This window comes from Glycine max, chromosome 19, assembly GCF_000004515.6.
Source record: "Glycine max cultivar Williams 82 chromosome 19, Glycine_max_v4.0, whole genome shotgun sequence".
NCBI classification, from domain to species: domain Eukaryota; kingdom Viridiplantae; phylum Streptophyta; class Magnoliopsida; order Fabales; family Fabaceae; genus Glycine; species Glycine max.
The window spans coordinates 42948387-43074004 of NC_038255.2; the positions used below are offsets into that span (position 1 = coordinate 42948387).

At 31.5% G+C, this 125618-nt stretch overlaps 10 protein-coding genes and 1 pseudogene across 17 annotated transcripts; 6 read left to right on the forward strand and 5 right to left on the reverse strand.

Moving 5' to 3' along the window:
- The first annotated feature begins 16120 nt into the window (after positions 1-16120).
- On the forward strand, positions 16121-19110 carry PHT1-7 (inorganic phosphate transporter 1-7). The gene is made up of 2 exons (NM_001267873.2): positions 16121-16227; positions 17183-19110. The coding sequence occupies exon 2, from the start codon at positions 17247-17249 to the stop codon at positions 18864-18866; it is 1620 nt and encodes a 539-aa protein (NP_001254802.1). The 5' UTR covers positions 16121-16227; positions 17183-17246; the 3' UTR covers positions 18867-19110.
- Positions 19111-21864: 2754 nt separating this feature from the next.
- Positions 21865-24088, reverse strand: LOC100527688 (uncharacterized). The gene is made up of 3 exons (NM_001249074.2): positions 24005-24088; positions 23569-23834; positions 21865-22283 (listed from the first exon to the last, which is right to left on the reverse strand). Exons 1-3 carry the CDS (start codon positions 24026-24028, stop codon positions 22133-22135), a joined length of 441 nt encoding a protein of 146 aa, NP_001236003.1. The 5' UTR covers positions 24029-24088; the 3' UTR covers positions 21865-22132.
- Positions 24089-26644: 2556 nt separating this feature from the next.
- Positions 26645-30526, forward strand: LOC100804154 (protein root UVB sensitive 2, chloroplastic). Of its 3 annotated transcripts, none has more exons than XM_014772172.3 (10): positions 26645-26775; positions 26864-26956; positions 27322-27410; positions 27514-27598; positions 27813-27872; positions 27965-28067; positions 28164-28261; positions 28470-28649; positions 29737-29859; positions 29934-30526. In XM_014772172.3, exons 1-10 carry the CDS (start codon positions 26767-26769, stop codon positions 30360-30362), a joined length of 1269 nt encoding a protein of 422 aa, XP_014627658.1. In that variant the 5' UTR covers positions 26645-26766; the 3' UTR covers positions 30363-30526. The 3 variants fall into 3 exon arrangements, with proteins under 3 accessions (XP_014627658.1, XP_003554286.1, XP_014627659.1); XM_003554238.5 differs by having other exon boundaries at positions 27965-28058; XM_014772173.3 differs by having other exon boundaries at positions 26727-26775; positions 27326-27410.
- An 8614-nt stretch (positions 30527-39140) lies between these two features.
- On the forward strand, positions 39141-41262 carry LOC100802214 (myb-related protein Myb4-like). Its single transcript, NM_001317603.1, has 3 exons — positions 39141-39273; positions 39429-39558; positions 40423-41262. Exons 1-3 carry the CDS (start codon positions 39141-39143, stop codon positions 41033-41035), a joined length of 876 nt encoding a protein of 291 aa, NP_001304532.1. The 3' UTR covers positions 41036-41262.
- Positions 41263-47870: 6608 nt separating this feature from the next.
- Positions 47871-48700, reverse strand: LOC100500419 (uncharacterized). Its single transcript, NM_001250842.2, has one exon. It carries the CDS (start codon positions 48629-48631, stop codon positions 48098-48100), a length of 534 nt encoding a protein of 177 aa, NP_001237771.2. The 5' UTR covers positions 48632-48700; the 3' UTR covers positions 47871-48097.
- A 4458-nt stretch (positions 48701-53158) lies between these two features.
- Positions 53159-55397, reverse strand: GY7 (glycinin subunit G7). The gene is made up of 4 exons (NM_001248425.1): positions 55084-55397; positions 54666-54898; positions 53837-54526; positions 53159-53595 (listed from the first exon to the last, which is right to left on the reverse strand). Exons 1-4 carry the CDS (start codon positions 55367-55369, stop codon positions 53194-53196), a joined length of 1611 nt encoding a protein of 536 aa, NP_001235354.1. The 5' UTR covers positions 55370-55397; the 3' UTR covers positions 53159-53193.
- Positions 55398-61192: 5795 nt separating this feature from the next.
- On the reverse strand, positions 61193-67482 carry GY3 (glycinin G3). 2 transcript variants are annotated; one of them, XM_041012427.1, is made up of 6 exons: positions 67291-67482; positions 66340-66580; positions 64000-64628; positions 63076-63320; positions 62239-62763; positions 61193-61801 (listed from the first exon to the last, which is right to left on the reverse strand). In XM_041012427.1, exons 3-6 carry the CDS (start codon positions 64283-64285, stop codon positions 61412-61414), a joined length of 1446 nt encoding a protein of 481 aa, XP_040868361.1. In that variant the 5' UTR covers positions 64286-64628; positions 66340-66580; positions 67291-67482; the 3' UTR covers positions 61193-61411. The 2 variants fall into 2 exon arrangements, with proteins under 2 accessions (XP_040868361.1, NP_001236840.2); NM_001249911.2 differs by lacking the exons at positions 66340-66580; positions 67291-67482 and having other exon boundaries at positions 61196-61801; positions 64000-64330.
- An 871-nt stretch (positions 67483-68353) lies between these two features.
- LOC100803803 (TOM1-like protein 2) lies at positions 68354-71533 on the reverse strand. The gene is made up of 3 exons (XM_014772162.3): positions 70441-71533; positions 69417-69698; positions 68354-68969 (listed from the first exon to the last, which is right to left on the reverse strand). Exons 1-3 carry the CDS (start codon positions 70924-70926, stop codon positions 68544-68546), a joined length of 1194 nt encoding a protein of 397 aa, XP_014627648.1. The 5' UTR covers positions 70927-71533; the 3' UTR covers positions 68354-68543.
- A 2629-nt stretch (positions 71534-74162) lies between these two features.
- LOC100804334 (rho-N domain-containing protein 1, chloroplastic-like) lies at positions 74163-77118 on the forward strand (annotated as a pseudogene).
- A 6754-nt stretch (positions 77119-83872) lies between these two features.
- LOC100804684 (U-box domain-containing protein 3) lies at positions 83873-88832 on the forward strand. Of its 4 annotated transcripts, none has more exons than XM_006604427.4 (5): positions 83873-84075; positions 85164-85447; positions 85664-85780; positions 85964-87877; positions 88343-88832. In XM_006604427.4, exons 1-5 carry the CDS (start codon positions 84066-84068, stop codon positions 88412-88414), a joined length of 2397 nt encoding a protein of 798 aa, XP_006604490.1. In that variant the 5' UTR covers positions 83873-84065; the 3' UTR covers positions 88415-88832. The 4 variants fall into 4 exon arrangements, with proteins under 4 accessions (XP_006604490.1, XP_006604492.1, XP_006604491.1 ...); XM_006604429.4 differs by having other exon boundaries at positions 88349-88832; XM_006604428.3 differs by having other exon boundaries at positions 85167-85447.
- Positions 88833-103838: 15006 nt separating this feature from the next.
- LOC100527164 (uncharacterized) lies at positions 103839-106005 on the forward strand. Of its 2 annotated transcripts, XM_006603619.4 has the most exons (3): positions 103839-104174; positions 104481-104850; positions 105131-106005. In XM_006603619.4, exons 2-3 carry the CDS (start codon positions 104591-104593, stop codon positions 105480-105482), a joined length of 612 nt encoding a protein of 203 aa, XP_006603682.1. In that variant the 5' UTR covers positions 103839-104174; positions 104481-104590; the 3' UTR covers positions 105483-106005.
- The last annotated feature ends 19613 nt before the right edge of the window (positions 106006-125618 follow it).

Sequence of the window (125618 nt, forward strand, 5' to 3'; positions counted from 1 at the left end):
ATTTAATTTTGTAAAATTATTATTATTTTTTAATTATTTACTAATTTTTCTTGATATTTGTAAAACAACACCCAAGATAACTCTTATTTTAGAATAGAAGAAATAATCACTTAGTTATGAGTAAAAATTAAAGTCGTATTTAAGTCTTACTGGTGGATTTGGTTTTCTCCAAACAAATTTACCTAATCACACGATTCAAAGTAGAATAGAAACCTAGGTTTGGAAATGCAAACAGTCATTTGGGCCATAAACGAACAGGGAACAACTTGGCACTTGAAGAATATGTAAAAGAAAGAAGCGTTAACCAGCCATTCATCTTCTTTACTTTTCTCTTTTGCCTTTGAATAAATTCTGTCAGGGAGGCCTGTGGCTGTCCTTGATGTCCAATTCCACTATTTTAAGTGTCTTCTCAATATTTATTTTATATATATGTTTTTATTTTTTATTTGCTGGGCTGAAATTATCATAACCGCATAACTGTATTGTGTAAGGATACAAAAGCAAGTCTTCACTCTATATTCTATACAATATAAAACGGATCGAATCTGTCATATGATGTGAGCTAATTTGACAGCTTCTAACAAACATGTTTCCGAAAAAGTGGTTCCAAAGTACAAACAAAATTTTATTAAATGTTAAACTGATCTTCAAAATTATTTCAGCATCAATTAATTATTAATTGTTTCTCTAAACAGAAGTACAGCAATGAAGCCTATTTTTTGGTTAGTGGCTGGGGATCTTTAGCTTTTGGAGTGTGAACCTAGTTGGAATTGAAAGTTCTAGGGTGAAATTAGCTAACCTTGATTTATTACCTTGGAGAATTCCCTTTGTGGACAAACCTTACACGCATAGGTGAAGATCATTAGACACTTTTTCAGTCCATGGGTTTTCAATGCAAATAGGATTGAATGAGACATTGGCACACGTTCGAAAATGATTGGATCAAGCATTGCCATGATAGTTATTTTCTACCACACACACACGTGCCCACAATTCCACTCCGAAGTGCAAACAAACTTACAAACGCGACCGTTGAAATTGCTGTTGTTTCCGGCGAAAAGATTTCAGAACCACTGGCAAGATACCGATGGTTGCATTCTAATATCCACATGCGCACTAAAGTCATATAAAATTGTCATGGAATGCTAACGTATTTAAAAGTTTGAGTTGAGTTGAAAATTGGACTATTGGATACAATAGCAAAACCTTATCCCATTATATATACATAAAGTTGCATGTTTCAGTACATGAATTGGAAAGAAAAGATTTATTATTTTTGAAGTAAAAATAAGAGTTTATCTAACTTTAATTCAAACATGATTGGACACTACTTGATTTTAAAAATCAAGGCTTCATATATAACATGTCAAAATAATAGAAATTTCATTGTTAATTGGCATTTTTTTTTAAGATAAAATTCTCTCTCTTAATAGTTAACACGGTATCCATAATTTGAACTTAAGATTACTCATTAAGTTATAACAACTTGTGTCAATTGAAGCTAATCCTCATGTGCTCACTAGTGATTATTTGTGGTTTTGACATGCTTGAGAATCATCCTTTTTATTATACGTAAATAAAAAAACATATTATCGCCCCAAATTGAAGCTATTTTTATACACCTTCTGCGTAACGTTCGTATTAGTTTTTAAACGTAATGTATTTCTCTTTTAAAAAAAGTTCAAATTTTAGGAAGAAGATTTGAAGGAATTTCATCGATGAAGAGGCAGAACCTCCTTGGGACTCCAGGAGTTGAAATCAGAATAAGTTTGATATAATTCAGAATTTATATACTAGCATGATACTCTCACTCTCTCTTTTCATGTTTATTTATCCATTCACTATTGCATTAATCTTTCGAAATCCTTTTGGACAGAGCATTGCCATTGCTGTTGGTTTGGCCTTAGCAAAGAAGCATTAATTGGCTGCAAGATTTAGCAAGCTTGACAATGAGATTGTTCATCATTGCATGTAAACTAAATCTTATGTGAACCCCCGCCTCTAAATTATGATCATAGAGTTGCGAGAGGCTTTAGTTCTGTGATGTTTAATTTGCTAATGGCGTTTTTTTTCCCTCATCTGCAAGTATGTTATACCGGATGATGGTTGTCAAATGGAGGGAATTAAATATGAAGCACACTCACTTTCTGATCACTTTGCTCCAATTGATACTTAAGTTTAGTCCATTATTTTTCACTTTTATTTTGTAATTTTTAAAAAAATTTGCTTCAATTTATGGGCACAATTTGTTCATGTTACTCTTAATTCTTTCTGATGACATAATTTGCTGTTGTACAATGAACTTAGGTTCTTCCCATTTTGAGACTGATGATGTTGAAGCTTTTATCTACCTCCAAATAATCATGGACTAAGAGTGTATTGGAGATTCTTGAGGGTTTTTATTTTTTTTAAAATTTTTTTTGTTAGTCTACCATTGTTTATCTCTTCTCTTGGTAGATTTTTTTTTCCCAATTCTGATATAGATCTTCATATAATGATTATATTGTTAGAGACAGTTTCTAAAATATTCTATTTATTTGATATTTACATTCTGACAAAGCAGTGCCGACCGCTTGAATCAATTGCTATTGTTTTCATTTTTGTTACGTATTTGATTTTGAGTTTTCGAATTCACAAGTGCATGCCCTTATCACTGCTTGTGTATTCGTGTTTATCTGACCTTGTGCATTGTTCTTATCAATTCGTTTGGTCAGAAAACATTACTTGGTGTTATCTTAGGGGATCGCGCGTGCATTACAAGATCAATTTCTGTTAGTAACACAATAGGTATTGATGATTGAAGAGAATTAATGAGATTCAATTTGTATGTCTAAGAGTTGACTTATGATTTGCTCCATAGACTCTTGATTTATAGTTATGCACTAATGACACATTACTTAGTGGACTGTGGTAATACGGCCGGATTACCCTCAACTGCGATGGAATCTTATGTGGTTAGGTTTTTCTGTCAAGTGTTTTAGAGCTTTTTCTTGTTGGAAACAAATTTATCAGATGTAACACCATACTTTTTAACACTTCAACTGAAATTTTATTTGTATTTTGGTGGCTCATTAGCAAGGTGTGGGTGGAACTTAGTAGGGGTGTGCAAAAAAAAAAAAACCAAACAGATTCAAAATTGAATCTAACTATTTTTATAAAAATGGTTTGATTAACCAAATTATTTTTAAGAAGAGGTTTGATTGGATAGAAAAATAGATACATATATAAGTAAAAAATGGATAATTAAATTGAATTGAACTAGATCGAACTGTTTAAAAAATCCAAACCAATTTTCATAAAAGTAATTTGGTTAATCAAATTGATTTTATAAAGTGGATCGAAAATAAATTGGGTTGGATTTTAAAAAAAATCCAATTTTTGCGTCTTAGATCTTGCCATAGGGGTGTTTGGAGGCCATGATAGATTATATTAACAGCTAATTTGCCCAAACCAGATACCTTACACAATATATGTTTAACTTTGATTGATGATTGCCCTCCTCAATAAGAGTTTATTTATCTTTTGAATTTATAATTGAGTGATTAATCTCTCAATAAAAGGGCATAAGCTGGTTAATTTATAATGTAGTCAACCTGTAAATTTTTTTTTGCCTTATTGGACTATGATTATATTCGGTCTTTATTTGTATATGGTCCAGATATACCTGAGACTACATTATAAAAAATAAAAAATAAAAAGATTTACCTGATACTATATATCTTGGGGTGGAATTTTATCTCAAAAAAAAAATCTTGGGTGGAATGAGTCATTTTCACAGCACTAGACCGCGAAATGGTTGTGCATTTCTGATTTGGAGTAGAGCCACGATGGGATGGCTCTGATTAGTGATGAAACCAGTTCTGAATTAATCATTGTGCGTAGTCTAAAATTTTTTCACTGTACAGCTTGTGTGCTGAAGGAAATTTTCAAGGAGTGACAAGAAAAAAAAAACATCTTCAACTATACAAACAAATAGATGAGAGCGACCATTGGCGATTGGTCCTTCATGTATACTTTTTTTTAAGAAACTGGCGCGTCGGGTATCAAAAAGACTTGAAGCATCCGAACTATATTGGCATCCTTCAACCCAAAGATCCTCTACCAAAGCCTAACCCAAATTTATGTATAAAAGAGCAAGAACACTAACAAAACATGGGGGGGATTAGGCCAAAAAATCCATGGAAAGTCAGCAAAATCTGTACTTAGATCAAGAAGTTCATTAAAATTGCGTGCATAGTAATGAGAGCGAAAAGAAATAAAATCCCACCAAAATGAGTTACCGCAAAGTTAGCTAATTAACCTATCCTTCATGTATAATCACATTCAAATATAACTTGACACTTTCTAAACAATAAGAGTTTACTCAATGGTACAAGATTAATATTTTTTTCTTGGTATAATTTTTAATCTAAAATATATATTATGAATCTACATTAACAATATGGTGTGCTATAAAGCTCGATGCATACCTTATTTATTAAAATCAAGCATATTTTTCCTTATATATAGGATTTTGATTTTTTGTTGTGTGGTTTTTCAATATATTTTTACTTTAGATTATGGCAAAAAGTCAATCCTATAATTTTAGTTGTAAAATGCTAGGGGCTTCATATGTTATACTTTTCAATCGCCGAAAGAAAGATACGAGGAAGTGTGGATCACAGAATGAGGCCAATTCGTTTTGATTTTTGTAGTTTAATTGGCATCACCCATAATGGAAACGTTAATCATTCCTTTCCTACAATTCGAAAGGTTCATTTCAATCTCTCCGATAAAAATATAGTATTTCATTTTCAGTTAAGTTTGTACCTGTCATAATCGATTCACGAAATTTGTTGTGATAAAATATATCTCATGAGTGGAGACATAGAGAGTGGGGATATAGCTAGCGCGGCTGACCTAGTAAAAGAATAATGAATTAGTTAAACTAATTAAGTTGGAAGATTAATCTATTCATAGTTTAAACTAGGTAAATGATAATTAGTGTTTTTAAAATATTAGTTAAGAAACTAAAAAAAATGAAATATTTTGATTGAAATACGTAAAATTATATTATACGGATTTTTTTTATGTTGTCTTATGATTTTATAATAAGTATTTTTTTAATTTCTCAACCAAATTCTTAAGACAGCACCTTTAAACTATTTCATGTTTCCCTTACAAATTAATCACCAAGTTTTAATTTGTCAAACAATTTGTATTTTCACGAGCATGAATGTAAATGGCATATCCTGGCCATTAATCATCCTCACAAAGTACTCTTATGCCGCCACGTGCCCCAACATTCTTAAAATTATAGGTTGAAGTTCATAATAAAAGAAATAAAAATAATTTTATTACTTGGCTGAAGGCATGCTTATGAGATATACTAAGCGAAAATGTTCAATTAAATACTAAAAGGATCCAATTAAATAATGTTTAAAAGGATCCAATTAAATAATGTTCAATTAAATAATGTACTTCTCTTGAAATAAAGGATCCATGAAAATGATGAAATAAAAAAGAATGACACAAGCGTACACGTCATTACACACATATTCAAACTGTTGCTCCAAATTGCTCATTTGCTCTCCTAGGGGCAACTAAAAGGCATGCTCTAGATATTATGAAAATGCCCAGTTGTACTAATTATTAATTATTAATTCTCTATATCAAAAAGAAAAAATTAATTCTCGTGTAATAAATGAATGATACACGAAATGAAAATGGAATGATACACGTAATATTACTTCACATTATTTTTATATAACTTGTCAAACAAAATAAATTTTTTTATATAACGTGGCAGGGTCGAGGGTAGGTTTACGGTATCGTAGATTTATTTGTGAACATCTTGTCGTGCATGGTGCATCATACATCAAGCAGTGACACATATGATTATTAGAGGGTCCATATAGCTGAATAGGTCGTTGCAGAAGCTAATAAGAGGGTTAGGATCATTGAGAAGAGGATTGCTATTTGCAACCTAAGTGCAGGAAAAGTTATAGTTTCTTGTAATTACATAGATGACGGTAATTGTATTTGATTAATATTTTTAGATTTAATTATTCATTTAATTTCTATAATTTTTTAATTTATTTTTTTAATTCCTTTAGTTAATAAATAAATTTTTTAATTCAGTAATTTTTTTAATCTTAAAATTTATATTTTAATTTTCAAAAGATTATTGTCGTTAAATTTTTTTAACTCCATTAGTTAAAAAATTTGAATGACAATGACCTTTTCAGAATTAAAATGTAAATTTTAAGACTAATAAATTCACTTATTAATGATAAGAACTAAAAGAAATAAATTTAAAAATTATAAGGATTAAATAGATACTTAAACCTTATTTTTATTTATTTCTATATTGTTATTCATATTATACCTTTGTTATGCTTTCATGATTTTTTTATAATATATCAAATTTTTGTAATATATCATGAATAATTAAATTAATTAATTTAAAAAAAAATATAGATAGTGTCAGCCTTTTAATTAATTTAGGATCAACTTACTTAACACAAATGTCAATGTGACCTTTTTTGTATTTATCTCAACTTTTACTTATAGTGTCGTAAGTCACTAAAAAGTCAACACTTAATATTAGTTTTACAAAATTAATTTTAGCCAACAACTTTGGCACAAAATCAGCACTAAATTAATATTTAGTCTCGATTTTTGTTGATTAACGTTGGCTTTTGGCCAACATGCACTATTGATGGATTAATGACTTTTAATAAATAAAATAATTTTATACACTTTTGGCAGATAAAAAATAAATTAGTAATTTATTTTTTAAACTATTTACTATAATTCAATACAAAATTTACGTGTTCTATTTATTTGACACCCGTGATTCAAACATAGTTTCTCGATTACAATAACCTTGTCCTTTGTTTGAACGCGTTATAATCTTCACACTACAATTTTTTATCCACGAAATTGAGGTCGACAGAACACGTTACATACTAGGTTTTCAAAGTGTGTATAATTAATGATTAACAAGACAACTTAGTTAGACATGAAAATTGTATTTTGGTTGACCACGGTACGTGAGATGGGATCATCCGAGTATCTCAACGTCCTGAATTCTCATGTTATACTAAGTATTAACAACTTGAATTGGCATTATTTGATTAGTGTGAGGTGTAGACAACTCCTTAACGTGATAATCATCAGTTTTAATATGTTTTTTTTTTATATGTAAAAAAAGAATCATAAACCTGTCAAATAAATTGTTATATTTTATTTGGATCAGAAGATGAAGTGTCTTTTACAGGATAACACTCTATTTTTTTCGGATGAAATTAGTCATTTTTCATCGTCAAGTTAGCCCTAATAATAAGATACTAGTATTTTTAAGTAAATTCATATTTTGGTTACAAATAAAGTTAACCTATATAAAATTTAATTTGTCAATAAGTCACACCTTGTTAATTAGATTAAAATATTGGCTTGCGTTTATGTACTATTTTACACATCATGTATAAGCTACTACTGAATAGTAGTATATATAATTTTTGTTTGAATAATTCAAATTGTACAGATTTTGGGGGCATAAAAAGTAATTTTTGTTTCTAGCAAAAATCTATATATGTAATGTGTATGATAAAAATAGTATTGAATTGGATGGGTGTCTTGTCTCAAACCCGGGACGCAATAATGGCATTCAAACAATAAACCATTAAAGCAGGCTAGACAATATATTTAATTAAATGATTAAAATATTAAACCAGGAGTAGTATTTAATATAGTAATTTACGTATTTTGTTTGCTACGGCTTGAAACTGAAAAGAGACACGTCCATAGAGTCAATGACAAGTGTTGCCAGAAATTCAAGGGATCAGACAACCTAACCTAGAAATGTGAACTAAGGAGTAAGGATGCCATGATCTGCCGAAAAAGGAAACAACATTTATGTGCATTGGATTTTGTAAACTATTAATGCTATCAGCCTATCACCTATGCTATGTAAGGATATTGTTTTAAAATTTTGGATTAAATACTTAAATATACATTCTCTATTCCATTTTATACACCGTTTAGATTTTAAAACAGGTACATTTAAAATATAATTAATATTTTAAATTTTGAAAAAATATTATATATTTTTAAATGATGATACTTTTATGAAACATTCCTCCTTTGAAGTCATAGTTAATCTAGTTTAATCTTCATAAACACATATAAAATAAATATTTTTCTTCTAACATACTATCTTCAATTTTATGTATAAAAAATATTTACCTAATTTATCAAAATAAAAAAAATAATTATATTGATTAATTTATCATAAATTTTAATTTTATTTTAAGATTATCCATTACATTAATAATTAAAGAGAAAATTATTTTTTAAAATATAATTTTTCAATCAAAGAACAACTTAATAAATATGCCTAACTTTTATGAAAAAATAAATATGATCATTAATAGGTCTTACAATAAATTAGAGATAAAAAATTTAGCAATAAAATATTTTTATATTTCTTATAATTAAGACGAAAAAGAAAATTTTATTTTTTTATAAACATATGTCTTTTTTAGCACAAAAGATCAAATTCATTAAAAAGAAAAAAAGGAAACAAAGGCAATGGGGAGCAAAACCAAACCCAAACAAGAAAAACTAAAACATAACCTAAACCTGATAAAGTATAGCTAGACTATACACAATTTTAATAACCTAAAGATAAGTAAAGTAAAGATGAAAGGATTAGGCAAATTGACTCATTTGGGTTCCTTTTACAAACTTATTTTCAGTATGGATCTCTTTTCAAAGTAATTCTCGGGGGGGGGGGGGGGGGGTGTTTGGTTTTGGACGTAGGACTAAAAGGACATGGCATGAGTGTAGCTATTACCACTGGCAAAATAGCCAGTGGTTTCGCCACCACTGTTGGCGACACAGCCATGCATGGTTCAGACGTGCCAGGCTAGGGCAGGGTGTAGGGCACAGTTAGGCACAGTGGCTCTCGCCACTTTCACTGGTGGGACAGCATGTTGGTCACGCAGTTGGGATTGACGAGTTTGATCTTGAAAAATTCCTTTAAATGACACCCTGCTGCCATACTTTAGTCTGCCTTTCAAAAATTTTGAAGCTTAGAAATTTTCTCTCCCTTCAACTTTGAACTTCGAATTTTTTCTCAGCTCTGTCAGCCTTCAAATTTCAAATTTTTCACCCTTTAACTCTGAAATTTCTCACCCTTCAACTTTCAAATTTTTCAACCTTCAACTTTTAAATTTGTGAGCTTTCAACTTTTAAATTATTTGAAGTAATTATTTAGAGTGCTGAATAAAGTTTGAATATGAGAATGTTGTAATATTTGTTGTTTTAAATTAGTTTGGTGTTGATCATTTCTTTTAGTGGCTTTAAAATTTCCGAGCTTTAATAACTTAATTAATGTACCTTATAAAATTAATAACTTAATTAACTTACCATATAAAACTAAGACTTAAAACTAACGTACCTTACCAAACTAATAACTTAATTAACTTTCCATATAAAACTAAGACTTAAAACTAACAGCATTCAAAAGTAATAACTAAAACTAATAACTTAATATTATTTATTATTTCATTACATATAAACTTTATAATATCTAAAGTAATTAACTTAATTATTAAAATAGAAACAATTAAATAAATAAAATGCAACAAATATTAACTAACTTACCAACTTTCAAAGAACTAAAGAAAAGATAAAGAATACAAGAAGAAAGCTTGCAAGCACCAGCGTAAAAGGCACACACACGAGGAAGATGAATGCGTGCTTTCTCTCCTTAACACAACCTTTTTATTCACCAAGCTGATCTCGCCAGGGGTAATAGTGATACTAAGCTAATCCCATATCTCGCCAATACTGTTGGCGATACCAAACTAACCTGTGCCTGCGCCCTAGTCTCTGGTCCTCTGCACCCTAGCCTGAACTGCAGCAGTTTGATTTTGCCATTGTCACTGATGAGACCTGCCATGCCAGCCTTAAATCGCTGGTTTGATTGGCGATTTCCTCATGCATGTATCTCGTCAAAACTATTGACGATTTCCTCCCTCCACATGTCGCTGTATGGTCAAATCGCCAATAATGCTGACGGTTTCTTTATAAGTTACATGTACCCTACATAGAAAACAGACCAATGTCAGAAATTATTTAAAAAGAGCCTCATTTGGAAAATTATTTTGTAAAAGGAGTCCCTTGGGGGCAATTTGCCGAAAGGATTAACAAAAGCACAAAAAAATAATGCTGAAGGACCAACCTAGTGTGAAGGTTTTTTCTTCCCAACCGGAGAATAATTTTCTAGCAATCTTGTTGCAGGATGAAGCTTTTTTATTAACATTCATATTTTTCTTGTTTCCCTTGGAAATGACAGTGGAGAACTCCTCTTCCTTAGGCTCCTTCCTTGTCTTCATCCACATTATCAGCCCAAAAGTTAGAGAGCAACTTGAAATGTTGCTGAACTTGAACAAGCCAAAGATTTAATTCTTCTATAGCTGTTTCTAGGATAGGAGCAGTTTGCGAGCACTCCTGAACTTGGACAACCTGAGAATCAACAACAAGACTCGGAGTTACAGGACTATCAGAGTCACTGTTGACATCTTCTAAGGCAATTTTGAAAAAGCCTTTCCCAATAAGAGTGAGCTTCCACTTACCCAAAGGCTTCCAAAGCTTTTCAAAAGCTTGGTGAATAGATCCGCGCTTCGCAGGGGAGAGGCTCCCTGCCATGGGGGTTTCGGGGCTGGGTCGAAAAATTGTTAATTAATTGAAGGTAATTAAGGGGAAAATAATTAATGCAATAGACAATTAGAAAAATGATTAATTTAAGTATTAATATTAAATTTGTCTTTAATTGAAATATTTTTTCAAATTTATGCTTGACAGAAGTCTATTCATTTAAACAGATATTCTCTAATTCATTATTATTTATTAAAAACTTAAAAAATCAAAATAGAATCATGTGAGATTTACTAAATTTTATTATTCTCAATAAATTTTTACAAAAAGAAAATATATCTAAAAATATGTTAAAAAATATATTACTACTATTTGTCGAAAGGCAATTCAAAGTATCATTCAATTATGGATCAAATAGATAAAAGAATTTTAGTTAAAAAATAATTAATATACAAAATAATTAAAATCAAATCTTATAAAAAAAGATAAAAAAATTTCAAACCATGTTGATAGGAACGGAGAAAATATAATGATAAAGATCATGGTGTAAAATTATTTTGTACGGCTGGTACATATTTTTTAATCAAAATAAATATAAAATATTTTTATTAGTCTCTATTTTTAATCAAAATAAATATAAAAGCATAACGCACATTTCAAAACTACCAAATAGGCAAATACGTCATATTCATTGGCCTTCCTTTTTTCTAAAAAAAAAGTTACGTCACATTCATTCAAATCTTCAATATACCAAAGGTTCACCATGACCCAAACAGTGGTGGGGAACTTTATGATCATCTCAAATTTTCTATCTCTTTTCTCTGTGCAAGTGTATGTGAATATGTGTAAACACACTGCAGGTCACCCATTTTGACGAATTTCGTGTTACACTAACTTTATTTTCTCTCCTACGAAAAAAATTAAAATTAAAGTTAAAATTATAAAAGATTATGTAGATTTACGTAATTTCAAATGAATTTCCATGAAAGATTAGTATATAATGAACTAATATAACAAATCTTAATTTTAATATTTCTACCGTTAATATTCTCCTCCAATCAATATCAACATTATGTTAATTATTACACTCTTTCTTATGATTTTTAATAAAATATTTAACCTTTATTTATTAAAAAAAAAAATCATCAACATGTGTATCAACCGACACTAAATTATTTTAGGTTAACCAGTAATATTTCGTCTGTGGTTTATTTATTGATAAAACTTCTACAAAGTCATCAAATTTTATTTCTATAGTCATTAAAATAATATTATAAAATCATTTGTATTATATCATTTCATTTAATAGAAATATTTATAAATAATGATAAAGCTATAAAAACTTAGGAAGAAAAATAATTTGGAATAATTTAGATATAAAATTTTATAATTATTTGAAAATATATAGTTATCAAAATTCAAGTTCTGATCAAATAATTTATTAGATTATATTATTATTCTTTTCATTTATATTCATCAAAATATATAGTTGCTTTGGGCAATTATTTGATCCACACTTCGATTATTCTTTCCACATTACATTTCCTATCCATGTGATTGTGCAAATTTTCGCAGAAGTCTATGATTTAAATGTGTTTGGATTAATTTATTTAAAAAATTGTCAAATCATTTGTTTTTGTAGAAGAAAACAAGAAATTACTTATTTGTATGAAAAACTTTAAACGAAAATCGACAAAAAAATCACTTGAGACTTGTTTGAAATAATTTGAATGGATAGAAATAATTTTTTATTTTTTAAATTGATAATTACAAGTAATATTTTTTAAAAATAAATTAATTAAATGTACATATAACTTGATTTCTACCTAATATATCTTTTTATTTAATCATTTATTCACTACAAAGTGGCCGGGATGATTTGTCAACCATTTCTACTGGAAAAAAAAAAGTATTTTTAAGAATTTAACTAAAATATACCAATAGTATAAAGGTTTACACTATCATTTAAAAATAAATGTTAATATATATGGTAAGTGTGTTAATTTTTATAATTTTCTCTTAAAAATAATTTATGATTTATTAATAATGTAAAAAATATATATATGGTGATAATATATGATAATTAAACTCATTTTTTCAACTTTTGAAAATGAAGAAAAAAGAAGATTTGTCCTGTGAATATGTTTTACACTATAAATCCAATCACAAATTGTTTTGTATGAATGAATATGTTATTGATGTGAGTAAAATTGGACTCATCTCTTAATCAAGAACTTTGTTCAAGTCTTATTGACAAGATAGACGTGGTTGGAAAAAAATATTTCACTAAAAATAATTAATAAGGTTTTTTTATGAAGATTAATGATGGTTAAGATTGATAAATATTTCACACCAATATTATAATAATTCCAAATATAAAATTATAATATCTGATAAATATGTTGATTTTGATAATAATCACTCCAAAAGTCATACTAAAGTTTTTTTTAGGTAGCGGACACTAATCATATGTATCCACTGAACTCTTTGGGAATATAATTAAATTTAATACTATATTTGTTCCTAAACATAAGATTTTTTTTCTAGATTTGTTTGTTCTTAAAGAATTTTTTTTTTTAAATTATATTGTATTAATTATTTTTTTACCAAAACATCCTTACTATTACTCTACAATAAGATATGAATTAAAAACATAAATGGATTTTTTTTAAACAAAGATAAATGCATTATCTCTCTTATAAGGATTCAAGAAAATAAAACTAAGAGGAGTGTATTTTATTAAGATTTTAAAAGACTATTTTAACATAAAAAATCCAATAGATCTTAAAAGACTTTGTAGGAATAATGACCTTTAAGATTTTTTTAAAAGGCTTTTATGATTAGAATTTTATAGCATAAATTTTAATCAATTTATAACATGAATTCATAGGATTGGAAAAACTTTATGAATTTACAAAATTTTAAAGAATTACATAAAATAAAAATATAATAAATAAATGATAAGATTTTGATGAACAAAAGTAAAACATCCAAATGAAAATAAAGATTTGCCTATTGATTCAAATTAGGGGTGTTAAAAAAATCTACTCATAAAACTAATCCATAATCGACCATATCTAAATCACTTTCAGATTTATATCCAAATCAAGTTTTTAAACAAAAATATAAGATACGAAATTGTTATTTAAAAAAAATCCTTAATAGTAATTTAAAAAAAAGATTTTGTTCATATATTATTTCTGAGATATAGTATATAATTGAATTGAAAATAACTTTTATTTTATATATAATCTAAAGGATAATTACCTTTTACATAATCTTATAATCACTTGAAAAAATAATAAACAAACAGATCCTTTTTATGAGCATAGATATCAGCGGAACTTTTTGTTTTTCTTTGAAACGGTTTCTACTTTCTAAATACAGAACAGGTTAGATCTTGATGTGAAACTCATCTATCTCCTCCCTTTGGTTTAGTTTTTGTATGTAATCGCAACACTGATTTTCATAATGTTTAATTAAATTACAAGAATAATTAAATTTAATTTAAGTGTTAGTAATTAATTGATCATAAGCTGATGGCTTGTGGTGTTTATATATATATGTTCATATTTATGTTTATGTTTAATCCATGTTGTATGTGTGATTAGTTAGTTTTTAAAGTATTTGAACCCAAGTGAGTGAGTCTTGAGTGATGGAAATGGGGTGAGTAAGTTTAATGAGTTGAGGGATGCAAATAAAAGAAATGAGAAGAGTCATAAATCTTTCTAAAACTCTTGCATAATCTGAACTAACCTCATAAACACACCTAGTTGCTTCTTTCTTCTTTTCAAGATGACTCTCTCTTTGAAATCTTAGATCCTTAATTTATCTTGTTCAAGATAGGACATTTTTTACTCCTTTTGTTGTTTGAGGCTGTGTAAAGTGTAAAAATCATCCTCCCTTTTTGTCCTTAATTTACTTTGTTCAAGATAGTATGGTTTATTGCTTTAAGGAAATTTGAATTATTATGTTTTATATATATATATATATATATCATATCATGTGATGTTTTATTTTTGGAGACGTGCATTTTAGTCTTTGACCTTTAAAGTGAAAAAAGTTTACTAGTATTTTCATAAATAAATTAATTAAAAAATTTAAATGAATTGAAATAAAATATTTCACTTAAGTTTATTCCTAATTTCATGTACCGGCGTCAAATAGTTACTGTATGTATATGTTAATGTGACTACTTTGTAATTGTATTTCATTACCCTAATAATACGTATCGAGGATTATAACATTATAGAAAGATGAATCCCATTGAAGAATAATTATAATTTAAGTAGGAACCATAAATCGATGGGTATATAATACAAACATGCATAGAGCACTTATCAATTAATTAATGATCATTATTAAACGTCAACTCAGAAAAAAATGGTCAATTAATAAAAATGTTGTTGAAATTTAAAAATCACCACTAATTGATCATCAATCGACCTATATAATGGAGTGGCATGAATTTGACTAGTTGAGTTCAAACAAAGGGGAGTCCAATATTTGGTGGTCCCATACCACAGCCAATGAGTTGAACAACAATTTCAACGCACTTATTCTGGAGATGATGAAATTCATAATAAGAAAAATAAAACACGAAAAAACTTCATCAATTGTGTGTGAACGAAATTTCAATTTTTTATAGCTAAAATGAATTAGATTTTAATTTTAAAGCATGCAATACTCTTTTATCAATAAGAATTTATTTTATTATCCCTCCATTCTTATTAATAGGATTTAAATTAAAAGTAGTGTACTGATAAAAAAATTAGAAGTAGTATTTGTTTTTTTCTAAAAGACTCAGCTTATATATAATGTGTCTTTCATTAATTATTTATAACACTCAATTCATATTCTATAATGTCTCTTACATTAATTTTTTTTAGATCAAAATATTCTTAATTAATTATACTAATAAATATTCTAGGATAATTTATTATATATATATAAGATAAATTTATTATTATTAACTACTGGTAAACATTAAAATGGAATTACTTTTAATCTTATGAATTAAGCAACTGAGTTTTATCAATAAAAAATGAAGATAATATATGATTTATAATTAATTATTAATATAAAAAGTCAAAGATTATCATGTACGATAATCTATAATTAGATAAAAAAAACCTTATAACAATTTTAATACTAACCAGTTATGGATTGATTAAGAAACTAAAAAAATAATATTTTTTAATTAAGATGCACAAAATTATATTTTGATGATTTTTTATACTCTATAAGAAGATGAGTGAAGGAGACCCTTGTAATTAGATTCAATGGATTAACATATGGAATGATGTCATGCATGGGTGGGCAGCAGCTGCAGCACTTAGTGAGGGGAAGGAACGGCGTCGTAAAAGGCAGAAGACGGGGGAGTTGACTGGACAAAAGAGGGGTATATGCGACTGGAATATTTGGTTTCGAAACTCTATTATGTTTCACTTATGCGCTGTTCTTTTTTTCTTTCTGTTCCGCTTCCTATAAATCCGTGCCACACCCTTCACTTATTTTCCGCACATCACATATTTTTCTCTTTCTCTACGTTTCTACAACCTTCTTGCCCTCTCTCATCAGGTCCTTCTAATTAATCTTCTCCCTATCTCAATATTATATTATTTTTCTCTTTGGCATCATGTGTCACCTCCATGCACATGCATCACGCCACTATCGCTCTATCGATCGCACCGAGTCCTCCTCAACAATTTGTTTTTTCATAAAGAAAATTTGAGAGTGTTATTATATATCATCCGAGTTTACATTTGTTTAAATATATGTTTTCCCTGAATAATCGTGTGCATGCATGTTGGTGGTTACTGATTTGATCTTAATTCGTACTACTTGTTTGAGTTATTCGTTAGTTCCAATATTGAGGGCACTGGAGTCAGGCACCTTATGCATGTGTAGGGGTAGATGGCTTGATTCAGCATCAAAATTTCTCAACTGAGATTCAACTATTTGCATGGCTTAATGGCTTTAAAGTTTAAACCGTATACAATTATTGGTTCTTAAATTGCTCCTATCTACGAATCTAATGATTGTCTGTTATGATAATTTAAATTAACCAATTTTTTTTCCAGTCCTTTCGTGAACATGGCTGCCAGATGTTTGCGTATATTTTGTTTTGTTTTTCTATTTCCTAGAATTTTTCTTTGTAGAAATACCTTGGCAATGTTTGTTTACGGTTTTTAAAATTTGTATGTTGGACACATTTGAAAGTTTGTCTTCCGAGCACTTAAGAGTACTTGAATGAAACAAAAGAAGGATTCTTTTTCTTTTGTTTTTAAAACATTTGTTTTGAAATTTTTTTCAAAACACAATAAATTTTAAATGAGAAATTGATTGCAAATTAGTATATAATTATTTTAGAAAACAGTTTTAGTGGAAGGGAATCAAACCTGCCGGGACTGAGTTTAGATATTATGATTTCTTATGAGTTTTCTAAACTTTTCCATAGTTGAATTCTTAGTTCTTCAATTTAATCAAAGATCACACAATTGGTCAATTCTGACTCTTGTTTCTACTTCTGCAGAGAAGGAAAGCTTTTGATAAAGAAAAGAAACAGAAAGAACCTTGTAATTTTGGCTTGAAAAGCCATGGCCAGGGAGCAAATTCAGGTGCTGAACGCGCTTGATGTGGCGAAAACACAATGGTACCATTTCACTGCAATCATCATTGCTGGAATGGGCTTCTTCACCGATGCATATGATCTATTCTGCATATCCCTTGTTACGAAGTTGCTTGGCCGAATATACTACCACGTTGATGGCGCAGCAAAGCCAGGAACATTGCCTCCCAATGTTTCAGCTGCTGTAAATGGTGTGGCTTTCTGTGGAACACTTTCAGGCCAGCTTTTCTTTGGTTGGCTTGGTGATAAGATGGGAAGGAAAAAAGTCTATGGCATGACTCTGATGCTGATGGTAATATGCTCCATCGGTTCCGGCCTTTCATTCGGACATAGCGCAAAATCCGTGATAGCAACTCTCTGCTTCTTCCGGTTCTGGCTTGGATTTGGTATTGGTGGAGACTATCCACTTTCTGCTACCATAATGTCTGAGTATTCTAACAAGAAGACTCGCGGTGCATTCATTGCGGCGGTGTTTGCCATGCAGGGTTTTGGAATTTTGGCTGGTGGTATCTTTGCAATTATAATTTCAGTTGCATTCAAGGAAAGGTTTGATGCTCCACCATATGAGCTTGATCCAGCTGGCTCAACTGTTCCACAAGCAGACTACATTTGGAGGATAATTGTGATGGTTGGAGCACTCCCAGCTGCATTGACTTACTACTGGAGGATGAAGATGCCCGAAACTGCTCGTTATACCGCTCTAGTCGCCAAGAACACGAAGCAGGCAGCAGCAGACATGTCTAAGGTTCTGCAGGTTGAGATTCAAGCTGAACCACAGAAAGAGGAGCAGAAGGCTAACTCATATGGCTTGTTTTCCAAGGACTTCCTCAGTCGCCATGGACTGCATCTACTCGGTACAGCAAGCACATGGTTCTTGCTTGATATTGCATTCTATAGCCAAAATCTTTTCCAGAAGGATATCTTCAGTGCAATTGGTTGGATACCTCCTGCAAAAACCATGAATGCCATTGAGGAAGTTTACAGAATTGCAAGGGCTCAAACACTTATTGCTCTATGCAGTACAGTTCCTGGCTACTGGTTCACAGTGGCTCTCATTGACAAGATAGGAAGATTTGCTATCCAATTGATGGGATTCTTCTTTATGACTGTCTTCATGTTTGCTCTTGCCATTCCTTATGATCACTGGACTCATAAGGATAACCGGATAGGATTCGTGGTGATTTATTCATTGACCTTCTTCTTTGCAAATTTCGGGCCTAACGCCACCACGTTTGTCGTGCCCGCAGAGATTTTCCCAGCTAGGTTCCGATCTACTTGCCACGGAATCTCATCAGCATCCGGGAAGCTCGGGGCTATAGTTGGTGCATTTGGGTTCTTGTACTTGGCACAAAACAAGGACAAGAGCAAAGCAGATGCAGGGTACCCTGCAGGTATTGGTGTGAAGAATGCCCTTATTGTCTTGGGTGTGGTTAATATTTTAGGCTTCTTCTTTACATTCTTGGTGCCTGAGGCAAACGGAAAATCATTGGAGGAGATGTCAGGTGAGAATGATGAGGATGTTGGAACCCAGGAAGAGTCAGAGCAATCACATTCTCAAAACAACAATAGAACAGTTCCATATGTTTAGGATATGTTTATCTGTAATGTTGTTATATTAAAGTAGTAGCTTCAAATATTAGGCTTGGAAAGCACAAAAGCTTTCCCTGCCCCTCCAATATTTCTGTTAAATTTTGCCCGAACAACATGTAACAGGAACTAAGAGATATTTGTTCTACGAATATTGGCAAATTTGAGTTACGATTGATGTGTAGCCATTATTGGAGTGTATAGTATTTTCAATAACCAGTTTCACAAACCGATTGTGTTCTGCATGTTATCTTTATTTCTTTTCCTTTTTGACTTGCTTGTTTCAATGTTTCTTTCCCTCAAGTCTAAGGAAAACGATGGTATTACACGAGGCATGTGTATAATTGAAATGTTTTAAGAAAAGACTACAATAAGTGTTCATGATGGAACTATATGAATATAAAAAGAATCTTATCGTCTGAAATATGAACTGTGTCCGTATTCCTAGGTGCTTATGTCAATACAGATGACAATTGGTTATTTCAATGTTGAGTAGACGAAAAATATGACCCTGAGGCTACTAGTTGCGGTTCCAGTCTGTTCACGGCACATTTTTGACTTGTGCACTTCAATTGAAACTTGAAAGCAAAAGATCCCAGTGGGGAGTTGGATTGGCGTTTTCAATCTCTCAATATTTTCTTTTTAGACTTGTTCACCTCCTAAATCACTTTATGGTCCACACAGATCAATTAATCTTTGATGGAAACTGTTTTCAACCATTCTTTAAATGATCAACAGACTTTTTTTTTTTGTACAAGAGTTACAGCTAAACTTTTATATGCTTCATTTTACTAGTTTATATTTTCTTTACAACATTAGATATATTTATATTATATTCTCTGTTGAAAACTGCAAGCCAGTACACCGACTTCATTGTGTGGGTAAAACCTTGTCTTTCATAACTTATTTGGGGTTAATCTATTTTTTTTTTCGTTCTATTTTTCCTAGTCAACCTTGCTCCTACCCTTATTGCATTGATGGTTATCATATTCATCCGAGAGACTTTTGGCTCGACCACACGTATCAATAGTCAATTGGCAAACTACATTTACTAACCCTTAATCATTAGAGTAACCATCGCCTATATCTTGATCCCCTTTCTCCCTTAAATCTAGCTCAATAAATGATAATATCAAATAAGACTTCAGATAATTGGAAAAAACATGACACTATATGGACTAGTCCAACCAAATAGGCAATTTTAACAAATCACATTTATTCATCTATCAAGGTAGGCATAGAGGAGGACTTTTTAGTCTGTTTGTCCTCTTTATCTTTTAGACTCAAGCAAGGAAGTTGTGAGTCTTCCAGGATTTTTGGGCTGACTTCAAGTTCAACATAAGCTGAATAGGCAATTAACAAATCACATTTATTAACCCCTAATCCTTGAAGTAACCATCGCTAATGTCTTGACCTTTTTTCTAACTAAATCTAGCTCGATGAATAACAACCTTCCTACAAGAAGACATCATATAAACTACAAAAGGTATAACTCTATTTGAAACAACCAACACCGAGCTCTAGACCAATCTCCTTAAGTTTAGCTTTGGCCGAAACACCTCTCAGTCTCATATATAAGACAACCTTAATCATCTTTTGATGTTTCACGAGTTATAGTACAGATCCCCGGAGATAAAAAAAAATGGAAGCAAAACAATGTAATGGGGCTGAAATATAATCTAAAAATATGTGAATTCTCTGCGTTTCTGTAGGCACCGGTCTCTGAGTGACAGGAAGGAAGCAATTAAGATTGAAGAGAGAAAAATTAAGAATTCAATCGGAGCATGGCTAACATACAAATTAGAAAATTTATGTAAGGCATCATTGCATCTGATTCTTTCTTTTGTTTTTTTTTTCCCCAAAGATTACTCATTCAAAATACCCAACGACACTTATAAAAGCATAAGATACTAATGAGATGATTACAACAGTGCACACAAAAAAAAAACAACAATCGGACGTGCATGCTCAAATAAACCACAACAGTTAATTAGCATCTAATTGTTTCAAGACCTTATAGGAGCCTTTGGCAGCGGAATATTTGCAATATATCAGTGGGCTGATGCCTATTTCAAGTCCCCACGTTATGGAGTTTGTCCACAAATGGTTCAATGATCCATGTAGCCCATTATGCTGATGTTTTAGGCCCATTGGCCCAACCTACTGGTTCAATGATCCTATCACCACTGATATTGATTTTAAAAACTACTATTTTTTTTTCCAGAAAATACTTTCAATGCAATTGCAAAAACTGTCAGCACAACTTGTGTCCTTAACTAAGTGGTCCTGGTTCAAATCCCAGCCTTGAGTATGAAATAAATTATATTGAAAGAAAAATACTCACCTAAATGGAAAGATTTTCCATTCAGCATCCAAGTTTATTAATGGTCCATTAGCCTTTCTATATCCCTTATGAACTCAGAATATACACCACTTGTTTTGGATTTTTTGTGCTATACTGACCAACTTCAATTTTGGACGCAAAACCAATACATTTTCTTTGCAAGATTCCTTGTAAATATGTAGTTTGTCTAGCACTATGGAATCTTGGAGCTAGGTGGGTGCGTTTTGGCTCTTGTACCTAGCATGGAACCAAGATCATGCCGAAACAGGCGCACGTGTTTATCATAGAACCTGTAGTATTGGCGTTTAGAATTCACTCAATTGTACTTGTACATGGTGTTATAACTTACAAAGTAGTGAGATTTCACCATCAAATGGATAGTACCCGAACAGAAAGGAAAGAATCAAGATTCTACAGCATGGTTTTTTCGTTTTATTTAAATTTATTTTTAAATACTAGCCTTTATCAAATTACACAAGATTCCATCCCTGTATTTCCCACACGCGATCTTCATTTTCCTTTACCTTGTTTATGAAGGGCATATGCAAGTTCTTTGCCACATTGATGTACTCATGAAGTAACCATGATAAGCTAGCTTTCAAGAAGCAAATATTGATAATGCAAGTTTTGAAGTTTTTTAGATACCTTGCCAAAGTTAGAAGAAGGGACTTTTTTATCCAAGAAATCTATCAGGATCCATAGAGTCACGCTCATACACAATACAAGTCCAGCACACTGGGATTTACAACAATAACTGCCAAAAGCTTTAAACCCATCAGCCTTCAGATTCATATTAGTGGAGGTATATTCCTGTGGCAAGATGGGTTCTATTGATGACAAAGCATGAAGAGGTAATTCATTAAAAGTAAAACTTTAAAACCTAGTAGATTCTGATAAGAAAATGAATTCAGTGCTTAAACATTTCAATGTGCACGGTCTCTCAGTACTTCAAGATCCATTTCTGTGGGGTCAGTAGCCTGAATTTCATAATGGACACCATCTAGCTCTCGTCTAAACCTGTCTTTAGTAGTGGCATAGAGCATCTTGGCTCGGATTCGAGACGTTGAAGGGGACCTAATCAATCAATGAATAGCTAAGAATTGTGATATCTCTGGCGAAATCATAGGAAAAGTAAATTAATTAAGAAGCATGTTATTGAGAATAGTCTGGAATAAAAGAAGTCAAATCCAAGCTTGTTCTTCAAGAGATGAGGAGATGAAGACTAACTCCAAGCAAGATATTGAGGAGATACTTCAAATAAATGATAGCAAAAATGTTTTAAGAAAGTGGTAGCCAAGATGCCACTCAAACAAGATATGAGTAATTATTGACTAGAGACAGAGAGTAGTCTTTCTGCGTACAATCAGCTCCAAAAAAATAGAGTTCTAAATCAATCCATAGAAAAATAACTTGATATTTATACTAATTTTTATGAGAAGCAAGGTAAGTATATGAAGGTGAGGCTTGCAATTCATGCTGATGTAGTAGGTAGCTAAGCATGCCAATGGAAAAGACTACCATTCTAGCTGATGTGATAAACAGCTAAACATGCCAATGGAAAAAGACTATGGTTTGCTTGAAGTGTCATCATATTAGAGAGGACACTCTGAAAATTCTAACTGAACAAAGCACATAAAGCTTTACCTCATCAAATTTTTTAACTCTCTAAGAAAAGAATGGACTAGAAATATTTGAGAACACCTAAATTCTCTAATTATTTATTCTAAAGTCACAACTAGACCAAAAAAAATATATCAAGAAACTCTCTCAATATGGTTGAACTAAAGGCATCAAGCATGAAGATGTTTGTTATGTTTTATTTATGTCTCGTTCTTTCAAATAAACATAAGAACTTCTAGCCAGTAATGCTCTATCTGCAACTTAAATGTAACTGACACTGGACACAGCTGAAGTTGATATATGAGACTACCATCCAGATTGGAAATGGGTTAATTTAAGATGCGGAGATCAAAAACTAAAAATAGTACATTTAGTAACATAGGCAGCCCAATCATATAAAAAATTTGTGTCTACACATTAAAACAAGAAATTTAGCACAACACAATGAAACAATGAACAAACATACAGTTCCATAATCAGAGAACATGCATAGAGTGACACTAAAGCAGAGCAGTATTGACACGGGCTTAAAAGAATTGCATGGCATGGTTATTTTGAAACTTCCAAAACTATGATCATATGTGCCACAAAATTTGCTTTTTGCACAAGAAAACGGTTACAGCAGGTATCATGCCTCAAACAACATCTTTCTGGTTGGTGCAAGAATGCTTTTAATTGTGTTGTGTAGACAAAGTTATAGATCCTTTTCTTTTTTTATATATAAAAGAGAGAAACAAACCATGCAATGAAGAAGATTTTGCTCTTTTGACAGTTCTCAGAAGTGACGAAATCATAGTCAAAGACAGCATATCTGCAATCATTCTCAGGCAAAGATGCAGCGAAATCCTCATAGCTCTCAGCCGGGTCACCAGTCTTCTCAACCACAACTTCCCTTTTCTTCTCATCAACCTTAAAGATCAGATAACGGTGAACCTTCTTCTGCTTCAATTCCATGAAGGTGTTCTTGCTGTGATCAGCAACACCCATGCCTGATGAGGCATTTGGCTGGAATTCAAACGCATCTGGGTCAAAAGCCTTTTCATCCAAAACATGATTTTGAATTCGAACACACACAAACATTCACACGCGAAAGGTACGTTCAAGAACCAAAACTTACAAAGTAAATAGCACAATGGAGCAAAGAAACAAAAATAAAAACCAAGAAGAATGTTTACCCGGCTGAGGCCTCTGAAAGACATGAGGAATAAAGCTTGGAATTGAAGAAAGAGCGAGAGAGAAAGAAGAGAAAGGATTCAAGTGAAGAATGCAATGTTAGAAGAGAATATATATATATATATATATATATATATATATATATATATATATATATATATATATATTGAAGAGTTGAGTAAAGAAAAGAAAGGAAAATAGATAGGGGGCGGTGCGTTGTAGTAACGCGAAGTGTTGAGTGGAATCGGGGCCCATGAGTCGTGCAGAAAAATCAAGGATTTTCCACCGCCCATGGGACCCACTTTTGTTCACCGCTCGCCTCATCCCTTCGCCGCGTATATTTCTTTTTCTCAGTTTATTGAGTTCTTCTTTTCTTACCGACGACCATCCATGCCCAATTGCCCACGTCTTACCCAACCTCATGTTATGTTTTTTTTTTTTTTTTTATCGGGTAAACATGTGTTTTAAAAAATGAAATATAAAATTTAGTCAGTCTGATGTAAAAGTTATGATAAATATATTTGCCAGTTAACTAATATTCGTCGTCTTTAATAAATCCATGTGATAATAAGAGACGAATTTATCATTAAAATGATTATAAATGTAACTATGTCTAATTATCAACATAAAAATATATTTATTATATAATATTTTTTTGACTTTTCTTTTTTCCACTCTCTTAGAAGATGAATCGGTAAATAGTCATTTTTATTTCTCAACGTATAATTTGTTGATAAATATGTTCCTAAAAAATAAAAATACAAAATTTAGTTTTCTAGAATATAATAAATATATCTGACAGTTAACTTCCATTCGTGGCGGTTAATAAAATAGACAAGATTGTGCATGTGTAAAAAGGCAAAAAGAAGCTGAAATTGTCAGGTAACTTTTTGTAAATTTAAACTCATTTATCCCAAACCTGTGTAAAAAGGCAAAAAGAAGCTGGAATTGTCAGGTAACTTTGTGTAAATTTAAACTCATTTATCCCAAACCTTTTTCAAAAATCGTTCGTGACATATGATGTAGGTTCTAGATCAATGGATGAGATGGGAGCGAAACAAGTGCAACATTCTCTAACTCTTGAGCGTGAAGACATCACATTATGTGTCACTGTAACATGGATGCTCATTTAGTGACCTCTTAGACAAGAAAAATAATAATCAAAGAATAGTTTTATGGCTATGAACAATTCAAGGTAGATAACCATGGAGGTTTGTAAGCTTCATGTGTAACATTAATATGAGATTTCAATTTTTTTGTTTTGTTTTTATGTCCATAGGTAACAAAAGAAAATGTTGCGAGTTCTTTAGGTGGTATGATCCTCTGGTGAATGTTCTTGAGAAGAGAATTATACACAACTAAAGTATAATATGCAATCTTAATATTAGACATTTTCACATTAAACCGAACATACATTAACGATAACAGTCAAGATTAAAATATATAACCTTTTAATCCATATTACTCCAAATTAAACAATTCACATACTTTAAGACAACATGATTTACTAGTAAACAAATACTAAGGATATAACACATATTGTATCATCATTATAATATTCACATTAAATACTTAATATAACAACATGAATATATCATGATAAGCACAACATATCCTTTAACATGATACCAAGTTGTAGAAGAGAGAAACTCACACAATCCATATTATCCACCATTGGGGAAAGCTGTTAATTGCTATATGGAAATGGATGAGTGATTTTGTCAAGGATAGACATATCTAGGTAGTGGGTTACCATGACAACAAAGATTGCAAATGGCCTTGAAGAAATTGTGATACATCCTATCTTACGGACTTTCAAATATTGTGTATAAATATGACATTCTTTGTGATGCATGCAGAAAGAGAAAGTAAAACAAGGTAAGCTCCCTTACCTTGAAGATCCTAAAGTTTTTAAAGGTTCAGAGGACGAAAGAAGAACGAAAAAGGTTGAAGCTTAAAAAAAAAAAACAATCAACTGCACCGAAAGTAGCTCCCGTCACTTCCATATTTTTACAAAAGAAAAAGGGAAAATAGGAGGTTAGAGACGGGATCATTACGTGAGAAAGTATGGAGGAAAATGTATAAGGTGGAAGATCCTTAGACCTAGGTTTCTTGATGTTCTTGGAGGAGTGAGAAAAAAAAACTTGTCAGAGAAAGAGAGAGCTATGGCTGGTTAGTGAAGAATAATCGTAGAAAGTATTTTTTTTTTTAACAAGGGATAATAGTAGAAGGTCATATTTATACAAAATATTGAGTTTAAAAATAAAAATAAAAAATTAAACATTTTTCTTAAGTTCTTCCTTATTTTAAAAATATGATTTTTTTGTTTTAAATAATAAAAATCTCATATTCAATACTACAATTTAAATCATTTATTATAAAATTAAAATACAATTATTTTTAAAAATATTTGTATATTATAAATTGTATATATTCAAAAATATTTTTTACTAATAATTTTCATTTTGCAAAAATAAAAATTCTAGTTAATAATGAAAGTGAAAGGAAAAATTAATAATTGAATTTAATCCATGTAATAATATCATTATATCAGTGAAAAAAAAAATATTATACTACTATTCACCAATCAAGAACTATAATCGGTATTCTATGAAAATTATTATTATTATTATCTATTTATTCACCATTAACTAATTGAGAGTAGAAACAATAAAAAAAGGCAATACAATTTTAAGCGCTGTAACAGCAGGTTTGGGAGGCTTTTGGGGTAGCCGGCGAGACACAGTGGATTCCTTAATTCTCCATGGATATGGTGCTCTGTTCTGTACCCATCATCTCTCTTTTTCTTTTTCCTTTTTGGTTTATTAGTGTGCCTTGGATTTGATTTTTGATAAGCACAGGGGAAGAAAGAAGGTGAAGCCCCCGTGTTGTGGTTCGAAACCTCTGACTCTGTCTGTTGCCAACACCAGTTTGAACCCGATGGTCGACTCTCCGTATGTCACTCAAAAATGTCTTTTTTTTTTTTTACTCTCCGTATGTAACAAACATGTTGTGGCCTAAACCCTCATAACTGTGTCATTGATTAGCTGAACTTGTGCATTTGGAATTTGTTCAACCTCAATTCACTTCAGATGTTAAAGTTTATAATTTGATGTTAACACAAGTGCAAATGCTGTTGATTTCTTCCTATTGTGTCAGCTCTTCAGCTCTTAAAACTCAAATTTGTGGTATCTTATGTTTTTATAATGAAGCAACTTTTGTGTAATGTTCTGAAATAGATTGTGTTTTTCATTCAAAGTGTTTGTTTGCCTTTCTTTTTTTTTTTTTACCCGAATAAGTGTTTTTGGTTTCTCTGTAGGTAGTGATTGTTGATGATTCCAGGCCCCTATACCAAAGGATGGCTGGATCTTTCATGAATAAATTTTTCCCCTCAGGATATCCGTACAGGTTTTTTTTTTCTTCCTGAAAATATGTTATAGTTTATGGTGTATTGGTGTAGAAACTAGAGAAGCTTGTTCATTGACTTACATTTTCCATGTTTTTCTTTCAGTGTGAATGAAGGCTATCTTAGATACACGCAGTTTCGAGCTTTGCAACATGTTACCAGTGCAGCACTATCGGTGCTATCAACTCAGGTCTTCTTCTGGTAACATGAAAAACTCAGTAAAGGATGTAACCAGAAAAAATTATTGTCTTTGACATTGGAAAATTAAACTCGCTTTCTTGACAACTGAGATATAAAATACTCTTTATTCATACTTGATTATATTTTGTTAATTGCAATTATGTAATCTTTTTTATGAAATAATTAAGTGGGTGTCCTTGGTCTCTATGCTTATTCTTCTGCAGTCCTTGCTATTCGCTGCAGGGTTGCGGCCCACTCCTGCGCAAGCAACTGCTGTTAGTTGGGTAATTTCAAACAAATTTCGAATGACAATTTCTCAAACCAGTAATAGTGACATCTGTTTAATGTATAACTTGTTTGTCCTGCTTACATCCAGATTTTAAAGGATGGAATGCAACATGTAGGGAAGCTAATATGTAGCAATTGGGGTGCTAGAATGGATTCTGAACCTAAACGTTGGAGACTACTAGGTTGGGCTGGTGCTTTTCTTCACCGCCTTCTCTTCTTGTTATATTAGCTCTTTTCTGCTAAGTTCTCAAGTTGCCTGACTGCACATAGCTTTACATTTGTTGCAGCTGATGTGCTCTATGATATAGGCATTGGCTTGGAAGTGCTTTCTCCATTATGCCCGCATCTTTTTCTTGAAATGGCAGGCTTAGGAAATTTTGCAAAGGTTTATATTTTTATTGATTTTTTTAAAAATAATTTCACATTTTGGTATATGTGTGCAATATAAAGTTGATTCAGTTCTTATAGTTCATTCAACCCTATGTTTGTCATGTTTGGTGTCTTTACTCCTTAGCATCCTATACTAGATTTCCAGTAAAACTATAATTTATTTTAGACTAATAACTTCTCTTTCTGTTATTTTGGGTTAACAGGGGATGGCTGTTGTTGCAGCAAGAGCAACAAGGTTGCCTATATATTCTTCATTTGCTAAAGAAGGAAATCTCAGCGACCTATTTGCTAAAGGAGAGGCTTTTTCAACTCTCTTTAATGTTGTTGGAATTGGAGTAGGAATTCAATTAGCATCTACCATTTGTGCATCAATACAGGGAAAGGTATAGAGGTTTTATTTGTTTGTTCCTGGGCTTTAGTGTTCAATGAAATTTTCGGGTTCTGACTCATACAATTAGTTTGTGCTAACAATATATGTAATGCTCTTGGATGTGGTTGTTACTGAAATGCTTGAGATTTGAAAGAATTTACATTATGTGAAAACTTTTGAAGTTGGTTTCCATGTTACATGCCATTTCACTTCCCCCAGAAAAGAAAGTATGTTTATTCAGTAGAATGGGTAAGAACAGGGGAGAAAATGCACTTTTAGGAGAGATCTTCCATGATTGGACTGTTGATGACCTTTCAAAAGATCTCAATCTGTGCTTCATGATTATATTTTCAGCTTGAGGCTAAGTCTTACTGTAATCTTAACAAAACAAGTTTGTAGAACTCAGTTTATTAATTGATTTAATTCTTGGGCTCTGTAATTATTAAGATAAATTATGCTTTAACCCTTGTAGCTTAACTTTTTTCAAATAACTCTCATCAACAATTTTGTTTATCATTAAATCACTTTCGACTTTGTTTAACTTATGTTAGCTCAAAAGTTTTTCTTTTTCCTGAGGGATAATGTGTAAAATAAACAGTAACTTTAAGGGAGTAGATTGAATATTGTTAAATTGCTTTGGGTAATATGTAGAATAAATAGTAGTAACTGTTGTTAAAGTTTTGTTAACTGAAAATTTAACACTCGCAACTTAAACCAAAAATGGTGGATTTGCAAGAATATAAATCAAATGTTGATGTAATCATTATAGGTCGAATGTGTTCTTTGTTTGCAATCAGAAAAATTACAGAAAATATGAAAGGAAGCACTTTCTGGAGATAAGTATCCATTTTATTGATTATTCCCAACAGATGATTATGAAACTTTTTTGGTCAGTTGGTTGTGGGTTCTCTCTCCTTTCAATCATTGGTTGTATATATATATTGTTTAGATGTACTCATAATGTGAAAGGAACTAGGAAGCAAGTATTTTTTTTTACGTTGTTTACCTTATTGATATAATTGATCATGTTGCATATCTTAATGATAAATATATTTGTATTGATGATTCCAACTGATGGATTATGAAACATTTTTGGTCAGTTGGTTGCGGGTCCTCTCCTTTCAATTATACATTTATACAGTGTGTCTGAAGAAATGAGAGCAACTCCTATCAATACGTTGAATCCACGAAGAACTGCAATGGTTGTGGCTGATTTTCTCAAGGTCTGGTTTGATTCCGTTCATTATTTGAAAAAATAAAAAATGAAATTCTGTATGACTGTTGAATTCCAATGCAGGCAGGAATTGTATCGAGCCCTGCTGATTTGAGATATCGAGATAATCTGCTGTTCAATGTGCAAGTCAAAGAAGACACTGGAAACGTAAGAGTGGGGAAGAATGTGCACAAGGTCATTAAGCCTTCCAGGCTTCTTGAATTAAAACAAGTGTTCCCCGAGGAGAAATTTCTCTTAAATTTTGGGAATAAATGCATTGACATGGTATTGGAACAAGATGCTAGTGGTGAAGATGCACTGAGAGGGTGGCTAGTTGCTGCATATGCTGCACGAACTGAGAGTTCCTCTCATGAGCTCAGTGCTACTAGTGTCCTGCATGAGGCTTATGAGAAAATGAATGGTGTCTTTCCTGTATTCTTAAGGGAATTACAGAACAAAGGGTGGCACACTGATCGGTTTTTGGATGGAACTGGGAGCCGTTTTTCATTCTAGTGCTTGTATAAATTTAATGTTGCTTTAAATAGGTTTTATCCATTCTCTGAGAATTTTTTATGAGCTATGGGTGGAGTAAATCCAATGGTTCACATTACCTGTGCTTAATTGTGTATTTTACCTATTATTTTTCAAAAACTAATGGTAGACATACCTTCCAAAAACACGATGAATTCTTGTAGTGAATGAACTAAATTCAATTTCTTTTTTAAAAGTTTGATGATTAAATTCATGGATATGAAAAAATATAAACTTTGACTATGTCTCACTGAAAGCATAAAGATTAAAAGCATGCTTTTTTTTTTTTTTTTTTTTTTCGTTTTTTATCTAACTATCTAATTAGAATTCTTCTATCTTATATTTAAAACTCTTAACACTTTGACACTTTTGTCAAAAATCACTTTGTTATAATATAAAACCATAAAAACTCTTAACAGTTTCATCTATATTATCTCATTTCGTTTAATAGACATACTTGTAAATGAAAATAAGATTAAAAAAAATATTGTCCTAATTTTTAAGATAGTTTTTTAAAATAAATTTAATATAAAAGTGATAATTATTTGTTAATATATATTTACTAAATTTTAACTTATGACTAAATAATTAAATATGTCTTTTATGTTATTTTATATTTATTAACTAGCTTAACATTTAATTTTATTAAATATTTTTAATTTGATTAGTTACTTTATAAACTTTTTTGGCTTTTTGCTTTTGACCTTCAATTAATATTTCAATTTTCATCTAATTTATATGCTAATTTTACTTTTACCAACCACATCTATGGCCTTTGAGAAAGTCATTTCGGTTCATTTATAACTTATGTGTTCACTAATCGATCGGAGATCCTCAATTCCCCACCGTCTCTGCCAGCTTGACATTTCAAAATATTTGACACATCTAAACATTTGTTATTGACATATCCCTTGCTTGTTGTTCTCTAGCTTGCACCGACTAATATATTCTCAAATGTTAATTAGGCTTAATCAGGCCCCTATAGTATAAACTTAGCATAATTAAGGATAGGAGATGCTCACTTTGGGGTCAAACTAAGAAGTAGTGACACGTGAGAAATCAAATTCACGTGATAGTAAATGTAAGTAACGCTAGATATAAAAAAGAACTAAAAAGATGGACCATGCCCAAAAAGTTTGTAGACTAGTTAAGATTTTGCTGACATTCAAACTCTACATTAAGCACCGGGACCTAAAGAATGGAGACAACAAATGATCATTGAGATAATGCACAAAAGTAAGATCGATCGTTTACCTAATATTATTCACTTTTTTTTTTTTAATTTAACTTATTACAAGTTTCTTCTTAAGGTGCCAACTGCCTAGTGGTCTAAATTTTGCTGCATTAAATAATTACAGCTTTATGTGTTAAATCTATATTAAATTTTGCTAATTTAAACTTTAAAGACATTCAATCCACTTTTTTGGAGCTTTTGTATAAAATATATGAGGCATGTGGGGTTTTACTGAATCGAAATTTGGTCTATGCACATTTAACTAGCTAGGAAAAAGGTTTTTCAAACATCATATATAGCATGATTGTTAGTTGAAGAAAATTAGAAATATCAAAATTCGTACTTGGCTTAGAAGTCAAGTTAAAAGCTCACTTAATCAAAACAGTCAAAAGTCAGGTTCAAAAAAAATTTGTCCGTGACAGTTTTTTCCTCCCCCTCGTAGAGTAATTAGGTATACATGTTTATTTTACTTGTCGAATGTTAAGGTAGTGGGGTTCGACTTGTTATGCATATTGAAACCATTGGATCATACTATTCATGGAGATCACGAAATCAGGGTCAATTATTATGTTCAAAGTGTTGTGCCATTTTTCACCTAATTGATGGGTGACATCATGTATGACATGCATACAATTTTAAATTTGGTTCTATATATGGAAAGGAAAATTGAAAAAATAGTGGTAAAAATCAATATATATATATATATATATATATATATATATATATAAACCAGTGATGGTGTTAATTAAAAACTTAAAGGTTAAATTTTTCAGTTTTCTTTTTTAGACCATAATTGAAAAGACAAAGAAAAAGTTTCTTTTTTTTTTACCACCAAATCTCCTTTTTATGAACACTTACATTTGGAAAGAAAATTAAAGGAACTAAAATTCCTTTCAACTGGTACGGCTAGATATTATGCAGTAGGTGATGCGGTCATACTATTGAGTTGCAAAATAAAACGTATACCAGCAGAGCTACGTGAAAACTATATATATGGTGGCTCACTTGGATTTTTTGTGGTCGAAATATATTTTACGACTTACTCAATAGTTGCTTTTGATATTTTCGGTACTCCTGGTACCTTATGTTTTCAATAAAAGTTGTTTGTTTGGCTGATTAAAAAAATAAACGTCTTTCATGAGGCTAATCAAAGTGTGGGAGAAGCTTGCAAAACAAGGTGTTCGAGGTCATGTTTCTCATGTCATGTGTTATATAACCGTGATGTCTTGGATTGCAAGGAGTATTTTTGTTCATTCAACTAATATCCTTTGGAAGATTTGAAGATACTCAAATGTAGATTGTCTCCTCTCAATTAGGTTTTCTTTCGACACAAGAGTGAGGATTTGAATCCTTGGCTTTGTTGCTAAGAAACCTTAGTCCATCATTATTAGTAGGGGGATAGAAATAGGTCAATCAATAAACGTCTAATTTATTTTACATTAGAATCAAACTAGACTTTTTTTTAGAAAATAAATGAAGCTAGAACTTTTATTTAATTAAAAATGTTAGACCCTAAGTCACTTAAAAAACCTTTCAGGCCTAATAGCTCAACCTATTTAAAGAAACTATTATTATTATTATTATTATTATTATTATTATTAAATCTTACATTTATTTTTTCTTTTGAAATGATTTACATAAAAGTCAATTTATTGAAAGATAGATTTATGTTTCATTTAAGAGTCTTATTACAAAAATATATTTTTAAATAAGTTATGGTCAATGTTATATTAGACCTTAAAAATATATTTATATGGTATAAACAAGTTATATTTAACTTTAGTAAAACCTAAAATACATATTTTGACCTATATTTTAATATTAAATTATCATAAAGTAAGTTTTTAAACATATTTGTAAATCAAACCAAATTTTCATTTACTGTCGTAACAAATTTTTTTAAAAAACTTTTAATAAGTAAATAGATTATACTCATCATATACTTTTAATTAAGGTCAACTCTAGGTCTAACAAGGTTAACCTAATATGACCTATTTTTATTCCTATTACTAGTACTTCTGATTTTCTACTTAAATCTTAATTTTTATTTATTATTAGTGTTAAAAATTTGGCATTATCAATTAATTAAAAAATATTATGAACATAATATTTAAGGTTATTATTATAAATTTTGTGTGGTCGGAAATTGAGAAGATTGAGTTCAAACTTCAAGGCGAAAGAGAATTGCGGAATTGGATAAAACTGTAGGTTCCAAATTGAAAGGTTTGTCTACTTAATTTGGTTGCCCAAAGTCTATTAGTTTTGACCAGTTTCTCCTACTTCACTCATTCATTCATTCATTTTAAAGAAATAATTGGGTTACCGATTTGATTGACACAAGTAGCTAGCTAGCACAAGCCTCTTTTTTTGACTCCTTTTTACTCCGTCTGATAACCCACTAGCATACCCCGCTTGAGTAATTTGTCTTCTACTTCCAACAGTAATATATATTTACTCTATGTTAGAAAAATTTCAAAATAGAAAAGTTTAACAACTTCATAATCTGATCTTCCAATCAATGACTGCCGTCGCAATTTTTTTAATCTTAGATATATCCTAAGTCCCAACAAAAATGTCCCTAATTATCAAGAAACATATATAATTGTCGAAATGTATCAATTAGCCATGATGCTATATTGCTATACTAAACGCGGCGTGATAAGTAAGCTGTATGTTTAGGTATAGTTGGCTGAGGAAAGTCTTAATCCGATTCATTATGATAAAATGAGGAGCTGCTTAAGCTTCTTTTTTTCTTTCTTTTTTTTCACATTTGTACAGAGAGAGGTTTTTCAAAATCTACAACAAAGACTAATAATCATCTACCTTATCAAAGCAAAACGCACTACAACGCTGACCCTAATTTTCAAACAAATGGTCAAGTGCTTGTGCAGCTTTTCGTTTGAAAAGTACTAAATCATAATACGCCAGACTATCATCAAATGAAGTGGAAAGAGAAAATGTTAGGATTTGCCTCCTGTGCTCTTAATCTCCATTTAGCTTTATTTCTTGATTTTTTTTTAGTAGGATAGGATAAGTATAGGTGATAATTTTTTAAAAATATTTAACATGATTACATATTTAATATTTGAATCATAAAAATTTGTTAAATTAAAACAATCTCACGTCACATGCTTCGTGGTTTGGTGGTAGCTTTATTTTTGAATCTCTAAAAGCCAGGCTTGTGTTTTTTTTTTTTTATTCATTTCTCTCTCTTTTTTATTCATTAAAAGCCAGGCTTGTTACTGAATCTAGTCCATTTTATCATGTTTATGTATTCTAAGAATATAATTATAAGAGAAAAAAATAAGAAGATAAAAAGGATATTTAAGCTTTTCTTATAAATTAAAATTACTTTATGCATAAAATAAAACAAAAATTTAGAGAAACTAAAAGATAAAATTTATATAATTTTTTTATATTTAAACTAATTTTAATTTATGAAATAAATTTAATTTATTTTAAATTGTTATTTTCTTTATTTTACAAAGTACTTGATCATAGATCCCTGTCATCACCCTGTGGGATAGAGGAGCGAAGATGATAAAAAAACAGGCTTAATTTAAAGGAAAAGAAAAGTAAGTAGAAAAAATAATAAATATAACGAGTAAATATAAAAGGAAAGAAAAAATAGAGACAAATATAAGGTGAGTGTAAAAATTAAGATGCGAAAAGTTAGGATTGAAATAAAAAAAGGCAAAAATGCATAATGGACAGTTCAGTTCTTATGCTCTTTGCTTAAAAATAATGACACTTACCAACAGAAAAATTGGTAGTTTTAATTAGTAATTCAAAACCAGAAAATATTAAGTTTTAATTAGAATTGTTAAACAATATAGTTAGTGATCCATCCTTGCTTATTTCCCATAGCTCTATTAATTGTTATGCCTGGTGATCCGGTTAGGTTAAAGGATGGAACAAATAGCTTCTAACTTTGGTTTTACAGCTGGTAACTGAATCAAGGTTGGTTACGTTGGGCCTTGACCTTAAACCATATAGTTGATTGGCAAATTGGGAGCACGTCGAGATCTAGTAATTAATCCTAAATGATATAAACTTTGGATCATATATTCTTAATTAATTCGTGTTTAACTACCTTTTTATATAAAAAAATAATTATATTTTATTTCATAAGTTTTCAAAAAAATAAATAGTTATTTCTTAAGTAAAAAAAAAAAAAGGTTTCTGGCGGCCCAAACAATGAACTTAGTATTGTCCACGTCTCTTCAAGAAGCTAAATAGGTCAGAAGTACTCACGCGTTTGGATGCAAACTGCAATATGTATATGATATGAAGGTGACTTGTATGTATATCTTGGATGAATACGATTATGATTTTCATTTGTCAACTGAACTATATATATATGTCAACAGTTGAACTCTTTGTCTTGTCTCGTGGCTCTTTTTTGAACTCGTGGTTTTCAATTATGGCGAGGTTAAGACGAAACATTTCCCCGGCAACCATATATGCAAGCATAGAAAAAAAGAATATGCAGTTGCCGACAACATATAGTTTCACACTGCACACGTGCCTGTAGATCGAGTTTCTTTCTGAACACTATTCACTATGACCCTTGTCATCATTGGCCAAGATCTTGGTCAACCCAATGCAAGTCTATTTTTTCCTTCCACCACTAATATATATATATGTATATATATATATATCACTTTAACAAATTTTTTTAACACTTACTAACATTTTTGTTAAAAACATTTAAAAAATATCATTAAATATAAATAAATATTACTAATATTTTTGTTACATTTTATCAAATATATGTTATATATAACTCTTGTTACTAAAACTTTTAACATCTATACAAAATATTTGATAAAAAATATTTGATAAAATTTCATGAAAATATAAAAATATTGCTAAAGATCAACATGTTAGTAATGTAAAATTTGTTAAAAAAATTAATAAACTAATTTTTTCTCCAGTTTCAAAATGAGTACTTAGTATGTTAAGGCATGGAGGGCGGTGACAAATTCGGTGGGAGGAGGCAAGAAAAAAAAAGTCATTTTTAAATGTTTTCATACATAAAATATACCAAAAAAAAAATGTTTCATGTATTATCATCTTTAATCGTGTCAAATATGACATTATTAAAATTTGGAATAAGATGAAAGCAAATGATAAACTAGTCCCACAAACACTTCTACCAAGTGCTCTCCTTTTACAACATGCATTTATGTAATAAAGAAAATCATTTAATAACATGCATAAGTTTTATGTTTTAAATGTGTACATAAATGAATATAGACATGAATGTTTTATTAAGAATTGATAAGAAGTTAAGATATATAATACTTTCTAATACACTCTTTAAACATATTTTTTCTAATTTAATTGGTTAATATTTATTAAAAATTATAAAATTAAGACAAAAAAAAGCATTACATACATATGACATGAGATCCACACAATTGTCATGCATTTTTAATATATTTTCACATATGTTTTTTTAAATTATTTTTATTTAAAATAAATAATTTTCTGTCTTTTTTTAAAAGTAAATTTTCGGTTAGTTTTTTTTTTAATTTGAATTTTTTTAAAATAAGTGTTTTTTTTAAATAATAACTAGATAGAATCTGTTTCTTAAATAAGCATAAAACTGAAATAATTTAAACAAATCTACTAATTTTTTTATTAAGATAAACGTTTATTTTAATAAATAAGTTTAAACAAATAAAAAATTACTTTTTATAAAAACTATTTTTGAAATTAATTTTTTAAGTTTAAAAAAACACACTCAACAAAATTTAAAAATTTTATTTTAACCACTTATTTTTCTTCTGATGTTAAAATTGAAAACCCTAATTCTTTACAATTATCGTCTAACATCTTCATTTTCATAACTGTGTCACAGTATCATTGCAAGATCGTTCTTGAATTTTCCTAATCATATTAAAGGCATCATTAATTAATAATTAGTCGCCTAACATATTCATCATTAACAATATAGTGTAAGTAGTGAGTCCAAATATAGATACTTAGATATTTTCACGTAGAGGATAATGAACATTCAAGTAATTGGTGTGGATAAGTTCGGGAGATAGGTATTTTTGGCTTTTACACACATATATGGGAACAGACATTAATTCTAATTCCCTATCCAAATCTGAGTTCTAATATATAATGACTTTCATGTGTGCTTATTACACTAGCATAATAATGAACTTTAGTAGAAAGGATATTGTAGGATGTACTAACATGTTTTTGCTGCAGGTGATTTAGGTGGATTTGGTTCCATAATGCTTCACTTTCTTTGTTAATTTTTTTGATTTGCAGGCAGGGCCCCATTTTTTTGTATCAGGAGGTTTGAATTCCACCAATTTCAGCACACCTTAGTTGGTCATTAATAAAAAATTTATTTATAAAAAAAAAGCAAAATGTACTTTATTCTAAAAGGTAAAAAATAAATAACCAGTCCTGTAACTATTTTAGTGGTGTTCACAATGAATGTGCAAGTCTTGATTGTGATATATACTTTGAATTCTAGTTGAGGCATTCTATGCTAGTTATGCTCTAGGGAAAGAGGTTTGTTGTTGCAGGGAATAATGCATTACGAATGTCATAGCATGGCACACTTTCATGGAGGTAATCCAAGTCGCAATTCACACTTTTATAAATTTTCTTTTTGCTAATCAAAAGGAAAAATATGTCGACAGTTATATATGTCAGTTCCAAGATGCGATGCAAAAATCTCTTGTGACATATATTTTAAACCACACATTCATATTCGAATTTGAAGAGTCGATTACAATAAGATATTATAAATATCAATGTTTTGAGCCAGTCAATTTTGAGAAGAAAAAATATATGAATATACAATTGCTACCCGGCCCCAAATATATATAAGATTAATTGAATTTTTTGGAGAACAGCACACAATACAGATGTTCTCACGAATATTTGTTCAGAACTAGACAATAGATCTAGCTAATAAAAAATATAGTGATGTTCTCAACCATGTAACTGATGCGGCTGTAATCTTTATTTTCTTCTTCTTTTGAATAAGGTTTATGTAGCTACTTACCACGTTGAATACTGAAATACTTTTAGGACTAAAGGACAGTCAGACAAAGTAGGAGTACAAATGATCAACGGCGAGAAGCTTCAAATTTCTAAGTAAAAGCATTTTAATTAATGTCATACTGTTGTACAGCCAAATATATTAGGCAAACCCCCCACGTTTTTATTTGACTAAATAATAATCGTGTGAAAGAGACGCACACCTACACACAGGTCGACGAGGAGAGCGACATTTTAGAAAGAAGAAAACAATGATGGACCCAATAACATTATTTATTATTATTCATATAATTTGGACTTTGGAGTTTTGTACTGTTATGTACAACTCAGTTCCCCATTCGTGCTAATATAAAAGAACAACTATCCCTCGTGTGAGATTTGAATCAACTTTGGTGTATATATATAAACAAGAGAGAGCTAGCAGTGCAAGCTTTCAACATCCAAAACAACAGAGAGTTTTTGGCTTTAGAAGCTGAAGGAATATAGTTATCACAATGGGGAGAGCTCCATGCTGTGAGAAAATGGGGTTGAAGAGAGGGCCATGGACTCCAGAAGAAGATCAAATTCTCATCAATTACATCAACACTTATGGCCATGCTAATTGGCGTGCACTGCCCAAACTAGCTGGTACGTGTGAAGGAATATAATTAATTAACCCAATATTCTTATTGATCAAATGCCTGAAACAAGTTATTTGAAGAAAATAACATAGGAATTCAATTGTGGTACGTTTCATGAATATAGTTAACCAAAGTTTCTATATATCTCTTTTTGATCAACAGGGCTATTAAGGTGTGGAAAGAGTTGTAGACTCCGGTGGATAAATTATCTGAGACCGGACATCAAACGGGGCAACTTTACCAGAGAAGAAGAGGACACTATAATCAGTTTGCATGAAATGTTGGGAAACAGGTAATTAAACTAATTATATATTTTCCCTAGCTGGCATAGCATTTCACATTAGTATAGATAATTTAATCCAAGTTAACTTCAACTTAATGAAAGAAATTAATCCTTTCACCGAAAACCAAGAGGTTGAAATTTGAAAAACCAATAGTACTCAGGCTCAAACAGTGAAACAAAGATTCCCGGAATATCTTCATTAATTTCTATATGTTGGGTCCTTTTCTATTCTGTTCCATGAAGCTGATGGAGGAGCAGATGCATATGGCTTCATAAACTTCTACTCTTGGTAGTATACAAATTCATATCAAAATCTTAATTTATCGGCAGCCTCGTGTTTTCTTTTATTATTACTACTATTTTAAAGAAAGGGAATAGTTTAGTTACTGCTCTTTTTTTCAGATAATTGTTTCATTGTTTGGGCCCATGAGCACTTTGGTTTTTTCTTAGTTTTTAAGGGAAGCAAAATCATAATCAGTGGGATATATGTCGCTCTGCAAAGATTCTCTCTTTTGCTGCAACATTTCACGTGCTTTCTTAACATAATATATTTAAGCACATCATCATTCAATATCCCATGACATTATTACTACTGTATTATTATGGTGACTTGGAGCAGCAAGCTATACCCTATTTTATTAATGAAAAATGTTAACCCAGGGGTACTGAAGGTATTGATTAAAAAAATTTAAATAGAAATATTTTTATCAAGAGAAAGAACATTCTACACAATAAATATTTTTCTTTCTTAATTTCTTACATAATATTCTAAAGATACTGATTAATGTATCCTTTATTAATTTATTTAATTTAATGAATATTTCCTCCATCATTATCGATCTTGTCCACTAATCTTGTGATAACCTTGTGCAGATGGTCGGCTATTGCGGCAAGGTTGTCAGGGAGAACAGACAACGAGATAAAAAACGTGTGGCACACCCACTTGAAGAAGAGGCTGCCACAAAATTACCAACAAAGCCATCACACTAAAAAACGAAGCAAAAAACAACCACCAAAGTTGGATGCGGACGCCTCCAAATCCAACCAAGACGCCAAACTAGAACAACAAGACCCCGTTAATATTCATGGATCGAACTCTGAGGACATGATGATGCCACTATCTCCTCCTCATTGTTCTAGCGACATGTCCTCCTCCCTCACCACCAGTGACAACAATAGTAACGTTAATATTATTAATAATAATCATGATATGTCCTTAAATGTTAATGATTATGATATTGACACCCCAGAGAATAATCTTGCATTGGACGAGGATTTCTGGTCGGAAGTTTTGTCATCTGATAATTCCGGCGTGACAAGCGGATTTCCGACCCTTGACTATGATCAGTTTCAACCAATGTCTCCTCTAGTGACAGAAGAAGGGGTCCTTATAGATTGTTCGTCGAGTACGTGCGACGATGGCATGGATTTTTGGTGCAATGTTTACTCGAGAGCTGAGGAATTTACCCAGTTACTGGAATTGTGATGTTAGCTATTGTTGTTGTTCTTAAATAGAGACCAAGTCCTTCATTCAACATGTCGTTGTTCTTCTGTTGTTTGGACTTGAATTAATTCCCTTGTTAGAAATTAATAAATCGTGTACATTGATGATTGTTACTGGACGTCATTATGTTTTTACCAAAAGCGTCATTTGTAGCAAAACATTGTTCCATAATCCTCATGAGTGTTGAAATAATAATACTATGTTCCTTTATATAGAATAGTTGATTTTTAATTAAAGACACCTATATTTTTTTGTTCAAGACAATCCTACTTAAACGGACAAAAGTTATTATGAGTGGTAAGATTCTTTTTCTATATATTTAACGTAATTATATATTATAATTTATGAGGGTGTTTAATAAGATTTTTTGAAAAGTTTACAAGTTATTTTTAACTAACTTATATAAGTTATTGTGATTAATAAACTTGAATCTGACATCATTGATTAATTTGGGAATTCAGTTTCACTCAAATATTTGTTTAGATCAATTATTTTATTTTTATGTTATTGTATTTGAGCACACGAAAAAATATATCATAATTTTCAGTAAAAATAAATAAATGATGCTAAAAAGTATTATAGTTAAAAAAAACATTTTTTGACCCCTTTTAAAAAGATTTCTATTTGTTTTTATTGTATCTAATAATTTGAAGTATTTTTTTATGCAAAAAAATAAAAAAATGTTCAAAATAAATCAAACTGAAGAAAACCTTTTACTCTATGTTTTCAATTAGTTATTAGGGGGAAGATAGACACTTTGCGCCTCACTATTTTTTCTTAAAAAAATAATAACAGAGTAACCGAAGAGAAGAAGAGAAGAGAAAAATGTTTAGAGATTAAATAAAAAATAATAGTGGTTGTGAACAAAGAAACTGATGATAATATAAAAGTAGTAGCGTAATTAACATGGTTTAAAAGAGAATAATGCAAGTTTAATAAGTGATTAAAGAATAAAATTGTCTAATGAATTGTGTAATCAAATGTGAGTATTTTCTTTATTATTGATATAACATAGATACATATAAACATTTCATTTTTTTTTTTACATATATCTATACTAATGTATTTTAATTTTCATTAAACATATTTACTTTTGTTTCCTTACTAATGTGTTGAGAGAGTTTTGTTTTTGTAAGATAAAAGTTTTATAATTATCTAATTAAAATGGTATACTGGGGAAACATTGACGGTATCCTTTTCCATTATATTTAATGTATTATTATATTTGCTAAAACAGTTTGTTAAGTAATTAAGTAATTAATATAATTATTAATTATACTTCATTAATATAATTACTTATAAATAATTATCATAGTTATGAAATAATTGAAGACACAATAATATAAAGAAGTTATATGTTATAAATTAAAACCCGTGAAAGCTTTGTAATTTTTTTAATTAATGTTGATGCCAAATAATACAATTTTCCTAAAGTATACAATATAAAAAACTTTATAACATTGAGGTGCGAGTGAGACGATGTGATATCGACATATCCATATATATATATATATATATATATATATATATAAGGGATATATAGATATTTCTTCATTATAAATATCCCATTAATACCTCTTTATTAATATCTATATTATATTTATTTATTCTTTTCCTCCTCTCTTTTATCTCTTTATTTTTTTATTTGTGTCACATAACATATATAAGTATCTATTAATCATTTATCATCAGTATAGTTTTTTTTTGTTTGCAAAAATAAAAAATAATATTAAAAATATATAATAATTTACACGTCATTATTGGGTTAAGTTAAATCGCTTGACTAGCATAAGTATATCCAAACTTGCACTATCTCACCTTTTCTCTTTTTCCTACGCAGAAGTTGTAGATTGTAGTTTCCATGTAATAAAAAAAAATAAAACTCTTCATTTTTCATCCGTTTTTATTAACTCTAATTATAATCACGCCGCCCACCATTTTTTTAACATAGTTCATAATCGTATCTTAGGAAGATTTGGAGTTATCTATCTATCCGACTAAAAAACTCAGATATAGGCTTATCTTATGTATGTAAAGGAAAAAGTAATGTTGTTAGACATGTAAATAAATGAATTAAAAATGACAACAATTAGATCAATTGCTCATGTGTGCAGTGTCTCACTTTTATACCGATCGAATGCTCTTATGTGGCCAAACTATTATTTTAATCCGGAAACTATATAGCGCTATTATGTTCGTTATTGAAATAAAGGAAATTTTAAATAAGTTTCTAAAATTATAATCAGTCAATAACATTCGTCCAAACTCAAATTAAAAAAAAAAACACTATTATTGCTTAAAAAAAAGTGCAATGTTATAAATTATTCTAAAAACTTATTTATCGAATAATCCAACAAATTCTTAACTAAAATATCTTTTCAAATATAATTTTTTATTTTCTATTATTAAGAGGATGTTTCAATATTAATCTTGAACTACACACCTGTTGAGCCTCCAAGTACTTGCAATGAGCCAATGAGTAAGCATGACAATTAATTCAAACTCTTGGGCACCCGAATATTTGATCTCAACTTCATTTTGACTAAGATCGAGTTTTTAAACTTGTTTTTCTGAATAGATCAAATTTTTAACTAAAATTTATCATAAATAAATACTTTTGAATACATAAACATTATTATGCCGGATTATTATATCAGATAAGGTATTCGATCAGACTAAGGTGACATTTGACACATACAAATTGAAGGTTCCCTTGGACCACATATTCATATATGTTGTACAATAAATTTCGATCTTCAACATATGCGAATGACAAGTATTATTTGGTCGTGGTTATCACTACCGAACCCACTTAAAATAATCACTTGGTTAGAAGTACCTAACTATAATTAGAAGTATTACACAACTAGTAATTAAGATGTGATAGACCCAGACCTAACAAGATTAATATAAAAAGGAATGAACCTCGGATAAGAGGATTGATTCACTCTTAAATATTCAGAACATATCATTAATAACTCTGAGTCAAACTTAAGGGTTGAAGTGATGCAAATATTCGTTCCATTTGCGACAAGAACAATTATATTATAATTAAATTCATAAAAAAGTATAAAAAAGTTAAGTGTAAAAAATATATTTTAAATTTATGTTAAATACTTCATATGATGGTGCAATATTATTTTAATTAATTATGGATTTTTTAAAAATATTAAATTTCAATTAGAGATAAAAATTAAAAGAGACAAAAGGTTAAACTTCTTTTTCTCTCGAAAAAATGCTACAAGAAGAACACCTAATAGCATTATCATCTAAGATGAATATTTTATTGTAATCTATATCATTATATGAACGAGATATCTTTTTGATAAATCTCCACTTTTAGGTAGACATTTTTATCCCTTAATAATATTGTAATTCCTTCCTCCAATATATCTATTAATTAAAGGATAAAATAAGAAAAGCAAAACTGATAAAAGTTGGTTAGAGATTGGACAGAGAAAGAGACTATCACGATAAAAGTTAGTTAGAAATAACATTAATGTCGCAGAATATATCTCAAATGACAATAACTTCTTTAATATATTTGAAATAACTTTCTTTAAAATGAAATATTAAATCTATACCATTATTTTCTTTGAGTAACCTGATTAGTTTCTACAATTATTTTATTTAAATTAATTTAAAAACAAAGATAATAATGGGACAGTTTAAGAAAAAAGAGTAAAAAATAATATAGCCAGAGAATTTTACTTTAAAAACTTAATAACAAAAAAATAATGAGTTGAAATTTTAAAATTAAAAAAATTGGAAATTTTTAAATAATAGTATTTTTGAATTTTAAAAATGAAATAAAACAACAAATTTTCAAATAATAGTGATTTATTAAAAAAAGAATAGAATAATAAACTAATTCAGAATTTTAAAATTAAGAAAATGACCGTTTTTAAACAATAGTTGATTATGTTGTTCATCCTTAAAAATTTGAAAAGCAAAACTACTTCACTAATATATTCTATCAAGCAATTAAAAATATCAAATAATTTAATAAAATAGATATTAAAAAATATTGTTGTGAATAAATTTTCAAGAAAAAAATAAAAAAATTTATTTCTTAGGTTTAATTTGATTTCTTTATTTTTAAAAGTTTTAATTGGGTCCTTATTTTTTAAAATATATTTGATTTGTTTCTTTTTTTTTTTAGTTTCAATTAAGTATCTTATCTTTAAATTTTTTTTATTCAATTTAGTTATATTTTAAACCAAATTTAACTGCATTTCGAAAAATGTTTGAAGCTAACATAAACCAACTTAATTTTACATAACAGGAGATCTAATTGAATTTTTAAAAAATAAAGAAATTAAATTTAATTTCTCTTAAAAAATAAGATACTTAATTAAATATATTAAAAATAAAGGATTAAATTAAACATAATAAATAAATTAAGAAACAAGAAGAATAATTTAGTTAATATTTATAAAAAAATTATATTTATATATATAATAAGGACAGCGACTGGCTGTGTTTCCGCTGGTTCTTATAAACAAAATGTATCGGTAAAAATCCAAACTGATTCAAAGTATGGGTCAATATTTTATTGGATTTTATTGTAATTTTAATTTATTTATCTATACAATTAGGTTCTATGCTTCTGTAATTTCTATTTTTGGGTGGCTTTGGCATTGTTCTGTTCAGTAATGTCCAGATTTCTATTCAAATGTGTTATTAAATATTCTTCTGCTTCTTTCTTTTGACTTGTAGAGTTTGAAACATAAAAGAAAATGGAAATCTGATCCCAATTACACCAATTCATGGTACGATAGAGGTGCTAAAATCTTTCAGGCAGTCAGGTATCGAACAGGTGCATGTGAGAAGTAAGTGATGTCTCTCTGTCAAATTATGTGTATGTGCACATGTCTGCTTCTGTTATGTATGCTCCATATGGTTTTGATCTCTAAGTCGAACTTCTGACTGATTTTGTTGGCTTCTTGAGTGGAATTTATCTGCTATTCAACATGTATTTGGTTTATCAAGTTATTTTATGTTTTAATTAGTTTTTTCCCCCTGTTCTTTAAACTACAAAATAGCATAACAGATGGGATGGGTTAGTAATTGAGTTTTCTTTTTTCTTTTTAACTTTATTGCTTTCTTTTGCTTTGTTCTAGTGTTATAATGTGAATATTACTTATGAATATGTTATTTAATTATGTGTCGTTATTAGGATATACATACACACATATATTCTCATTTTTTCTTTCAAATTAAAATATTTATTGAGTACTTCAGTGTTTATTTTCTTGTTATAGCTGTGGTCATGCGTGGAAAGACCTTGGAAACTGGGAGCAAAATGGACAAATAAACACATTGCCTCTGATGAAAAGATAGAAACTTTTGAACTTGACTATGATGGCAAACGGGACAGATGGAATGGTTATGATGCATCAACTTATGCTCGAGTCATTGAGAGGTACGAAGCTCGAAAGAAGTACTTAAAAGAACAGAAGCTGAAGAAGTCGGAGAAGAGCAACCAAAATGATGAGGATGAAGAGGAAGAAAATCTAATGTTAGATGAGGCGAAAGTTGATGAGAGCAAACAAATGGAATTTGCAAAGGTTGAGAAGCGTGTGAGTACAACAGGTGGTAGGAGCACAGGAACTGAAGTAATTTTATGTTGTCATCATTATAATATTGCAATGCCAAATTACTTTGTTGCATGAGATTATCTCTTTCATTATTTATCTTGGACGAATTGGAGCTGAATTTATTTTTCTTCAGGAATCAACTTATTCGAGAGGATACTGCAAAATATCCTATTAATGCTGCGGTCAATTCTGCACACTGTGATCCCAAGACCAGGTTCACGCGTGAAGATCCACTTCCGGATGCAGATCCAAATGAAAAGTTTTATGGGGTAACTTATCTCTTGAATGAAAATATATTGCTATGTTTAATTTATTTTTATTCCTATTGTTAATCTTGTATTTGGATTAAAACTGGTTTTGTACTGTAGGGAGATAACCAACATAGAAATAGTGGGGTAGCTTTGGAATTCAATGAAATTTACATCATGCTCGGGAAGCATTTGAGAAAGGACAAGATGTTCACATGCAAGCAGCTCCATCCAAAGCTGAATTTTCACTATAAGAATTTCAAGACCGAGAAGGAGAAATTGAAGTCTCAAATGAAGGAAACCATTATCGAGAAGTATATGGCAATGCAGCTGATGAGGACAACCCTCCAAGAGAACTTCTGCAGGGTCAAAGCGAAATGCAAGTTGAGTATGATCATGCTGGTAGAATTATTAGGGGCCAGGTAAGATATGCATTCCAAATCTTTACAGTGCAGCTAGCATTTGCAACTTGCATGCGTTTTAGTTTCAGCTTTAATAGCTATTGCACTGGTGCTGCTGGAATATTTTGTTAGTATCATTTTTTGTGTCTTATTGTACACCCTGTGAAATTAATCACATTTTTGTGCCAATAAGTTTGTTGACCTTAATTACCAAGGTCGATATATATGTAGATTTTACTAACGTGTACATCATTATTTTTTAATATGAGACTCTTGATATTAGTGTTACATGCCCCCTGACATTAGCAGTTTGGGCTTGAAGGGTTTCTAAGTAATGAAAAGTCATGCACATATATGATTTGACTTACATTTTTTTTATAATAAGTAATTGTCTTTTGGTGCTTTCATTATAGGCACTGAGGTATTAGTTTTTTTAATCAGTTATCTTTCATGTCATAGTTGTAAATTAAGAAAATCAAAGCTTTAACTTGTTTTTACGAAAACTTTTAAATTAAAAAAAAATCTCAAATAACTTCTACGTATCCTTAAGCTTTTATTGTATGTTCAAACTTGAAGTTATTTATTAAGTTAAAAAAAATTGGGTTAACATAGTAGTCTTTCTATTTTGTTTACTATATCAATAAATGAGGAAATAACAAACAAAACAACAAGTTTATAGAGTATCCAAACATACTAGTCATTAACAAGCTAATAGATCTATTATAATTTGACAGTTATTACACAACAACTTTTACTGAGATCCTGGATCAACTATAGCATAGTGACCATGTCTTGCTACAAATTTCTTGCTATCATCTCTTGCTCTGCCATCTCTTGTCTGAATCTAGTGATGAACTCCTCTGCTCGTTCATCTATTCCTTGCATTTGAGGTGAAGCTAAAGCCAAAGATTCCCACACGTCATCTGAACTGCAAGATCCACAACCCTTTGTTGTTTCTTCTCCCCCAGAGAGCCTTTCAGTTCGTGGCTTGTGTGCTGTCTGTGGCTTCAAATGCCCCACCAAGTCACATGAAGGCTCTCTAAAGAGCTTGTCAATATACACAGGTGCAGGCTTCTTGTGGAACCCGAAGATGAAGCTTCTCACTGTGGCTAAGGCTAACTTTTTGCTGCGAAAACGTTTGGTAGCAAGGAACTTAGGAGGGGCCTTGGTAACCTTTTTAGTGGTAGTTTTTGAATAATGCTTTCTAGGTTTCTTCATGGCTTTGGATTTGGACTTATGAAGCTTACCAAGGGTGGAAGTGAAGCTCTTCCATGCCTTTCTAGCAGGTGGAAGGCTTAGCCTTAGCCTTAGGCTTATGCAGGATTTCATTGATAGGAGGAGAGAGCAATGCTTCAAATCAGAAGAGGAGGATTTAATAGGTGGGTTAAAGTTAAACTCAAGTTCAAATGGAAACTTGGGTCCTTAATTTATAACATGGTAGCATGGGTTAGATTCCCTTTTTTGCAGTGTCATGTTGCGGAATAGTATATTACTGTATTCATATATGGTGGTTTTGCTGTGAGGGGTGGCTTAGTTATTACGCGCTCAATATTTTTTGACAAGACGAGCATAAAGCTGCAGTAGGTAAAATCTGCCAAATTCTCCAGCACCAACGACCTAGCTTGCTTAATTATTAAGCTGACATTAACTTAAATCTAGAATCTACCTCATTCTTTTTACTTGATAATTTGTTAATGATTTACACTATTAATTTGTTAAGTAAGAGACAAGACTCGGTCTATTTCAGAAATTGTGTGTGATCAGCATAGCAATAAATTCTCACTTGTTTTAAACATTTTATTAGCATCTCATATTTAACTTTATTTTTTTTCCTATCACATGATAAATTCTATAATAACTATAACTTATTCTGTCTCTAAATGTCTTATAGCATAAATGTTACAAAAAAACAAAATGTTCAAACATTTTTCATCAACTTTTTCCGTTATTTTTCATCAACCTCTTGAACTTTCGGCCAAATTACACAACTTGTGCAAACTATGTATGAAGTTTGTAAACACTTTTCCAAATTTGTAGTAAGAGAATAAAGTTATGAGATAAGTAAAGCCAAAAGGTGAGAAAGAAAGGAATGTTTTATTGCCATAGATGGAGTGCATTATTAGGAGGGAGGGAGTGTGCAACTGTGTTAGAAAAAGAAGAGGGTTTGAAATAAAAAGATTATTTAAGTCATTTGTGTTTAAAAAAGAAGAGTGAGAGTGTACTATAGTTAGAAAAAAGGAAGTGAATATAACAAATATCTTAATAAAATCTTTTTAGTTAAACTGGACCCCTTAAGTCATCCAAAAAACCTTTTAGGCTTAACAAGTTGGCCTATTTAAAAAATTATAAATGATCTTCATTATTAGTATTATGATTATATTAAATTTGTTATAATTGTTTAAAATCTTACATTTATTTATTTTTTTAAATGTTAATTATGTTAATCTACATAAAAAGTCAAGTTAAAGTTTATTGAAAAATAAATTTATGTCATATTTAAATTTCTTGTTGTAAAATATATTTTTAAATAAGATTATGAACATTATATTAAACCTTAAAAATATGTTTATATCATATAAATAAGTTAGATTTCACTCTTATAAAGTTTCACATACATATTTTTATCTATCTTAATGTTAAATTATCATAAATTAGACCATTAAAATATGCTTATATGTCAAACCTAATTCTGCTCAAAGTATTTCTATCCTACACATATCAATATCTGAATGAATTAAGAGCTATCACGTTTTTGTAAAAAAAAAAAAAAAAAACTACAGAAAACTATCACATTTGCAAGTTTAGAGGCAGAAACCCACACGGCACAGTCTGTTTGTGGAAAAGACTGAGATTTAATTATAAATTTTATCACCTAAATTTTATTATTTTATAAATTTTATCACCAATTTATTTTTGTGAATTTTACTATTTAAGTTTTCAATTTTTTCATATTTTACCACTATTGAGTGTAAAAAGAATAAACAAAACCACTTCGTTTTGTTTATAAGAATTGACTATTGTATGGTGAAGAATATTAGTTACAAAATTATTTAAGTTTACTAAACAATTTAGTACGTGTTTAGATGAACATTTCTAGAATTAATTTTGATTGCAATTAGTTTATTTAAAATTGATTTTGAAATAGAAGTGATTTATGTTTATAAAGTTAAACACCAAATTAATCGAGGCCTAGTTATAATCTCAAGAAAATGTGATGATTTACTCAAGTTATTCTATCTTTATAATATTTTCTTACAGGTCATTGTTTTATCTATTTTTATCATGTCAATCATTTTGTTTAAAAGATGAAAAATAATAATAATTTTTTCTACTCTTAAATCACAAATGTATAGATTTAATGAAAAATGTTAATAGCAAAATTTTTGACACACTTCCTTAAGTATACTCTTTATTATTATTATTAAAAATTAATAAGTTTCATGTAGCATTTAATGAGTTTCTCTCTAAATATTATAATTGTGAATAAATTTTAACTAATAATGTATGTTAGAAGTGTTTGATAATGTTTTGCTAGACTCTTCTAGATACAATACACTAAATTCTATCATATTACAAAAAACCGAATCCACCCATCACATAAAGACCAAGCGTCTATGGCTCTATGCGCTGTACTTATAAATACAAGTTAATGATGAAAGAACAAAGCGTAAGTTTCAGTGGTGAGTGAATAATAATGGTATCCAATTCCACGGTGAGTGTAAAGCTACATTGAATGACAAGATTTTCACGTTTTTTCGGGTAAGTTTAGTTTGGTTCCACCACAACGGAACCAACGCGTAACACAACACACACCAAAGAAAATTAAAAGACAAATGAAGAAGTATGGTGGCGAATAACACAAATACAAAAATCAGTACTAATTTCCTCCATTTCCAATGATTCCAATATTCCAAAATCAAATCACAAAGTAGTGGATTCTGAGTCTATCCAAGAAAAAAGACCAACATTAAAAAGGGTAAAGTGAGTGGGCCTTACCCAATAACACCACTAAACGTTACTGGATCAGCATGAGTATATACTATACGATACTATACCAACAATGCTATATGATTAGGTTAGCCAACAACAAGTTATTGTTATTGGCTTGAGAAGCAGCTGCAGCGTGTGACACCAACGCTTTTATGACCAAAGTCTTAACCTGCCAAGCCTTGTAAGGGAAACCCTCCAAAGGGGTTACCGTTGATGTCTCCCGCTCCAGAATCTAACCACAGCATTAACAAAATTGTCCCACATCTGTTAGAGAGATGATGTAAAAATAAAATATATATAAATGCGAGAAAATCCTCACTAAGAACTAACTATCTTTTAGTGCTGAGTTGACTCACGCCGCCTTATGAAGCACAAACATAAGGTGACATCATTAACAACGGAATAGAACACTATGTTTCTTACTGTGCCGTGCATCTGCCTCTGCTCCGAGTGTAGAGGAAGCCGGCTATACCGTGTCTCTCTGCCGCTGCAACTAAGTGGGAAGATAGGGTTAGGAGAGACAAAAGAAGAGCGTGGTGCACAGTGAAGCCATTCTTGTCTCTTCTTCTTCTAACTCTGCTGTGGATCTCAAAATAACATCACTAGCGTTTATAATTATATTATTTGTTGTCTCACTCTGAAGGATTTTTTCATTCAAGTTTGGCATGTTTCAACTTGAGTCTAAAATGAATCAATCATAATTTTTTCATTAACCATGATTTTTTATAGTGTTGTAAACTCAATTACAAGTTTTAAACTCAAGTCTAATTGAAGATATCATAAATAATTAAGAGTTATAAGTTTAGTCATATTATTTGTTCCATGTATATCTTTAATCATATTATTTGTTTCATATATTTAGTCATGTCATTTGTTCTATATACGCTCTTAGTTAGACTCGAGTCATTTTAGTAATTACACATCGAAAAATTAGAATTTTGTCATATAGAACCTTCAATTGTACTATCTGTCATCAAACTCCAAGCTTGGAAAACAAAATGGTTGAGCAAAAACTAGATATTGGAAAAGAAGAGAAGGTGAGAGGAATGGCATATCCATGTCTATGTAATAATAAAACCACAATATAGTGAATCAACACTAATTAATATCCCAATAGTCAAGCAAGAACTAGTAAAATGTCATACCATTTCTTAAGAACCGGATATGAAAGATAGGATTTGTCAATGTATTTTAAAATATATTGTTGAAATTTCTCTGACATGCAATCCTGGTGTATACTTGGTTGTCAAAACACCCTATTTAATCACTTCAGAAGGAAATAAGTATTTCACCTATTTGTCATGGGTGTGACAAGGAGGTTACACGTTTTTGTTGACACAAAAAAGAAATACGTATGCATAATTAGAAGTTCAAGCATCAAAACCGGTTACAACTGTTTTTACATTTCATTAAAGAGAAACTGTGAAGTCTTACAAGATACGATCGCTTCTGTTTCATTACGTGATTCCATTTCTTTAAACACTGCTGGAATTCTAAACAGAACAGAACGTACACTTCATACATTGCCGTGTAATTGGCACTTCAACTGAAAGACATCACGGTATGAGGTTGTTCATTTTGTTGATCATGAATGTAAAGTGTGTGGCGAAGTCTGCGAAATTAAATTAGCATATTTTGAAAAAAAAAAAAGATTACAAAAACAAAAAAAGTGGAGTATACTAATACTAGAGGAAAGTACAAATAGCAACTGACAAAAGTTTGTCTTCTTTAATGTGTTTTCTTCATATTATGTTAGTGAGTGAGTGAGTCAAAAAGTGCTTATATGCATACCCAAAGGTTTGTAGTTTGTAGCATTCGATCCATAATGTGTTCTTATTAATTTATTTGATAGTAAAGTGCGTTTCTTTATAACATAAACATCATTAACATAAGTTTATTAATTACATGGTGACAATGAGGGGATTTGGAGAGTGATGAGAAGCAGGGCTAGACAAAACAGCCTCCTTTCTATTATTCTTGAGCTCGCTCACTTCCTCCGGGCTCAGCCCAAAAGCATTCGCAAGCACTTCTCCTGGGATGGCAGTGATGGCCGAAGTGGGCCCCACCAGCGTCCCCATCATGGCTCTGTCGTTTGTTCTGAAAACTATGTACTCCATCCCATCCCTCCCGGCTTGTATCGCCACCGCAAAGTTCTGCGGCACCACCACCACTCGACCCCTTCCAACAGCGCCGCTGAACACCGACTTTCCCTGGGAGTTCACCACCTGAACCCACCCTCCTCCACTCGTCACGTAGGCCACGCTGTTTGCGTTCATGCTCCAGTGTGGCACGTAAATACCACTCTGCAAAAGCAGAGCACCACCCAATTAATACCAATTTCACTTTTCTTGTATAAAAAATATATTATAACACATATATAAAATATGGTTTTAAATTGTCTTGCGGTCGCGGCGATCGTTAGAAAAATGCGGTTATTGTGGTTGTAAGTGTGGTCCTGATGCAATTACTATATATATATATATAAGATTGAAGGAAAAGATAACAACAACTAGCAAGTAACATTTGGTAATATATTTGTGTGACCTTGTAGAGTTTAACCCATTGGGCGCTGAGACGGAGCAATTTGAGAACGGGGAGGGTCAAGCTATTGATGGTGCGTACGCGACCAGCTCTAGGGTTGAATATGTCGGCGTGTGATGGGTCAGCAATGTTCTCGTGCAGCTTCAAAGTGCACAAGATTTCTTCCAACACATTGCTACGCACTCTCCCTTCACCACCTTCCTTATATCTCTCTCTTCCTTTTTCTTTTCCATGTTGTTGTCCTTTATGTTCATGCCACTCGCCGCGTTCTCGGCTTCTACTTTGCTCTTCCTCTTCTTTATCTTCGCATTCACCACATCCCTCGTGTTCTCCTATGTGGTGCTTGCGCTTTCTTATTTCTTTCTCTTGTACCACCTCTTCTTCTCCTTCTCCTTCTTTGTGTTTTCTTTCTTTTTGGCATTCACAGTGTTCTCGGGTCTTGGGTTTTTCTTCTACTTCTGCTTCTCTAACTTCGTGTTCCAAGGGTGGCCTGATAATGCTAAGACCTTTTTCCACTTTTATGATTTGGTCACCTATGTGTGACTGAAGCTTCTTTGTTATCCCCACCTTCACGTTCGATGCTTCTGCTAAGAACCGTGGGTCGAAACCACCGAACATGTTTATATTGTTACCTTCTTCTTGCTTGCGTCCACAAGGGTGCTCTTCTTTTGGGTTCCCAGCAAGATAGAATCTCTAATATATACCACCATATTAATAATGTCAAGGGAATGAAAAAAGAAAAAAAAAAAAAAAAAAAACATCCTTAACATCATCACCAAATATATATGATGAACTAGTATATACTATACATGTGAAGCCGATAATTTCTTACTCTGGGGACACGATCAAGCTGGTTTTCGAAATTGGCAGTGTCAAGGAGGGTAATTACAACAAGAGAAACATTGGCGTAGTTGTAGGTCCAGTAAGGAATTCCAGGTGGAACTGCGAATATGTCACCCTGCTTCAGGTAACGAACCTTCTGGTGGCGATCATGTTCCCTCTCCCGTTGTGGCTCTTCAAAAGTTTCGTCACAACCAGGAATTACAATTCCCAACACTCCCTCACCTGTCAACTCATTAATTAAATATACAAAATATATAAGATTGGTTGGATAATTAAAAAAGCTTAATATTTATTGATAAAATAATAAAAAATAATTAGTTAGTTATACAATTTTACTAGATTAATTAACTTGAATAAGATAATTGATTAATTGATGAGGAGGAATGAATATGAAGTTGTTGGATAACCTTGGAGTACGAAATGGAGTTCGGGGTAATTAACGTAGGATGGCAAGTGAAGGCCATTGGGGTTGATGGTGCGCTTGATAAAGGCGACGCCAGCGCAACATAGCTCAGGGTGGCTAGCGTTCCATGTCTCTGTGACACCACCTTGGGATTCGATGAGGTTGTCAGGTTTCAGTGCATGGATGGTATCGAGTTGGCACTCCTGCTTGAACTGGCATTGCTGTCGTGCTAAGCACGTGCACGTGAAGAAGAGGAGAAAATAATAATGGAGCGCAGAATGGTTAAACATGGTGAACTGAACAGATGCGAGGGATAGCGAAGGAGGAATTGCTACGTGGTGATTTATGGATTACTGAGAAGCGTGAACGAGGGACACGTCACTGAACATTAGTCCCTGAGATGTAGACATTCTGCAGCCTGCATGTCTTTCAAACCCTCATTTCTTACACCTCATCAACTTTGTTGGCCTTGCGGTGCCTCTTCACACAATGATCCAAACTCATTAATTTCTGCTACCTTAACTTGTGCTAAGTCATTGTCCTTTCCTTACTGATTCTCCGCGTCTCCTCCCTGCTCAGTTTTTATATAGATTAATTAGAATTAATGCTTCTTATATTCTTTTTCTTAATAATACTGTAATTTGGTTATAAGAATAAGTAAATTAATAACTCGTAATTCTTGATCCATGTTTAAGTAGTTATTTATATGATTGTAAATTTAAGATATACCTAATTGAAATATTTGATTTTTTTTTTTCATTTTTTAAGTTTGTGTTCGTATATTAAATTAATGTTGTTGGATATAGAATCTGTTGAAAATTGATAATTTGGCAATCTCACAGGGAAGAAGAAGAAGGAAAGAAAGAGAGCTTTTCTTGTTCCAATTCAAAAAAAACAGATTACTATATTCATATTCAGTTTTTCTATATATTTACACAGTACTACAGCAAGCTATGTATGGTTATCCTTCTAATTCTGTTATAACTACCACTAACTAACATACAAGTGATAGAACTAACTAACTAATCATCTGAATTATCTTTTTATCTAACACTCCTCCTTAATTCAGATTTCATTTGAGCTTCTAAGTCCCATCTTTCTCCTCAGATCTTCAAACCTCTCCTTCTTTAAAGGTTTTGCAAAATGTCTGCAAGTTGATCTGCAGATCTGCAAAAATCCAACCTCAATCTTCCATTGTACACTTGATCTCTTAAGTAGTGAAATCTAGTCTCAATGTGCTTGCTCCTTCCATGAGCAACAGGATTCTTTGCAAGGCTTATAGCAGACTTGTTATCTACCATCAACAGCATTCCATTCTCAGATTTTACCTTCAACTCATCCAGCAAAGCTTCTAACCATATTGCTTGACAAGCACTCATGCTAGCAGCTATGTATTCAGCCTCACATGACGATAAGGCCACCACGGATTGCTTCTTTGAACACCAACTGATAGCTGCATTTCCTAGCTGAAACAAATACCCTGTGGTACTCTTTCTATCAGTTTTATCCCCACACCAATCAGCATCTGAAAAGCCAATCATCTCACAGGAATTGCTACTCAAGTTTGTAGGAAACAGCAAACCAAAACCAATAGTCCCTTTCAAGTACCTTAGTAGCCTTTTCACTGCATTCAAATGACCTTGCTGTGGTGCTTTCAAAAATCTACTCACCAAGCCAACTCCATATGCTACATCTGGTCTGGTATTGCATATATACCTCAAGGAGCCAACCATTTGTCTGAACATAGTCTTATCCACCAATTTTTCAAGCCCAGATTGATCCAGCACAGCACTAGTTTCAACAGGAGTTGAAACTGAGTTGCAGTGAAGCATCTGAAACCTCTTTAGGACATCAATTGTGTATTTGCTTTGGTGCATAAAAATTCCAGCCTTTGTCCTCTTGAACTCTATGCCCAGAAAATATGATAATTCTCCAAGATCTGACATTTCGAACTCAGACTTCATCTCTTGCTTGAATGTCGAGATAGCACTGCAATCCTTTCCTGTTATCAGTAAATCATCCACATATAAACACACTATGAGGATATCTGAAAGACTTTCTCCTTTAACATACACACCATATTCAGTAGTGCATCTCATGAATCCAATTTGCAAGAGAAAGGTATCTATTCTCTTGTTCCAAGCTCTGGGAGCCTGTTTCAGACCATACAAGGCCTTATGCAGCTTGTACACCTCTGTTTCTCTACCTTTCATCACAAACCCTGGTGGTTGAGTGACAAAAACTTCTTCTTCTAGTGAGCCATTAAGAAATGCAGATTTTACATCCATTTGGTGTACTTCCCAGCAATTGTAGCTAGCCATTGCTATTACAAGTCTAACTGTTTCCAACCTAGCAACAGGGGCAAATACTTCATCATAATCCAGACCTTGCTTCTGCAGAAATCCCTTTGCAACCAGTCTGGCTTTGAACTTTGTTACTTCTCCTCTAGGATTCAACTTAGTTTTGTAGACCCATTTTACTGCTATGGCTTTCTTTCCTGTTGGTAGCTTTGTGAGACTCCATGTCTTGTTTCTCTCAATAGACCTTAGCTCTTCTTCCATTGCTTCAACCCAATGTGAGTGCTTCAAAGCTTCTTCCACGCCAATAGGTTCCATCTCAGCAAGTAAGGCCATATGGACAAAGTCACCATCAGCTGTAATCGAGGAATCTGGGAATATCTCATAGTCATCCAGCCTTGCAGGGGCTTATCTATTTCTCTGAGGTCTCGTTGATACTGCTTCATCATGAACAACATTGTCTCCTGTTCCTACATCAGTGTTTAGACCTTCAATTCTGGTTCTCAATTCAGATGTGCCTTGCTTATCACTCCAATTCCAGGATTGACCCTCATCAAACTTCAAATCTCTACTCAACACTAGTTTCTGAGTTTGAGGATTAAAAACCCTGTATGCACCAGTAGAATGGTAGCCGAGAAATATGAGTTTCTCACTCTTGTCATCCAGTTTTCTCCTTATTGCGTCTGGAACGTGCTTATAGCAGATAGACCCAAAGATTCTGAGATGGCTCACACTTGGTCTAGTGCCTGACCAAACTTCTTCTGGTGTCTTGTCTTCCAATCTCTTTATTGGACATCTATTCAGCAGATACACAGATGTTGAAACAGCCTCAGCCCAGAATTTCTTTGGCAGGTTCTTTGTCTTTAGCATGCTCCTTGCCATGTTGAGGATGGTTCTATTCTCCCTTTCTGCTGTGCCATTGTGCTGTGGAGTGTAGGGAGCTATAACCTCATGTTCAATCCCTTCCTTAGTGCAATAGGATTTGAATTCATTTGACATGTATTCTCCTCCACCATCTGATCTTAGCACTTTCAATTTGGACTCACACTGTTTTTCGACCAGAGTTTTCCAAATCTGAAAAGTGTCAAACACATCACTCTTCTTCTTAATAGGATAAGCCCACACCTTTCTAGTGAGATCATCAATAAAGGTTACAAAAAACCTGTTTCCACCAAGAGACTCCTCCTCAAAAGGACCACACACATCAGTATACACAACTTCAAGTGGTTTAACAGTTTTTGTAGGTATGCTTGAAACAAAAGAATTTCTAGCTTGCTTGCCTATTAGGCATTCATCACATAGCTTCTCAGGAACTCTAATGTTTGGTAGGCCTGTTACTAAACCTTTTCTATTTAGTAGTTGTAAGCTTTTGAAATTTAAATGACCATACCTCTTGTGCCATAGCCAAGTTTCAATTTCTGTGGTGGACTGCATACACTTCTGATCACTAATCTGAATATCAATTCTAAATGTTCTGTTGGCCGAGAGTGGAGCTTTTAGGACACTCTTCTTGTCTTTATCAAAAACTTTCAGCATGTTGTCCTTCATCTCCATTGTATAACCTTTTTCAAGCAATTGTCCAAGGCTGAGTAAATTGCTTTTCATCTTGGGAACATACAAGACATTTGAGATGCAGGCTTTCTTTCCATCTTTTCTTTGAATCATCACGCTCCCTATCCCTTCTGCTGTAATTGAGCTGTGATCTGCGAATTTCACTGTGCTTTTGGAAGTCTCATCAAGTGTTGTGAACCACTCTCTTCTCCCTGACATATGGTTTGAGCAACCAGTGTCTAGGTACCAAAAATTAGCACCCTGAATATCATTTTTGGTGGTAACCATCAGCAGATAATGATCATCTTCTGTATTCTCCTCTTGTGCCAACCTTGCTTCTTCACCTTTCACATGAGAGCCTTTACTGAATCTACAATCAGCTGCAAAATGGCCAAAGTTCCTGCAGTTGTAACACTGCACTTCTTCTTGTCGACCCATTTCTTTTTCCCTGAGAATTGGCTTCTTGGATTTGACACAACTTTCTGTGAAGATGATCCAGAATCACCACATTTTGAATCTTCAGTCTTTCTCCACTTCTCATCACGCCACTTTCCTTTGTTCTTTTTGGATTTGTCTCCTTGCTTGTCAAACTTTCTGCTTGTTTGAGCTTGTAAGGCTTGATCATTGTGTTTCTCAGGATTCCTTTCTCTTAATCTCTGCTCATGTGCTTCAAGTGAACTTTGTAGTTCTTCAAGCTTGAAGGATGTAAGATCCTTTGATTCTTCAATGGCCACCACAATGTGATCAAACTTTGATGTCAGTGTTCTGAGCACCTTCTCAATCACTAGTTGTTCCTTAATCTGTTCTCCACAGCACTTCATCTGATTGGTGAGTGTGAGAATCTTGGTGAAATACTCAGCTACTGATTCAGTCTCCTCCATTGCAAGAAGCTCATACTGTCTTCTCAATGTCTGAAGCTTTACCTTCTTTATCTTTTCTGCACCTTCATAACTCTTTATAAGAATATCCCATGCTTCCTTCGAGGTTGTGGCATTTGCAATTTTCTCAAAGTTGGCATCATTTACACATTGGTGAATTAGGAATAAGGCTTTGCAGTCCTTTTTCTTCAAATCTTTGTAGGTAGATCGCTGTGCCTCAGTAGCACTGGCACTGGGTTCTTGATACCCGCTCATGACAATCTCATACACATCTTGAAAACCCAGAAGAGCTTTCATCTGCACATGCCATCGATCAAAATTCTTTTCACCAAGAACTGGGAGATTGTTCATCGGAACTCCATTGCTCGTCATAGCTCAAGGTTCTTCCTCTGCTCGAATTCGTCTTTCTCAAAAGCGTGGATTCACACAGAATCTCCTTCGATTGCTTCAGTTTCAGGTCCCTCCTTTCACGGGTTGATTCACACAGAAACAAACCCTTCAACCTTGCTCTTGATACCACTGTTGAAAACTGATAATTTGGCAATCTCACAGGGAAGAAGAAGAAGGAAAGAAAGAGAGCTTTTCTTGTTCCAATTCAAAAAAAACAGATTACTATATTCATATTCAGTTTTTCTATATATTTACACAGTACTACAGCAAGCTATGTATGGTTATCCTTCTAATTCTGTTATAACTACCACTAACTAACATACAAGTGATAGAACTAACTAACTAATCATCTGAATTATCTTTTTATCTAACAGAATCGACTTTCACATACATGATACATGCAGTCATGTCTATCTAGACTAGGTAGGATATAGTAGGCATTGAATAAAGGCAGCTCTTGTTATTATATGAATAGATGTTGTGTCTCCAATCTTCCGAGTTCAGGTCATAAAATCCAAATTACTTACACCTCACTTTGTTAGGGCATGCAGGTGGCTTTGAACTATAGTCCAGGAAATACAAATTAAGTGGTCCATTTTGATTTTGTGCATGAGGGAGGGAACAGGAAGCAAAATTATTGCTGGGTCATTATAAGATTAAATAAATAAAACAAAGGGGTTGAGACCATGGCTACAAACAACCTGATGGTCTATTTCTATTGTTCTCGAGATCTATATTTTGTTGCAGACGATAACATGGACCCTGGACCCCGGAGAAAAGTACCACAAGCAGTTACGTAGAAACGCATACGAAACCAATGAAGGTTCTTACAAATAAATTAGAGCGCACAACATGTCACGAAATTCTACAATAAAAACTATTTATATATCATTGTCAAAGCTAGCTATCATTTGGACCAATTGTTTTCAATACTATTTTCCTTATTTTGTTCTGCAAGAAGGATAAGAAAGAAACAAAAGAATAAAAAGAAAAGAGATTTGACAGAAAATTCATTGGAATTTCTCTTTTAATTTATGATTTTCCCGCATAGGTACTTGAGTGACTCATTACACAAGGGTACAATTACATTACCCGTTATTTTATACTTAACAAAGGGCAGCAAAGCCTTTGTTGTTTTATTCGTTCTTATTTATTGCTACGCACACTAACTAGTGCCCAAAAGGACGAAAGTGTGGTAGCACATGCAAAAAGGGCTCTAAGCCACAACTCTCCTCTGAGACTCCTTAGGTGGAACCAGGAAGCTGAAAGGGTTGTTGTTCTTGACCTGCCTGGCCTGCTGCCTCCTTAGGTTAAAAGTTTGCTGAATCACTTCCTCCGGCAATGCGTTCAACAATGAGTTTGCACCTGCAAGGTTGCCGATCGAGGGTCTATCATTGGTCTTGAATGAAACATACTCGAAGTTGTCGCTCTGTGATCTTGCAGCCACCGCAAAGTTTTGTGGCACAATTAACACCTGTCCCTCTTGCAGCTCTCCATCAAACACTCTCTCACCATTGCAATTCACCACTTGTACCAATGCCCGTCCATTCAATGCGTATATTATGCTGTTTGCGTTCAGGTTGTAGTGTGGCACGAACATAGCATTCTGCACCATACATCAAGTGTACGTTAATCATAACATATCTTTTTATTATCACAGTAATTATTCCATCTCTCAATCATATCTCTTTTCTTTGCAATCCTATGAAAATCATATATATATGATTTTGTTAATTAGTGTACTAAGTACATTAATTAAAAAAATTTAAAAAATGTTTATTATGAAGATCATATTAAAACTCAATCTTAGTAAAATTATTTCTCATTCCTTAACCAATATCCAAAAAAACTGGTTAACATTTTCCATAACATATATATATATAGACATACAGCGCATATTTGCACCAAAAAAAGACAAAAAATAATGCATATGCATGCAGGTGTTAAGATGATTTTGTCACACATTTTAATTACTATATATAACTATTAGTATCATTTTAACATTTTTTGAGCTTTTATAACATGAATTAATGATGTAAGTACCTTGCGGAGTGATCCAAACTGGGCACTGAGTTTGAGCCACGAGAGGGCTGGGAAGTCGAGGCTGGTAGCGGTTGTGATGCTACCAGCTTGAGGGTTGAAGATGTCAGGTGATGAAGTCTGGCCAATGTTGTGGCGAAGTCTCATTGTGCAAATGGTCTCGTCAATGCCATTTCTGCTTTGGCTTTGGCAATGTTTGTCTTTCTCGTCACAATCTGGCTTCTCCTCTTCCTCGGGTCTTTGTTGCTGCTCTTCCGTGGGTGGGCTTATCACGCTGAGACCTCCTTTCACTGTCACAATGGCACCCTTCTCTTCCTCTTCGTTCTCACCTTGTAGCTTTCTCACTATCTGCCTGTCCACGACGAACGCATGTTCCAAGAATTCCGGGGCGAAGCCACTCAATATGCTGCCTCCTTCGTTTTCTTCTTCTTGCTGACGCTTTCCTTTCTGGCTTTGAGTACCTCCTTGCTGCTTCTGTGGCTGATACTGTAGAAACTCTTGCTCTTGGTTCCCAGCAAGATAGAATCTCTGCCAAGTGTATATTTTATCAAAACAAATACTTGTTAATTCTGTAACCAGTATTAGAACTTAAGAGTTCTAATCTTAATGCATGTTACAACGTTGTCCAATTTCTTTTTTTTATCAGCTACAATTTTTTCCAGTTATTTAAAGTGATTTCACCACGAGGACCAAATTGCATAAAAAAACACAATTATGAAGATAAAATTGACATTTAATCTATAGATACTAAATTAAAAAGTGCAACTGCAAACAAACCAAAAAGATATTTAAATCTTTAAAGAATTCTAATATCTAATGCTATATATGTGGCTCACGTACCCTAGGCATCTGGTCGAGCTGGTTCTGGAAGCTGTTGGTGTCAATAAGAGAAACGGCAACAACAGGAGTGTCTTCATTGTTGTACATCCAGTATGCAAAACCGGTTGGCACTGCAATCAAATCACCCTCTCTGAAGTGATAGATCTTCTGGTGACGGTCTTGGGGCCTGCTGCTTTGTCCTTTTTGTTGAGGCTCTTCAAATGTGCTAGGACAACCCGGGAATATCATGCCAAAAATACCACTACCTATTCACATTAAACAATCACAAAAACATTACTATAATAACCATTTTCGTTTCAAAATGTTTTAATTCTGAAAACTGATACAAACAAAACATTATCGATGTCCTTAACGTTACTCTTGAGGGTTTTGCTAATATGGTTTTTTTACCAGTGAATTATAGATAAAGAATATCTTAAAATATACAATGATATAATTTGCTAATGTATTCATACTAAAAAGATAAGAATATGTAAGTTGATAAATCCCGCAAGTATTTGTTAATGTAGGAAACAGTTTTAGTTAAAAAACGCATGAAGAGTGCATTAAGTCAATTTCCAGTTTTTATTTTATTATTTTCCAATTAAGTATTTGTTTTGAACAAAAGTTCAGCCGTTGATGTTTCTTTTCTTGCAATTTGTGCAATGATTTGTTGTACTAAATAACAGTCCTCTGCTAAAAAAATATAGGTATATACGTTAGTAAATCATACATACATACATATATATATATATATATATATATATATATATATATATATATATATATATATATATATATATATATATATATATATATGTATGTATGTATTATAAAGTGTGGATAAAATGAACCTTGTTGAATAAAGGTTGTAAGTTGGATTTTTTTCGATTAATATTTTTAATAAAACTAATAAACTAATATTTGATGATAAAATAAAAAAACCTTGTTGGATGTAGATCTCCTGGGGAGCGTTGGTGTAGGAAGGTCTGCGAAGGGCGTTGCGGTTGAGGGTGCAGCGAGAGAGGGCAACACCGGCACACTGGAATGGCTTGTTGTTAGGGTTCCATGTCTCAATGAAGCCACCTTCTGACTCTATACGGTTATCCGGTTTGAGGGCATTGAGGCGTTGGATCTGGCACTCGTTTTGCTGTGGCTGCTCTCTGAAACTGAAAGCGAAGCAGCAGCCACTGAAAAGCAGAAAACAAAGGGAAAGAACAAGCTTAGCCATGCTGAGTATTATATTCAAGGACAAATGGAGAGAATGTTTGTGTTGTGAAGCGGAGAACCTGAGGCGTGGTTATTTATAGGGAAGAGAGGAAGGTGAATGAGGGACACGTCTCAGAAGTGGGGTGCTGAGCTTAAGACATTCTTCAGTATGCATGGCTATGGAACCCTTCTGTCTTACACCTCATTAAGTTAATGGTGTAAGGTGGCTTCGGAATCTCGATTACGTGACAAAGAGAAAGGTGTTTCAGTGTTTGTATTGCAAATGGCAGAAACCCATGATGTCCTGGGGGTGGGGGGACCATGCATGGTTTCATTTCTTTTCTTCCTGCTCGCTTCTTTCTTTCCTTTTACATGCAGGTTGATTATTTATAAATTAGACTGAATTTCAATTTCTTTCTCATTTTGTTCTTGTAATACTGTACTTTTATAAAGATATTAACATTTTCAACCAAATAAAAATTATTTTAACTAGATTTAGATTTTAAAATAATTATTATTTATCAACATATCGAGTGGTATTGATTCGGTCCTTAGGTTTCGGATATGAGTTCTATGAATGTAAAAGAAAAATTTATTGAATAAGAGATCTTAAAAGTGATTAGTGAGATTATTCAAAAGTTTATCATTTAATTATTTTTTTCTATTGGTAATTTTAGTTCACCTATTTCAGAAATAGAGATTTTTTTATTTTAAAAAATATAATTTTAGTTTAGTTCTCAATTTTATTTATGTTTTATGCTTTTTATTTTAATTTAACTTAATCTTAAACCTAAAAAATTCATTTAAAGTGTCATCAATAAATTATTTGTTCAATTAAAATATAAGAAATAAAATAAATAAATGACAAAATTGAAAATGAAATCAAAATTAATTGTGAATTTTTTAAAATTGAAGGATCAAAATTTTTATTTCAAAATAAAGAGACTAAAATTACAGAATAAATAAAATAAGATCACTGAAGTTGTATTTAAACCTAAAATTTTCTAATTAACTAGAATTAAAGTTTAATTCTGATAATTTATATAATTTTTTATTATAAAATTTTATTAGGTAAATTACCCGTATAAAATTTTAATTCTAATTAGAGACCAGGACAAATAACATGTAAAGACCTGTATTTAAATTTTGTCCTTTTAAAAAACTCCTTTCTATATATGGTGGAGCACACTTGAGCTAGAGCCAGTGACGGAGCTATATTGTTACTGTCATGAGCTAAATTCTTAAAAGTGTTATTCCCGGTTCAATCTTCATCACTCTATGGTCTTCAATTTAAATCAATAAACTGGTGATCAGTAAAGGTTATCATCCTACATTCATAGACTTGTTAGTTTACGTGATAAACTCACTCCAGCACGTTCTAGGGGAAGGATTTGTAAGGTAACCTCTAATAATGTGGACCCTGATTAGAGCAAGAGACATTCAATGGTCCTCTCATTTTACGCCAACAGAGTTGGTAACCATCCTTATAAATAGCTGTGATCTAAGACCATTATGTGTTATTATTTATTACTTTGTCAAAATCATTTTCTATAGTCTATACCCGCTCAGCTCACTTACTCCTAAACTAACAACCACCCAGAAAAACACTTGATCTGAGTGTGGACCCATATTCATAGGATTAGTGAGTAATGCGTGACCACATGTTCCATACGTCTTTTAATTAATGGAAGAAAACATCCACTATGACTATGAGTCTATGACTATGCATAGCACACTACTTACTAGTATATAATTTTAAAAATGAGACCAGTGACCACATAAATTTAATTAGGTCAGTGACCACGAATGAAAATGGGATAACCATCATAAGTTCGGTCCCCTATAAGGCTATAACCAAAAGGACGAATGCAACTAGTTATATGTGCATTTAGGATTACTGGTATTTGGTCAGATCAAATGTGAGAGTTCTCAACAAGTAACAGCTGCAGAAAATAATCATTGCTTTCTATGCAACTTGTAGATAGAATGGATTTATGGCAGCAATAATATAACGACAAGAACAACAAGGCCAAAATAACAAATATTCCAATCAGTTAATAATGTGAAGAAAGTTACCTTTTTCAGAGTCCAATGCAGTATCAATATCACCAAGTACCAACCATCACATATATATGCAGATCCCACATGAGCATGGCTCCTGCATGTATCATACCACCTGTCATTTAGAACTTTTAAGGCAGCATCTTCAAGTTGAACCCACGCGACAAACGGATTCAGCAATCTGTAGGAGTTAGCTAGCTTATCTCGTAAGTTGTAACCAGAAATGCACGTGTAACCATCTTGTATTAAGCCATACCTGAACAGAGAAACTCACTAAATGACTATAAATTATTTGTTAATCATGCTCATCTAATATTAGACAAGGAGAGCCATGCAGAACTTGCACATGCATGTAACTCATTCAGAACTTGTTGAAATTTGAAACTGAAAATGCTTTCCAATGGGATAGTCTTACATTTTCTTTTGTTGAATGCAAATAATATCTGAAGATGAATGAAATCATTCACTGTAATTGTACATCAATTTGTATGGAAAACATGTGAAAAGCACACAATAAAGTCTTCAATATGCATAACCAATGTGTCATAAAATATGCTAAATTCTGTTCGTATCCCACCAGTATCTTAAACCTATATTTTCAGCTTTGTAACATCATAATAGCAATCCAAATTCCCTCCACTAAACACAATTTTCATTTTCATCACACTGAGAAGGTCCTCACCAAAAAAGGACTCTGCCTCTACAAATTCATTTGGCAATATATAAATTCTTATGTGCTTCCAAAGCAAGAAATTTCTCTTGATTTCTATTGGATGTGCATCATATCAACAAGGTGGTCATCGCTTTCTCTGAGTTAAATGCATTCGTAGTGCTATATCTGATGGGGTACACTAAGAAATACAGAGCAAGAGATTTCCCTTGCACTTGTAGCACCCCAGAATTTTTCTAATCAAAATAAGAGCAAACTGGATATAACTGAAAGCTGCCTTCTATGTGCACACATACCTAAAGTGAAAAAGATATACTTATCAGTTGATCTTGCAAGAGATGTTCCTCTACTTCCTCCTATTGTTCTTTCGTTTTATTCTTCTGTTAAACAAGAGCTGATTTTTCTTCAGATCCAGCCTTTTCTTTCGCTCTTTAAATTGTTTATGGTTTCTGTTGAGCTCATCAGCGCTAGAAATCTGCTCAAGGAAGTTCAGATTTTTGGATGCCATGGATATCATCACCTAATAACAACATAAAATCGATCAATTAAACTATTATAAGAGCCATGATTCTTGAATTTCAATCACACGTACCAACCAACGTAGCATATGAGACGTGAAGTATATAAGGTAAAGGGATATATAATATGTTTGGCTTTTTATCTTGACAGTTGAGCCCATAAGAAGTTAGAAATAGGATGAATTCTTAATAATAAATTTGCACTTCACTTGTGCACATGCTTCATAATATTTTATGTAGTGCTAAAACTCAAGTTTCAGGTAAAAACCGTAACATGCACTCATCCTTTCCAACAAGAAAGTGATAACTAAACAAAGTAGTCATTTCTATATAATACATGAAACAAAACACTACATTATAAATAAAACTCAAACAAATCAATTCTTCATAGTAATTTCAAAGTTTCAATTCTCAAACGATCGGCAACAATTTTGTACAGTTGTACTTGTACACTGATGCTAAAAGATAACATGATAACCCTTTTTTAAACAGAAAAAGATAATATGATAACCAAATTTAATTAATAAAAATTAAACGAATAAACAAAAAAATAATATTAGCCCAATTCGAAGGTCAGATTCAAGTGTAGAAGCCGCCTGATCCTATATATATTTCCTCACTTGAAAACAGAAGTGTCTAATTAGAATAAACTTTTTTTTATATTTCCTTTTTAATCTGTAAGTGTGTTGAATAAAATAAAGGGTAAGAATCCCGGTTCCTTTGTGTCCGATTTTCTAATCTATACTCCAATGTGCGCGATTAGTGGTCTCCACACTCCATGCACTAACAACAGTCCTAACTTCATCCCCTTCTCGCATTAATAATACAAGGAAGCGGATCATAATGTGCAAATCACATAAACATTATGTGAAACTAGCATATGATATCATAATCATCGGGATGAAACTCCTGCCAATTACATATTTGGGCAATGTAAAAAAACCCACATAGAAGGACAATAGCTTATTACAAAATACGAACAAAGACAAAATAAGATGCTAGAGCACACATATAATCCAACTATGCTTTCCTCATTCGGTATCTCGCTTGAAACTAGATTCAGCATTCTTCTCCTTCGTGCCATCATCCACTATTTTAGTTTCAGCAAGACCATCCCCCTCGCCCCCAGTTGCATTGACTTTAAGAGTGTTAGACTTTTGAGGAAGCTTTCGATCCAGATTCTGAGCAGCTTCAGATTCATCACTTTTGGGTACTTCATTGGGATTTTGAACAGCTTCGGCATCATGCTTGTCAGTGTCAGCATTTTGAGGTTGTTGTGCCCCATAACTTTGAGCAGCTTCTAACTCCTCATATTTAGAAACTACCTGCTGCAGCTCATCATTGAGATATAAAGCCTCAAAAAGTGTCGCTTCATCGTTTGTAGTGCTTTCCGCAATCCCCTTGATGATAGAGAGTGATTGCTTGCACTTATCCAACAAGCTCATAGTTAAATCTTCCTACAGCCACACAAAATTATTGCAAATTCAATCATTAAACAACTATTCTGTCAGCAATATAGAGAAGAAAATAAAAGGCAAATACTTCTTCCACAAACACAAGAAATATAAAACAATAGATCAACCTTCTGCCATCAAGTTAAAATCAACTTATGCATCTCAATTTTTGGAGAAGTTAAATGAGAATTTATTCTATAGATGTTAGAATGCATAAGTTGATTTTAACTTGTCCGAGAAGTTTAATATATCTTAACTTCTTATTTTCTTCTCCTACAATTACTTATTGAAAAGTCTGTCCGAACAAGGCCATAAATGGAAAGCATGGGGAAGAAAAAAGAGACGAAAGAAAGACTGGACACATACAAAAAACATAATGATGAAGTAGTATACAAAACACCAATTTATTATTCAGGTAATGTTGATTTTCTCTAACATCAAGATGTTTACCTTCAAAGGTTTTGGCTCTGCCTCAGAATTCAATATGCTTGAGAGCAATTCAAGACTGTTTCGAGCAACCACGAGATTCTCTTTCCTCTCCTCAACTGATGTGTGTTGGTAATTAGAAGAGAAAGCTGCTGGATCATCAATATCGTGTAGTTCAGCTTCGGGAATTGGGTATCTTTCAGGGGGATCTACAGGATATTGATGCGCATATGACTCGGAGGCATACGGAACAGGTGGTGAATTTCCTCCTGCCATGTCAAGTGGTTCATCCCTTCCTTTCAAACACTGCCATCAATAAGGGAGGATGTAGGATTCAAATAAATGTGAAAGAGAAGGATGCAAAAGAATCTATCACAGTAAAATGTACAAATAGAAGGTATTGCATAATAAAATGTAGAAATAGAAGTGTGGAAAATAAGTGAGAACATGAAGCCCAATACAGTTAAACATTTCAAAATCAATATTCTGTAAAAGATAAAATCCCCAGTGACACCTGAGAAATGAGTAAACTCCATTTTAATCAATACTCCCTGAATATGCGAGGTGTTGTTATGTAGTCCCTGAATTAGAAAAATATCAAATAAATCCCTAAAATTGAAATCACTGTCATTCAGATCTCTGAAATGTCCAAATTATTATTGTAGTTTCTAAATCTTGTAACTTATTATTATTATCATAGTCCTTAACAAAGCTAAATACAGGGAGGATTAACATGACTAACAAATTTCAATTTCAAAAATTGATTTGACATTTTTCTAATTTCAGGGACTACTAAGATAGTGTTTCACAAATTCCTAACTCCACGAGAAATCTAATTTTGCATCGGATATTTATGCAAACAATATCCAGAAGCAACACATAACAATAAAAATCAAGCGAGTGTCAAAAACAAATAATGAAAAAGACAACATAATAGAGAGTAAAAAGACAAGAGTAACAAACAAGTAATCCCGTTATGGCTATATATAATATATATTCCTGAAGCAATCAAAACCACGTGCCAACAAAAAAAAAGAAGAAAACTGACCATATAAGTTTGACGAAAGACGGGGAGATATGCGAGATCCTCGGACTCGCCCCAGGCCCGAATCAACTGAAAAGCCCGACTGCGAGTCTGGTGCTGGGCCTGCGGGTTATCAATCAAGCGAATCATCTCATCGAGAACCTTCTCGGAAGCGATTTCGGAGAAGACCTTGTCGCAATTCATGGCACAGGCTTCGAGGAGGTCGAGGCTGAGAGCCTGAACCACGGGGCTCTTGTGGTTGATCTTTCTCTTGATGGCCTTCACGACCTCGGAGCCGTTGAATTGGTCGCTGTTGATCATGCTGCAGATTCTGAGATTCATGCCCCAATTAGGTTCTTCCATTGTCTCCAGCGTGGCCTCGTCCACCATCTTCGACTCCGGCGTCGGCGCCTGAAGCATCTCCTTCACTTTTCCGCTCACCATTCGCCCCATCTGGGCCCCACCCATCTTCAGCCTCTCCCCCAGTTGAGCCCACTTCAACCGCTCCATCGCGAAAACTAATGAAAGAAAACCAACGGGAAATGTTTTTTTGTTGTTGTGTAACGAACCTGGGATGTTTGTTTTTGGGAACACTAACTAGATCGGGTGAAATGTGTGGAAAGTGAAGAGCTGAGCTTTGAAGATGATAAAGGTGAACACGAAACAGAGAGAAAGGCGTCATGTGTGTAGTGGTGTGAATAAAGTGATCAATTGCTTGTGCCACGTGTGTTTTTTTCAATGCCGTAGACTGAGATTTGTCTAACTGTTTTTCTCCCGACTTGTCTGCTGAGGAATTAGACTGAGTTATTTTAGTGTCATCTTTGCTTTTAAGAATTTTTTTTTAGTCAGGTTTCAACTCAACACTTTGTTTAAAGGGGATCAAGTTGATGACCATTAAGATTAACAACTTGTGGGTACATTAATTGTAGTTATAACTATGGTAAAAAAATAATTTTTTTATCTTAATTATAATTACAATTGATATCAAAAGTCATAATTATTCATCTTTGACAAATAATTTTAGAAATAATCTAATTTAATAATTAAAAAAAAACAAGCATTTTCAAATGATCATAAATAAATATGTTAAAGATGTATAAAACACATAAATATTAAATCATATCATGATCAATATGATAATGATTACTTAATATATGTTGTTATCAAGATAAAAATATATATATATACTATAGGAACATATTATATATTATTCAATAATTAACTATTAACAATTTAACATTATATAAAAACTAAAAAAAAAACAAAAACTCAATCGGGTCAAACTAAGACAACTCAGTCCGGATTATCAGATTTAGCTAAAACCATCCAACTCAATCTTAATCAAATCAGATCGATTACATTTCTATTCTTTCACCTTAATGAGACAACTCAGAGAATACCAGATCTCAATCGAATCAATCTGATTTTTATAATTTTGCATCGAATAATGCTTTAATAGAAATGACTTCTCATATTTTGGCACTGTTTTTTGATATATTTTTTCTGTTAAATTTTATTCAAAATATATGTTTTTGAATCTATTTTTTATTTAACAGATATTTTTTCTTAATTTTATAATTTTAAATGTATTTTTACACTCTAGAAAAAATGTGTTTAAAAATATGTTATGTTTTCATATACTAGTACTAGTAATCACAACGAAAAGAATGCTTCATTTTATCTACACACCATCCATTCCAATGATTTGGAAGAGTGAGGCTTTGGACGCTTTTTCTCCATCTTAAGGTATAAGACAATGGGATCTTTTATCTTCTTATCTTTTTTGGTTGTAGATGGAGCGTTTGAGTCAATTAATTTAAGTGGCGATGAATAATAATCTTTGAAAACCTATTCCAATTAAAAGGTAAGTGTCAAAGTTATCTCATTTCACATTTGTTGAGGAGCTCATTTTCTTCGCAGAAGTTTCAATGGATCAAGTGGAGATAATTTCTGTCTTGATTTCTTTTGTGGAAGTTAAGGGGGGGAAATGAGTAGGGAAAAAAAGAATTTTCTTTTCTCGTAATGTTAATTGGAGAGTTAGGAAGGATATCAGTCATGTCATTGGAGTCCAAAGGTGCTTCATAAGCCTGCATGTTATGAATAAAAGAGAAAAGTTAATAAAAGAGAAAATTTAATGATAAAATTAATTTGTAGTATTTTTTCCGTTTAGAAATTAAAATTAAAATTTTTATCTTTTAAAAATTAACCTGTCATGACCTCATATCTTTAAAGATCAAAACAAATATTTCTTTTATTCAATAAAATTTATTTCTATTATATAGGAATCTAACTTTTCACCTTTTCCTCGTCAAAACAAAAAACTGGTTGAACATAGAAATATACCTTTTAAAAAATAAAATATATTAATGTATATATTATAACCTTTTAATAAATATAAAAAAATATTCCCAGAATATTTAAAAACTGGAGTCATGAGATTGGGAAGAACGAGTCGTCCGTCATTTCTCAACTGCCTTATACAACTTCCAATTCTCGTTCAGTAAATCAAGAATAAGAAAAATAAAACCCAGAAAATAAAAAAAAAAGGAGAAAAAGAGAACAATAAATAGACACAAAACAGAGAAACATTTGATCGAAGCAGAGGGTGAAAGTAACGAAGTGCAGAGTGGCGTCAGTGCAATGGCTCCACCGTCACTGTCAACATGGTGTCGCACAACATTAAGTTTAGTTCATGGTCGTGGGTTGCTTTGTAACAATTAAGTTGTTGAATTACTTTGTAACAATTACGTACAACTTATATTAGTCCCTGCCTATTTGGTGCATCGTCATTCTGTTATTTGACCATGAGAGTTTAGTTCATGGTGGTGGGTTGCTTTGACATCACACAAACTGTGAAAAATGTTGCAAGACTAGCAATGAGTTTCTATGGGGAACAGAAAGAAGACAAGAAAAAGCACAACAAAGACATGTTAAAAAGGAATAGGTGTAGCTATTGGAACCTGGTTTGCTCATAATCATGTTTCATGTTTGTGATTCTCTCCAATTTTAAAAGGCAAGCTCTTTCTTTGTAGTTTTAGCACTTTATTTCTCTCCATACCACTGAAATCCACAAAATCGTCCATTGGCCATTAACAGTGGAGTGAGAGCTGTGAGAACTAAAATACTGATTAATAAGAACTTCAGTAGTATCAAAGAAACATGGATCTTACCGTTTATGCTTAAATGGGAATACATCAATACAATGTATTTTGAACCTTATATGTTTAGTCTCTTTCCTTGGCATCATACTTGTGGAGAAGATGGTTGAATCTTGCTGTAGGTGGTTTGAGCATAAGTAGAGAAGACCTATAGAAGCCCAAGTAAAAGGGTAGATCAGATGGAGGGTAGTCCAATAGCTAGAGGTAAAGGAAAATCAAGAAAAACTATAAGCCAAATTTTTAAAAAGGATATATATTTAAATCATTTGTCATTAATATTATATACATGATTTATGATAGGACAACATGGTGCCGTTGATCCATGTAGCCAATCCCCATCTAATGTTTGAAACCTTTGCTGCTGTTGTTATTTTGCTTCCTCGACATCTTGCAGCTTTGAAATTGTGTAGTATCTGTTAGCTCTAAGGTGAATGTCTCCATAATGACTAGTAGGGTTAACGGTAATATTTTGGTTATGCTTATGAGTTTTGACTCCTTAAATGCTTGTAAACAAGGAAGATTCTTTGCTTAATGCATCAACCCAAATTGCAGGAAGCAAAGGACAGTCGATTATTTGGTCCAGTCAATATGACAGACATTGTAGGCAGAGTCATATATCGCCTGCGAACCTGTGTAGACCATGGATGTGTACGGAACAGGTGAACTAAATTTCTATCTTATTTCTTATGTAAAATGGTATGGTGGAAGGGTTTTTTTAATTATTGATATAATTTACTCCTTTGCCACTCATTCCAGCATGCTGAAAATTTGGCCAGTGTTGGCAGTGGAACTTGATGTTGAGGAGATGTCCAAGAATCACAAGGCTCAGCGGCCTGTTTGGTTTGCATTCCTCCTGTCCACCCAAATGGGAAAACGTGCTTCCCATGCACTTTTCTATTAAGTGAATCACAACATATACTTATGTCAAACGCCTGTGTTTGCCATGTTTAGAAGTTCAAAACAAACCGATTTATGGCCAGCATTAAGCCATTAACTAGTTTGTTTTGTACGTATCCCTTATTTGAGGCAGAGCAAGAATAGGATGTGACTACATTTTGTCTTTTTCTTTGAAGCCCTTCAGTTAAAGCTCTCGTAAGCTGAAGCTCTAGCAGACGTATCATAAATACACTGCTTGTATAAAGAGTAGTAGTATATTATTCTATAATATACAGTATATTAAGGTTAATATTTTAGCTATATCAAATATAAAAATAAAAAAAATTGCAGTATTTTATATCTTGAATAAAAGTGTAAGTTTGGGAGAATTTATTTTCAAGTAATAATGACTTATATTTTATTTTCTTATAAAAATGTTATAAATTCTAAATTTTATTTTTAAAAAAAATAAACGCCTGAGTATGACATAAAGTTGTGTAATGTAAAAATCATTTGGTTTTTCTACAATTGTTGACCAACGTAAAGATGTCCCTGAGACCCTGACTCAAGCAAGCACTTGAGTTCTAGATAGAGAAATGCTAGTGACTAAAATGAATTGCTTTAAAAATTAAAAAAGTAAGATAACTTTTTAAAAGATAAATAATTAAATTAAATAAAAAATAAGATCATTTGGCCTAAACAAAACAACTCAACTAACAACAACGAAAACCTGCGACAGCGAATGAGTGCGAATTGAAGCAAAGGTTGTCGCAACCGCCACTAAGTGAGGGCGGTTCGGTTACGATGTTGCAAGCAATGCATTTGATGGCCAACAACGTTGCCGGTTACGATGTTGCAAGCAATGCAGTAAAATTGTGCCAAATATGTCTCCACGATCAAGTTTCCCTTCTTTTGTTGAAGCACTTGCAATATTCTGGATCCGTACATTCTATCTGCTACTGAAATAAACTTGAAATCATGATCATTTTAGCACGACTAGTTCATTTGTGCTGGCTGTTCTACATTTGAATTCCTAAACCAACCGTGATATTTGGTGTTTTGGTGTATCATTGCTCAATTCAGAGATCGATTACTTAGTTAGTGCCATATCCTAGGTTTCTAAGATGGATTGTATTGGTTTATGTTGTACATAAATAAGGACAAAACTTAGATCCAGTTCTATAAGTGTTTTTGTTGATGTTCTCCAATTAGAATTGGAGTTTCACTTCAGTAATTTGCATATAAAAAGGTTTGCAATAAATGTCAAATAGATTACCAAGATGAAACTCCAAATTGAAGAACAACACTAAAAGTACTTATGGAATTGTATCTAAGTTTTGTCCAATAAATAATACCTGGCTATGTTTTTTTATATTTTTCTGTTCTTTTTATTTTACTTCTCTCTTTATGGTTTTTGAAGTGGTTTTGGTCATATTGTAGGATGTGGAGTGTCAGAAGGTAGGTTTCTTCCGTGTTCGGGTGTTTCTAGAAGAACAGCTTCTGCGTTTTCTTGCTCCTCTCAGGGTTATCACAGAATTCATTCACGTGTCGAAATTAGAGGGCTAAAGTGTTCTTCTATGGGTGGATCTTTTGTGTGTGAAGCAAGGAGGACCCCTGAATCTTTTTCCAGGCAAAACAAGCATTGATTTTCCAGAAGCAGGAAGTGGCTCAATGAAGAGAGAGACAGCTTTGAGAACATTGAAGAAGACATGTTATCGTCCAAAAATGGTCCATTAGTATCTCATTCTAGCACACCAAAAAACCATGCCAATGCAACCCCTAGGCCTAAAGAGAAGGAGATTCTTGCACTGTTTAAGAAGGTTCAGGCTCGACTAAGAAAAAGAGCTACTATTGAAGAAATAAAGAAAGTTGAAGCATCCCAAGCACAGTCTAAAGACAATGGTTCTGTTGATTCTCTCCTCAAGCTACTTAGGAAACACTCAGTTGAGCAAGTAAAGAGAAGTAGTGGTGTTAACAGAGGGAAAAACTTTAGTTTGGACCAGTTGCAAGATGGTGATCAAGACAATGAAAGTCAAAGCATAAAATTTTCTGATTTGGACGGTACTCAAAATAACGAGTCTCAAGAAATCAACATTTCCTTAGTAACTAGGCCTCCATTGAATTTCCAACGATGATCTCCTGTTCCTCGGTTAAAGTATCAGTCTGTCTCTAATGATGATAAAGATGTGAAGGCAGTCCCACTGAGTAATGTGATTATAGAGAAAGATCAGGATCAATTAGGTGTAAAGCTTGATCCTGAGCCAGAGCATGACTCTGAACTGGAACTTGATCCAAAGGATGAACTCTTATTCCCCGAAGTGTGGATGATTCTCTTGATTCTGAACAAATCTATAATGATGAACATGGGGAGGACCAGCAAGTGGAACAACATCAGGATTTGAGTACAATGAAGCTGTCTCAACTAAGGGCACTTGCAAAGTCTAGGGGCCTCAAAGGGTTTTCAAAAATGAAGAAGGGTGAGCTCGTGGAGTTGCTAACTGGAAGCTGATCTGAACCATAGGTTAGAGAAGCAAAATCAAGGAACAACAGATTTTACTTATATCTGTTTTTTACCTGTGAATTCATCTGGTTTACTTTTACATCGTTTTTAATTTAGTTCCTCCAAATACTTGAGGGTTTGCGGATCATTAGAATAGAATAACCATGCTATTATCCAGGTCTCGGAGGATTTTGAATTTGTAATTGTATTCCCATGATGAGATTTTTGAAAATTTTGTCACTGATTAAAAGTGCACCATTTCAGTATGCTAATGCTTCGGGACTAGTAATCATTGTTAACCGTATTGTTTAGATATAATCCTTTTCAGGCCATTGTTAATCATATTGTTTACACATCCAGCAGTTTTGGTTCTCTCCTTTCCTTGAGTCTTTTTGGCTTATGGAAGAAAATTATGAAAATTTCCATTTTATGAGAAATTCCAAAATTTATGGCCAATGTTTGTTGTCTTGCATTTCAACGGAGCTCTTTGTTTAAACACATTTTTTTTACAATTATGCTTAGCGTGTCTTCAGTAGAAAATTTGTTAATTATGCTCTCACATGTCAAGCCAATGAAAAGAAGTACATGAAACAAGGAATCTTCTGAATGGTAAGTGCCTATTTCCATGATTCACACTTTGGTTGACTAATGTATATAAAGGTTTAGGTTTCTATATATCAAATAAGAAAAATTTAGGTTTCTAGAAACAATTGCTCTAGTGCATGATTGGATTAATTTATTTTCAAAAATAATTATATTCCTTAAATAAGCTGTAAACTATCATTGGATCTGAAAACTATAGCTTACCAAAACAGGACCAAAGGGACACCTTGGGTAGCAAAATATTTATGAAAAAATGGCCTATGCTATTCACATATTACCTTTTTGCTCTTCACACCCTCAATTTTTTATTTTTTATTTCATATATCTTACAGAAATTTCTGTAATATAGTTATGTTTTAATACATTATTGTATTATGAAAATTAATTTCCGTAAAAAGGTTTTTGTCCAAAAAATTGCAGAAAAAGAGGTGGGCAGCACAAAGAGCAAAAATGTTTGGTGTAAATAGCACCAGCCCAAAAATGACAAACCCAACAAACAAGGCTGAAAGCCTAAAACTGTTTCTAAGTTGGTTTATTTGAACAAAGGTCTCTTTTTCCTGCATTCCAAAAATCTCAACCTACACTCCTTTTCATCCCACTCTAAGAATCCGTCCAATGGTGAATAAGGTTTAAAATAAATTTTAAGATTTTTTTTACTTTAAATAAAAGAGTTATATATTAGATATTTTTTGTCAACATACATAATATTTTTGTCAAAATATGAAACCTTTTTTATTTTATAAAAACTAATAGTAAATATTATTTTTGTTGATGGTTCTAAAGCTTGAGCTTTAGTTATTTGATTAATGCAGGAAGAAGGTTTTAATTCTAGATTACGTATAACTATAAGGGGTAGGGATGGAAATGAGTCAAACAGCTTCTTAAGGGCCTTTGGCTCCGCCTATGTAATTTAAGGTTCTGCTGAGGTTGACTTGTTTATTATAAAGGTCAAACTTAAATTTTTTTTAAAAGTTTTGTTAGATAAAAAGGTCAAACTCAAACTATAAAAAAGTTTATTAAGCTTGACAAGTTGACTTATTTAAGTAGTAGTAATAATAATAATAATAACTATTATTATTATTAAATGAAAAAATTTCAAAAAGAAGGAGACTCAAGCTAAAAAGATAATGCAACCAATTAATATTTCCAAGGAAAAAAATGTTTTGTAAAGATATTTTCAGACAATTTAAATATTTTTGTTTGACTATATTAGTATAAATCATCTTTAATTCATACATTTTTTAATATTATGTTCTCTTTTTTTCATTTTCTTTTGATATACTTTGTGTTTTAACGACTTGGATTCAATATGATTTTGTTTATCAATTATTTTTGGATTTGTACATTACTTACGAAATTTTATAAGTTTCTTTATTTTAGTTAGTATTTCACTAGATTTTAAAATAATTAATTGATCAAAACATCTTTAATCAAGCTTTTAAATAAGCTTGTAGGTCAAACCAAATTTTTATTGTAAGCCGAGCTGAGCCTTTGAAAAAAACCCCATGAAAAAAGCATATGACAGGAAATTAGTCAAGTCTTACATATTCAACTCAAGCCGAACTCAAACTTAGTAAAATTTGAGTTGCCTCGGCTAATTTATGGAGTATAGGATGAGACTGATTGGATGCAAGAAAAAAATAACCTTTAAAGAATCGTGCCCTTTGAAATGCTCATTTCCAAAAAAGATGTGTAATTAAAATTAGGAGCCCGTAATTTTAACATTGGTTGTCCTCTTCCCTTTGTTTTCCTTCGTTTAAAAAAAGTTGTCCTTCATGGCCAAAAAAAAATGTTTTCCTTCTTTTAGGAAACGACATCACGTGTGGCTTGCTCTGCATATGCTTGCTTCCAATATAAGCATTTTCCTTATCACCACTTAATATAGCAGTCAGCAAGCGCCGCTAAAAAGAAAAGGGAATAGAATATTCACAATTCACATGCAACGGGACCCCAATTTGAAAGTTTAGCCGAAGAAGCTTGTGAATTGGGGGTCGCTGATTCAGTAACTTGGACATGAATTTCTTTAGTTTTTAATATGTGTTGTTTTATCAAATTTAATCACTCACGTGGGGAAAGGAAGAGATGGGGAAACAAAATCCCTTTATGATCTACTACTATACAAACCATGACGTATACGGCAAATAAGGCAGGCAATAATTAATATGTAATCCAATCTAAGGCAAGCAAGGAAGATCTCATTAATTTATTTAGCTTGATACCGATTGACTGAGTTTTTGAGGGATAATGACTAATTAGGGATGCAATTTAGACACACCTTCATTATTTTTATTTAGAACACAAAAAAGAAGGGCATAGCAAAAGCAAGAGAAAATATTTATTACACATCTTTAAAAATCATATCTCGTATCTAGAGTAGGTGGTTCAATCAAAATGTAATTAAGTATGTAAAAATCATGAAGAAAATGTATTGATAACATTGAGTTTTTTTTAAAAAAAAAATTTCTTAGTTAACACTCTTATTGAAAAAATGATTATAAATGTTAAGAGTAATGGAGATCCAAAATAATATGACAAAAATAGGATTCTTTTATCAGTCAATACTAATTATTAATTTTTGTTATAATATTAATGGAAGATTCAAATTCACAATTATTTTTATTTTTTTTAATTATCAAGTCAATCTTATAATTTTAATAGATGTTCATTTAATTACGAGTTGAATCCAAAAAAAAAAAATTATTTGTGTGTGCACACGTTAAGAGAAAGAGTTTCTACATTTATCATAATCCTATAAATTCAAAAAGTTATCTATCATAAAAAAATGTATTAAAAAATTACAATGATATGAAATCTTTTATATAAAGTATATTATTTATAGTTCTTCCAAGAGTATGGACGTTGGAAGAATGATATAACAAAACAACAAAAAGATAAAGCTGCTGCCCTGTAAATTGTTATAATGAAAGAAGTGATTATTACAGCTATGGGTAAGATATAGGAAACAAAAATGAACTTTATGATTATTACAGCTATGTGTAAGCTATGACAAAAAATAAAACTCGCAAATAACAAAAGAAAAATCCAAGCAGTAACCAACGAGTCTAATAAGTTGACATATGACTTTAATTAAAATCATAAATATTTACTATGTGCTTAGTGAACAAAGAAATTGTGAAGTTGACCACTACCGATCCTTAAATACATTGTTTGGACTTTGGATAAAAGCAGCAGATATGATACAAGTAGTTGATATCCAAGAAGTGCTGCTTTTCAAATCTTTCTTTTGGTATAGAGTGATAATGATGTATCGAAAAAGGAAGAAATAAATAAGAAGAAAATAAGGTGAAATGAAATAGAAGAAAAACAAGAGTGTATATGATTACAATAACCCTTTAGTCCAAGTCTTAGATAAAGAATCTAAATTGCATGCAGCCACTTTATTAGCTGTGGTTATGTAAATATCAAACTCTATTAGCAGTTTTTTCCACGACTTTCACGGTCTTCACAATTATTCGTTGTACTCAATGTTTCATAACCACAATAATGCATCATGGTTGACACTTCATCGATTAATAAATAAGTACAGCAAGCGGTACTTAAAAAAGGAATAATGAATGATAGAAACCTTGACTTGGAGTTGGAGCTGGCTAAGCACTGTCTAAGAATTTAATGTTCTCTAACGGAATTGATGAATCAAACATGCAACACAAGGTTCTCACAAGTCACACTGTGAGGGTCTCATTTTGCCTTAATTCAAAGCATACTCTGATTAAATAAATAGGAACGGAACATAGTCAAGAAAGTGGTTTACGTGGGCCTGTCAATCTGATTCATCTAATTAAAAGAAAAAATAATTGGCAAATCTTGAAAATGGTCAATTGAAGGTTACTGACAGTACTACAATGACACCTCATTCACACCCCCATTAGTGATTTGTGGAGAAAAAATGCATGTCATGGAATGGTGTTGGTGTTGGCTCACATGCTTACCACAAATGTCACTCACAGGCACAGCTCAATGTTTAAATGTGCTCACGGATGGAGGGTCAGATCTCTATTGCTATTAGCTTGGATCCAAAGGACGATTTGGTTATTGGTACGTACAATTCAATATAGCCAGCAAAGATTGCCCCAATGCAAGTCCCCAACTAAGCAAGCTAGCATTGCCACTCGGCTCAATGGTACTATTGATGTTCCCTAACTGCACTATATAGAATTTGAAAATTGCATCAAATGGAAAAGTGTAGACCGGGTAGTAGCATAGTCCTTTTGCTAATGAATTCTGAGTTTTAATGGCTTACCTAACCCTTTCTTTCTTTAGGTCCAAGACCTAGCTAATCCTTCTATCCATGAGGACTCGGCTGGTGATTTTAGGTGGTTATCCTAGTCACATGGTTCAAGATGAAGAAAAATGTACATCTTATTCAGAGTGGATTAAGAATACAGGAGTGAGATAAAGAAGAAAAAAAATAGATAGAGAAACAAATTGATATATATTGATTAGTAATGTAATAAAAAAATGAAAAGAGATAAAAAAATAAAGATAAAAATGAGATGAAAGATAATAACATAATTTTTATTCATGTTTTTGTCCTTATAAAATTATAATCTTTCTTTGTCTATCATGGACAAATATATGATGATAATTTTTTACATTAGTTATGCATGTAACTAATGTAAATATAATGTTGTCTACATTCATTTTATGCACATAACCGATGTAAAAGTATTATACATGTAGGTTCAAATATTCAAATCTAGTTTTAAATAAAAAAATAACATATTATAATTTTATAAAGACGAAAAATAGATGAAAATTTTAATAAGAATGAAAATCAAACTTTATCAATTTTACAAGAATAAAATACTATTGAGCCTAAAATAATTTGAGTGTGATTTGTTTTGTTAAGTATTATCAATTTGATTTGTTGAGTATTATCCTTTCTTCTCTTAAGTATTCCCTAAAGTAGTAAAATAATGTAAGTAGTTGTTAAAATATCCAATATTTATTATTTCATTCCTTAAGTTGGTATATTTTATTAAGGTTCATGAACTAATTTATAATTTTTTTTCAATACTTAAAGAATTACTTATCATAGTTTTTAACACCCGAAGTATTATGTAACGTCTTAGAGAGTGTTACCATAATCTAGATCCAAGTTATGGTATCATCCCCTAGAGTGTTACAAATTAATTATCTCATCATTCGGAGACTTTTAAAAGAGGGTGGTGGTATTTTAAGGAAGAAATTAATAGTTTATTCAAAAGAATATGAATGTATGTTTATAAGTACTTAATAGATAAATAGTAGTAGTAAAATAAATAAATAAATAGTATTTAGATATAACTTTGTCTATAAATGTATTATTCTAAACTTATTTTATTTTATTTTTGGATGGAATGGGAAGTGATATTCTCTAATGATAAATTATCTATATTAGGAATTATTTTATATATTGTTTGAATATTGGTTTTACAATATTTTTCACTCTCTGAGTAAGATAATAAATATGTCTTCCTTCATAGCGTTGAACTTGTTTTTCCTGACACAAAATCACACTATTGGTTTTACAATATTTTTAATAGGACTTTAAAGGGAATTATTATGAAAATTAATAAATATATTATCTATGCCAGTTTTTTTTAATATGTTTAGACAAATTTTTAATTGTTTCTCTTTCATAACCAGCTAGTTCCCCTCTTTTTATCAAACTCAAACTAATAAAAAGAGAATATTTATCAATTATTAAGCGCCCCCCCCCCCCCCCACCCCCCCCCCAAAAAAAAAAAATGGCCGTCAAACTAATTTTTTTTATCCCAAGTTTTATAACTACTTTTGTCGGGAAATTAAGACAAGGGCTTATCTTAATCATTCATGAAGGAAATTTTCAACAATAAATTGATTTGCCCAAACTTTTTTCTCGGTTTAGTTATGCAATATTCATTTTTAATATAAATATACTAGTGATATAAAAAAAATTATACGATCATTATTTAAATATTAATATGTAGAATACGTTTTTTATTTTTTATAATATATTTTTTTGAATGAGGATGAACAAAGTCAAATTATTTTAAAATTTATATTTACCATAATTTTTATTGATTAACATATAACGTTTTTTTATACTAAATAAAAACTAAACTCTATAAATATATTATACCAAAAACTCTAAAAATATATTCCGAAAATTTTAATTTTTTCACATATTATTTTTTTAATTGTAAAAAATCGTTTTTTGAAAGCAATAGAATAAGACCTTAATTCAATTTTTGTGCTAAGATTGTTAAGGACCCACCACCTTAACTATTTTATGTTTATTTTTGTTGTTCTTAACTTAAATTGATGAAAATTTCCCTTTAGTTGTTGGACCCTCTGCGTCAGGCTTTCCAGGTAGCATTGTTGGGAAACAGAGCTATGCCATGAATGAAGAAGAGGAACCCCTTTCATTCACCATCATGCTAATTCACAGATCACTTCACTTTTTTTAGACAATCTCATGCTTTGGAATTCATCACCATTTCTTTCACCGCCCTTCCACTTTCACAACCATGCATATAGGTATGTCTACAAATGCAATCCTCCAAACCAAATCTACTTTTCCTCACAAAATGCCGTCTTTTTTTTTTTTTTTTTTTTTATAATTTCCCATGGCTTTCTCAGGTGCCCTTTTCTAGTTTTTGATCCATTGGAGGATCTTCTATTGTTTTGGGTGGTTTCTGGGTTTTGTATGGTGTTATACATTTGAGAAATTCCTCAACAATTGGGTACCCTTTGCTAGGTGGTTGTTGTTGAGGCTCTATGTAGAATTGTTTTTGGATTGGTCATAGAAAGATGTGTTTTTCCTATCTGTTCAGTGGAAAAACTAGGGAGAAGTTGTCAAGGAGAGAGGCTAATTTGGAGTACTTTACCAATATATGGTTATGGCATGTGAAGAATTCTGTCTGATACTTGAATTAGTGTCATTTGAGTTGACGAGTGAGGTTACTGAAACCTCTGAAAACCAAATTTTCTTTTTCCTTCAGTGCATGCATTATTTTCATCCAGCAGTGGCATTGAGTCTCATTTAGTGAATCATTGACAACCTTTTTGTAATTTGTATACTTGACCATTTCATACAACGGTGCAAAATTATTGTGTTATCTACTTTAGCACGGTTCAAATGCTTATGTGTTAAGATTCTTTAGTTGCTGATCTGCGTTTTTTTGTGAGCACAAACATGTGGTACTATTTGTCAGAATATTTTTCAACATTGGACTCTAGGTTAGTCACTAATTGTTGTTGGAAAATCCGAAAACTAGACATTAGGAGCTGGAAATGAATGAAATATAAGTCAATTGCAAAAAACTACCACGTGCTTTGAAACTAATCAATTCGATTCCTTGAACTTAGCAAATCATGTATAATGACTGCTTACAAGGGTTTCCTACTCATGCACAAAGGTTTATGTGTTTGGTAAGTTTAGGGAGCCATGTTACTGAGTTTCGAACTGCATGGAATTTTTATGCATTTGTCCTGTAACTAGAGGTGGTTTATGTGCATTTTAGCCAAAAATCAACTTATTCCCTAGTGCATGTTACAAATGTTCTCTTTTAATTTATTTTTTTGTCATTTTTGTAACACTAGTTTGTTATTTGGTCTAACTGAAGCAGGTCAAATAAATACATCTTCAGTGAAATGTCTTGTCAACAGCATTTCTCGATTCATGCATCTAGTTTGTTGTCAAGCAGTGAAACCTATGCCCCTTCAGAAGAACTGTAATAATATGGTTGGTGTGTTAAAGCGGTTGAAACCAGTGCTCGATGATATTGTGGATTTCAAAATCCCTTTGGATGAAAATTTGCATAGAGAATGTGAAGAATTGGATATGCAGGTTAATGAAGCTAGGGAGTTCATTGAAAAATTGGGCCCAAAGATGAGCAGGATTCACAGTGTAATTACTTACATTCTTAATTTCTTATACTTAAACTATTATCATTATTCAGCAACTGTTATTTCAACTTGTTTAAGATGCTAAACCTCTATGTTGGCATTTGAACAAGGTCAAAAGAAACAATGAACCACCAATACCTCCCCCATCTGTCTTTCTTCTCTGGAAGAGATTGATCGCAACCTCTTAACTCTTTTGTTGGGAATATTCTATTTTCAGGTTCTTCAAAGTGGGGAATTGTTGATCAAGTTACAGAACTCTTCATATAAGATTTGTCACATGATAGTTAAATCCCTAAAGGCACCTGCATCTGTTTTGGTTTTGGGTAATCTTCAGGTAGGTTCAACATTAAAAGTTACTTTTTTGCTTATCATTATTCTCCTATCCCACTCCCCTGCAAAAGTAAAAGGAGGGTAAATAAAGTTAAACTACTTCATTTGGCAATAATAGTTATTGTCAGTTTTGTGAGTGCCTTGTGGATCAGTAGAATTATGGCGCTAATTGCTAGCTACTTTTCAGCAATATATGCAGGAACTTCAGTGTCTTAAGAAGGAACCTGCAATGGTCTATATAGAAGAAGCACTGAGAAATCAAAGGGACAATATTGAACCTTGCTATGATTCTCTAAAGGAAATTATAGGGTTACTCAAATTGACGTCAAACCAGGAGCTCCTGAAAGAAAGTATTGCTGTGGAAAAGGAAAGGTCAAATGCTGAAGTCAATAAAACAAAAGGGAACCTGGATGAAATTAACCAAATTGTGAATCTTGTGTGCAATTTGCGTGATTATGTGATGAAATTTGAGTGCCCTGAAGTCAAAAGTGGTGTTTCAATTCCCCCATATTTTCGATGTCCTTTATCATTAGAACTCATGTCAGATCCTGTTATTGTGGCTTCAGGTCAAACATATGAAAGGCAATCCATTCAAAAGTGGCTTGATCATGGGCTAACTGTTTGTCCCAACACTCATCACAGACTTGTCCATACAAATCTCATTCCCAATTATACTGTTAAAGCTATGATAGCAAATTGGTGTGAGGAAAATAATGTCAAACTTCCCTGTAACTCTAAGCAAAGTAATTCAACTCGTATTTCATCCCCCTCAGATCATTTATTACATCAAGATTTAGATCGTCAGTGTAGCTTTCAGTCTTCAGATAGTAGCAATTCCTATTCAAATCAAACTGCAAATGCATTTGAGAAGCAAAAGGATGATAACTCTTTTGGATCAGGCAGGGGATCCCATAGAAGCCGGAATGGACAGACAGAAAAGTTTGAGCAACAATCCCCTGCACCTTCATGTAGTAACCGCAGAAGTGAATCATTTTCAAGTTCTATTTCTAGTACTGATTATGTACTTCCTGTTTCAAAAGAGGTGTCAGTCATATCCAATAAGCATCACAATGTGGAGTTGTCTGGAGAGATTACTAATGGGTGTCCTGCTTCTCCTGCATATAAAGAATCAGTGATTTATCCTTGGTTATCTGGAAAGCAATTTCATAGCCCTGGATCAAAAATTGGAAGGATGGAGGATGAAAATAAGTATGAGAGTAACAATAATATTATTACTAGTCATTCAAAAGTTGCTTCCCATCCTGTTTCCAACTTAGGATCTGATGAATTGATCACCACATCCCATGTCCATGAGTTGATTGAAGATCTCCAGAGTCAATCGAATGAAACACGAACTGCTGCTGCAGAACAATTGAGGTTCTGTACCAAGCATAACATGGAGAACCGCATCATTGTAGGGCAGTGTGGGGCTATTATGCCTTTACTTTCACTGCTATATTCAGACATGAAGATAACACAAGAGCATGCTGTGACAGCTCTACTGAATTTGTCAATCAATGAAGGAAACAAGGCCTTGATTATGGAAGCAGGGGCCATAGAACCACTTATCCATCTTTTGGAGAAAGGGAATGATGGTGCAAAGGAGAATTCTGCTGCTGCTCTGTTCAGCCTCTCTGTAATAGATAACAATAAGGCAAAAATTGGCCGTTCTGGTGCTGTTAAAGCTTTGGTGGGTCTTCTAGCCTCAGGAACTCTTAGGGGAAAGAAGGATGCTGCCACTGCTTTATTCAACCTATCAATATTCCATGAGAATAAAGCTCGTATAGTTCAAGCTGGAGCCGTGAAGTTTCTGGTTCTGCTATTGGATCCTACTGATAAAATGGTTGACAAGGCTGTTGCTCTTTTGGCAAACCTGTCAACAATTGCAGAGGGCCGAATAGAAATTGCAAGGGAAGGGGGCATTCCCTCACTTGTTGAAATTGTTGAATCAGGTTCTCAGAGGGGAAAGGAAAATGCTGCTTCCATCCTCTTGCAAATGTGTCTTCATAGTCAAAAGTTTTGTACCCTGGTTCTCCAAGAAGGAGCTGTACCTCCCCTAGTTGCATTATCTCAGTCCGGTACTCCAAGAGCTAAGGAAAAGGTATGCAACTAATCCTCTTGTCTTTGTCATCTATTTCAGTGGTCAAACTCAAATGTTTGTTTAGTGTGCATATACCATGTTTTGCTGCACTTTTATGAGCTGTTATTCCTCTCTAGGTAATATAGTGTTCATGCCTTGGGGTTCAATCAGGGTTACAGAATCAGTTTGTTGAAAGATAAAAAAATCTTGCATTCTAACATGCTCTCCAGTGCATTTTTCACCCAACCATGCCCCCCAAAAAACGAGGAAGTTTTGACTCTTTTTGTTTGGGGTGGTTGTTAAGATATTATCAAGTAGAAAAATAGGAGAAAGCATAATTCATGCTTAAGAGAAATAATACAATGAACTTTTTAAGTAACACAAACTTATGAAAAAGTATACAAACATTGGGGGGTCATTGCATACAGTATCTCACATCATAAGCATAATCTGAAACGTGGAAGAGGTGCTAACATGTTCACTTAGATGCAGGCACAACAGCTTCTGAGTCATTTTCGTAATCAGCGTGAAGGAGCCACGGGGAAGGGGAAATCATGAAGATACAGAGTTATGGTTATTTCATTGCCCTTTTCATTCTTGCCTCAGTAACTCCCTAGTCTATATCTACTTGAGGAATTTATGGCTCATTTACTTATTTTTTTAATTCTTTATAAATGTATCATTTGTTTGTAGCGACAAACATTTTTTTTGTTTCCTGCTTTAGTAGGGTAACCCCCCACACCCCATTTGTTTTGTTGGTTTTAATGGCTTGGTTTCTTTTTAGTAGTGAGGTATGTTTTAAAGAAAAGGTAAGCTATTTCTGAAGCTTTAAGCTTGGCGAGATGTAAAATTAAAACACTGTTTTGTTGGAGTCATGAGTTATAACTGATGCGGTTGTAAGTCACTGTTGTACATATTTGTAAATACGGTATAGAATCTTATGATGTACCATAAATTGTAGCACCTTATTTTGCTATCTGAGCATTCTTTTTTTTTTTTTTTTAATGTATTCAATCCTGTTTCAATCTATGCTTTCACTTTGACTTGTATATATTGGTATAATATTGCTGACCTCACCCGTTCAGAGGTATACAAAGTTGATTTCATTGAGTGTTTCGAGTTCAATTCAGGATCTTGATGGCTAGCATCAAGCATGTGTTTGTTAAACTAGTAATGCTCAAAATTTAAGCTCATCCAGAAAATGAGTTAGACATGGCGTATGATATCAAGGGGTCTAGCTCGGTTGAACACGACATGTGAGTTGTAAATCCTTTGATACTAGTCTTCGATTCATATAGAAAAAGAAGAAAAAAACAAAAAAGACATGGTGTATGGTTATTTATATTGTTACAATGTGTCTATTTGAGAATAATTTGTCCTTGCGGGTGGTTACATTATCATCATTTATAATTGATATTTGCCAAATGAAGGTGAAAAGAATTTGATAGGAACATGTGGTTGAAGGGCACATGATTTCTCCCCAAGACAGGTGCAACTAATGCACCCAGGTTGGAATTTGATGAAATTGGTCATGCCCAATGTTAAACTGAAAAAACCAAATATTATTTCCAAATTTATGGGCCTATTGGCCTTAAAAATTTCTGTAAAAACTAACTATATCTTTGGCATAATGTTTTGCTCATACGTATTTTGGATCAATGATTGGGTCATGTTCATGACCAAAAATTGATTGGGCTTATGATCTTTTTGTTCTGTAGTGTCTTCCAGTCATCAATTAAGCAAAGGAAACAAACAAAATTGACACGATCAATACTCCATAGTCAGAAGGGGGTATGCTTCGTGGCCTACTATCACATGTGTCTATCAATATTCAAGTACTAACTAGGTCAAAAGACGTACAAATTTGTCCCAAGAACTTAAAAGCAATTCAATGTGTTCTATCAATCCTTCCTTAATGGGGAAAAGGCAAAAATGTAATGGTTAAGAGCAATGTACTCTAATGAAAAACTTTACTTAAATGCCACCGTAAAAACAAAGTAAAAAAGAGGAAAAGAAAAAGCTATTATACCATTGTGTATATCGCTTTCATTATAAATTAATGTGTCACTTTGCTTTGACGTGCCTAAAGCTTTCGCAGATCTTAACCTTATAACCTTAATCATCATTCAAGAATATATTCCATATACTGGCACTTTGAAAATCTGCAAGAAACACATGTTCAAGAAAATCTCAGTTGAAAATCACAACAAAGATCAATATTATTCTTTGCTTTTACTCGAGAAAAGAGAAACATCAAAATAATGCGGGCAGATTTGCCTTATATGCACGATGCCCAGACTTTTATCGTCCAATTTGGATGAGAATTTACCTAAATTTCTATGGGCAATTTGAAATTACAAAATACCCATTCAGTGCACTTGAACTAACTATGGTTTGAAAGCAAAGAAGGCATTTGATGCTGAAAGAAAAACATGATTTCACACTTCATTAATCTATAAAAACTACAAAGACATCAGTTCCTGTGTTTCAATAAATTTTAACTATTAATAGAGTGTTTTAAAAAAACATTAAAAAAAGTTTTGCTAACATATTTTTTCCAAAGTTTTACAACTAGTGATTTTGTTGATATTTATAAATAAATAAACTTCCACTTAGACAAGTTTTTGGTTAGCAAAGAAAAGTGGAATCCATTATCTTTATACATATCATTTTCATCTTTTCCTCTCGCCTACTTTCTTTCTTGAAAATCTTTTGATACTTCTTGTTCCAAAACATTTATCACATTTAAAGTTTTAAGGTTTCAATTTGTTAACATTAAGCTGCTAATTTTTTTTTCTTTCTAACTTTATCTAGGTTTTACTGATTATTTGGCTTAAAAAAACATAAGAAATAATTAGGTCTTATTTAATATGAGAATTTTATGCAAATTTTAAAAAGTAATTAAAAAAACATTTTAAAGTAAATATCACTTAAGAGTTTCCTTATTTCGTTTGATTAAAAGAAAATATTTATCAGTTTGCTTGGAGAGGAGGACGAAAGTAAAAGTTAATTATTATTGTAATGTTTTATGTATGTCGTCCTTATAAGGCTTTTTACATTATTTTTTTATGTAGTCCCTTTTTGTCTTATGAAATCAAGAGCAAATTGGAAGTGAGAAAGTGGTGATGGAAGGAACACTGGTATTGGTGGAGATGGTTTGCCTTTGGCGAAATTGAAGGTGCCCTGACTCGGAGAAAAAAATGTGCCTTAGCATGTTAGTAGTCGAATGTGGATTTGTGGGTCGAGACTCCATTGTCACAAAAGTCGTCAATACAAGAAATAATTAGGAAAGGAATTGAGGAAGAAGTAACAAGTAACAGAGGAAGAGAGTGGTAGCAAGGAATAAAAGAGTCTAATTCAATTAGTTAAATAGTTAACCAACCAGGTGTGTGTAAGTGTTGGTATCTGTCTCTCTTTTATTCATACGGACCAAATAGAGTCATAACAAGATTACCAACATTAAAATGAACCATTTTAGAAATTATTTCCTAAAAATATTAATAATGTTTAAAACGTATTCTTTTAGTCTTTTTGAAACATAAAATTATTTATTAAACTATCATAATTAGTTTTCATTTAATAATATTTTCATTTAATAATAAATTTAATTCATTTAATATTTCTTGAGAGATTATTGATCTTTTGTAAGATTTTTATTATTTTTAATAGTAAGATAACTTTATTCTAGTGTTGAAAAAGACAAATAAAAGGTTGATAAGTAATGAAAAATTAAAGGAAGTTCACTTTGTTATTAATTTAATTAAAATTTGGGAATTTTACAATACCAATAAAAAGTGTAACAAGTTTTTGAAGTTTATTATTTAAAGTCCTTAATAAAAAAACGTATATTTCAATTAAGATTAGTAATATTGACAAATATATAAATAAAATATAGTCGCTAATTAAGATAGAAAACGATAAAAAAAATGAGTGGCTTATTTTAAATGAAAATAATTACTTTAAGTATTATCTATTAACTAATTAAAATTTATTTATTGTGAAAATAAAACATTAATAATAAATAAAATGTTCCGGAGTTTTATTTATTTTGGAGGTTTAAAGCAAGAGTTTTTTTTTTTTTTTACTTTAGGTCCGTAGGATAGGAGGGTAGAAAAGTTTAAGACAGTTTTTTTAAAGCAAGTTGAAGGCAGATTCATTATTCAGCACAAAACACATATTTTAAGTCTTTTTTTTCTCCTTTAAATATAATCTCTTTAATTTTATGCATAGAAAAATTCACTAATTTTGGAAGAGGAAAAAAAAAAAGCATTCGACTATTTCTTTCTCCCCCCTAGGCTCAGCCTCTAAAACCAACCAATGATTTTTTTATCAAAAATGTGTATTTTCCCTTCCTTTTTATTTCTCTCTTACCAAATAATAGATTAATAACTTCAATAAGTAAAATAAAAACTATTAATAAAATAAGAGAATAATATCGGCAAAGAAAATATTTTGAAATTTAAAATATTCAATATTTTTAAGATTTAAATATATTTTTGGTCCCTAATAAATTTTTGCTTTGAGATATGTCCTTAGTATTTGAAATTTTTTTTCAAAAATTCCTATCGTTAGTCAGAATTTGTTATCTACTTATGTGGTCATTAAGTAGACACATTGACATGTGACGTGTGGTGCTATGTGTACTTGTTGCTGAGTGGGATTACACGTAGAAATTTTTTTAAAAAGTAAAAATGACATCATTTTCGTAATATGATTGAGGTTAAAAAAATATTTTTTTCTCTATGGGCAATGGAATCGTAATCATTTGTTTCTCTATTTCTCTCTCCCAACTAGGTTCAGAAATTGCGCTTTCTTCTTCCTCCTTGATGAAACCGTCATCATCCACATCACCTTCGTCGTTGGAGGTCGATGTGCTCAACGAATCTCCACTATTCGTCAACTATTGCATGAACCACCAACCCAAAATTGAACCTGCATTGGAGGTATCGCAAACCGGTCAACAAATCCAAACTTGGGAGGAAAAAACTCAGATCTGAAAAATTAGGTTGTAGTTATGGTGCGTGACAAGTTTGGAGAAGAAGCCGCAGGCAAAGATGACGAATGTGTCGTCTCGATGATCGTTTTGGGGCTCGCTAAAGAAGTCGAGGTAATCACACCCCACGATGGCATGCGACCATAACGAGCTCGCTTTGGAGGCGAAAAGTTTGGGTTCCAACCCCCTCGACTGCTCCACCGCCGCACCTTAGCTTCCCCGACTTTGTGGAACCCTTGTCGCACTCTCACAACACCGATTCCTAGGACGAGCCCTTCACGTTGATGTCCACCAAGCTCCGGCTCATGTGTAGCTACAATGGGCACATCGTCCCCTGCCCCCATGATAAGTCCCTATCCACGTGCCTCTCGAAAACTTTCCTAAACGGAAGACCCTTTACGCTCAAGTACCAGCTCCTCAACGAAGACCTTGATTCCCTCATCTCCGTCACCATTGACGAAGACCTCAGAAACATGACCGTCAGACCCTCTCAAATCCACCTCTTCCTCTTCCCCCACCAAACTTGAATCCACTCACTCTATCCCTCCCCAAATTCGTTAAACGACGTCATTTAGCGTTAAATGATTTTTTTAAAAAAATCCTACATGTAATCTCACTCAGATAAATATGACACATGACACCACATATTGCATGCCTACTTGTTCGGTTAAGAGCCATGAAAGCAGATAACGGATTTTGATTAACAGTAAGGACCTCGAACAAAAGTTTTCAAATATTAAGGATCCATCTCGAAACAAAAATTTATTAGGGACCAAATGCAAAAAATAAATGTATATTAGGGACCAAAAATATATTTAAACCTATTTTTAATTTTCATACAAAAATATTAATGAAAATCATTTTAAATAATATTCATGATGCTAGGTTTTGAAGATTCCTTTATCTTTTTGCAGTGAGGTTGCAAATTGAAGAGGTCAAGGAGCCGCAGCAACAAGTTGAAGAATTCATTAATTAGACAGCAGTTAGACTGCTTGTTTCTTCCTTAAGATCTCTGTTGATTGCTTATGGAACATGAATCAACCAGCTGTCTATGATCTGTATTATTGTTTTTGTGGGTACAGAACAGCAGGGCTAAGTCCTATTTGTAGTTAAGTCCCTGCATCCTTAGTACCATCACATAATAACTAAGATTGGGTCCACTCAAGCCCATTAGCTTCTCTCATGAAAGCCTTTCCCTATCTCCAAATCAAATCAAATTATTAAGCATTACAATCCTCTTTTACTTCAGTTAAATCATTGACAGTTCATTATATATGGACCACAAACAATTGGTATGGAATTTTATATAATATATAGTTATTTTTATTTTTCACCTATTTTTATTTTTATATAAATATATATCTTAGAAAAATATTTTTTTAAAATTAAAAGACAATATAAATTGTCATACTTTAATTGTAAAAACATATTTGTTGATAATTAATTGTGATTTTCTCCTAATCTTAGGTAACTCTATGTGCCGACTCCTGTTGATACATCCAATCAAGTCTTTCGCTCACATTAGCTGTGATTTGAGTTCTATTTTAGATTTTTCTTGTTGGTTCATAGATGCATAAGCAAATTTCATTGTATATCTTAGACGAGATGGGGGATCTCTCTTTGGCGTTACATGGTCATGTCTTTTTCTAATATATATTTTTAATAAAAAAAAAAAGTTGACTCTATGTTGAATATATTACTAAATTTAATGTAATTTCTTCAAGAAGATGAAGGAATGACATTGAACAGGGATGCATTAAAATTCTTAGACGAGCGAATGACAAAAATGCATGTCCTTAAGTCGGAGTTGTACTTCAAGTTCCATCATGGGTACTGCCAAGTGAAGTGAAAACATGGTCTTCATTCTGTTCACTGTTTTCTCAACTCACAACATGCATTTATGCAATCCTGCTTCCCCTCCCAATAATGACAGAACAAACGGCCTGATTACTTCAATTATGAATTATCAATGGTTACCTACCACAGTCTAACCCCACTATGAAAAAACTATATTAATAACCTTCATTCGCACATCATTTACGAGCTTTCTTCCTTCACCTGCTGTGTACCATGCACCGACACATATTCGGAATTTGAAAACAATACACCAATACTATATATATAAAAAAAGAAAATAATACAGCAATAAAATTATAAATTATAAAATATAATCGAAATGGTTTCCATATTATTGTTATTGGGTATGCATTATATCAAATACTTTTACATATATACTTATATATTTGTTTATTTTTTAATTTCTATAACAATATAAATGTGATATAAAAATAACTAAATAAATAATAATATTTAATTTCATTATATTTGTACTAGTAATTAATAAAGTTGACTTATAAAACATTAAAATTTGTGTAATGGAGTTAATAAATATTATATAAAGTATGTTGTATTGTATGTCAGTCATGTCTATCTGTCTTATGTTGTCATAGCATTAGTGTTATGTTGTATCCATACATATCCCTTGTATGTGTCCGCGCTTTATAATTAAGGAAAAAGCTACATTTAACGTCCTTCCAAATATAAAAAAACATTTAACGTCCTTTCCCCACGTGAGCACTTCTTCAATCCTCCGCTGCTGCAAAAAAGCTGAGAAACAGTACTGTGCCTAAATTTCCAATGGGATATAGGATAGAGAGGAATGTATATTGTAGGAGATTCTACTAATAGGACTAAAATAGTGCGCGCGCGCGTGTATATATATGTATAATTAGCTTTAGGCTTTAGGATTTGAGCTAATTCAATTTTAAATTTAGATAATATTATCTATAGTTGTTGTTGAACCTATCGAATTATCTGTTCATTGAGCCATTATATAGTTTTTTGGGAACTTCACATTTTATATGTCCAATTCTTCATATAAAAAAGTGTGATGAAGATTTCAGATTATCTGATAATATAACTAATTAAATAGTATCTATAAGTAGGAAAATCGTCGTCACCACATAGATTAGATAATTTGTATTCTACCATAATTAATTCCTATTTTTCAACTTATAAAGATGGAAACACAATGAAAAGAGATTCCAAACAGTGGATGAATGTGATTCCCTATCTGTAGGCTTTTATGGGCTTGAAGCTATGCTTTAACAAACAATAATCTTGATAACCTCAAGCTAGCATACAAAGAAGAGTGAAATTGGCAAACATATAATAGATGTTACTGTTTAGTTTCTTACTATATTGCGATATAATTATGTTTTGGTAAAATATATTAATTGATACATTTTTACAACTCAGAAAGCTGCTTGATGAAAGAACCATTTTCAATCCAGCCTAGGATATTGACCACAAGAACTTCATCCCTTACACTCCGGGAAAATTATTCATGCGGGGGTTATCTCCAATGTTTGTATTAAAATGCATTCGTGTAGGGTTTTTGTGGCTGAGCAATGACGATTGGTACCACTCTAAATATTAGTAATTTGACCATAGATTCTCGCCCCATGTGGACTAAATTTGAAAGTGCGAGTAACAACACGCTGTATGAAGTGTTCTATGGAATTGATTATCAATTTTTATGATGTGAAAGGCACTTCATGAATTGTCAAGTACGCTTGAAAGTTACATTTACTTTGACATTAAATAAAAATATATATAATTTTAAAAATAAGATACCAATTCTTATATCAACTAACTAGAATGGTCCACCCCACTAAAGCTTATTTGGCGGGTGTGATTGAGATAATCTATGATCATGAAACATGTGGTGTCCCCTCACATAATTTTGAAATAATGTTTCTTACTTGTTTTCGTTTTCATAAGGGCATAATAACGTTTTGTATTTGAAGGATAACAATATGCGTATATATGAGGGAAAAAAAATTCTGAGTACTGTTGAGATGGGAGCCAGAGAAGGAAGAGGAACCAATACAATATTGAATGGAAGAAATTTATATAATAACCCTAATAAAATTGTGTGGAAGGCAAGAAAACAGTCTAAGATCCTAGTACCGGATTTTGTCATAGACAGCCCAGCAAGAATTTAAAAAAAATCGAAGGCAAAAAAATTCCCTCTCAATATGGAATATTTAATTGCCCCCACTAGGATGCCTGTCCTGGCAAAACAAAACCATTTGGTCATTAAACTAAGATGAACGGTAATACATGCAAAGAAAAGAGAGAAAATGGTGTACAAATCTTAAAGAAGTGGAGAAAGACATGGAAGATGAGAAAGAGGGTATGAAACTTTATGAATATTGCATGGCCCCTTTACTCTGCCAAATGTGTTTTCATTCAAATTATGCTTGCGTTAATTTGCAATTACAGGTGAGTAAACGCTGCATATATTTACGTGCTTCCCTTCTTTTTTTTCGTTAATTAATTTCACCGAAATCTAACTGCAACAATATGTTGCATTCAGTGAATAGTCTATTAAGTAGGAGAGTTCCATGATTTAAGTATACTATATTAAGCTTATTTTACTCAATAGGAGACTCACAATAATAGTGGATTAACGTGTCAAATATGTTTTAAACTTTATGGTATCAACAGCAAATTTAGAAGAATATTGACTGAAAATAATAAACAGCTAGCAATTTAGAAGAATATTGACTGTGAAAATAATAACAGGTGGTGGTGAATGGTGATACAGCTAACGGTGACCATGTTGATGAAGATGACAATCTATAACAGTAAACAGTAGTCCTAGCAAGGATAATCCAATCAACTAGTGACTTGTTAGTTGGGCTGTTTTGTTTTGTTAATAAGAAATCAAAATGTCGGGAATGCATGTTGGGTGTTGGTTGGCACAATATTATAATGAGAACCTGAGAAGGACTAATATCATATTTTCTAACATATTCCTTTTAAAAATATTATTATAAGTTAAAATTTATTCAAAACTATAAAAGTGAGTAATACTCATTAGACTTATGAAAGTTTATAATTTTTAATATATTTACTTTAGTGTATCTTTTTAAAAAAGTACGTTAAAAAATATATTATTAACATTTTCTAATTATAATTGTTCCCTCGAATGTATAAGAATGTGAAATATGTAGAATTTTTTTTTCTTACTTTTCGACTCCAAGAAAATATCTTATTTATTGATAATTAATGTAAAATAATTTATTTTATCATTTAAATTTATTGATTTTTATGATAATTACTTAAAAAATATTAATATTATGTTTGATATAGAGTTACAAAAGTATGTTTGTAAATTTCAATGCAAAATTGCGTGTTCCAGTGATTAAAACGGGAAAAAAAATTGTTGCTTTGAAAGTAAAAGTACTTTTAGGAGTGGTTTGGTATCAAGGAGAGAAAGGAGATGAGGAGAGAAGAGAAGGAAAGATAGGATTGAGGAAGGGTTTTCTTATAAAAAAAAACATGGTTTTCATAATTATTAATTTCTGTCATTTTATTTATTTTTCTTTCCAATTCACTTTAATTTAAATATTTATCCCTTATTTTACTCTATTTCACCTCAACCAAATTATTTTAATTTTCACTCTATATTTCTATTATATTTCTCTTCTCACCTATTTTCTTCAATCTATTCTCTTATTTTCTCTCTTAACAACCAAACACATCCTTAAATTTTATCAACTTTAATCGAAATATATACTAATAATTATTTTTTATTGTTTAACCGTGTAAATTTTTTATACTAACAATGTACTAGTCAATAAACTTTAGAAAATTTAAGGTCACTATTTTGGACGGTTAAAACCTTAGAAGAGTTTTATTCGGTTGATTTTCAATTAATTGTAGTTTATATACGGATCAAAATTGCAATTTAAAATGTATATTAAATCATACATTATAATTTGATGGCCTAATATGATTGTTTTTCTTGTCGCTAATCCTAATAGAGAAATAAAGTTACAGATAACTTTAAATGTAGCTATTGAACTTTCATATTAACTATGGTGAGTTTTCGTTCAATAATTTGCCACAAAAAATGTTCCTATAAAAAAATTAATTTTAATACGTTATCGATCTGTCTAAAAATTTTATATAGATAATGAGTTAGATAGAATCTTAAGTATGATATAAGAAATTTTTTATATTATAAATATAATTCTGTTAAATTCATGTGGATAATATCTATATAACAACTTTAGCAAAGAAAAAAAAAGGTTAATATCTATAATAACTACAATCTCTTTGAACTGAGTATGTTCTTTCTAAATTAGCATTACTTGATAGTTCGTTTTAAAGAGTGGAAGTGTACCTGCACAATGGTAGTAGAGTAATTTTTTCTTTGGTATGTTGTAGACTTCTCGTTCTTCTTTGGTGAACTCTTTTTTTTTTTTTTTTTATGGTGGGATACATACTTATGTGTTATCTCGAGAATCTCATTTCTTGTATATGTTTACAGGTCTTAGACCCCTGGGCCTTACCTTTGAGATTAGCGAGGATGTTATTCCGCGATTACCTACTAATGAGGTATTGATGGTGATTATATTACCTTTAGTAATCTTCTTCTCTTGATCCTTAATGAATTCCTTAAATTGTCATAATTTAGGGTACTCAGCTTTGGGCAAGAAGTGAGTCTTTGTCTAAGGCTGAGGAGGTCTTCGTCCAAGGCTGATTAGTTCTAATTCACTAGATCAATGAGGTGTTTGGTTTCGATTGAAGGTTATGTACCAAATATGAATGAATGTATATGGTTATGTGTTTCGTCCATATTTAAATAATAGTTTACTTGTCTCGCGTATATCTCTTATAAATTGTAAATTTTTTTACCTGTAATAATGCATGTAATTTCTTTTAAAAAATATATAATATTATAAAAATATGCTACTTTCAAATAAAATGCTCAAATTCGACAAATAAATGTAAATTTATAAATAGTTTTTATAAGTAAATTGCATAAGAATAAAAAATAATAGTTCAACAATTAAAAGCTTGCACATAACTTAAAACCACTTCTGTTTTATTTAGCCAAAACAAAATTTACTTCCGTTTTCTGCTAAATAATATTAAGGATACCAATTTTTCTAGAAAAAAAGAAAAGAAAAGAAAACGTAGAGGTAATCTTATTGTGAGACATACACGTACTAATAGAAGATGGTGACCTTGCAAAATGAAAAAACAAAATTTTATTTCTCTCGCATAATAAACTATATATATTTTCCCTACCGAGATATACTAAGAGACATGTCGTCACAACTCACAAGCTGATAAAGTTATATTAATACTTATTTTTTAAAAGCCTTGTTTACAGGAACAAAAAAGCGTACTTTAATCCTTAAACATCACATAAACAATCTATATATTCATGGTTAACAAAAAATTTTAAACATTCTACCAGCTGAACATACTAGTAGAAAAGAGAAAATAAAAAGAAAAGAAAAAACAATTCTCCTCACTATTTAACATGAAACCAAGACCAAGACTTGTATTAAATAAAATCATGTAGACTACACAAATCAACTTCTACCTGATTGAAAATGAATTTGTTAGGCAGTAATTAGAGGAACCACAAGACACCAATGGCAAAACATCAATTTAGCACGGTTATATATGCTTCTTGCCATGTAATAAACCAGCATATATACTGCATGTAATGATCTTTAACTGAAAGTAGAGGGGAGAACTATGTATCTTAGAACCGAGTCCGAGCCCAGCATAGAAAGCATATACCAGACCATATATTGATGATTGCCTACGTGTAGAAAATAAAACTGAATAAAGGATTCTTATCACAGTTAATCAAGCAACACAAAAATGTATTAGGTACGGTGCATTAATAATATATTAACGCTTATTTAATTTTTATCGCCTAACAAAAGGAAATGTTGGTAATCGAAATTGAGTAAATGTTACAAAGAATAAGGAAAATATTTCCAAAACTTGAACAAATAGACGGAGTACCATATATGTGCTCAGACTCTTTTAAGTTGTTCAAAATTTTGAATTTGACATCTTACCCTACTTTTGGGAAAGAATATGAACCTGCGCTATGTTAAACATTCTGTCATGGATGATGGATGTCAAATTCAATTCTTTTTTAACCTTTTATGAACCTACTTTTGGATTGGGTTAAATTTAGTTTAATTTTCAACCGAATCCAATTCAATTTAATTGGGTTAGATTTATCTTTTATTTTTTTATAATTTTATCCAACCTAAATATTTTAATTGAATTGGATTGAGTTGAATTGAGTCATTGATAATTAAAAAAATTATTGTCATCTTTTTATTTTTTATTTTTTAAAAATACTTCAAAATCAGTCAGTAATATTGTTTCATTACTTCTTGATTTTATAAGTCAGCAATAGTTTGTATTTATTCCTTTCAGATTTTATAATTCATATAGCTAGTATTCAATAAAATTATTAAAACTCTTTAATAACCTATATTAATTAGATGATTTAAATATGATTTTCATAACACTAATATACTTCTTTTATAGTTTATTACCTTTTTTATATTTTACTATCTAACAATTTTAAACTTTTACTTTTGGTATTTACTGTTAGTTTAAGTTTATTAAATGATGATGTAACACTATTAATTTATTATGTCATCATTTAATCGATTGAGACTAACAATATGTATTAAAAACAAAATTTTGGAAATATAAGATAGTAAATTTTTTTTAAAAAAAAAGTTGTAAACTGAAAATTGATATTTTACATGTATGAAAAACATACGTTACACTTATTAGATTGAGTCCATCTTGAACACTTATTGCAACTTGGAGGTGAATGTGAGTGAGGAATATTTTTTTTATATTTTTTTATTAATCACAATTTTGTGCATATGACACATAAAGAATTAGGGTGTGTTTAATTTACTAAAAAGACAACACAAACAAAACAGTACTTGACAAATAGTTAAGTTATAGGATAACTTTTTTGTATTATACATTGTTTGGTGGTCGATGCACATTACAAGTAATTTTGTATTGTATCTTATTTGATGAATTTATGTACGAGACAAAATAATATAAATTTTTCTATAATATAATTTGTATAGTGCAATGTTTGATTTGCACTAGTAAAAGATAAAAAAAATAAGATTTTGAAACTTTTTAAATTATTTTATTATTTAACATAATTTATTATCATGCTTTACTAACATTTATAATTTATTAATATTGTGATGTATTTTAAAGCATTATTTTAAACTTATTGTTATAAAAAAATTACAATTTATTAATTATGTTGATATATTTTTAACTATATCTTATAAGTATCATATTATAAATTAAAAAACAATTCAAAATAAGTTAATCATATGTTATAACTAAAAATATTTCACAATCATACAATGTTATTAAAAATATAAAATCTTATTAAGATGATTTTTGGTAATATGTAAATTCAAGCTTTCTTGATTATTAAATATTGAAGGAGAGGATGACGGCGTTAGAGGGGGAGTACAGTGCGGGGAGCGGATTGAGATGATGCCGTTTGAAAATCCTGGGTGAGGTTCACAGAGTCGAAGTTGTTAGTGGCACGACCAATGGTTTGAAGGAGTGTGGTGATGTGCTTGCCTGAGAGGGGGGGGGGGGGGGGGAGGGCACAAAAGTCGGACAAGGAGAGGAACTAGAGGAGGACATGGTAGAGAAGGAAGTCAGCGAGGACGGCCAGGGAGTGGTGATGGTGGGAGAAGTAGTCGTCGGAGGCAAGGTAGGCGTTGGGGACGATGAGAATGGAGAAAGGGGAGTAGTCCAAGAGATCGATGGCGAGGGGTGTGATGGAGACAAGGAGGGAGATGAATTGGGAGAGTTCTGACACAGAAAGGAGGACTATGAGGTTGTTAATATTTAGAGAGAGGGGTTTAGAGAAAAAGTCGCATATGGAAAAAGAAAAAAAAAGTGTGAGATAATGAAAAGTTGGATAATAGAGATAATATTGTATTTTTACTTTTGTTAGACACTCTACAAAAAGTTGTACAAATTTAGTGAGTTAAGTATTTTTTTTAATCCATAATTCTTTATTATGTATTGTTCCTAAGTCATTTTTTAAATTAAATGTTGGACAAATATTTTTATACTATTCAGTCCCATATTTTTTTAGCGCGAATCAAAAGCATCCTTAGATAATTATTATTAATTTTACCACATATTTTTTTTATGTAGTTGTGTTGGATTACCCAAATGCAAATTTTAATTAGATGTATTAAAAAAAATTCAACTCAAACCAATATCCAATCCAACCAGCAAAAATGTAATTAAGTTGGATGGATTCACGGGTTGAACACCAGCTTACCCAAAAGTATATATGACTTCACATTACAAATATTACTATGCAATATATATATATATATATATATATATATATATATATATATATATATATATATATATATAATAACTTTTACACATGAACATAAATTAAATATATTATTAATTAAAATATTTAATCTTAATTATTATTCAAATATTTTAAATAAAAATATTTGAACTATAATTATAATTTTAAAGAACTTATATAATTAGATTAAAATTTTAAGAAAAGTAATTGTAAAAATAAAATATAATTTTGTATAATTTAGTAAAAAAATTATACGTACATGTAGCACAAAATTAACTGTAAATCAAAATAATTGAGCCAAGCACTTTACTATTGTTGGAATGCATTTTTGTTGCCTAAAACGTGATTTTTGTGTCAACCAAATAGGATTTGCTTGATGATTCCCTAGTAAAAATAGCTGGAGTCTAAATTTAAAACTTTTTTTATATACAAGAATTCTTTTGAATTTTTTTCTGTTTTTTAATTTTATCTTCATAATATGAGGGTGAGAAGTGGACAAAGGTAGTGTCAGAAATTAAAGTTTGATCTTTCTTAAGAGAAAGAAAAGGTTAAAAAGGGTAAACTGGTAGGGGCATTTGGGTCAATTCAAAAGGAACTGTCATTCAAGGCTACAGGGTCAAGAAACAGAATCATGTTATTCCCTCATTTTTACCCCTTCAAACTTTTTCCTGTCTCCATCGAAACCTACTGTCCAACCTTTCTTTCCTATTTCCTCCAAAGCCCTAGTCCCCTCCTCCTTCCTCTCTCTCTCTCTCTCTCTCCTACCTAACATACAGCACTGCACAAACACAAGGAAGAATATTAATACGACCATTAACAAGCGACGATGAAAATTTGAGCTTGCTCCACCCTTTTAAGGAAAAAACCCAATCCCTTATCAATCTCAGAAATCAAAGCTACTATATAAAATATAAAATAAAAAAACACCAACGCTGCCACACACAGCTACCCTGGCTTGTGAGCTTTATAGTATTGCTCAACAAATACTTACAACTTTGCTGAATAGAGCAAACCACGAAGGGGCCACTCACTCTCCCATCAATCTCATCACATTCTCAACATCAATAAATCTTCTTTTGCTTCACCATTTACAGGTACATGTGTGTGTTACAATATTTCTCTCTCCCATAACATAAAATAAAATAAAATAAAAAACCATCAAGTCTGTGAGACCAATCAACAATTAATCAGACTTTGTTTCCTTCCCTTCTTCTTTCTTATTTTTAATTTGTTTTCATTTACAGTAACTTCTAAAAGGAAAAAACATTAAAAAAGAAATTATTCAAACAAAAGGACATTTGCTGAACTGTTATCCAAACTATAAGTATAGTAATTCTTTATCTCAATTAACCTTCATCTCTCTCACACACTCCTCTCACTAGCTCTGGTCACTGTCTTAGGAACCCTAGAACAGCAACCCAGATAAACTATTCCAAGACACACACCACAGAAAGAGAGAATCAAAACAATTAAGCCTTGGATCTGCATAGCAAAGGCAAGCACAAGGGTCATGGATTCAAATATTCAAGACTTTATAGACACATGTAACTCTGACAACACCTGCAATCTCATCACCAATAGCACCACCACCAACTTAACCGCAGCTAGTGCTGCCTCTTCCTCTCCTGCTTCCACCTCCATCACCAGCAGCAGCCGCTACGAGAACCAGAAGCGCCGTGACTGGAACACCTTCGGTCAATACCTCAAGAACCACCGTCCCCCTCTCTCCCTCTCCAGGTGCAGCGGTGCACACGTCCTTGAATTTCTAAGGTACACACCCTCTGAATTAGTCTTGCACATCATGCACCTCTTCTCTCTCTCTTTCTTATGTTTTTGGTAAAAGACACATGTATCTTCTACGAGAGTCAATCCTGCTTGAACCAGTTATAAGATATAGTATCTGTGGACGACAAAGTTTTCTTTTTGATACTTAGAAGGAGAGTTTTGTTATCTGTGTCTGTCTGACTCGAGCAAGATTGTTTTCTTTTCAACATACATACATGCGTTCTTTGTTATGTAGGTATGAATTTTTTTGGTTATGTGTGAGTAGGTACCTGGATCAATTTGGGAAGACCAAAGTGCACACACCGATCTGCCCCTTTTACGGGCACCCGAACCCTCCGGCGCCATGTCCATGTCCTCTTAGGCAAGCTTGGGGGAGCCTTGACGCACTCATAGGGCGTTTGCGTGCAGCTTTTGAGGAGAATGGAGGGAAGCCTGAGGCAAACCCTTTTGGAGCACGAGCTGTGAGACTCTACCTTCGTGAGGTTCGTGATCTGCAGTCCAAAGCCAGAGGAATTAGCTATGAGAAGAAGAAAAGGAAGCGTCCACCACCTCAGCAACAACCCATGCCAATACCCCATCACCCTCTTCCTCCTCCAGGTGCAAGTGCAACTCATTAGAGGAATTAATTCTCACACTCCATGCCAATTTCTACCCCCCCTCTCTCTCAATCTATCTTTTCCCGTCAAAACTCGAAAAACCTTCGTCTCCAAGTGGGATCTCTTCTTTTAATCCCAATATGCTTTTAGAGTTATGATCTAATTTAGTATCATAATATTTAGGGTTTTTTTCTTTGTTAATTTTTTCCTTTTGTTGGTGAAAGCTGCTATATCTCTGGTCCATATAGACTGTTTGTCTTTGGATCCTGTTTGGTCAGGGAGAAGCAAAAGTTTAAAATTAAATTCTGGGATATCATGCAATATCTCTGCTTTAAAAGCAGACAGTGCGGTACTGGTAGTAGACTGATAGTGCGTGGGAAGTACTGAAAAGTGGAAGTGAGACTGTGAGAGAGTGAATGGATATACATGGAAGTCATGATCCTTGTGATGAGGAAACCTAAAGTATGGTATTATCATTCATAGTGTTCTATATATATGTACTTTTCCTTTTCGTTATGTCAAGCTTAGACTTGTTGCGGTTTAATTATGTGCCTTACCTTAATTTTATCGTACTGGCTTTTGGGATATATATATATATATATATAATTTTAATTTTCTGTTTTTGAAGGATGTTAAATTTTACCATAATTAATACCAAATTCATTCCTAAATAAAAGATTGTTTTTGAACTAAGAAACTACAGGTAACAAGTCACTTCCATACACGGTGATGTTAGATAACAACTTCGGATATTGATTATCATCATTATTTTCTCATCTAGAAATGAGTAGTACTCTTTCTCAGTTTCCTTTTTTTCCTCACAGTTGTCACTTATGTGCTTTACTGTCTGCCCCAAATGTATTTTGTGTGAAAAACAATGATAGTGCCTCTAAAGCTTAATCATAACAACTTGTGTATATATGTTTCAAACTGACAAGTTTTATTCTCTCTGATCAATTTCGACTAACGGCTGACTGTTAAGTAGATCATTTTGATTGATGATATTTATTCATATTATCTGGTTGTATTGCTGTCATTCAAATGAAGTGAAATTATATAAGCCAAGGAAAATTAATGACCAAACCTTTATTATTAATTAGCTTATTATATTGTTTATGGTCCTAATTAACTAAGATCTTATATATGCTTTTGATCTCGTGTACTACCTTATATATAAAATATAGATGCAGACTAATAATTAACCAAAATCTCCTCGTAGATCATGATGCATGTTATTAATTCACATGTTTTCATTTGAATTAGGTTATGTCTGCCAAATGGTTGGCGCCGATGAAAAAAAAAATGCCTGCCAAATGTCAAAATGAGAGCTAGGCTCTTTAATCTGCACTTGCTTGAAAAGAAGAACTTCAAAAATAAATTAAAAATCTTGAATGATAATACATGATATGGTGGCAATTAAGTATTTTTTCTCCGTAGTAGGATGTAGCACAGAAAGCCAAATTATGCAAACTTGTCTTAATAAGAGTGAAGAGACTACAAATAGGTCAGCAAAAAAGAAAAGCCAAAAGTTACTTTGGTAATTTATATATTTTAAAAGGAATAATTATTTTGTTGACGAGAAAATATTTTTTATGTACAAAAATGAAAAAAAAGCAAATAGATGAGGAGAATAATTGAGAGAAATGCATAATGAGTCTATAAACTAGTTTATTTTATATTTAATATTTAATAGTAAATCATTTTTAAATATTTATCAAAAAAAATTCTACAACTTATTCAAAACCAAACGCTCATCAGTAAAAAAAATTCATAATCAATTTGGCCGACAAATCTGCCTGTAAAATTTGGGGTCATCCATTCCCTTTGTATTATGTTATTATTGTGGCTCAAAAGGAAGGAATTTCCCAATCCCTCTGATCATGAAGAGGCGCCTATTGTATCTCCATTTGCCAAAGTGAAACCCAATAAGAAGACATTGGATATATGCTGGAAAGATAAGCTAAGCTTCTTATTTTCCCTTTTGAAGTGATTCTAGTGGGGCATATGAGACTACCACTTCAAGACATAGAGGATCTATTCTTTTCTCTAATGATTTAGGTATAAAATTCATAAGTACTTTAGAATGTATATGAGGGCCATACGATTAAAGCATTATATAGCTTTATGATGGCATTTTTTTTAAAAATAATCAGTGCTTAATGCAGTTAACATCGTACTAACTTAAGTAGACATTTGATATTTTATTATTACTTTTTGTAGTGTAAAGGATTTTGAATGTTAAAATATTTTCATGATACAATACTAAAGTATAAAGAAGAATACAATTTGAGTATTTACCAATTGGTAAATCATTAACTACATCGTATTATTCTATTCTTTAAGAATAAAAAAAGGGAGAAGATTTGAGTTTGGAACGGAAGAGATTTAAAACGCAGTAATATTAGTAGCTCTGGAATATCGGGATTGAAAAATAAATTAAATTTTCTTCTTTTGTTGGCATAAAAGAAAAATATTTTTTGTAATAAAGAAAAGGGGAGACAAAGGTCATCTAGCAACAAGTTCAATTTTCCGGCGGTTAGAGTATGTTGGGAAGAAAAGATGAAAATAATAATGGAGAAAAATTTTATACTTTTTAGTGAAATTTATATTTTTTATATTTTACTTTAATTAAAAAAAATCTTATATTTTTATCCTCTAAATCAAACACGCCATTAATTTTCAACTTCAATTCCTTTTGTTCTTAATTAATTGTCTATTTTTTTATAATTATTATGCTATAAGTATAAAGTATAACTTATATAATTAACACAGTAATATAATATTTCATTAAGTTAACATATAGGAGAATAATCTTTATTTGGTGAGAGAATCATCTCTGTAAAAAAAAAATTAGATCACGACAATCATATTCTACAAACATAATTAATTAATCTCTAGTTCAATAGATTGGAAAATATTCAAGTATTTATTGATTTTATCAATAATTAATATTTGTAAAAAAAATATAACAAAAATCCTTTAGAAAAATATTTTCTTTAATTATTTTTTTTTCATTCACAACAGTTTTAATATGAAACCGTATTTATAAATTGTCTATTTAAGATCGATAGTAAGGATTACACAAATAACTAAAACAGATGGGGAAATGCTTTTTAAGGAATTAAAATTGAGAAAATAATTTTTGGACAAACATTTAACAATTTAATATTCCAATAATAAAAAATATAAATATTATTAGATTACATTTTTTAAGGTATTAGTAAATTACATTATTACTCCATTTATATTAAAAATAATTTTTAAATAAGAATATGAAACTTCATTAACTGATTTCAAATAATAATATTTTTTTATTTTTATATTTTTTTGTCGTGCCAATGAATATTCTAAAAGTAATAGTTTCTTTTTGAAGAGTTATCAATAGAAATTTTTGTTAAAAATATAATAGAGATGTATTGATGACATTAAATCTTATACTTTTCATAAAAAAAATTCATTTTTAATACTTCAATTAATGTGTTTAGGGTCCTAATGAAAATTTACATTATTTTTTACAAACTATGTTCATAAAAATATAAAGAACACTCTAGCTAACTCATAAGGAAATAATCAGATTAGTCAAATCCTAGTAGCTAGAGTTTAATAAAATAAAGAGGTCTGAGAAACATCTAATTTAATTTATAACAATAAACTAATACTAACTTTCCAATTAACTTTAATCACCACAGCTATAAAATCGAAAGGTTTATTAATTCCTAAATAAAATAATTTTCGTTATGATAAAAAGAGTCACAAGGACCCAACCAACTGCTATCCACAACTTTTGCCATAAATTTTTTGTCTTTTTCTTTTATTTTCAAAACACAGCCCACGATGTTGAAGATATGCTCTAAACTACTTGTAGGAAAAACTGCATAATATATATCCTAATTAAGCATTAGACCAAATACTATGCAATTCTACAGTTTAGCAGCAAGACTGGTTATAAAGAGATGAGATCATATTCCCTTTGATTAAGTTCTGGCTGATAAGAATTTTGTCCCAAAAAATGTTCCATGCAAATGCTATTAACTATTAAGTGTGTAGAGCGGTATGCATGCATTTGTATATGTGCGCGCGTGCACAGATGATGTGGGTGTTAAAAAAATCATTAAATCTTTAAAAAGAAAGTGTATACAAATTACGTAATATAGATATGTAATTTTTATTACCATATGGAAAAATATGCAGCGTAACGGTTTAATTATAGGTAACTTTTACTATGCTTTTCAGTATTTATACTTACTTGCATGGAAAGTTTTTATTATAAAAATTAAATGAGTGATAGACAAATTTTTAAAATCCTTTGATGGAAAGGTTTGATGGGCAAAATTGTACATGAACATGTACAATATAATTAGCTGCATCTATTTTTTTTTTTTCGACTAACAGTTAAAGTGAGTTTGATTTAATTGTAGTGTATCATTGATATCATATTCTTATTGCCCTTTACCATATATATATATATATATATATATATATTCTTATTGCCCGACATAAAATTTTCAAGGGACCTACCCTTACGCAATAAATGTACAATTAAACCCTACGAATCTTTTCGAATGACATGGGACTTGAAACTATGAATATGATCTTAACTTAAGCTTTGTTATTCATAAATCTTGAATAAAATCATTGACCAAAATCAGAGAGGGATTGGTATTTCCCTCTTACCCATTGAGTTGGGATTTGTCAATAAGCTAAAAACTGGTATTGTTGTGTGCTCTACGTTGATAAAAAAAAAAAAAAAAAGATGTGTTGTGTGGCCATAAAAGAAATAATTGCGTAGAAGCAGTACACATATATGATCATTTGAATGGTAGTCACTGATAAAGTGAATTGCACGTATGTTCAATCGGAACTGTACGTAGAACCTCTTTTTTTTTTTTTCTGACAAAATGGGGCGTTGCCGTTAGATAATATCTTAATTACCTGACCACTTTCTCTAAAAAAAAATAGTGTACAGTTGCACAGTTGATTTTTGTTTTTCGGCATATAATGTGAATTTAATCAATCAAACTGTAAAGTTAATTGTGATTATATATCCTTTTATTATTATTATTATTATTATTATTATTATTATTATTATTATTATTATTATTATTATTGGTACTTGTCATTCAATTATTAGTATTTTTTCAGACAACCTAATTTCTTGATCACGATTACCTCTACAAAGCTGATGCGCGTGCATTGAGTAAATCCAGAAATTCGATGCTCATTCAGCCATTTACTTCTCATCATCATCATCATCTCATATATATATATATATATATATATATATATATATATATATATTTGATCTGCATTTGTATTAGGATATATTGGAATAAGATTTAAAAAAATAGTATAAAAAATCAGGTGATTTTTAAAAGATTTTGTGTGAATGGAATGATTTTTAAAAGAATTTTATGATTTGAATTTTATAATTTAGATTTTAATCGATTTAAAAAATATAAATTTATAAGATTTTTAAAAGGATTTTATGAATTTATAATATTTTAGAGCACTTCATAAATTTTTAAAAACCATTGAAAAGTATAAGAGTCTATAAAAAAATAATTGATAATATGTAAATTCTTTATTCACTCGTAAAAATCTAATGAAACTTCAATAATTTTTCCATGAAAAATAAACAAGTGAGTCAAGTGATCCTTTTTTGGCATCCTATTCCATTCAACTATTAAACATAGTAAATTCTATTTGATTAACAATTCAAACTAGTAAATTAAAGGCAAAACAAAATATAGTACTAGTTATCAAAGTAAAAAAGAGTATCCAAAAGTTATGAAAAAAGACATGCTTAAGGACAGATGCACCATGAAAAATAGAAGGTTTTAGTTGAGTCTTGATTTTGTATAATAAACATTTCCATGAACAAAACTTATTGTAACTTGAAATTCATCAAAATTCATACTAAAAAAGAATTTATTGAAATTTTTATATTTTGTAATATCAAAAGATTTTTTTTAAGTTCTAAAAAATCTTAATTGAATATCATTGAATTTTGTTGTATTCTTTAAAAAATCCTACTAATCCTAATTAAATATTACAAGACTTATTTATGTTATTTAAAAATATTAATTAAATACTTAAAAAATTATAAAAAAATTAAAATCCATCAAAATCCAAATTCAATATACCCCCAAAACCTCAAGTCCCCAACCAAATTTGTGACTAGCTGCAACACTATTTTACAACAAGGCCTTGTTTGAGACACCATTGCCGGATTCTATATTGAGATCAAGCTACAGTAGTCAGTAGTAATTATTAATATTAGTTTTCTACAAGCTGCCAAACCAATTAAAATAAAGCCGAAAAAAATTAGGGCTATTGTTTAGTCGGAGTTGAGTTTGGAGGGTAGAGGTGAAGAGTGGTGAGAATATAATGGAAAATGTTATTTCCGATGACAGAAAGATTACTGGTCATCTCTATCATGAATAAACTACAACATCTACATTGCATAGAAGGTGGCCATATTGCTGCACAACTCTGAAACCACGGTACGGGAGAAGGGTTTTTAATTCATCTAACGGTGACAAAAGTAAAAAATCAAAATCATCCACCCTAAATTGACCTGATTTTGAATGGTTTAAAAAATTATAATCTTAGAAAGTAAAAAAAAAAAAATTATAATCTTAGAAAGTAAAGTGAAAGCTTAATAAAGTTTCATCAAATTTATGTTTTAATTGATGTTTTATAACATTTATCTAAGATAAATTCAATGTTTGGATTATTAAATTTAGAGCAATGATATTAATACATATATAGTAGGCATACACAGAAATCTCTTGTCTCATGATGTGAGAACAAGGATGGGATGAAAAGTTGGTTGGTATGGTGGTTGGCTGGAGTTATTCAGGTACGCCATCGTGTGGATAGTACTTGTTTTCTAAAAGTTTAAGATCACCGAGAGTAAAGTTGAATATATTATGCATATTGCATATTTCTAGACCTCACATTCTCTCGTATTATCATGATATGGTAGAGTTAAAGTAGCCGTGCAAAATATAATTATAATCAAATAATAAAAGTTAACAAAAATAAATTGATATGTGTATATTCTATTGTTAAGATTTAAATATATTTTTATTTTATAAATTTATCATTTTTTTTAGTTCTTTTGTGTTTTAATTAAAAAAAAATAAGATTACTGTTATATGGATCACTTGATAAGTAGTTCACTATGAACTACTAATGGTGATTTTTATATTGATTTGGTGTTGTGGTGTTCTTTCTTTCCGATCATTATCATCCAAGAATATCATTTGTCATTGTCGGAGACGATTTTTTGTGACAGCACATTGAAGATTTTTTTTTCTTTTATTTCCTTAGTTCCTCCTTTCTCCAATGAGTGAAACCCTCCTCCTCTAACCTATCATTAGAGAAGTCATCGCTTGCTGCTATCGAAGTTGATTTCCGGTGATGATCCTTCCTCTTTTTTTCTTTCTTCGTTCCCTTTCTCCTTCTCAAACGATGGAGAGCAACCACGAGATTTCAATCTCTGACGAACCCTAATCTAACTCCATATTATCTACATCAATGGAAAATCAGTCTATGGGGACCATGCTTGTGTGCGGGGACACGACCAAGATCTATTTTGAAGGAGTAAGAGTCTTCTCTGTTCGCATTAAAGACCTTCAATGGTCCCCATACGTTGAATTTGAAAGCTCTCCTCCCTTTAGCTCATAACCATGGTTGTGGATCACTAACGAATAGGAGGGAGGATCCTAATTTTTTTCCAAAGCCAATTTGATGTAGGTTGAAATCCAAGAACTAAAACCCTAATTTAATGTTGACTTTGACTCGTTTCTTAGTTTCACCTATTCCTCCCACCTCTTGGCCGAACAACTCCTCATCTCATCGTCACCCATTCTCTTTCATTTTTTTCTCTCGTATAAACTCAAGGCTTTACTGCTAGCTCTACATCACTCCTCATCCACAACACACAAGTTCTTCCATCTTACACCATTTGTCAAGTGTTTGGTAGGCTTCAACATTTTTTTTCTCTCTTCCTCTCCTCTTATGCACCATTGTTCCCCACTTTTCTCATCATTTTCTTTTGCTTTTCTCTTCTCTTTTGGGGCCAAGAAGATTTAGTATTTGTGATTGAGTCACAGGAAACATTTTGGCGGTAGCTTTCAAGTTAATTCTTTACATTTTGTTATTCGTTTTCAATATATTTATGAATAATTAGATAACTTGCCCTAAACCCTTTTCATTTTCATATTTATCTACTGCTAGGGATGTTTTTATTGTGTTTCAAAATATGTTCGATATTGGTGATTTCTAAACATATGAAATAATGCTAATGTTCGCAAATATGTTAATATTGATGCAAAAAAAAAAAATCTTCTTGGTAAGTATATTGCATGATAATATTAGCTATTGTTTTAATTAGAAATGTTCTTGTTGTATTCATGTTGTTCTTAAACAGTTTTATATATATTTTTGGTGATCTTCATGCTTTGTTATTTATTATGAGTGATTTGAACTCATAGAGCTCAAAACTTAAATTTTTACCCAGGTCATAAACTTGAAAAATAAAATCTTGGACCAAGACCATTTTGAGGACCCTAAACATGTTGCTAGAGCCATGGTGGGCTATTGAAATAAAACTAAAATGTTTCCTTATGAACCATAAGGAAAATGGTACAATAATGGATTAAGTGAATTTGTGTGCCTTAGTACAATATTCTTAACTTAAATTTAAGAGTTAAAGGTGATTAATTTGGTGTTGAAGGACTTAGGAAAAAATTGTACCAAAAAGAGTTTAATTGATGGATAATTAGAACATTCATTTTGTTCATTTAACTTTTAAATTTGAGTCATTTATGTTCTTTCTTCAACCTGAAAATAATGTCATTTGTATTTTACATTTTGCAACTGTTATGAAAACACATTTTAAAACAATTTTAAATGGCCAGTAAGCTAAACAACCTAAATGAATATTCTAAATTTGAAATTTAAAGGAACAAAACAAAACTAATAGACTTTTATGTAAAATTTTATTCTATTATGAAATATAAAAAGTCTCTTCCACAATTAATTTCTAAAGTCTCCTCCACGTACAATTAATGGTCGATCATCCGATCATATTTTATAACATAACTTTCACTTAAGCAAAACATTATATCTAGAAAAATAAAATTTAAAACAAAAATATATATCAAATATGTGAAAAATCATATAATTTTTTTTTTAATTTTATTATTATTTAACAAAAAATTAACTATTCATTTGGCTTATTGACACTTTAAAATTAAATCACCACAAAATGTAAAATACTAATGATGTTACTTTCAAATTAACTGAAAGATCAAAATGACTTAAATTTGAAAGTTAAAGAATGAATCATTTAAAAGATAAAATACGTAAATGAATCTTAAAAATAAAATAAAGGAGCATAAGTATATTTTAGCCTAATTCCATAATAAAAATAAATTATTTTGGTCATAAACAATGAACTATGTCAGATTTGAAATAATTTTTATTTTTAAATTAATTTGAATAAGTTACGAAGATTCTAGTTCATTTAATTAAGCCTATGGACAAAATTATATTTAAAAAAAATGATTTTAGATAATTTCTTGAAATTTTCCCAAAACAATAATGAATATGTAAGACCCATGAAAATATCAAATCAGAATGACTTAAAATATCTAAAAAAATCTTGAAGTTAAATTAATTATGTTGAATTTAGGGGTATTTTGTGTAGAAGGCTAGCGGATATCACTTAGACTAAACATTAAGGATATGCAGAGCACGGATCTACAAAGGGCAAATTCCACATTGTGGTGACAACTACCTCATACAAATATTTTGATGAAGCCATGGTTGTTCCAAGATCATATTTGATTGTCCACCAAATGGTTTTTGGCATATGTCATTTTGACCTAATGGTCGATGTTGATATCATAGTATGTTAGGGAATGTTATTTGGCTAATCGCTCGATGATTAGAGATAGATCTCCATAGAATCAAGCATGTCACATGCATTGTTGTTAAACATGTTGCATATTGTTTTATGTACATGTTGTTGCGGATATTTTTATGACGTGGCATGTTATCTTATTTGAAAATACTTCTAGCTTGGTTATTAGTTATTATTTGAAGTATGTCGTCGCGCATATATTTATGTCCATCGTTAATTATTTCTGTAAGTTTTCCCTTCTTGCTTGTTGTGCCTGTTGCATTTGTCAAAGTAGGTGGCACAAGCTCGATAAAATCTAGTCACCATCTTCATTGAGTATAGTCAACAAGTTTATTATATGAGCAAGTTACGTTCACAAATATTCCTCTCTGTCTTCTTAATTGCATCACTTTCTCACTCGACCGATTAATGGAAAAATATGAGTAATTTTATTATATGTGTAAATGAAGTAAAAGTATTATATTTACGTTAGTTATATGCCTAATTAATATAAAAAGTTATTGTTCCAGATTTGAATTTACTCCAACTTACGTACCAATAAAAATAAAATACATTTTAATTTTATAAGAATAAAAATCATACTAAAAAATTTTACACGAACCAAAATTATATATTTAAATCATAAAAAATTATATAGTTTTGGTGTAAGATCCAGCAAAGTCCTTTAGAAATAAGAAGACTAGATTATAGTACCCATTTATTTTATTTCAATCTTTCTTTTCATCTTATGTATAATTATAACTTTTTACTTTCTAGTCAGGGAAGCATGCACATGCTTATTGAATCACAAGGACTTTTGTGTGTGGTGTAAATGAGGAAGTATTTTTCTTTTTTTTTTTTGAGAGAGTTTAATGAGGAAGTACTAGAGGTAGGAGATAACAAATCGGGCAATAGAAGCCAAAATGAGCAGTAAAGCTGCCCCAAAGTTTACCTTCCCCATAACTGCGTGATTTAAGCTAGTGACTGCTATTTCTGATGAACCAAAGGAAAGAGTTCCTCCAATCCAAGGGACTAGCCACTGAACCCTCTGAACTCTGAACCCCTCTCACGTTATGTACAGTATTTCACAGATCCAATTGCAGAAATCACCAGCAATTATTGCACCACAAAATTCAACTGCCCTCCAACTCAACATACCCCTTCCCCTCCTAAAAACAACCAAAGAAGACGTCAAGAAGCTTTGCCATGCATGTCAAAATTATACTATACTATGTATATATACAAAGTAGGCATGAATTAGTAGTACAAATTAAACCGTATATATTTATATATGTTCTCAAAGACAGTTACAATCTCACTCTCTCATGTCTTCTGCAATGTTTAGCCACTTTCGTACTCATATTATTTTAATTAGTAAGAATAAAAATTAAACGCAAGAGGTTTTATAATAACTCATTTTTTAAATCAATTAAATTAGACTTTCTCATTAAATGTAAAGGTGCAGCTAACTCCCCCTTCAGTCAAACTTTGACGAAGGATCTAGGCTGTTCATCCCTGGATAATACTGCCCACTTTTCTTACAATTTTTTTTTTGGGAACTAGAATTTTAATTAGGCAAGGAAAAAACACTTACTCAAAGTAGGACATATGCAACCTTTGATTTTTACATCTAAGGCATCCCTTTAACTATTTTCGAAGCATTTCAATATTTTTATCTCTGTAATATATATATACAAAAAATTTAAAAAAAAACAAACGTACCAAAAAAAAATATACATACAAAAATGTTATATATAAAGAACTATTTTATCTTTTTGAACGAAGCTACAAAACTTTTCAAAACACTTTTTATTTTTCGTTTCCGGCATCCATAAGGGAAAAAATGGTTCCATTTATTCACGATGATCTAGATGCGTCCACTTTTGGTACCGGGGTTGTTTTATAAAGTATATATTTGTAATTTGATAAACAAAAGAAAATGTTATTGACACGTTACGTACTACAGTTCTTTGTTGTGATATCAATCAATAATAATGATTCCAAAATTTGCCATTACGTATCTCAGAAAAATTTACAACATTGGGCGACTTAAATTGACTATAAGAAAAAAGAGAGAAGAAAACTTAATCAACAGGAAATATTATTACAAATATATTTTTATTAATAATATTATTATTACAACATTTTTTTGAATGCTGTAAAAAAAATTTAATAATATTTTTATTAAGTGTTAGATAAAAAAAAATATTATTAAAAATGACATTTATACTAATGAATGAATTGAATTGAAACCTAGTGTTCAATTTCCTGGGGCAGGGGCTAGCTCCAACAGGAAGACCAATATACTTTTCCTCCGCATTTATTCCAATTATTACACAATTTGAAACACATTTAAATAGCTTAATTGCTCCCAAATATTTCCAACATGCTTCCCCGATTATTAAATAATAGAAAATCCAGTTCCTTCCTAAATTTAAATGCCTTAAACACTATCTTACAAAGCTAAGAGGTTTCCTTGTTATGGGCCTCTTAATTTGAATTTGGACCTCCTCCATAGGACTTTAGCTAGTTAATGCATAAAGATTACAAGACACTTTGTCAAATGTTTTGCAAAATTAACAACCTCATTTATAATATTTTGATTTATTCTTAGTATAAAATTTTATAATGTCATTTGTGCATGAATGTTTGGTTAAAAAAATTGACTATAATATTCCCTCATTCCTATTTATAAGTGTTGGAATATAAGTGTGAGGTGAAGTACACATCGGATAAAAGTGGAAATGTTGAGTACCATATAAGTGAGGAGAAGACCCATAAACCTAAGTCTTAAGGTTTTGAGTTAGAGTATAGTGTCAGGTCTCCTTATGTGGTACCTCATAGTCCACAGGTGTACCCTCGAATCTCCCCAACAATTCGTATCAAAGTCAATGGTTAACTTGGTAACCGGCTCAAACGAGTAAGATAGCGGTGCAGCATGTCCCGCAGATTTAGCGGTGGTGCAAGTACCGCAGGTGGCCAGAATGGTAGCGTGCTCCACAGATAGAGTGGTGGTGCAAGTACCGCAAGTGGCCAAAATGACTATACTCGTGAATGATAATGACTTCTGCTCGAGGGGAAGACTATCATGTGGAAGAAACTCACACTTGAGGGGGAGATGTGTTGGAGTACAAGTGTAAGGTGAAATACACATCAAGTAGAAGTGAAAAGGTTGAGTACCATATAAGTAAGAAAAAGACCCATAAACCTGAGCCTTAAGGTTTTGTGTTAAAGTGTGGTGTCAAGTCTCCTTATGTGGTGACTCGTAGTCCACAGGTCTATCCCTCGAATCTCTCCAACAATAAGACCTAATTACTCAACTCATCTAGATTAAAAAAATGATTATTTTACTTGATAACAATAAATTTATCTTTATTTTATAATTTTTTTCAAAACTTTCCTTGTAATTAATACTCTCTTTTCTTTTAATTATTTTTTAATATATTCTCTCTTTTTAAATTAGGGACATTTTTAGTCTAAAAATAATTCATGTAAAAAATATTATAGATTGAATTTTATATAAAAAAAATAAATATTATTTCAAAATCAAATCTTATAAATAAGAACAAAGATAATAACAATTATTAAAACTATACGATATAACAGGAGAGTAAGTTGTGAATCACGCATACAACTAGAGGGGGACCAAGCTAGAGAAGCTACCACCCCTTTTCCTGCTTGTTAGTAATAGTTTCATTCTTTCAATAATGGAGTTTGAAAACGACGTTAGAGAATAAAGAAATGCCTGCAGATTGTCATTTTTGTTTACGTACAAAAAGGGTAACTTTTATCAAACGCGTGTGTGTGTTTCGGAGGGAGGACTTTTCCAATATCTCTCTTATATATGTAAAGAAGACGAGCCCCTACAGCCTTAACTATTTGTCCTTCACGAAAGTATTCGAGTGTAACAAGTACGTGAAGTGTATGTACATTGGTAACCATGCAAGTTGCACTCCAACGACACATAGTAAAATGGTGTTTATTTTTTTGTGTTGTTCGATCCAAGTGATGGAGATCCAATTCAGGGTGACATCCTGAGCAAGAGTTGGACCATGATGGCGATTCCAATGGTGGAACATGACAATAATAACAAGATTGTACAAGGTGGGGTAAATGAAATATAGTTAATTTAGAAAATTGAGTTATCCAACTGTTATCACGGAGGACATGTGCCCCAAGGGGGGTGTCACACGCTCATCATGAGTATCTTATCGGTTTAGTCGATAAGTTTGTTACCCTGGATCCATATCCAGTTATGATGTCCTTGGGAGTGACTGGTAAGGATGAGGATGAACACTTGATTTTGATGGTTCGAGTTATGTGAATATCTTGGTTTGTATGATACCAGAATTCTTCTTTCAGAATAATTATCCCAAGTCGGTGGCTTCATTATAGATGTGTTTGACTCATGTGTTATGTCGGAATAATTGATCAGTTTGCATAACTCGGTTTGTTTTATACCGAGATCCTACTTCCAAAACATATGTATGTTAATGAAAAGATAAAACTCAATTAAAAGACAAAGAGGAGGGATTCATTTACTCAATGACTAATTTATGTAGAGTTATTTATGATTCACATTATTTATTTTTTTAAAATTTAATGGTTAATATACATATAAAATTTATCATAATAAAAAAAATTAATGTAACAAAAATCTCACTTCCAAACAGCATGTGACGTATGTACGACTCGTGACAATCCAAAGGCTGCGAAGATTCAAACGTACTATGCGCTTTTTTAACTAGTAGATTTGCTTGGAGATTGTTTTTCTTTAAAAGAACCCTTTTGCCAGGAGTGAGTAGTAATTTCATTTTTTTTCTTAAAAATATTAGTCAGTCTTTAATTAGTGGGAAATTGCTTTCTCTTCTACAATCTTTAAAGTAACGCGTTCTTTGTAGAAACAACATTGATGATGATTTTCTCCCCATTGTGGAGATTATTATTGTTGGGTAATCAACATTCTCTCAAATAAAATTATCCATACCCACAACGAATCGTAAGAATACAACAAAGATTTTATCGTAAAAAAATAATAACAAATACGAGAATTTTAACATGATTCGACACCTCTTGCCTACGTCCACGTAATCGTCAAAAAAAGTATTTTACTATTATAAAAATGATTACAGAACTGTAACTCATCCTAAATAGTGTATCACTCTACAAATTCGAGTACCTCATTCAATGGTTACAAGAAATGATAATACTCTCACAAAAGACATTTTTCTCTCAACAAAGTGACTTTGTTTCACAATCTCTCTTCTCACACACTCTCTACATGTGTTGTGTCTCTCCACTAATTCTCTTCTCTATTTATAGTGAAGATTGTCACCAACTATAATAAATAAGCTCTCTTGGAAGTTGAAACAAAAACAACTTTCAATACATCCATTCAACTAAGGTTTATCTAGTAAAATACAATCATTCACTTTGCATTTAAGTCACCTAAACCTTAGTGATAAAAATCCAATTTTCAATATACATGCACCTTATCTTTTGGCTTGAAACTCTATAATTCTCCCCCTTAAGCCAAAAGAGAAATATCCTTCAATCAATTTGAAAGTAAACAAACTCCCCTTCTAATGAAAGTATCTCTCAACACTTCCACAACATTAGAAAACTTCACTTTTCTTCTTCACTTTGCTATCATGGTTCCTTTTAAAGGCTTGACCATCTAAATAGCAAAAGTTACCTTTATTTTTCTGTCCTCGCAACACCAAGTGTCTCCCATTGTACACGTTGCATTCCCACTTTGAACCAATATATTTGTATCCTTGTGATGTCATCTCCCCCATATAAATCATATTGATAATAGCATAAGGTACAAACCTCACATTTGAGAAAGTTTGAATAGCTCCGTCGTGGAGCTTCATCCTCACACTCCCTATTCCTTCAACCTTCATTTTTCCACCATTTCCTAACTTGAAATGGTCGAATTCTCCATCGATTTTTAAAGTATCAAACATCTCTCGATCTCTGCAAATGTGCTTTGAGGCAGCAGAATTTATTATCCATTTTGTTTTAGCAACCTCATCATTTGTTGCCAAAAACACATCATCTTCATATTCAACACTTTTTACTACATTAGCTTGGGAGTTGGCACCATCGTTGTTTATATCTCTTAATTTCTTTAAGTCCTCTTTCATTTGTTTGCGCCTCACTTGCACATGATCATTCTCACCACAATAGTAACATTGAATGTTACTCATATCTCGTTGCAGACGCAATTGTGATTTTGATCTTCCTCTTAGACCATCATGTCTCCTTGAATGATTCCTCCCTCACTCAGACTCCACCATAATTATTACATTGTGTTCATCATCAATATTTTCAGTTCTCATCATTCTCTTATTTTCTCTAAGGGCGACAGTAACCTCATCCAAATTCAAAGTTGATCTTCTCACAAGCAACGTTTGAACCAAAGCTTTGATGTGATCATGAAGATCTCCTCCCATCTCGATTTTGAGTTGATACAACTTCATCTTAAAAAAAAAGCGATTGGATAGCGACTTTGACGCAGAGATATTCTCAAGCTTGTTCCACAAGGCCTTTGGTGTTGTCTCCTTCAACATGTTGTGTTTTATCTCGGGAGCAATGGATAACCGAATCGTGCTCGCAACCCTCCTTTGGATCTTAGTCCACTTAGTTTCCTTTATAGAAGCCGACTTTTCATCTTCTAACGCCTGATCAAGATCTTGATGCACTAAAAAGTCTTGAATAGTACTCTATCAAATCATAAAATTTATTTTTTTTCGTCAAACAATGGTATCTCGAACCTTTTTGTACTCTCGACGATAGATACCATTGTTGGGTAATCAATACTTCCTCAAATAAAATTACCCACACCCACAAAAGATCGTGAGAACACGACAAAGATTACACAATAGAAAAATAATAACAAACACGAGAATTTTAACGTGGTTCGACACCTCTTGCCTACTTCCACAAAATCGTCTCAAAAAATATTTCACTATCACAAAAATGATTATAAGATTGTAATCCACCCTAAATAATGTATCATTCTACAAACTCGAGTACCCCACTCAATGATTACAAAAAATAATAACACTTTAACACAAATGCATTTTTCTCTCAACAAAGTGATTTTGTTTCACAATCTTTGTTCTCACACACTTTCTACATGTGTTGTGTTTCTCCACTAATTCTCTTCTTTATTTATAGTGAAGATTGTCACCAACTATAATAAATAAGCTCTCTTAGAAGTTGAAACAAAAATAACTTCCAATGCATGCATTCAACTAAGATTCCTCTAATTAAATCCAATCTTTTACTTTGTATTTAAGCCACTAAACCTTAGTGATAAAAATTCAATTTTCAATATACATGTAGGTTATCTTTTGACTTAAAACTCTACATTTATAATATAATTGTTAAGGATCATTGAGACTGGAAAATAATCTGCAATATAATAATTAAGTCCATTTTTTGGCTAATTAGTTGGAAATCAGACACTTTTTTATTCCGTTCTTCGATATCGTGGATGTCATGGAAGTGATTAATGTACGATCCTTTGTTGTGGATTACAAATAGTAAGTCAACAGGTTTTTCTTACTCTTTTACCCATTGTTGGTGTGTCGTCGATCCTATTATTTGTATTTTCTCTGATTTATTTTAAATGTGGGTGTGTGTTGTTTTGAAAAAGCATTTGTTCATGAATATATTGGGTGAGATAAAAGAAAAAGTCGGCAATATTGGTGCTTTTGTTGATAGGTCTGGGTGGATTATTATGGCCTGATCGAATTGTGATATGTGAATACTCGACTACTTTCAATTAATTATATCTCATTAACGATTCTTAATAATAATAATAACAATAATAATAATAAATGCTTCACTTTCTTAATAATAATAATAATAATAAATACTTCACTTTCTTAATAATATAAATACGAGGACATGTCACGTCGTTGAGAGAGTACGGAGTCAGTGATCGTGTTCGTGTTGTCTTGTGCTAACGGAGATTCTGCTTGGGGCTAGCGTTGGCACGATTCTTCCTTCTTCGGTGCCTTATTCGGTGGAATACATACATAAAACATGAAACATGAAACATGCAAATGCAACGACTTGTGTTGGTAGTGTAATACTGTAATGTATTTACTTTCCGTCATTTTCTCTTATTTACTTTTATAAATAAAGTTGTTCATATTTATATAAATTTCTTTTGGAAAAAGAAGTTAATTATTATCTTTTGAAATATTATATTTTTATTCAGTTTCTAATAATTTTATACATCTATCATAAATAAATCAGAAAAATATTATAATGAAGATTTAGATTAAAAAGTTAACAAAGCTACATCTATAAGTTAAGTTGTTGTAAAAAATTTATACTGAAATTTGATTCTTCTATTTGAAAAAAAAAAAGAACTTCAACACTATAATTTCTTATATTGATAGTATAAAATCATTATTCCAAGTTGCAATTTTGGTTTTCATTTAATTCATGATTCCGGATGGATGTTGGTCATTTTTTTTAATTTCAGTTTTCATATTTTAGAAAAATTATAACTTTTATCCTTTTATTTTAACGATCGATTAATGATGTGTCACTATTATGATGAGGTGGAATTAAAATTTAACAATTAAAAATTATTTTAATTAAACAAAATGTTAAAAAAAATGTAAAATTGAGGATTGAATAAAATTGATTTTTTTTTTAAATTTGGAGACTATAATTACAAGAAAAAAAAAGGAAAATCAAAATCACAATTTAGGTTGAATTTGGTTAAATCAGTAAACCAATCCAATCAAATTTTAAAGTAATAAGTTGGATTGGATTTGTGATTTTTTTTTTCAAACCCAATTAGATCACAAAGTGGTTGGTTTGGGTTGAATTAATCAAATCTTTAACATTTAAATTTATTAAAAAAAATTCAAAACTAAAGTTGTAATTTGGAAGGAAAAACAAATAATAACCTCATATGCACCATACTTAGATGCAGATAGATACAATGTACTCAAATGTGTAGTGTAACTGAGATAAGGCTAAATTTAATGCTAAGGATAAAGAGAGAGAAAAAAAGAGAACTTAAAAACTCAAGACAAAATTTGAAGTTTGAACGAAGGGGTAAATGAACATGTTATCATTAATATTTGACTTTCTTAATAATAATAATAATAATAATAATAATAATAATAATAATAATTATTATTATTATTATTATTATTATTATTATGTTATATCAACAGGTCAACAGATTGAATTTGAGTTTAAAAATTAGAATTTATAATCTAACCTATACATGAACACCTTTCTTAAGTTCAGTTCGACCCAATTTTTTTTAAAAAAAAACAACCTAAAATAGTTCAGCTGTTAAATAAATCAAGTTCATTAGTTACTCAGATCCATTAATCAAGAGATATAACATAAGTTGAATGATTGAGAAAAAATATCACAGGTTTTATTTTTTCTATTAAAAAACTAACATTCTAATAATTAACATTTTTTAATAAAAATAAAAACTTGGATCCATTAATCGATCAATTAACACCCTAAAAGAAAATCAAAATTGTAATTTTTACACTTGATATTGTAGTTGAAAAATTAGTTGAAGCTACACATAATTTCAAGTAAGTGGATTATGATGGGATCCACTAAAAGTGTCCTATTAGTGTAGCAGACAATAGTAACAAGTGTGCATGTGGGGCTTATGCTTTTGGACTGACTTTGAAGGGTTGAATGTGGGCCTTTTATTTTAACACTCTTTTCCTTCTTTTTTTTTTAGAAAAAATTATGATAGCATCACACAACAATTTTTTTCACCAGAATTGATTTTTTTAAATATAAATCTAAAGCTTATTTTCAAATGCATTGAAGTGAAAAAGAGGAGATAAATATATTTTTTTTACTTCAGAAGAGATAAATATTAAAAGCATAAAAAATAATGATATAAAAATAAGAAAACAAAAATAAAAAATAGATGAAAAATAATTGAATATATGTTTATAAGAGTTGTTTTTTAACTCCTTAAAATTAATTAATGTCTCTTTGGATTTCAGTTAGCTGGAACGTAGTGCGAGAGGTATTAGAAAAGATTAATTCTTGGTTTGGTTGTATTCAAATTGGGAAGAGATGAGAGGAATTTTTAAAAAAAATTGTGCGGATCCTACACTTTTTACTCCTGTGTGAGATTTAAGAAATATTGAGAGTGGATTTATACAATATTATATAACTAAGAATTAGCTATGATTAGTTTTTCCATTCAAAAAGCTATAATTAAT

Excerpts from the sequence above, each read along its gene's own strand:
- PHT1-7 (NM_001267873.2), top strand. The coding sequence starts at position 17,247 with ATGGCCAGGGAGCAAATTCAGGTGCTGAACGCGCTTGATGTGGCGAAA.
- LOC100527688 (NM_001249074.2), bottom strand. The coding sequence starts at position 24,028 with ATGTCTTTCAGAGGCCTCAGCCGG. Across the intron at positions 23,835-24,004 it reads CTTTCAGAGGCCTCAGCCGG|CCAAATGCCTCATCAGGCAT; the intron begins GTAAACATTCTT and ends TTTGAATTCCAG. Across the intron at positions 22,284-23,568 it reads AAAATCTTCTTCATTGCATG|GTCCCCTTCAACGTCTCGAA; the intron begins GTTTGTTTCTCT and ends TTGATTGATTAG.
- LOC100804154 (XM_014772172.3), top strand. Across the intron at positions 26,957-27,321 it reads AACCCGATGGTCGACTCTCC|GTAGTGATTGTTGATGATTC; the intron begins GTATGTCACTCA and ends GTTTCTCTGTAG. Across the intron at positions 28,068-28,163 it reads GAGACTACTAGGTTGGGCTG|CTGATGTGCTCTATGATATA; the intron begins GTGCTTTTCTTC and ends CATTTGTTGCAG.
- LOC100802214 (NM_001317603.1), top strand. The coding sequence starts at position 39,141 with ATGGGGAGAGCTCCATGCTGTGAGAAAATGGGGTTGAAGAGAGGGCCA. Across the intron at positions 39,274-39,428 it reads TGCACTGCCCAAACTAGCTG|GGCTATTAAGGTGTGGAAAG; the intron begins GTACGTGTGAAG and ends TTTGATCAACAG. Across the intron at positions 39,559-40,422 it reads CATGAAATGTTGGGAAACAG|ATGGTCGGCTATTGCGGCAA; the intron begins GTAATTAAACTA and ends AACCTTGTGCAG.
- LOC100500419 (NM_001250842.2), bottom strand. The coding sequence starts at position 48,631 with ATGAAATCCTGCATAAGCCTAAGGCTAAGGCTAAGCCTTCCACCTGCT.
- GY7 (NM_001248425.1), bottom strand. The coding sequence starts at position 55,369 with ATGTTTAACCATTCTGCGCTCCATTATTATTTTCTCCTCTTCTTCACG. Across the intron at positions 54,899-55,083 it reads ACTCCATTTCGTACTCCAAG|GTGAGGGAGTGTTGGGAATT; the intron begins GTTATCCAACAA and ends ATGAGTTGACAG. Across the intron at positions 53,596-53,836 it reads AATGGGTTAAACTCTACAAG|AGTGGTATTTACGTGCCACA; the intron begins GTCACACAAATA and ends CTGCTTTTGCAG.
- GY3 (XM_041012427.1), bottom strand. The coding sequence starts at position 64,285 with ATGGCTAAGCTTGTTCTTTCCCTTTGTTTTCTGCTTTTCAGTGGCTGC. Across the intron at positions 62,764-63,075 it reads AGCTCGACCAGATGCCTAGG|AGATTCTATCTTGCTGGGAA; the intron begins GTACGTGAGCCA and ends TACACTTGGCAG. Across the intron at positions 61,802-62,238 it reads AGTTTGGATCACTCCGCAAG|AATGCTATGTTCGTGCCACA; the intron begins GTACTTACATCA and ends TGTATGGTGCAG.
- LOC100803803 (XM_014772162.3), bottom strand. The coding sequence starts at position 70,926 with ATGGAGCGGTTGAAGTGGGCTCAACTGGGGGAGAGGCTGAAGATGGGT. Across the intron at positions 69,699-70,440 it reads TCTTTCGTCAAACTTATATG|TGTTTGAAAGGAAGGGATGA; the intron begins GTCAGTTTTCTT and ends TATTGATGGCAG. Across the intron at positions 68,970-69,416 it reads CAGAGCCAAAACCTTTGAAG|GAAGATTTAACTATGAGCTT; the intron begins GTAAACATCTTG and ends GTGTGGCTGTAG.
- LOC100804684 (XM_006604427.4), top strand. Across the intron at positions 85,781-85,963 it reads TGGTTTTGGGTAATCTTCAG|CAATATATGCAGGAACTTCA; the intron begins GTAGGTTCAACA and ends GCTACTTTTCAG. Across the intron at positions 87,878-88,342 it reads CTCCAAGAGCTAAGGAAAAG|ATGCAGGCACAACAGCTTCT; the intron begins GTATGCAACTAA and ends ATGTTCACTTAG.
- LOC100527164 (XM_006603619.4), top strand. The coding sequence starts at position 104,591 with ATGGATTCAAATATTCAAGACTTTATAGACACATGTAACTCTGACAAC. Across the intron at positions 104,851-105,130 it reads CACGTCCTTGAATTTCTAAG|GTACCTGGATCAATTTGGGA; the intron begins GTACACACCCTC and ends ATGTGTGAGTAG.